We start from the raw sequence: 144,179 nt of genomic DNA on the forward strand, positions 1-144,179 counted from the left end.
GTGTCTAAAACTAAAAAGGAAAGTTTCTAAAAAAACAACCTAGTTTCTAAAAATGAAAAAGGAAAGTTTCTAAAAATAAGTTAGGAAAGTTTCTAAAAACAAATTATGAAAGTTTCTAAAAAAAGCAATCCAGTTTCTAAAAATGAAAAAGGAAAGTTTCTAAAAACAAATTAGGAAAGTTTCTAAAAAAGCAACCTAGTTTCTAAAAACAAAAAAGGAAAGTTTCTAAACCTAGAAATAGAAAGCTAAGTTAGTTTCTAAAAACAAATTCGGAAAGTTTCCAAGTCTAGAAATAGAAAGAAAAGTTAGTTTCTAAAAACAAATTAGAAAGAACCCTAACCTAAAAATAGAAAGTAAATAAATCTTGATCTTAACCGAATTCCAAAACTAATCAAATCCAGAAAACGCAACTGTCAATCCCCGATAATGGCGCCAAAAACTTGTTCACAACACTAAGTATAAGGTCGTGATGTAGCAATAATCTCGATAAGACCGATGACGAATCCACGAACTAGAAGTAGAACAAGAAGAGATGCGAAACTAATTCTGAAATATTTGAGAGAGTAATTGTGAATTAAGTAATTAAAATTAAGAATTTAAAGGTGAGAATTAAAGTACCAAGGATCCACTTGTAGTGATCAGGGAGCCCTCTTGCTTGATTCAAGCAACATAATTAAAATTGGAGTCATATCCTATCCAATTAAAAAATATATCAATAAAACCAAATCTAAACTTCTATTGACCTAATTCTCAATGAAGGAGAACTATGATAATTGGCAGGGATTCCATCACCAAACCATGCCTAAGAGACAATGGCAAACAATAGGATTTACCAATCCCATAATCTCAAAGCAAGAGAATTGTGAAGATTAGGAAGGATTCGATCACCCTACCATGCCCAAGGGACGATGGTGAACAACAGGACTTACTAATTTCACAATCTCAAATCAAGAAAAGAAGATACTCAAAGCTATTACAGATCTACTGTAATTTGAGTCACAATAAACTATTAAAAACTGAAAGTATTCCTTAAATATCAAATTAAAATTTATGAAGTTCAACATAAAGTAACTCAAAGCAATAGAAACATCCCATCATGCTATAAGCTTCACCTCTTAGCCCTAGCTAAGAGGTTTAGCCAACCATAGACATGATTGGACCAAAGTTTCGTAAGAAAAACATGAAAATGATGAAGGAAGAAGAAGAAAAACTGTTGGTGACGGCTTCTCTACCCTTTTACTCCACTCCTTAAACCCTAGAAGATACCTAAGGACATCCTAGGGAGTCCTATTTATAGTTGTGGAACTCTAACTTTCGCTCCTAGTTGGAAAACTCTAGAAACCGCCTCAAATTTATACAGTTTCTAAAAAAGACTTCACTCTACACAGTTTTCAAAAATAGACTTCACTCTATGCAATTTCACAAAATGACCAAGAGTTTCAGAATATGTTTTTTCAAGACAATTTCAGGATTCCTTTTCTTCACTTCAAATCTTTTATTCTCTTCATTCCTCATTTGGTTTTCTTGGATCTTTGGCATGTGAATTCTTCAATCTTAGTCTCCTAAAATCCATCCCTTGGTGATTCTAGAGCATCAAATCCATGCTTTTAGCACCCTTTTTAACTAAGCTCTTAAATTCACCTTACAACATAAACATGAGTTAAATAGAACATTAAGCATTATCATGTTCATAAAACCAAGATATAAATGGGGGATAATATGCAAAATTTGACCCTCAACACCAACCAATGCCCATCTTATCGAAGGCTTGGAGGAAAAGCATGTCCGCAGATGACCCCGTATCGACGAGAATTCGAAAGACCTTTCGATTAGCTATGATCATAGAAATCACCAATGCATAGTCGTGAGGCTGGTGAACACCTCGGGCATCTTCATCGGTGAAGGTTATACTGTACCTCTCTAGCTTTCTCTCTTTCGAGGGTTAGGCAAGGACCATCATTTCTCCCTCTGGGTGACTAATGCTTCTTGCATGTATCTTTCGGGCATTGTTCAAATTGCCTCCTCCTTTGTGTCCCCCAATAAACGTGTGAATCTCCCCAGTTGGCTAGTTGTCGATCGGTTGTTCCTTGGCAATTGTAATTCGACTTCCTCTCTAATCTATATGTTCACTAAGGTGACCCTCCTGAATGAGCCTTTCAATTTCCTATTTGAGGTTATAACAGTTGCTCGTGTTATGACCATGATCCTGATGAAAATAGTAAAAAATTTTCTTACTTCTTCGGTCGGGATTGCCTCGTAACTTGTTTAGCCATTAAACGAAACGCTTATCTTTTATCTCCATCAGGACCTGCTCTTGGGATTTGTTGAGTGGGGTGTAAGTAGTAAACTTACTGTTAGGTCATTTGTTTGACCTACGGTCGTCCCAAGAACGAACATCCTTTCACTTTTTTTCTTGTGTTGGTCGGATCAGGCTCTTTCTTCGTCTGCTCTTTGGCTAAGGGTTCTTGCTTTGGGCAGCATCCCGCAAGATCCAGGACTCCTCAGCATTAACGAACTTTTGTGACTGATTTAGAAACTTGGCCAATGTAGTAGGGGGATTCTTGTTCAACGAAAAGAGGAGCGGCTTGTCTCTCTCCCCAGTCATGATGGCATTCAGTGCGGTCTCATTTGAGTATTTCTGAACCTGCAATGCTTCCAGATTGAAGTGTTTGATGTAATCCTTTAAGAGTTCACTATCTTTTTGAACTATGTTCATGAGGTGGGTTGGTGCTCTTTTTTCCTCCAATAAAATTAGTGACGAAGGCCTCACTGATTTCGAAGAATGAGTTGATTAACCTCAGTTTTAACTGTTTGAACCAGAGTCGAGAATCGTCAGTTAGAGTTAGCGAGAAGGCTCGGCACATGACTGCGTCGGAAGCATTGTGAAGTTCCATATAGGTTCAGAAAGACTCCATGTGCTCCGTCGGGTCGGTATTCCCTATGTAGGGAGTGATTTGAGGCAGTCGAAACCTATCCAGCAATCGTGCTCATAGGATGTCGACCATGAATGGGGATTCAATCTCTTCTAGGGCAATCGTATTACCTCAGTAAGTCTGCTTCATGTCCGCGATCTGTCACTGCAAACTTTACAACTCGGTCCCCCAAGGTTCCTCGCTGTTGACAGTGGCTTCGACTAGGGCTCTGCTATGCCTCCTCAGATCTATTTCATGCCACGGGTCGGAGGCAGGCAATGGAACAGTCCCTGAAACATGGGATGGAATAGGTTCAGTAGGAGCATGTTGCAAGCTCTGTTACAAGGTGGCCTGTGCAACGGAGGGTCGAGGAGGATTAGTGCATGGTCGAACATAGCTCGACTGTCCCTCCCTCTAATCAGGCTCATGAACATGCTGGGGCTGCCTGTCTTCCATCATTTGCTTCAAATGGCCTAGGTCAGCCCTGATATCTCTGACCTCCCTCTTGAGAGTGTCTCATCGACCATTTCTTATATGCCTTTGTTGACCGCGACCGTTCGAGCCTAAGGTGGCCTAATGCTATGGAGAGCCCCGATGGCTCTCCTGTCATTCAGGACGCTCGACGGGTTACGGGGCCTGAGCGGGCATAGTAGCAATTAGAACGGCTACCAGAAGGGATTAGGCTTTCTTCTTTCCCTTGGCCATTACTAGATTTGAGACGTTCACTAGCAAAATTGAAACGTCTTAACTACGTCGTTCCCAGAGACCACGCCAAACTGTTGATGCAATTTTCCGGCAGACCCTTTGTTGAGGCACAAATATATTCCATCGTTCTCTCTTTGGAAATCTCGTTCTGGGACTGAAGAATGAACAGACGTTATCTAATGTAAAGGAATAGATGGATATCATTTAATGTAAAAGAATGAACTGACGTCATCTGATTCAGAGGAGTGAATGGGGGCATTTCGGTAAAAAGGAGTGAATGAGGGTATTTCGATAAAAAGGAGTGAATGGGGGTATTTTGGTAAAAAGGAATGGATAGGGTTATTTTGGTAAAAATTAGTGGATAAGTGTTACCTTGTATGAGGGGAGGAAGTGAGGTTCTTGTCTTAGAAAGGGAGGTACACCATCATTTAAGGAAAAGTGGTTGAACACCACTATGTAAGGAAGGAGGGTGGAAGTTGTATGAGGAGAAAAGTGGTGGTGATCACCACTATGTAAGGAAGGGATGAGCTTGGGAAGTCTATAAATACCCCCTCCTCACTCCTCATCTAGACAAGAGACAAGAGGGAGAGAAGTAGGGAGAAGGAAGTGGAGAGAGGGTTGTGCGCTGGAGGGGGTGTGCGGCGCACAACCCATTCACCGCACAATGGCTTTCACCACACAATGTCATTCACCGCACAATGGGGTTTGCACACAACCCATGTCCAAAGGGACGTTCGCACAACGCCACTTTAAGGGGAGCTTTATGTGCGCACAACGCCACTTCTCAAGAGACCTTGTCCTAAAGTCAGGCTTCCGGCACCACTTCTTATGGTGTCATGTCTTAATCCAAGGCATTGTGCGCCACTTTGTAAGAGGCCTTGTCCTAAGACCTGGCATTGTGCGCCACTTTATAAGGGCTCAATGTCCTAATACATCCATTGTGTGTCACTTTTAAAGGTCTCTTTGTCTTAATACATCCCTTGTGCGCCAATTCTATGGGAGCTTTGTCCATACACAAGCCCTGTGCGCCACTTGCAGAGATTTGTCCTGACAGATGGCTTTTGCACCACTTCTATGGGAGCTTTGTCCATACACAAGCCCCATGCACCACTTGTGGTGGAGATTTGTCCTGACAGATGGCTTTTGCGCCACTTCCAATGGAGCTTTGTCCAGACACAAGCCCCATGCGCCACTTGTGATGGAGATTTGTCCTAATAGATGGCTTTTACGCCACTTCCAATGGAATCTTGTCCTAACACAAAGTATTGTGCGCCACTTATAAAGGAGCTTTGTGCGCTCCTTTGTGCTTCATCCTAAAGACATTCTCCCCTGCTCCACATTTCAAGGGTTGTGCACTCTACATTTCAAGGGTGTGCGCTCCACATTTCAAGGGTGTGCGCTCCACCTTTAGAGAAAAATGACAAAAATGTGAAGTACAGAAAGAGAATTTCAAAAGAAAGAAGAGTTTGTCCATGCGACTGAAAGGATAAATGGAAAGACGATCAACGCCTATCGTACAACCAAATCAAGGACTTTGAGTCTGCACAAGCATTCTGCCTTTGCGATTAACGTCAAAAGCGTCAAAATGCTGCTAAAATTGCCACTGAACCGTCTTCTATTTCATTCATGAACAGTCTTCTATTTCATTCATTACGTTGCATTGATTGTACTCTATTTTTAGCATCGAGGGAATGAGAGGATGTAAATGAACTTAGATTGAATAAAATTCTTTGTGATCATTGTTCTCTCATTCTTTCTTTGTTATCATTTAATGAAATCCCTCAAATCGAATGCTTTTGTTTCTTGTCGAAACACCCTCCGCAACGCACCTTCTTGAACCTACACAGGCGAAGGTGAGAGACAAAGGAGGCCCTGGCTTGTACAGGGGACTCTCCGATGCCTAAGTCAGGCTTAAGGTCTTTAAAGTGGGGTAGGATCTCTAGAAAAGAGACCAGTTGAGTACTAGGTTTTTGTAAACATACCTGTAATGACCCAAAAAATTTCAAGCCAAGACCCAAGTACTACCTCTATTTTCCTTAGAAGCTATTTGTGGGGTAATTAGCACTAAACTTGATTGCTTGTGAAATTAGCATCAATCACTTTAAATTTGATCTGCGGGCCTCAAAACTTGTAGAATCGTTAACGCTATGTTACTCTGAAATCTGGGATTCAACGCTAAATCCAGTTGCTCCTGGGAATTTTTAGAAGATTTGGATCGGACCAAGACCGCACGTCGAAAGTCCGATAGCGATGATCTTAGGCTGTTATGGTCACCATGTTGGACTTGGCCATCACCTCAAAAATCAAGTCCAGATGATGTCCTGGGTCGATTTGATTGAGTCCGGAGTGAAGAGTGTGAGAACGGTGTGAGATTAAATGTGATTTTATGAAATATGAGTCGTGTCGCTTGCGCGACGATTTTAAGCAATTTGACCATTGGATTCTGACCCAATTTCACCCTCGGATCAAGGAAGATGGCCCAGGCATGTCATGATGCTTGTGGACCTGATCGAGTTTCGGTGACCGTTAAATTGAGTGTGGTCTGCCACGGCTGATCTGTAAAGCCGATCGGTACAAAAACTCAACCTGACCTAGATCCATTCAGTGAGCTTAAGTCCGACCGCACGTGGAAAAAGGACCACCAGAAGTGTTCCGTTGGATCGAGAGAGGCCTGATTTGATTATAACCAAAGTATACCTTGGCCCTGGGGCTATTTTCATCAATGTTAGGCCTATATAAAGACCTTAAAACCCTCACTCTCTTTTCTATACGAATTTCTTAACCCTAGCTAAGAAAGAGAGGAAAAGAGAGAGAAAGTGAGAGAGAAGTTGGTGAATCATCTTTAGATTCTTTCCTTTTACTCTACATCCTTAAACCATCACTTTTGAATCGTTATTCCGGCGGTTCTAAGTTCCTTCTTGGGTAAGTACATCTCACCCTAATCTGTTTTAGAGCTTAGAATAGTCTAAGTGTTGTTGTAGCTCATTTCTATTCTTGCCTTAGGTTATCTTGTCGCCGTTGATGAAGACATATCGTCTGAATCAGTTTGATGTGCTATTTCTGGTTTAAGGTACGGACTATATTCGCATAGGTTATGGTTTTCAAGGCTTTCAATGTCAAATAATGGTTTATTCTTGTTATGGATGAAATTTCACATGCCAAATGCTATGTTTATTTTGTGTTCCTGATATGCATGTGTTATATTGAGATTTGTGTATTCTATGTATATGTAGGAAGTACCGTGTACGTATAAAATATGAACATGTGTTTGCCATGATTATTTATCGTGTACTTATGCTAATTGTATGTGTGTCAACTCCTTGGCAAAAGAAATTGTCCAAATGTGTGTATTTCAACATGCGTCATGTATGTTGAACTATGTATTCTAAGTGTTTGTAGAAATGTCTGTATGGTCTAAAGGGTAGCATACTCTCCTATTTGCAGGCGTTGAGAAGCGATCCTCAACTCTCCTATTGGTTTGTATGATTTCCCACATGCAAGTCACATTCCTTATTGTTTAGTTTCAAGTATTACTTATTTTTAAATCCATGCTAAGTTGATATTCTGCAAATGCTCACATACTACATGATTTGAATTGTTGTTCCATTACAATTCTAAATTGTTGATATGAATATCTGTTGTAGTGGAATGTGTTTGGGACTAGGAAATAGTCCAGGAAATCGATAATTGGCCTTGAGTTCGTGGCTGAGGTTGCTTTCGTCACGAAGGACGTGATTTGACGAACCCGAGTCGTTTTAGAGTTGTCGGCAGTGGTTTGGCCACACGGAGTGTTTGCGCACTCTATGTCATTCAACCCAACGTGCGTTCGTGCTAGTCGAGTTCGTCAAGTAACCTGATGTCCGATGTATGTTTACCATGTATGGACGTTATTGTTTGCATCTAGGGTACCAAACTTACCGATGAAATTCCGTTAACTGTTGTACCTTGATCCGCTAAGACTCATGAGCCGGACATGGTGGTATGGGACCCCGTGGTCGAGCTGTCGGCCTACGCTGGGGTGACGAGCCTCCCCGTAGTGACCAGTGAGTAACCAAACTCGTGAGCTGATTATGGTGATATGGGACACTATATTCGTGCTGTCGGCCTACATTGATTGGTGACGAGCCCTTTGTAGTGACCTCGAGCATACCTGGATAACGCATTAAGGTGACGAGCCTTATTGTAGTAACGAAGGTATGATAGGTGTGCATTGATTGGTGACGAGCCCTTTGCAGCGACCTAAAACCATATGATCGTATGAGATGATCTAGGACTGACGACCCTAGAATGGATCACTGTGTGGAAAGTGATATGAGGAAGGTACCTTAGCTTCCCAATCCGGCTGTATGAAAAGGACTAATAACAACTTGGTAATCATGTTCAAACACCGCATTGCATGTGCCTGGAAGAGGTGGAGCACTTGAGGACGGTTGTCATGCGTAACGTAAGATGAAGACGTTGAGGGTGTATAGGCGAGGGCATGCATCATTCTACATACATCCTTGCACTAACAAGAGTAATTAGGACATGTTTGATTGTTCTACTTTATCATTACTGCTTGATTGAATTGATAACATGTTAACCTTTGCTTTATTGTTCCACTGAGTTGATCACTCACTCCCACGTTCTGGGATGGTGTTTAAACACCAACCAGACTCTGTCTTAGATGCAGATGTTGATGCGACCCCTGAGGCAGAGCAGGAGTTCGAGGATGATGAGGCCACATTTTCTTTTATGCAGTTCTCAGGCGGGTTCATGTGAGCCATGTCCTGATGCACGGGAATTCTAAATTTTCTTTTGGGAATAGATAATGTCATTTAATGCTTGTATTTTGATAGCAACACTTGTAATTATGACTTGGCATGTATACGTATTTCAAGGACTTACACATGTACACTTATGTTTCATTAAGTCTTCCGCTTGCGTCTATCACTTATCCCTGAATTATGTTTGCAGTTTGGATTAATCTATTCCATATTTTATGTACTCATATAAACAACACACATCCAGCATCAAATATGTTGCATAAGTGACGTTTTGAAACTCGGGAGCTCAGCTATGCTCGACCCCCGAATTTCAGGGCGTTACAGTACCTCAAACAGTGGGAAATGTTTACATATTTATAGGGGAGAGAGGATCCCATAGTATGGGAATTCTTTCCTGATATCTTAAGAATCTAATATAATCCAGGATCTTCCCAAGATTGTAGGTTTCTGAGTTTGTCAGGATTTGATCTTATCTCCCGAAGATCTTGGGAGAGATCCTCAAGAGGTAGGATTCTTTGAATCTCTAGTTCGGTTTTAGGTTAGATCCCAAGGTAGGCACTGAGTTGGAAATGAATGATACTGACCTGATCGATAGATCAACATTCACCATTTTCGAGCTTCAGATGAGCCAGAAGGTTCGTGTTCCCTTTATCTGGGTGTTGAGACCTTTTGACCTTGTCAGGGGTATCGTTGATCTATGGCCAATCTATGATCGATTTATGGCCGATCTATGACCGAGCTATGGTCAGTCTGTGACTGATCTGTGACAAAGCTATGGTTGACCCATAATCGACATGTGGCTGATTTATAATCAATCCATAATCATCCTTTAGCCAACCTATAAATTAGGTTAGTATTTCAGCCACTTGTGTGAGCTTGTAAGCTCTTTGTTTCCTTACAGTTGCATTGCTCTCCTTGGAGATTGCTCTATTTCTGGACGTAGAGGCCTCATTAGGCTCGGGTTTTCATGGGCCCGTGTTAGCTCAGTAGAGTTGGTCCATTCCATAAGCCGAGCTATGGACTTGTAGATTTTTCCCCAACAATATGCATGAGAGAAAGAGAAAGAGAGTGCTTGAAGAGGTCGTAGAGAGATAGCTTGAGAGAGAGAATCAGAGGGATGGAGAGGATCGGTGTCAGGTTGGGGCTGCAGCAATGAGGGAGAAGGAGAGGGAGAAGGAGAGAGAAAAGAGGGTGACTAGGTTTTGGCTATCTAAGGGAAACGGATTGCATCCTACATTCCTACCCCACCCGGATGATAATCCGTCCAGGTAGGGCTCTGTGGGGCCTATTATGATGTAAGGGTTTTATTTACATCGTTCATCCCCTTTCTTAGATTATTTTACAGCATCATCCCAAAAATGAGGCAGGTCCACAACTCACATCGACCACACCAAAGGAATTAACGATATTAATGATAACCACTGTTGAAACGTTTCTAGTGGCCACCATGATGTTTATTTACCATCCAGCCCATTCATAAGGTCACGTAGATGTGGATGAAGTGAAAACATAAATATCAAATAAATCTGAAACTAATGTGGCTCCTGAGAAGTTTTTAATGTTGGGCGTTCAATCTACACTTTGTGGTCCACTTCAGCATTGGTTCTACCTCATTTTCGGGATCATGTTATAAAATGATGTGAAAAAAGAGATCAATGGCGTGGATAAAACTCTTACATCACGATGGGCCCTATAAATAGCAGGGGTAGAATGCAATTTACTTCTATTCTGTACTTATTATTAAGAACGGTTTAAAACTATTCCTAATTAGGAATGGCTTTAAGCGGTTCCAAAACCAAAGGTATAGCCATTCCTAATAAGGATTTTTGGTGTAGTGACTCACCTTAAATGGATGGATGGCTTTATGATGATGTGTGGTCCACTCCCTCTATGTTTGGTGATGGGCCACACCTTGGCCCCACTCTCTCTCACTCTCTTAAAATCTCAGAATTTTCTAAGTATATATAGCAAAAGGATGACTATAGAAGAGCTCCTACTCTTATATAAGGAATTGGGGGTTGAGGTGGCAAGTTTATGGGGTCTTATTGGTGCTACGAGTGAGGTGGAATGTGGTGTATAGTATGGGTGGTGGATGGATGATGTGAATGGTGCTAATCATGCATTGGCCAAGGTGGAAGAAATCTAAACATGTATTAGTTAATGAATGGATAAGGGTTGTGGGTTATAGGTGATGCATGGTGAATGATGAAGTGGAGTGTTGCAATTGGTTGTTTGAAGTGATGTGGTACAAAATAAGACATACATTGGATGCATGTGTAGGATGAGGTGGACATGGGCCATGCTTAGTTTTTAAGGCATAGGGAGAGGGCTAATGATGGATTTTGGGGTAGAGTTCAATTTTGTCTTATAGTGCATTATCTTATATGTGCTAGCTCCTTATTTTTCATGTAGTGATTGTCTTATCTTGTGATAATTTCTATGTTCTAGAAAGTGGGCTTTAGTCCTACATGGGCTCAAGTCCAATGGGCCTAACACAATAATGGCTACTTGTGTTATAGGATACACAATATGGGCTATGGATTTAATGGGTCATATCTCACTAACAGAGTATCAGATTGATACACGGTTTTTGCCGTGGCAACCGCACTGATGACACGGTCCACATGACAGAGGTTTCAAAGTTATCTAGGAAAAATCACTTGGGAGGTTTCTAAGTGCGCTGGGGTGTAGTGTATGGTCTATCAAGGGTGCGAGTTGGGACATGAGTGCGTACGAGCAGTGTTATAAAAGACAGGGATCGTATAGTACGATATGCCCATAATGCATCGGTCAATCAAATTGACCAATCTTTACGATTGAGGTTTACCTTTTTTCCTAAAATCTTCTTAATTTTCCTATTAGAAATTTCGGCTTGGCCTCTTGTCTGCGGGTGATAGGGAATACCCATTTTGTGCAAGATGTCATATTTCTTCGTTAAAGATTTGAATGGCCTATTACAAAAGTGGGTTTCTCCATCATTGATAATGACTCGAGGCATCCGAACCGAGAAAGGATGTTTTCTTTTAGAGTTTTAATGACCATGCGATGGTCATTATTTCAACAAGGGATTGCTTCGACCCATGTAGTAACATAATCCACTGCATGTGTTCAGAAACCCCAAGTGTAGGGTTGCAAAGTATTAATAACTCGGTAAGACCAAGGTCGAACCCACAGGGACTATACGTGTATAATTTGAAAATGACCTTGTTTATCAATTAACGTGACAGTTGAGTCGTAAATTCAAGTGAGTCCCACATTGAAGACTATAAGACTAAAGGCCCAATAAGGAGAAGAGGTTCAAGGCATTTCCAAAGGTAAATTAAGTGTCACAACCCATGAGCAAAATACTCTAGGTAATAAACCCTTAAAAATGGTCTAATATTACCCAAAACCAACTAGGAAAACACCTTGGTAAGTTCGGAAGAAGTAAAACCATGTTGTAAGTCAGTCTATAAAGGAGCCTAAAAAATATGCAATTGTTGATGACATCAAACCTATGTTCGATGACATCAAAAAAGTGCCCCAATATGTCCAGCAAGCTCCAAGCATTTTTTAGAGAAAATTCCAATGACATCAAGTTAGCATTCGATGACATCTAAGGTCATATTTGATGCCATCGAAGGTCACCTTTGATGTCATCCAGTCAATGACATTGAGCAGAACTATTTAGCACTCATATGAAAATCTTAGTGCAGGGATTCGATAACATCGAAGGAGATTCAATGACATTGAAGGAAACTTCGATAACATCAAAGCCCTTCGATAACATCGAATCCTGACAGATTTCTGCCCATTTTTTTATCGTTGGAATTTTTTCTTATAAATTTGGGGGCTTGTTTCTTTGGTTCTTTAGTGAGAAAAGGAGAGATATTTGAGAAAGTTATTACTATAAGAAAACCACCTACCCTCTTAAATCCCTTTTTCCTCATGGGTGTTCATCTGTCAATCTTATCTTAAATGTTATCATTGGAAATTCAACAGATTGGATTGAAGAATGAACTCCAGCATTCAAGGATCTTCCAGCAAATCATTAAGCTAGAATCCTTTGAATGCCTAACCTTAGAGAATCTCATCTAGACTTAAAGACACATTTAATAGATAAGATTCACCAAATACCTTAACCCAATGCCCGACGACTTCCATTGGAGCATCTACTGTTGTTGCGGATTAAGGGAGCTGAAGACTCTTCATCATAAGGAAGGTCATCATCAACGTGTGCTAAAAAGGGGCTCACTTACTTACAAGTAAGTATCTAGAGTCCATTATGTCTGAAACATCTTCCTTGCATAGGATTTGGTTTCAAAGTTTGGTTTTACAAACTCGTCAGACCTTTCGTAGGCTCCAACAGGGGAAAACGTATAGTGTCCTTATGTAGGATACATTGCCTTTGTGTAGGCATGTGTGTTTGCCTTGTGTAGACACCTAGGGATGTCTTGTGTAGGCTCCTTAGTTAACCTTGTGTAGGTTGTAAAAGTTTATGGTTAACCTTATTGAAAACCATTACATGGTGAAATCTGGTACACTCTAGGAAAGAGTGCGTCCGCCGGGAGTGGAGTAGGCACATAGCCTAACCACTATATATCGATGCATTTGGATGAACGCTTATGGATGTGGTTTTGTTATTTGATGCTATGTTTAAATTATGCACATTACATGTTTAATAAAATGCAGCTGAGATATATTTCACTATGTTAGTTTTTGGTTTATCCAGTGATCCTGCTTATTATTGTTTAAGTACTTAATATTTACATTAAGTAGGATTAATAATTTAAAAAGTCCTATTCACCTCCCTCTAGGACACTTGGACATATTTCATACTTTAATTACTGGTCTAGCCGCAATTTCATGATTTTCTTTAATTACTTTAGATTTAGAATCAGTAACTAAACTTAAAACTATAATTAAAAAAGATGTTATTGCAAATTGAAATTATCAAAATTATGGAAACTAGAGCGTTAAGGATCCACTTATATTCATCTTAATGCATTCTTACTTGATTCAATCAATACTTCAAATGGATTTGAAGTCGTAATCTATCCAGTTAGATGATGAGTGGTTAAAACATCATAAATAATCCCAATATAAATCTGGACATTCATAGTAAAAATCCATGTATAATGGTCTTATTAAATTGATTGTAGAGAGTTCAAACCATCTACCATGCCTGTAGTCAATGGTGGATCAAGGAATTCTATAGATCAAACAATCACAACTAGAGAAGAAAACATTCATGAAGTTCCAAAGCATCCACCATGCCTGAAGTCGACGATAGATCAAAGTTAATAAAAAAAATACTGCTATATTGAATCATAAACCATGAAATATCCATCATGAAGTTCATAAAACTTCAATCAAAGTAAGAATAACATTAAAATAAACTATAAGTTTCACTTCTTAGCTCTAGCTAAGAGATTAGCCAATCTTAAACATGATTGAACTAAAACTCTTAAAAGAAAATATGAAAAAATAACAAGAAAAGGAAGAAGAACTCCTTAGAGGGAGCACGACCCTCTTGCTCTACTCTTCCAACCCTAATTCATGCTTATGAAGCCCTAATAGATCCCTATTTATAAGCTTTGCAAGAACCAACTTCAATTTATGTAGCTTTACGCAGCTTTGATGGCACCTTCGATGGGACTTCGATGACATTGAAACCTTATCTTCAAGTTCAATTCGAATTTGGAAGCTAATAGTAACTTCCTGCATAGGTCCTTTGATGAAATCGCCCGACCTTCGATGACATCGAACTGGCTTCGATGTCATCGAACATGCTTCGATGTCATCAAACATGTGTTCGATGGAATCAAGAATTGTCTGAAACAATCCAGCTAGTTTCTCTCAATATTCACGATAATTTCAATGTCATCGAATTGGCTTCAATGGCATCGAACTGATCTTCGATGGCATTGACTGATCTTTGATGGAATCGAAGGGGCCTTCAATGAAATTGAGAATTGCATCTTTTTGTCTAGCAATCAAACTTGATTTTCTCTGAAATTTTGATGGGATCGAGCCTCCTTCGATGGCATTGAGCACTTACTTCGATGGCATTGAAGCTATGTTCGCTGTCATTAAACTATTAAGTTCAGCCATTCCTATTTTCTGTACTTTGCGATCTCATTTTTCTTCCTTCTTGACTTGGTTTTCTTGGATCTTGGACTCTTAGATTCTTTAATCTTAGTGACCAAATATCTAATTTTCACTTTGGTAATTCTTGAGCATCAAATCCATGCTTTTAGCATCCGTTTCACCTTAAGCTCTTGAAATCACATTGTAAGAGAAAACATGTAGAAATAGATCGATTAAGAAGCATCATGTTCATAAAACCAGAGAATAATAGGGGGAAATTATGTAATATATCACACTCAACAGCGCGCAATATGTAAATATTTCCAAATGATTGGGAGAATGGTCCCATGAAATCGATTTCCCAGCAATCAAATGCTTCAATAGTAAGAATGCGATTCAAATGCAACATATTTCGACGGGACAAACCACCCAATTTTTTACAATGCTCACAAGCATTGCAAAAATCGTTAGCATCCTTGAATAAAGTGGGCCAGTAAAAGCCACAATGCAGAATTTTTGTTGTGGTCTTTTTAGCTGAAAAACAGCCACCACAGGCATGTGAATGACAGAAAGAGATTATGCTTTGATGTTCGTCGTCAGGAACACATCTCCTTATGATCTGATCTGTGCAATACTTGAATAGATATGGATCATCCTAGATATTCTTGTGCAACTTGGTGAAATTTTTCTTTTTATCTCTGCTTTGTCCAATGTGTTGGCATGATACTTGCAGTAAGATAATTGGCAATATTAGTAAACCAAGATAAATGGGAGACTTTAAAAATTTATTCGCCAGATAACATATCGTTAATTTGCGTCATCTCAATGGAATTAGATAAGACTAACCTAGAAAGATGGTCAGTTATTACATTCTCTACTCCTTTCTTGTTGTGAATCTCTATGTCAAATTCCTGGAGTAGGAGGATCCATCTCAACAAATGGGGCTTGACATACTTATTAGAAAGAAACTACTTTAGCGCTGAGTGGTATATGAATACTATGATTTTGGATCCAATCAAGTAGGACCTAAACTTGTCCATAATAAAGACTACTGCTAACAGTTCTTTCTTTGTAGTAAAATAATTAACCTGGGCAGAATTTAGAGTTCTACTAGCATAGTAGATCACATATGGCTTTTTCTCTTTTCTTTGGCCTAATACTGCCCCAATAGCATAATTGTTAGCATCACACATAATCTCAAAAAGAAGATTCCAGTTGGCTAGCTGCATAATCAGAGTGCTAGTCAACATGCCCTTAAGCATAGGGAAAGCATTTTGACATTCTTCAGACCACTCGAACGGGTTCTCCTTTTGAAGAAGATTGCACAAAGGAGAGATATGTGATTGAAGTCCTTAATGAATCTTCTATAAAAACTAGTGTGTCCTAAAAAGGAACACACATTACGTATGTTTTTAAGTGGAGGTAGGTTACAGATAAGATCAAATTTAACTTTATCCACCTTGATTTCATTGGACGATATGATATGTATAAGCATTATTCCCTTACGAACCATAAAGTGACATTTTCTCAATTGAAAACAAGGTTCTTCTCTTCACATTTTTTCAGCACATGTTTGAGATTTTTAATGCAATCATTGAAAGATAAACCAAACATAGAGAAATCATCCATGAAGACCTCTTCACATCTTTTTAGCACATATTTGAGATTTTTAATGCAATCACTAAAAGATGAACCAAACACAAAGAAACCATCCATGAAGACCTCTAAAAATTGCCCCACCATGTCTGAGAAAATACTCGACATGCATCATTGGAAGGTGGCGGGTGCATTACATAGCCTGAATGACATCCTTTGATATGCGAAAGTGCTAAAGAGACATGTGAAGGTTGTCTTTTCTAAGTCTTCAAGGGCTATCTCTATTTGGTTATAGCCCGAATAACCATCCAAAAAGCAATAATAGGAACGACCAGCTAACCTTTTTAGAATTTGGTCAACGAAAGGCCAAGGAAAGTGGTCTTTCGTAGTGACAGTATTTAATTTTCGGTAGTCAATTTACATTCTCCAATTAGTAGTAACTCTAGTTGACACTAGTTCATTTTTCGCATTGGCTATGATGGTAATCCCGGACTTCTTGGGAACTACCTAAGTTAGACTCACCCATTGGCTATCGAATATTAAGTGCATGATACTCACTTCCAACAACTTAAGAACCTCAACTTTAACCACCTCTTTCATTTTTGGATTTATTCTATGTTGTGGTTGCCTAGACGTTTTCTCATTATCCTCAAGGTGAATGCAGTCAGTGCAAATTAAAGGATCAATTCCCTTGAGGTCCGCGGTGGTCCATCAAAGGGCTCCTTTATGTTCTTTTAGAATAACAATGAGCATACTCTCTTGTTCCTTATCCAGGTAGGAAGAAATTACCACCGGATATGTCTCATCTTGACCTAAGTAAGCATATTTAAGATCACCTGATAATGGTTCTAGGTCAACCTTCGATGCCTTAACGCTTGACGGTAGAGGCTTTGTCTCATTAAGGGGTAATTGTTCAAATTATGGCCTCCACCGATCAATCTCAAGTACTGGTGTTGCATTAAGCAAGGCATCCATCTCCCTGATCATCTCATCATCCAAATCAGGGGAGTGGGCTGAGCACATCTCTAGAGCATCAGAGTAAAGAGTCAAGAGGGCTCTTTCTTCCATGAATGAATCAATCGGGTTAACTTCATGTACTTCGTCAAATTCCTCGAGTTGACATGTTAAAGATATTCAGCTCTAATGTCATGTTCCTGAAAGTCAATTTCATGATTCCATTCCTACAAATGATGATGGCGTTCGATGTATCTAGGAATGGATGGCTTAAGATAACTGGAATCTGAGAGCTCGTGTTCATGATGGGTTGTGTATCCAAGATGATAAAATCTATTATAAGTAGAATTTGTCAACTTGGACAACATCCTCGATCATTCCTCTCAGTATACGAACCGAACGATCAACTAGTTGTAGTGTGGTCCAGGTGGGTTTTAATTCACCTAGACCAAGATGCTCATAAACTGAATAAGTAATCAAATTCACACTTCCTCCTAAGTCAATAAGTGAGTGCTCAATCCGATGGTCCCCGACTACACAAGAGACGGTTGGGCTACCCGGATCCTTGTACTTTTGTGGAACGTCTTACTTTAGGATGACACTCACTTTTTCAATTAGAAAATTTTTCTTTTTGATGTTTTGCCATCTTTTGGCTATACAAAGGTCTTTAAAAAACTTAGCATATGAGGGTATTTGTTTAATGCTATCTAAGAGAGGAATGTTGAACTTCACTTATTTTAGAACCTCTAAAATATCCTAAGTATTAAATAGAACTGTTGGTGCAATCAACTGTTGGGGGAATGACGCAACCGGCTTGTATGCTTTTCCAGTTCTTTCTCTTGTGGAGCAATGCTAGGTCTATCATCTCTCTCAGCTTCTTCCGAGTCCTTAGGCTTTTCAGCCCTCTTCGACAGTCTTATCAATTGTCTTTCCACTTCTAAGAGTGGTGATAGACTTGGCTTACTCCATATGATTCGAAGAGCTAGGGCCACTTATTTCACATTGTTGTTTTGGGTTAGGGAGAGGTTGAGCTGGTAAAGTCCCTTTCTCCCTAACAATAAGTTATGACTTTATTCTTTGGATAGATGATGCAAACACTCCCAAAGTTGTCTTGATATCTTAGAATGCTTGTAATGTATTTTAATTAAATTGCTCTTGATTTTGCATGAATTTTTAAACTATGTTCTCTTGAGGCCTCATTTGATTGAGAAGTTGAGAAAGGGCCTCTTGAGGGGTAGCTGTTTGTCTGTTCCTCCAACTGAAGTTCGGATAGTTCCTCTAACTAGGATTGTATGCATTTGAGATGTGTCCATTGAATGGTCGTTGGTAGTTGTTCACAACATTTGATTGCTCATGCAACAACTCTTAAAATGCATGAATTGTAGGACAATCTTGTGTTAAGTATACATTGCTGGCACAAATACCGCAAGCCACTTCCATGGCCTCGTCGGGTTTCACCATTTCTACCTTCTTAAGTTCCATGGCCTCAACTTTCCTTGTGAGATTGGCCACCCTAGCACTCATGTCATCATCTTCCCTTAGGACATACATCCCTTCCTTCTCTCTTGACTGAGTTGGCTTAGAAGTGGTGGGCCTTAAGGAGGTGTCTCATGATTGTATGTTTTAAGTAACTTGGTTAAAGTAATCCCACGCATCATTGGTCTCCTTGTTCATAAATTCGTTGTTACACATCATCTCTATAAATTGATGTATGGGCGAAGTCAAAACTTGCCATGTTTCATAGCCATGATGTAGACATAAATTCAAAAGGTCCTTGAATCTCTCCCAACATTAGAAGGTCTCTTCTTCTTTTTGGGAGAAATTCATGATCACCCTCCTTAAGGTGTTTGTCTTATGAACTGGGAAGAACTTTTTATGGAACTCCCGAGTCATCTCAGCACAAGTGCTAATGGATCGTGACCTTTAAGGAGTGCAACCACGACTTAGCCTTCTTCTTCAGTGAGAAAGGAAATAATTTCAGTCTTAATGTATATTTAGAAACATTATTAAAGTATAAGGTAGCAATGATCTCATCAAATTCTTTTAAGTGCAAGTAAGGTCATTTAGAGTCTAGCCCATGAAATTTATGAAGGACTTGAATCACTCCCGGCTTGAAATCCACGTTAGCTGCATTGAGTGGAAAAATCATACAAGAAAGTATACTTACCCTCACAGGTTATAGGTAATCGAGTAAGGTTTTAAGCGAGGGAGCCTAATGTACCTCATTCTGTTGTAACCATTCTAGTCGAGCCCTGTTTCAACCAATCAGATTCATTCACGTGTGATTTGTATGGATACACATGGAATGGTCAGAGGATTTCCTGTAGATATGTATGGTTCTTTCTAGGAAAGCGTGACCATAACGTATCAATTGCAGCCTAGCGCTAGAGAAGCGGTTGAGAAGATAACAACCGAACTCGGATGATTATGTGACAAGTGGTAAGGGCAGAAGCAATCAAATCTACATGATTGCTTGACAGGTGGTGAAAGAAGATCCAGAATGATTGAATTAGAGCTATAAATAGCAAAAGATTGCGGGAAAATAATTTTACCAAACCAAACAAACCAAACTTATCTTTCAATTATCTTGTCAATTAACATTTCCTAGTGTAATCTTTTACTTTTCTTGTTAAGTAAATTTCATTCCTTAGTATAACCATTTACCTTCCGAACTTGCTATTAACATTTTGTAGCGTAATTAGTAGTGTTAATCAAGTAGCTGATATCGTAGTTGCAATAGTGGGTCTACACTCATACGCTGGATTCAGTTTTACATCGGAGAGATGTTCTTCAATAGTTTGTAGTGGTCGACTGTAAGGATTCCTTTTTAATTTTATTCAATCTATATTAAAAAGTCCTTTCATAAGGAAGGCAAAAGAGCAGCCCATCTTCAAAGGATGAACCCCACCCTCTGACTATCACCCGATCCATTTACACACCGAACGAGTGGCTGAATAAGCTGTTGATCTCCCTCGATCTCGGTCATAATTTGTGTCTACTTATCTTGGCGCTCGAGGTCATTGTTGTTTGGTTCAAATTGGAGCCGCAAATCCAATTCTGGCATGCCCGCACACTGTGTGAGAAAAACAACAGTCAAACAATTTTTTGGCATGCCTGGTGGGACCCTTACTAATTTTTCTGTTATCAAAAATGCAAATAAGAATTGCCTTAATTATTGGGACTGAACCCGTGATGCCAACCGCACCACCTCTAGGTGATGACGTGCAAGTTCAGGCACCCCCAGTGGGGCCTAATTTGAATGTTAACCTGACCGAAAATTAGGCTGGACCGTCCACGTCCCATGTCATACTCCCGGATGAGATATCTGTTGTGCTTCGGGATGTTCAAATGATCATTCTGATGATACAAGAATATGGAAGGGCCCAGGTGGAGCAATTTCGCATTCAGTCCTAGGCTACCAATCGTTATATGGCCAGTCAGACTGAAGCTATGCAACAATTATTAGATGTGATAACAAAGAGGACGTCGTTCGCATCCCAACATAATGGAAGCTCAATCGATAATATAGTCTAATTACCACCTATGCCGCTATTACAACAGAATCCACCATTGATTCCTCCTTCGGATGTCAGGAACGCGTCACCTTCTATGGAAGTTAGACGACCTAAATAGGAGGCCAAAGAATTCATACCTGAAAATAAAAATCATGGACCTCCTGTCAGATTCAATCTACTACAAGGCCCTAGATTTCAAGATAATCCTAATCATTTTGGGCCAGATCAACCGTCTGTCGTAGAACCCCAGCAGATCAATCGGGACCAGATAATGCAACTCGTTCAAGTGGTTGCTAGCCAAGTGTTTAGCTGCAATGCTATCCCTATCTATCACAAACCATACCCCGAGTGGGTAGATCGGCAACACCCATTGCTAAGGAATTATCGACCAGATTTCGCCTTATTTTCTGGTGAGTCCGGTCAGTTGACCATTGAGCACATTGACCGATTTTCCATGCAATGCAACAAGTTAGCCAATAATGACTATTATAAGCTACAGTTGTTCTATCACTCATTGACCACTTCGGCCTTCATATGGTATTCAAACTTGCTGTCGAATTCAATACACAGTTGGTAGGAGTTAGAGGAGAAGTTTCATTCTAAAATTTTCTCCAAAACAGGGAAATAACCATGGTCGATCTTGCACAGTTCCGACAGTTGCCCGAGGAACCATGTGAGAGCTATATAATGTGATTTAAGTGGGCCAAAATCCGCTATAAAATAGTCATGACTGAGGCCGAATTCATGCAGCTCACACAAGACGGTATAAAATACAAGCTCCGTAAAAATTTTATTAGTATGGAGTTTACGGACTTATATGATCTGACTAAGAAAGTTTCTCGCTATGAGGAACTGCTCTAAGGACCTAGACGAGCAAGTTGATCATTAAGGATGTATTATAACGACCTTAACTATGAAATTGGAATTATCAAAGTAGTGGCTAAGAAACTATTGATATGTTCGGCATTAGTCAAAGCGAAATCGACTTTTCCAACCATGCAAAAGGCCAAGAAGGTGTATACCTTCGATATAACACGAGTCGAATAAATATTTGATAATATTTTATATATTATTAGCTAGGGAGTTCATTAAGGTTCTTATAAATCAAAAAGTACTTCCGGCCAATGAATTACAGAAGATTGAATATTGTAAATGGCATGGGTCTCGATCTCATTCCACTAACAAATGTGTTGTTTTTAGAAAATGTCATTCAGGACCACATCGACCGTGGGCTATTGAAGTTTCCGAAAAAGTAAAAAGAGGCGATGTTAATCGATATCAACCCATTCCCAACTAATATGGAAGTAAACATGGTCACGGCCAACCTGAGGGATAGTCTAAAGGTGAAGGTCGATCTCAGATAGTGTAGTCCACCAGGAATGACTGACTGACCCATGTGAGGGCATCGCTGGATTCCTCGAAATGATCGGTCAACCACTTTCAGAGGGAGGCACCAACAACACTAAGGTTCTCAGATTTACGATCTATGTGTGTAGGAAATGGTGTCTTAATCGGAACAACCTCTCGAAAGGGGAAGACTATACCATAACAATGGTCGAGACAGGTATCAGTCAACATCCTCGGCCTCTAATCGCCGTTCATGTTGGGGACCACCTCTAATAAGGATGGTTAAGCGTCCCACCACCCAGGAAGGGGTATGGAAGCGAATTAGTCACCCAAAATTTTTAGCAATTCCATTGGCTCTGAAAAAGACTCAACTGCCCTAGTTATAAAGGCAGGGGGCTATATCAAAAAGAGAAATGGAAGGAAAAATCTTTTGACTAGAAGCTAAGCTTTCGCGGCCATTTTGGAAAGTCCTCACGCTTAAGAGTTAGTGGTTGTAAATGCAGTCGAAACTGTGATCCCAATTGTTGTGCAACAAAGCCAGAATGCATATGATAACACAACCCCTTTGGAAGATCCCAAAGAGGATGATAGTTGCAGTAACCTATTAGACTATCTCAATGAAGATTGTTTTATTAATCTCTTGGCCGAACCTGTGGCCGAGAAACACCCTAGTCAGATCGAAGAAATCAAATCTAAAACACTAGTGGGGCAATGTTTTAGTGGCAGGATTGTGTTTGGCTCGTTGCCACTAGTGACGTTTCATTGTAATGTGATTTTCATGCTACCATCCGACTTTCAGGCACAGCTTAGCCAACCACACATAATGCCTGAGAGGTAAGCATTCATCATTGAGGTCAGCCGGGATGACTTCGTTACAAACTTCCACTCCAAACATGTTTTATTCAAAGCCAATGAATTCCCCAAAATGGTGGAATGTCAGTTTTGAGTTAAGCGACGATTCATTCTCCTTGACATCCCATATGACGGATTATTCCCCCTTCCTTTGTATCAGAACAATCGAGAATTTGAATTTAATAAGGGTTGAGAAGAGCATTGAATAAGCTAAAATATAATATATAAAAGACAATGCAAAAAGCTTGAAAAGAATAAGATTTTTCTATTTTGTTCCCCCTTTTTTTTCTATGTTGAAACAGTAAGAAACGAGCTCTATTTATAGCAAAAAGATTAGATCTTCAATTAGCTTAAGAATCTCTTTGGTTTGTCGAAGTTTCACGATTCTGTTTCAATGGCCAGCAAATTTCATGAGATCTGATTTGAATCAATCTTAGGTTGCCTGAGACAGAGTTTGGTTGGCCTGAGATTCATTCGGCTAACCTGAGATAGGGTTCGACGGGCCTAAGATTCATGAAAATCAAAATAAACCATTATTGGAAACTTGACCTAGGTTGCTATCGGGCTGACCTGAGATGGTTCAGCTAGCCGAAGATAGGGTTAGGCAAGCTGAACAATCCTGAAATTTGATGTAATAACACAATAAGTTATGACTTAGAAAACTACTAAGATGTACTTTGTTATGACAACCCCGAGTGTAGGCTGTGATACAGTAATAACTCAGTGAGACCTAGGTTGTACCCACAGGGACTTGCTATTACACGATTTATGGAATACGTTAGAATTAAAACTGAGTCTAAACTAACTACAAAAATATGGTTTAAACAGTAATTGTGTAAGAAACTGTTGAGTGCCAAATATTGCATATTTCCCCATTTTTATAACTTGGTTTTATGAACATGGTAACGCTTAATCGATATATTTATGCATATTTGTCTTGCAATGTAATTTTAAGAGCTTAAGGTGACAAGGATGCTAAAGTATGAATTTGATGCTCAAGAACTGCCAAAGCAAGGATTGGATATTTAGAGACCAATATTGAAGATTTTAAGAGTCCAAGATCTAAGAAAACCAAGTGAAGAAAGAAGAAAATTGATTTCCAAAGTGTAGAATTTAGAGTTGCTGGACCTAACTTATCGATGACATCGAACACACTTCAATGCCATCGAAGTAAGTGTTCGATGCCATCGAAGGAAGATCAATCACATTAAGATTTTAATGGAAAATCAAGTTTGTTGCTAGATAATTAGGCGCAAAGTTCGATTCCATCAAAGTTGTTGATGCAGAAATTTGGTCAATCTTGCCTCACCTCCTGTTAGTCGAAGTACCTGTGATTTATTAGAAAACAAGAGAAGAAATTGGGGGCGCCAATTAAGGCTGAGGACCCTCTGATGCCTAAGTCAGGTAGTTTCGCAAGAGGAGTGGAAGAATCGGGATATGTGTTGTGTGTACCTTTACTCATGGCATTAGGTGTATTTATAGGCTTTTGGGGGCAGTGGAGTATATGGGAATGCCTCTCTATGATGGATGCATATTGCAAAAGAGATCTTCTTCCAAATGCATTGTATTTATTTCCCCGAGATCCACGACAAAGTTCTTGGGAAGATCTTCTTCAGATAAGATCTCTGAGTAGTCGAGATTCGAGGAGGTCTAGGTAGATAGATGAGCTAACCTCTAGGATGGCTGGGTTGAGATCTTATAGACTGGGCTGAAGTGTTGATTGTGATCGAAGCTCTTCTTCGAGGCCGAGGTCAGTATCCGAGGCCGAAGTTGGCACCTGAAGCCGAGGTCAGCATCCGAGGTCGAAGTTGGTAACCGAGGCAAGGTCGATATCCGAGGTCGACCTCCAAGGTTGGTAATTGAGGCCGAGGTCAACCTCCAAGGTTGGTAACCAAGGCCAAGGTCGAAGTCAACCTCCGAGGCCGAGGTTCGTACTCAGGGCCGACCTGGTACCCAAGGTCGCGGTGATTTTTCAGCCCTTAAGCAATCCATAGTCTTTGAGTCTATACATCTGGTCAGACTATTTTTACCCACAACATAAGGCAATGTTCGATGTCATCGAAGCCAGTTCAATGACATGGAGAATTTCTGATTTTCAAGTTCAACTCGCTGGACTATTCTTGACCATTTTTTATTGCATTAAAGACTGTTTGATGACATCAAAGATCGGGCAATGACATCGAAGGCTACGTAGTGTGAAAAGGCACGCAGTTCGAATTTAGCCTGGATTGCTATATTTGATGACATCGAAGGCCATATTCTGCACAGAGCATAAATTTGAGTTGATTTCCAAAGTCGGCTGAACAAAGCCTATATATTTAGGTTCTACAAAGGATTCTAAGCACGAATTAGGGATAGAGGAATATAGAAAAGGGTGCAGCGCAGCAACTTCCAAGGAGTTATTTCTTCTTCTTTAGTTAGTTTTTCTAAGTTTTTCTAAAAAAGTTTTAGTTTAATCATGTCTAGGATTGACTAATCTCTTAGCTAGGGCTAAGATGTGAAGCTTGTAGTTTATTTTGATATCTTTCTTACTTTGATTCATGTTGATAATCTTCATATTGAATATTTCATAGCTTATGATTTGAAATAAAGAAATATTATGATTATTACTTTGATCTATCGTCGACTCCGGGCATGGTGAATGCTTAAGAACTTCATGAATGCTTTTTTTTTTTTTTTCTATTTTATGGTTGTTTGATCTGTAGAATTCTTTGATCTACCATTGACTATGGGCATGGTAGATGCTTAAAACTCTCTACAATCAGTTCAACAAAATTGTTATGCATGGATCATTAGTATGAATGTTCAGAATTTGTTTTGGAACAGTTAATTATGTTTTAATTGCTCTATCACCCAACTGAATAGATTAGGTCTTCGATTCCAGTTGAAGTTTTGATGAATTAAGTAAGGATGAATTAAGATATCTACAAGTGGATCCTTGGTGCTCTAGTTTCCCATATTTTGATAATTTCACTTCAAAACAATATCTTTTCAATTACAATATTAATTTTAATTTCTAGTTTTAATTCTCAATTAATTCAGAAAATTCATACATATATTCAGTCCCTGTGGGTACGACCTTGGTCTCACCGAGATTATTACTACATCGCAATCATGCACTTGGGGTACAAGCGAACAGAAACTATTAGAGATAAAATACTAGAATTCCAGGGATCCACTTATAGTTTCCTTAATGTTAATTTACTTAATTCAATCGTATCACACAACTGGAATCGAAGTCCTATTATATCTAGTCGAATAATAGAGCAGTTAAATCATCATTCATACACTTTAAAATAGATTTGAACTTTCATTGAATTGGTTCCCTCATAAAGCATCAACGACTTGATTGTAGTATATTCCAAGCACCTATCGTGGCTGAAATCAACAATAGATCAATGGAATCTACAAATCGATCTCTTATAAAATAGGTAAGAATATATTCATAGCCTTTCTAAACATCTAATGTGCTCGGAGTCGACAATGGATATGAACTGGAAATACTTCTTTATTCAAACCAAATATCAATTAATTGTTCAACAAGAAAACCAAATAAATTAAATCAAAGTAAAATAAATATTAAAAAGAACCATAAGATTCATCTCTTAGCCCTAACTAAGATATTAGCCAACCATAAATATGATTGAACTACAACTCAAATAGAAAAATATAAAAACTAACTAGAATCGAATGATTGAACAGGAGGGAGGATTCCTTGAAGCTCCACAACTCATTGCTCTATTATATCTACCCTAATTCCTGTTTAGAAGATCCTTAAACACCCCTTTTATATAGCTTTAATTCACACCAACTTCAAAACACACTTGATTTTATGCAGCTATGACAGTTTCGATGGCAGCTTCGATGACATCGAGCTCCCATTGAAGAGTTCGGGTGAATCAGGAAGCTGTCCAGCAATGAACTTTCGAATTCTCGTATTTTCTTGATGTCATCAAACCTCATTCGATGCGATCGAACTTAACTTCGATGGCATCGAAAAGTGACTAAATTTGTCCAGCAACAAAATCGTATTTTTACGATTTTTGCGATGGGATCCAAGGTGGCTTTGATGGCATCGACACTTACTTCGATGACATCAAATGTGTCATCTATCTCATCGAATGGTCAATTTCTGCACTTCCAATTTTTTGCACTTTGACTTCTTAGTTTTCTTCTTTCCTTACTTGGTTTCCTTGAATATTGGACTCTTGAATTCTTCAATTTCGACCTTCATAGATCCAATCATCCACTTAATTATTCTTTAAGGATTAAGTTTATGTTTTAAGCATCCTTTTCTCCTTAGCTTTTAAAATCATCTCATAAGAGAAAACATGTGTAATTAGATCAATTAAGTGCATCATATTTATAAAACCAATGCATGACAATGGGGAATACAATATTTCACTCTCAACATACTTTAACTTAGGGTCATTCCTAAGGTCTTCTTTACCTGTAGGTTGGCATATAATTGATTATTCTCTTGAAACTCTTTTAAGCCTTCTGATCTTGACATGTTGAGTTGTGCTATAGTATTGAAATGTTGAATTGAGCTTAAGTTACATATAATATATATTTTGTTTACGAAATTTGACAATTACTTGTGTGCTTAAAACATTAATACCTATAAGAAGGATATGGAAGAACAAGTTGCAAAAAAACTCTATAAATAATAGAGTTCTTTAAAAAAAAAAAAAAATCAACAAACCTAACACAACAATCAATCAAACCAAATCTATCAATTTATATTTTATCTTAGTTTATTGTAAGAGTAGCGACAATCTAATAACAATAATTCTTAGTTATACTCTTTAGTTGTAATCTAAATTTATGCTTTATGATCAAACGTTGGATTTGTTCTTTATCTTATACCACGTAGTTCTTTTAAGAGACACATTTTTATATTTGCCTCTGGTGACCAATTGTGAGTTTTTCCTTTTGTTTGATTGCACTAGTATTCTGAAAGTCCTTTCTTACGGATGTCACAAAGTAACTCGTCTTTAGTGGAAGATTATCACCTGATTATTATCAAATTATGTAAGTGGCTGAGTAAGCGACCGATTTTCTTAGAATCTAATCATATACGTTTATATTGGACGTATCTGCTAATTTCGACGCTTTGGGGTCGAAGTTGATCGGTTTGTATCGAGCCACTATATTGATTCTGGCATGCCCGCACATACTACGTGTGACGGAAAGAAAACATTAGTGTCAACGCTATCCCGCCTGTCTCAAGCTCGGAATATACTAGAGCTCTTAGGGACCCGCCCCTATGGGTTTACTAACACAGCCGATCAAATTTTCCCTTCCATTTTAGAATAAAAGTTAAATAATGAAGCAGATGCAAGGATCAAGTGGAAACACAGTGGGTAGTAAATACACATTATTAAAAATTTCGTAGGAGTCGTAGGTGCCTTAGATCTGCCTATTTTTGGGCTCGTATCCTTAAAATAATTTATCAAAACAGTGTTGATAAAAACATGAGCCCCGGTTGCCCCTCAAAGCCCAACCCTGTTTCGAGTGCAAGACAGGCGGGGTAATACTTAATCTACGTCCTTTTGTTTGCCATACAACCTGTTTAATGTCACATGGACCTTGATGAAGAGAAAAAAATCATATTATCTCCCTCCCTCCCACCAAAGTTTCATATGTAATAGTTCAATCTCCATTCTTTTCTGTGGTGTGGTCCACTTGAGATTTGAATCAATCTTTTGGGCTTATTCATTAAAATAAGTTGGAAAAATGGATGGATGGCGTGAATAAAACATATGCACCATGGTGAGGCCTACATCAGCTCGGTGGATGGTGCTCCACGTCATCAACCAAACCGCGTCCGTTGAATATTCAAACTCCTGGCCCGATCGTGGATTAGCTACTAAAGATGTAGGTAGCTACGACGGTCCTCTGTGGCTCCACCCTGGTGTATTTGTTTTATCAATGCAGTCTATTTATTTTCCAAATTATATTGAGGGCATTGGCCCAAAAATGAGGCAGATCCTAATCTCGTGTGGACCGCACCATGCAAAACATAGTGATTGAACGTCTACTGTTAAAATCCTTTTAGGGGTCACGAAAGTTAGATGAAGCTGACGTTTGTGTTTTCCTTTTATCAAGATCTGTTACCTAATCAACTTGCAAATAAACATTACGGTTGGCCTTTCGGTTGCCACTGTTTTGTTGTATTGTGAACCACTTGGGATCCGAATTTCTTCCATTTTTTGTCTCGTACTATAAAATAAATAACCTGAAAATATAGGCGAAAACACACGTGTATATATATATGAGTTGGGATCCTCTGTTATCAGGTCAACAGAAAATTCCTGTACCCTAATGGTTTGGTGTCCGAAGTTGTTTTTTATTATTTTTATTTTTTTAGTGAGTGGTGATTTGGACCAATGAGAATTTGGGTAACAGGAATTCTCTGTTGACCTGATAACAGAGGATCCCGATCGATCGGAGAATTCCTGTTACCCTAATGGTTTGGCGTCTGAAGCTGTTTTTTATTATTTTTATTATTTTAGTGAGTGGTGACGTGGACCAATGAGAATTTGGGTATCAGGAATTCTATGTTGACTAGATAACAGAGGATCCGGACTCTGTATATATAGACACACGGTGGGCCCCTCCAATGGCAGCGTTAGTAGGCCATCCGTGTCTGCTCGTCTTAAGTACTTTTTTTCGAAAGCTTGGCCACCAAGGAACCTCTCGCTTAACTAACGATTATTGCCCTCGCTTGCATGTAATTTGCATGTCCACTCACACCCCGCGATTAGAAACCAGCAAACGTGTTCAAAATCATAGCCGCTAGTCAGGCCATTTGAGCGACATCGAACAGCAGCGTACTATCATCAGGTGGGCCAAAAGTGTACAGTGAATGAACAACGATGAAAATACACAGTTGATTCTAATTCTGTTTGCATGTGGTCAATCTGATGATCATATTTGATTGATTATAGATTCTTGGAATCTACGTATTTAGATTGCCTGATGAACGAGTCGGATCTTACGTAGATGGGACTAATTTACACGTGTGACGTGAGGGGGTGAACGCATCCTTGCGCGTCTCGTCCATTGTAAATTCATCACATCACACCTGTTTGTCCCTCGAAACAATACGGAAATAACTCCGGCGTAGTGTCGCGGACGATAAGCAGGCATTCAGAAACCGTCCATATATTTGAGATTTGCTTGAGATCTTTTATATGGTAGCTGTTAGACTTAAACGATGCATTAGATGGCAAATAAATTTATATCTAATGGACGGCCGTTCTGTAAAAAAAAATAATAAAATCAACGGTTCAAAGAATTCTACCTTATGACCCGAAGAGCAAAAAAATCCAACTAGCATTATTTTAAGTTTATAATCTATCTGCTGAATGTTCAGCATTTTGGACAGTTTAATTTCAGTTCAAGAACATACCATGTCTAGGAATTCAAGCGCATGTGTGTCATCAATCACTCCCTGCCGGGTAACAAGGTAACTCAGCGGCAACAAATTGGACGTACCCGAGGCTACGAGGTTCGGTATGTGTCCGTACCCGAGCCTTGTTTTGCAACGGCTACTACTTTCCCGCCCACACGCCCTCCGAGGTGAAAGAAATTAAAAAAAAAAAGAAAAAAAAAAAAGAAAAAGAAGAAAAAAAAGCTATTTATTTCCCTCTCGTTTTCCCTGTTCTTTCATTCTTCCTTCCTCTCCAGAGGTGTTCTATGCCTCCAAAGCGTCGTCGTAGACATCATTCATGGCAAGGTTAGCGAACTCCTACCCTTTTTGTTTACTTCTCTTCCTTTCACTTCTATCTATGGTTTTTTTTTTTTGGTTCTGATCTGTCAAGTGCGCGTTGGGGCCGCTGAGCAGCATCCACACTGTTCATCAGTTGCGCCCCACTGTGAAAATAGGAAACCCCAAAATCAGGCTCATCCATAACACAGTTGGCCAGAGAACAGTGTTAAATCACGGCTAAAACCTATCAAATCACGTGGTGTTAACCACTTATTTCTAGAGTGGCGTGATTTTTTGGATCGTTCCTTCATCCAGTTAGGGTTCACATGATGAACGGGTTGAATGGGATATGTACATCATGGTCGACCTCACACACAAACCTACGGTGGGCATCCCCTCTCCATTGTTCACTTAGGTTTGGCCCACCTGAGTTATTTCTCAGGCTGATTTTTGGCTTTGGGCGTAACATTTGGGGGGAAGAACTGATGGACGGATTGGATGTATGACACACATCATGGTGGGCCCAACACAGCTTGACCGTATGGGAACTTCCCATTCAATCAACTATATTGGATCATTGCCCATATATATGTGTATTGGATCACTGTCCATGTATATGTATATCGGATCATGGTGGGGACGTGCAAGTTGCATGTGGAGAGAGGAATCGGTTTGCAGGAGGTGGAATATGCAGGGAGGAGCAATTGTGAAAGTGGAGTTATTTGATAATCTAGTAGTTCATGACTCGTCATGTAGGAATATATCATAATCCATAAATGGTATTGTCGGAGAAATTCTAACCTCTGATTAGTGGACTGATGTTTGGTAGATTCAGACCATAGTATAGTATTCACTGAACCGTCCTTGAATGTCCACCATTTGGCTATTTAGATAATCAACCAAGACAATGTTTTTGGTTTATAGTCCATCAAATTTGCCTAACAGTAGGCCAAGTGTACAATATCTCTGCGTCTGTGTCTCAACTGTTATGCTTTGCCAAAGTATCAAAGGTTTCCTCAATCTAAAAATGGGATGTTTCACCTCCAAATTACCTAAGCACCATTATATTTAGCGTAAAAGTCCTGAAATAGTGTGTAGTTTAGTAATGAGTATAAGCACATGCAGAATAAGTTTTCCCCTGAATCATTAAACAGTTACTTTTGCCTGTCTTTATTCTCCTCCAGTTATATATATTAATGTGGATGGTGCGCACATGTGGAGAGAGAGTGGTTACAAGCTACATGCATGGAGGGGATAGAAGGTTTGGGCTACTTTCATAAAAAAATGAAAAATGTTAAAAATGCCTGTAAGTGACTAAAGTGTCTCGACTTAGTGATGGGGAATGGGTAAAAACTGAACCATACGTTGATAAGCACGCAGACTTCGCCAATGACCTAAATACCTCTGCATGTGTTTGGATATCTTTTTCAATGTCCTTTGAAATCTCAAAAGTTCATGACCCTCTTATGACTAGTTGTGTGGTTAAAATTGTCCCAAGTAACTCATTTTGCATTATCTATAGTAGCATACGTACATACATAAATGTGTATATGTACACACACACACACACACACACACACACACATATATATATATATATGTATACAATGAATATAGGAATGCTCTCTTATGAGCTATAATACATGGAGTGTTTATGTGAGCTCATATGAGAGTTGTAGGATGAAAATGGAGGTTTGAGATAGCCTCTGCATCCTTTCCAAGTCAGGAGAGGAGCACACGAGCCTTGTTGCGTTCGTGTCCGAGAAGTTTACTTTTTGGTTTTTAAACGGGCCATGTACATACATGAGTCCTATTTCACGTAAGTAACAAGAATCGTGTGCTCCTCTCCTGACTTAGATTGGATGCCCTATTTGGAGCACTCATTTTCATCCTGACTCTACTATGAGCTTGCATAAGCGCTCTATGCAATGTAGCTTGTAAGAGAGCTTCTCTCTGCCTATATTCATCATCATCATCTAAGCCTTATCATCCTAATTAGCTTGGAGTTGGCTACATAAATCATGTTATGCCATTCCACTCCATCAAGGGCTATACCTTTAGTTAGACCACAAGTCATCAAGTCCTTTCTTACTACCTCTATCACGTCGTTTTGGGCATTCCCCTTGTCCTTTTAGACTTTTCAACTTGTACCAACACACTACTAACCGGCATGGTTCTTGGTCTCCATTGCACATGACGAAACCATCAAAGTCTACTTTCCCTCATCTTATTACCTATTGGTGATACTCCTATATTCCCTCAAATGCATTCATTTCTAATTCTATACTTCCTCATCTTGCCACTCATCCATCTCAACATCCTCATTTAAGCTAAACTCATCATATGAACATGTTGTCCCTTAACTACCCAACATTCTGCCCCATAAAGCATGATTGGTTTTATAGATATCCTATAAAATTTCCCTTTTAGTTTGAGTAGTATACGACGATCACATAAAGCTCTAGAGGCACATCTCCATTTCTTCCACCCAGCTTGAATTCTTTGGGTGACATCCTTCTCAATCTCACCAATCTCATGAATTATTGACCCAAGGTATCAAAAGTGGTTATTTTGGGAAAGTTCCTGGTTAGCTAACTTAACCAATTCATTGTTTTCACCCTTATTGTTAGTAAAATTGCATTCTATATATTGTTTTATTATGATAAATTTTAAATCCTTTAGATTCTAAGGTATCTTGCCATAAATCTAGCTATGTTTACGCCTTCCCTTGTCTCGTTAATTAAAACTATGTCATCTGCAAACAACGTACACCATGGGATCTCTTCCCGCAAGTGCCTTAAACTTGTCCATAATCAATGCAAAGAGGTACGGGCTCAATGCCGACCTTTGGTGCAAGCCTACAGTAATTGGGAAATCACTTGCTTCTCCACTAGTGGTCTTTTACATTGTTACCACTCCCTCATACACATCTTTAATCACATTGATATATCTTCTTGAAACTACTTTCTTTCCCACACCCACCATATTAGCTTTCTAGGGATCCTATCATATGCTTTCTCTAAGTCAATAAAGACCATGTGTAGATGCTACCTCCTCTCCCAATAATATTCTCCATCAATTGTTTAAGTACGAAAATAGCTTTAGTGGTAGACCTCCTAAGCAAGAAACTAAATTGATTTTATGATATATTCGTCTCATGCCTTAATTTTTTGCTTGATCACTGTCTCCCAAAGTTTCATAGTATGACTCATAAGTTTAATTCCATGATAATTAGTGCAACTCCATATCTCCTTTATCCTTATAAATAGGTGTCATGGTACTTCTTCTCAATTCTTCCGGCATTTTCTTCGATCTTACACTCTTGTTGAGCAACTTTGTCGACTAAAATAATCAGTTATCTTTCATACACTTTCAGACATCTAATGGTAGACCATTTAGACCGAGGACCTTTTCTATTTTCATCTCTCTCAAATCTTCCTTTCCTTAAGATATTCTAATTCTATGAAAGTGTTTGTGGTCTCCAATGTTATTTGAGTTAATGGTTCTTTTTATCCATATGCTTTCAGAGTGGTTGTCAGTAACAAGTTTTGAAAATAGCTTCTCCTCATTTCATTTATCTCATTGTCCTTTACTAATACCCTTTGGCCTCTAGTTATTGCACTTAATGCATTTAACATAATCTAGGTCTCTACCCTTTTACCTCATTTTTGTAAGTTTCAAGACATTTCTCATCTTCCCTTTTACCTCATTTTTGTAAGTTTCAAGACATTTCTCATCTTCCCTTTTACCTCAATTTTGTAAGTTTCAAGACATTTCTCATCTTCCCTTGTCCTTATTCTATTGTAAAGGTCACCATAAGCCTTTTGTTTAGTCTTCACTTATTAGTTTCTTGGCAATCATGTTGTCATTTCTATATTGTTCAAAATTTTCATCCTTTCTAGTCCCTTGGTAGGCTTTGAAACATGAACGTTGTCGTTAATTGTTTTTTTGTACATTGTCATGCCACCACTAAGTTTCCTTAAATGATCGACTTTTCCTTCTAAATACTTCTAAAGCATCTTTTGCCACTTTCCTAATGCACTTTGTCATCTCTAGCATTTCTTCATTGACAATCCACTTTCCTTCTTCCATCAATTATTTATGAATAACATTGTTTTCTCTCCATTTAAAATTAACCAACTAGTTTTGGAAATCCATTAATTTCATTCCCTTTCTTTCATCTCTTGATGTAAACATCTATAGCCATTAACTTCTGTTGTGCAGTTAAACATCTTCACATATTGATCATTTTGTTTTCATAAGTACAAAGAAATCTATTTGGCTTGTTTATGATCCATGTTGAAAGTTAATAAATGTTCATCTCTCTCTGTCTCTGTCTCTTTAAAGTAATTGTTTTCTAGAGGCAGATTGTATGCCATAGTGACATTAAGGATAACATCCCTTATCTCATTCCTTCTCCCAAAGCCATATCTTCCATGTATGCTTTCATGTCTCTACTTTCTTTTCCTATATGACCATTTAAGTCTCTTATAAATATCTTCTTTCTTTTTGGAATTCCTTGCATTACTCCATCCATATTCTCCCAAAATTGTCATTGATTCTATCCTCTAACCCTACTTGCGGTGCATATGTATTAATAATAGTGATCATCTTCTCTCATAACACAAGTTCTATTAATAAATTCCTATTACTTACTCTCCTAATATCTACAACTTTATCCTTTAAATCTTTATCTACCAGTACCACTATCCCTACCCCATTTCTATTATTGTCCTTGCCAATATACCAAAGTTTATATCCATCAATTTCTCTAGTTTTGGCCCCTTTCTACTTGCCTCCTGTACGCAAGCAACTCTCTTTCATTTCATTGTGTCTACTTACCTTTCAATATATAAATCATTTTGTGGGGCCCATGTGACTTTTAGAATAACCTAAAATTTGGTAGGACCCCTCATCTATGAGGGACACGCAATGGATATCTTTGATGTTTAAATCACATCTTGGTGGGCCCCACAAACAATTGGGAAGGTTTTATTAGGTCTCTTAACTGTTTCTTGTTGTGTGTGGCCCATTAAGGCCCGTTTGGACGGGGGGATTGAAAGGGAGTAGGGTGTAATGGGGTGGATTGCACAGAAACCGATACTCTTAAATGCAAGTTAGTGGATTGTCTCCAATCCCACTGTATTGGATGATCCAACGTCCAATGGATGGGTCTGTTTGGATAGCCGAGCGTATCCAACGTCCCGCACAATGCTTGATAGAGAGAGAGATGAAAGAGGAGAGAAGGAAACTGCTTGGAGAGAGATGGGTGTTGTGAGAAATGCTGTTGAAGAAGGAGGAGGAGGTGAAAGAGGGAAGAAGATGGAGTGGGAGCAGCAACAACAGCAGCAAAAAACAGGGCCTGCGTAATCTGATACATGCTTTTGCGTTGCGACGTTGGTGGGGCCATGATCATCGACGATTTGAGGAATCCACACCATCCATCAGCTCCGTGATGAAATTTCAGCTGGAGGGCCGGTTTTGGATTGCTTCTGACACGGCCTACTTGATTTTCCATTTTGCCGTCCATCCTACGTTTTGACGGTCAAAATTCGATACATGCTGCTTCTTGGAAAATTTTCACCTAGGTCGTGGTTAGTGGGCCTGTAGGACTCTGATGGACGGTCCGGATCGGACCTTTGAATGGAGGCAAAGGTCCTTCAAAAAAGTTCTTACACGCCCGGTTCTCTCTCTGGATTACCTCCCGCCACCACTCCCTTCGAATCCAGCAGTGAATCCTCCGGACTGCCATCCGCGTTATCTCCTCGCCCTGCCAAACACGTAGTCGCCTGTACACCTTTGGATTAGACAAGCTAATCCCATTTACTACCACCTACTCCCTTTCAAGCCCCCCGTCCAAACGGGCCCTTAAAGTCATGGATTAGGCTGGATTTCGGGCTTTAGGCCTAAAATGAGGGATGCATTTGATGGACGGAGCAGATGTTTGACACACACACCATGGTGGGGCTCAAAGAGCTTGACCACACCATGCGTCCTCTCCCAGTTTGTTCCCTTTGATGCGGCCCACCTAAGTTTTAGATTGGGCTGATTTTTGGGTCTTCAGGGTTTCATGAGGTGACACATCCGATGGATAGATGGATGTTGTGTGCACATCACATGGGATGAGTTCCCATGAAATTATTTAGGGGACTTTTGGATTATAAGTTACTTTAGATAAGCTCCTTATGCCATAAGTAGCTTATCTTAGTTTCTACTTATTCAGTTGATAAGTATGTTTGGTAAACAACATACTTATCAACCAAAAAGTAGAAAAACATGCTTGGTTTCCAGCATCATAAGTAATTATCCCTCAAGTTTTTTTGGTCCCCCTCACATCCATCATCCATCATGTGGGGCCCACCTTGGATGTGGACCGTTCACTGTGTAGGCCCCACCTTTGATGTGGGTTCCATCATGTGGGGTCCACCATCATAATGTGGGTCATTCATCATTAGGGGCCGACCTTTAATTTGCACCATTCATTATGCAGGGCCCACCTTTAATGTCGGTCAGCCATCATGTGGGGCCCACCATCAATATTAATGCCCATCATGTGGGTCCCGCCTCTGATGTGGGCTGTCCATCATGTGGGGACCACCTTGGATATGGGTCTGTTGAGGTATAAAATAAAGGATCAAGAATAAATCAGAAAAAGAAAACTAGAAGAAAATACGTAGAAAAGGAAAGAATTCATGGTTGTTGTGCAGACCCGCGCAAAGGGTATTGATTTCGCGGGTCCGCGCAAACGCCATTGATGGTTGCGCGCACTTGCTCAATGCCGGTTCGGACAGGTTAAGTTGTCTGACTGAGATCCGATGAAAAGTGGGCCCCACGGCACGAAGATCGAGGGTTCGCACGTGTGGAGGCCTATAAATACCCCACTCCCCCTCTCATTTGCACACATTGAAGATTTCGAAGAAGGTCAGAGCTCCAGGAAGAAAAAGACTTTGAAGGTATCGAGAAAGGAAAGAAGACAGAGGACGAAGGCTTTGCACCGGTCTGCGCAACAGCATGGTGTTGCGCGGCAATAAACCCAAGGGAGTCGGAATGCTGCCGAAATGATCAGATGGAATTCGACCTGTCTTCCCTATATGAATACGAGTTCAAGAAGGAGATATGAGATGATCATATCCGCACAACATTCCTCTCAATGAGATGAACAAATTACAAGCAAAAATGCTGCCGGATTTGATATCCAGATTTGATATTCAAACTCTTTCTATACTTGTATTCTGAATATTCTATCTTAGAATCAAAGGAAATCGAAGCATGTAAATGAACTTAGTATGAATAAATATGATGATTGTTCTCTACACACTCTTTGTTATGATTAAATAAGATAATTTCCCAAACCAAATGCATTTGTTTCTTGTCGAAACAAAATGGCTACTCTACTGGGGAATTTTATCTTATTTAAGATTAATATAGAGAAAATTTGAGAACTTTTATCATAGTTTGGCGTAAGATTAACATAGAGAAAATTTGAGAACTTTTATCATAGTTTGGCGTCTTATTGACGCCAAAATGACGACTCTCAATAGGAACATCCTCCCCTAAGATAGAATATTTTACTATTTTAATGCTAATTGTGATCTTATATTTTCGTTTGACGGTTATAGGACACGATTTCAAATTATGATCAATGGCAAGAGTAATGAAGAAGACGAACTTCTACTTCATGGCGACCGGGTTTGTAGTAGAGTATGCAATGAATCAGATTACAAATCGTGAAGCCCAGCTTACTGCAAGCAAGAATGACAAGCCCCAAGTTATGGCCGGAGTCATATCCACTTCGCCACTGGCACAAGAGAATGACAATGATTGGATTGTCATAGCATTCGAAGAACAAGAACCCGAAATACAGTAGCTGTCATAAGATGAACTCATCTCCACATAAGATCAGGGGACCAATAACACGGAATACAGTTAAAAATAATCCTGAACTCGCTCCTCCAACCTTGTATCCAAGGATATCTCTTCCTTCTCTGACATTACAAGATTTCTCAGCACTACCTATTATGAAGATTCGATGGATGAGAAAAGAGAAAGGCAAGGCACCGATGAATAATGTAGTTTTTGTTTCACCTCAAGATACACCTCAACAAGAAATCTCGCCGTCGGCCGAATTCTGCGGGAGTACGGAAGGTCCGAATGGAACCCCTCTCAATAAGTCCTATCATACCCGGATATTCTATTCCTACGATTGCCTCTTCAGATAGTGTAGAAGCCACTATGCACATGGCAGGAATTAGTCAAGGTCCCCTACCAAATGTTGATGAATGTATGGCTGAGATGGCCGAAACTCAAAGAATCTTAATAGAGGAGTGTTGAAGCCTCCGAGAAGCTTTGGCTACTCTTGCTCATAACGTGGCTCAAGCGACAGCCCCGCTAGTAATGGCTACTATGAATGAATAAGAGCAACAACCCGAGGGTTCATTGCCACATAGAGTAGGATCGCACGGATCTGCACCGGTTGCTAGGGCAATAACACGAGGAAATGCAACAGATGGTTGTGGAAGTCGTCAGGGAGCATGAACATATTGGGAGGTTCCGCTATGAACACCGTATCCGAGAGAGGTAGAAGATGTTCCCTTCCCAGTAAACTTCAAGCAACCAGATTTTCAGAAATTTAATGGAGAAGGGTCTCCAGAGGAACATCTCGTACACTTTATCACCACCTTGGGGAATTTCTCTACTATTTCACAATATTGTTTACAGCTATTCGGTTCTTCCTTGCCTAGCAAAGCATTTCGATGGTATTCTAATCTGACGCCAGAATCAATAAGAACTTGGGAACAGATGCAAGACGCATTTATATCTAATTTCTTCTCATCAGGCGCGATGTCAGTGTTGCAGAATTGGCCACTGTCAAACAAAGAGAAAACGAACCCGTGGAGAAATTCATTGATAGGTGGAAGACTTTGGGGGCTTCATGCAGACAGTTGCCAGAAGAGAGAACAAGTAAACATGTGTTTAAATTCTATGGAGCTAGGAATTGCCTTTCGGGCTCACAAGTGCTAATATAAAGACCTTTTGAGATCTAGCAATGAAAGCACACGCATTGGAGTTGATGGCCAGGAAAATGCCAGCATTTCAGATCAGGACAGAAAGAAGAACGAATAGATTAATGGTGAATACTGTTGATCAAGAAAAGAAAAAGAATACTTTTTACATAGAGAAGATTCAGATCGATACAAGGATCGAGTAAACGACAAGCAAACTCGATTGTACGACTATCATTAAAGAATATGATTTCATTAAAGAATATGATTTTGAAAAAGAAGATGTCATACCAATGATGGAATAGTTATTGGCTGCCGGGACCGTTCAATTACCTTAGCCCAGACGTCCAGAGGAAGTCGAAATGACTAAGGATAAGAGATATTGCCGTTATCATCATTATGTGGGACATCCAATGGAAAATTGCTTTACACTAAAGGATATGTTGCAAAGGATGACAAGACAAGGTGAGATAGTGATGAAAAAGAATGAGAAGGGAAGACAAGAAAGTGACTGTGAACGAGATATTTGCAAGAGATTCGTTTAAAATTTGGAAAGACAAAGGGAAGACTGTTGCAACAAGAAAATGGCTAGCTACAATAGATTCTATTACCAGTTCTCGTTATAATTCACGATTTGTTGGATCATCTTCTGAAGACGTCAGTAATGACTTAGCCTCTATTCGCCAAAGAAAAGATGAATCGGTCAAAGAATTCATTAGTCGATGGAGAACCCTGGGGGCACTAAGTTTACGGTTGGTGAAAGAAAAAAGAGAACGAATCAAGCTATGCATGGGATGCTAATGCAGGACATGAAATTCAGATATGATGTGCAAGATTTCAGATTTAAGATCACATAGTTCATAAACAATTACACAAATTCCACATCCCACGCAAAAGTCCAAATATTCAATTAAGGGGAATCTATGTGGGTCCAGGCCTACACACGTTCGGGCTGGATCAATAAAAGTTATGAACCAAACAATACTCAAAGGGAAATAGAAATCATCCACACATGTATGATAATCAATCCTTAATCCAAGGAATTCACCAATTTCAAATCAAGGAACCTTAGGGTGAGAAAAGAGATAGAAATAGGGGATTTAGGGCAATCTAGGGTTAGGGTTTATAAGATTAGGTATGAAAAGAGGAAAACAAGAGAAAAATCTGACCCAGAAATAGCTCCCGCGTGCAGACAGTGCCTCGGGGCTGACACACGTGCGCAGATGGGCTGGCCGCACATGCGATGAAGGCCCGCCTTCCCAAATCAGCTTCTTGGCCTTGGTCGGCCAGGCTGGGGCTATAAAACCTCCAAATCTCATGTCGATCTGGGCTGTGGTGCTCTATCGAAGTTTCAGCCCTCCTGCAGGGCCAGATTTTGAAAACTGGCATGGAGGGATGAACAGCTGCAAAACAAACGGATTGGGCGCGAAGATGGTTGTGGGAAGGATGAAATAAGATGGAGGGGCGGATGGGGATAAACGTGGCTTCGCACTACGGTAGTTAACCCTTCGAAAAGGGACGGCTTCGCACCCACTTTAATCTCAGCCTTTCGAAAAGGGAGTGCTTCGCACCCACTTTAATTTTTCCACAACTCAGAAACTCAGAGAGTAGAAAAACCACACAGGAATTTTTATTCAACTTTAATGAATCAAAAGAACTACAAGCGGTGCCTATTTATAGGGGAAACCCTATACTCCAAAACTCGTGCCATGTGCGCAACCTATTACTTAGCGATGAATTAAATTAAAATAAAAACCAAATAAAGAAATCTAAAGTGTTTATGATGTTCTAAATAATAACAATAAGCAAAACTTAAAATATGAAATCAATCCGACTAGTGGGCCACGATCATGAGATCCCGTGATGGGCTTTTCTTGGTTATCGGGCCCATTCTTTGAATCCTCCGTCTTCTAACTATTTGGCCCTCCCTGCATGTCTTCATTGAGCCAGATCGACGGTGGGCCCCTTCGTACGTACGTGCGTAGGGGGCGGTGTGCGTGTGCGTGTGCGCGTGATGTCCCCATCAATTCTCCCCGGCTGCGAAGATTTCGCCAATAGCGAAATAAAACTCTTGAACCACTCCAGGATGTCAGGATCAAGTCTCTGAAGCTCCTCCTCAGTGAGCCACGTGCTGTCTGAAGCTGGGCGTGACTTCCATTTAACCAGGTACTTCTGAAACTCGTCGTCCGACGTTGAAACTATTTGATGGTCCAGGATATCCTCTATTTCCTCTATAGGTGTGTGAAGGTTAAGTATGAGAGGCAGAGGCTGAGAAAAAAGGTTAGGAATAGTAGGTATGGGAGGTAGAGGCTGAGAAAATAGGTCGGGACGAGTAGGTATGGGAGGTAGAGGCTGGGAAAATAGGTCGGGACGGGTAGGTATGGGACGTAGAGGCTGGGAAAATGGGTCGGGAAGGGTAGGTATGAGAGGTAAAGGCTGGGAAGAAAGGTCAGGAAGGGTAGTTATGGGAGGTAGAGGCTGGGAAGAAAGGTCAGAAAGAGTAGGTATGTGGGAGGGTGAGGCTAGAAAAATGGGTCGGGAAGGGGCCATAGTTTAAGAGATAAATATAGGGAATTAGGATGGGTGGGCGAAGGGCCGGACAAAGTATTAGTGGTCCCCTAAAAAGTAACTAGATCATCTACATCGAATATGAAACTAATTCCCATGGATGGTGGAAGATCTATCTCATACACATTGAGACCGTTTCGTTTTATAATTTTGAAGGGTCCAGCATTACGCGTGTGTAACTTACGAACAGCCCCCGGAGGGTACCGCTCGGGCCTAATGCGGGCCATCACAGAGTCCCCAATATTGAATTCTTTGAAATGCTTTTGCTGGTTTGCAGAAAATTTGTAATGTTCATTACTAGTTGTGATCTTCTGCCTGATTTTTTGATGCCATGAATGAATGTGATGCGCAAAAGACTCCGCAAGCTTTGACGCCCTATGGGACAGTGATATAAGGACAAGATCAATAGGTTTCCCAGGTTTATAAACAGTAACGATTTCATATGGATTGAGACCTGTGGACCTATCGACAGAACTATTAAACGCAAACTCGGCTGTATGTATTACGGTATCCCATGTTCTAGTGTGCTCTATATCCCTCATAGGGGGAGACTCATTCGGTAGATCATCAGGAAAGACATCATGTAACTCATCCATTACCGGAACGGCCTCAGTGGGTAACTCTACACTAGCCTCTGGTGCACTCTCTTTAGCCACAAGGCCGCACATGTTGTACCCCTCAAAATAGTGGTCTTGATGCCCCTCATGGGGTGGGTGCACAGGTGCACACCCATAATTGATTCTTTGACCAACTCCATTCATTGGTCTATCCTCTAGGCCACCTGCCTGAGATTGGACATTTACCCCAATGGTGGGGTTTGTCCTGGCGATGGTATTTAGTCGGGTAATGCGCACACCAAGTTGTTCAAAGCATTGGTTTATTTCCAAGCACTTATCCAAAGACTCGATCTGCTGGGACAACTTGTTTAGTGACTCTAGCAATTGTTCCATGTTTAATGTAGGGTGCAAGCCAAAACCATGACCTGTACGTGTGTCATACGACTGCTAACTCCACCTAAGGACTTTCTACTGCGATTATATGCAACTAAACGGGACTAAATGATCCTATGAGACTCTATATGAGGGAAACTATGCAGTGCTATCAAAATTCAGCAATATAGTTGTCAAAATATAAGAAAGCTTTTAAAAAAAAAAAATAAAAATTTATTAAGGAAACAACCTAGTTTCTAAAAAACGAAAAAGGAAAGTTTTTAAAAACAAATTAGGAAAGTTTCTAAAAAAAAGCAACCTAGTTTCTAAAAACGAAAAAAGGAATGTTTCTAAAAACAAATTAGGAAAGTTTCTAAAAGAAAACAAATTAGGAAAGTTTCTAGAAAAAACAAATTAGGAAAGTTTCTAAAAAAAAAAGGAAAGTTTCTAAAAATAGAAAGTAAGTTTTTTAAAAGTTTCTAAAAAACAGAAAAAGAAAGTTTCTAAACCTAGAAATAGAAAACTAAGTTAATTTCTAAAATAATTCAAATAAGGGTATAACAGAAAATTTCAGCAGCTTATGTCAGGGTTTATGGACCTCTAAATAGCCATATATGATGAGAATTGATGTGTAATGGACATAAACAACTAAATCCTAAACATGTAATGCATTCCCCTATAAGAATCTTAAGCTCCGATACCAAATTTGGTGCAGGACATGAAATTCAGATATGATGTTCAAGATTTCAGATTTAAGATCACATAGTTCATAAACAATTACACAAATTCCACATCCCACACAAAAGTCCAAATATTCAATTAAGGGGAATCTATGTGGGTCTAGGCCTATACACGTTCGGGCTGGATCAATAAAAATTATGAACCAAACAATACTCAAAGGGAAATAGAAATCATCCACACATGTATGACAATCAATCCCTAATTCAAGGAATTCACCAATTTCAAATCAAGGAACCCTAGGGTGAGAAAAGAGATAGAAAAGGGAATTTAGGGCAATCTAGGGTTAGGGTTTATAAAATTAGGGATGAAAAGAGGAAAGCAAGAGAAAAACCTGACCCAGAAATAGCTCCCGCGTGCAAACGGTGCCCCGGGGCTGATGCACGTGTGCAGATGGGCTAGCCGCACGTGCGATGAAGCCCCGCCTTCCCAAATCGGCTTCTTGGCCCTGATCGGCCAGGCTGGGGCTGCAAAACCTCCAAATCTCACGTCGATCCGGGTTGTGGTCTGGGAGTGGTGCTCCGTCGAAGTTTCAGCCCTCCTGTAGGGCCAGATTCTGAAAATTGGCTGTGGAGGGATGAATAGTTACAAACAAACGGATTGGGCGCGAAGATGGTTGTGGGAAGGATGAAATAAGATGGAGGGGCAGATGGGGATAAACGTGGCTTCTCACCACGGTAGTTAACCCTTCGAAAAGGGAGGGCTTCGGACCCACTTTAATCTCAGCCTTTCGAAAAGGGAGTGCTTCGCACCCACTTTAATTTTTTCACAACTCAGAAACTCAGAGAGCAGAAAAACCATGCAGGAATTTTTAACTTCAATGAATCAAAATAACTACAAGGGGTGCCTATCTATAGGGGAAACCCTATACCCTAAAACTCACGGCATGTGCGCAACCTATTACTTAGCGATGAAGTAAACTAAAATAAAAACTAAACAAAGAAATCTAAAGCGTTCATGATGTTCTAAATAATAACAATAAGCAGAACCTAAAATATGAAATCAATTCGAATAGTGGGCTATGATAATGAGATCCCATGATGGGCTTTTCTTGATTATTGGGCCCACTCTTTGAATCAAAACTCCATTTTCTAACTGTGGCCCTCCTTGGATGTCATCATCGAACCAGATCGATGGTGGGGCCCTACTTCATATGTACGTGCGTAGGGGGCAGCGCGCGCGCGCGTGCGTGATGTCCCCATCAGATGCATAAGACCAGACATTGCATTGAATCTTATTAGTTTGAATATACACACCTTTCAGGATCTAATCGAAAAGGCTGGTCATGTAGAAGAGATCACTGCCAAAATATAGTCTTGTAAAGGTGAGATATTTAGAATTTTAAAAGAACTTCAATCAGTATCACGGAAGAAGTAAGAAAGATGAAGAATCAACAAGATGAGCAGAGGAAATCTACCAGAAGAGATATGAATAAACATATAGCCAAGAGAATAAAGAAAGAATTCGGATAGTCCAACGATTATGGGAGATATTCGTTTGAAGAAGATGACATACATCCTATGCTGAACAAATTATTAGCTACAGAGAAGATCAAATTGCCATGGCCAATACGTCCAAAGGAGATGAAGAAAATAAGTGAAAGTGACTATTGCTATTATCATTGTTTCCTCGAACGACGAACTGAGAATTGCTTCAAACTAAAGAGTATATTACAAAAAATGATTGATAATGGCGAAATAATCATAAGGAAAGCATATAATGTTAGAGAGGAAACAAGAGCACACAAGCCTGATTGAAGCGACTTTTCATATCTTCGTAATCGGGATGTAAGAGTATAAATATTCGCAAAATTGGGGACAACTCTAATCTCGGATAGTCCGTGTGCAATGATAAGGCATCAATATATTTGTCGAAATTCACCACATCAAGATGTATTACCTCTGAAGATCATTGTGATTTTGATTACAAAGATTATCAGTACAATGCTTCCTAATCAAAAGGGGGCAAGACAAGTAGAAATGGATGAAATAGTTTCAAAAGGCGAAGCCATGTATTTGTCCCCGAACATGAATGAATAAAAAGGCCGATTTCCAAGCATATCAAGTTCAAACATATTATCGTCAAGCGCTGACGATTATTGCTGGATCAACAAAAACTACCACTGCCATCGCCATATCGTCGACGTGAAGATTATTCTATTATCGAAGTTGATATTATTGCCAAGCTGATACTCCATTTTGACCGAATTTTATAATATCATCAACATCAGTAGGGGCGATATATCAATTATCAATTTATTATCTTCAGTGAAACTTATATGATCAGCCATATATATAAATACTAGGACAACGATGGTAGCTTATCATTTAAGGCAGCCTAGCCAAGCCTATACGACCAACTATGCATAAGACCTATATATATTATTCGGGTAGCAGTGAGAAGCCAGTAGCCCTAAAAAGCCCGTATAGGCCATCACATGCATACCCATGTGGGCAGCAGATGGAGCCATTGACTAAAAGCCCTAAGCGGCCAAAAAATCTACAACGGCCAGTCACGCGTGAGACCAATGCTGTCTGTATAGCTTCCGACAGTGTCACGGGGAAGGAAGAAAATGCCATCCTGTGAATGGTTTTGACCTTGCAGGTGAAGAAAAAGCGGGCTGCAGTGTGCGCTCTTGGCTATTGTCCATAGATAAGCCAACCATGCATAAGACTCTCCAGATCCCTGGTTTGATTTCAGTAGTAACTCATGAGGAAGGGTTTTTTAGCCTACTCATTGATGGACTGGCGGCCTTGGATTTGGTATCCAAAGGTAGCCTTGCGCACCACGTGAACTCTAGAGAGTTACTGCGGCCAACCCTATGCGTAAATCCCACCGAGTTCACAGCCTCGGTAGCTTTACTGGGCCCCTCTGATGGATCGTGGTTTGTGAACTCTCCGGCCGCGATAAGTCCAGCCAACTCATGAGGGCTACAACGACCATTCGTGTAAGACCTGACTCCAACATGAGTCTAAGAAACTGTGCTTGCTCCACTACTCAAGAGCTTAAACTGTGAAAATGTTCAGTCTAATTAAGTCCAGTTTAGTTCGGTTAAGTTAAGTCATATACAGTCAAAGTATGATAAGTTAAAAAGCATATTAGCTCGAGCTTAAACTATGTGTAGCATCAAAATGCTGCAGATACATTGATGATAGTGCAAATGCGTATGTTCGCCTGTTTTACCTAAGATATACTCAAAGATGCTAATTGTCTGATATGATCTCATAAATCATAAACATTTCATGTTTAGATTAAACAAACATACAAAATGCATTTCTTTTGAAACAGGTTCAGACTATAAACATTTCGTGGTTAGATTAAACAAATATGCAAAATATAGCTCTTCTGAAACAGATCCAGACCACAACAACATCAAGTTTGATCAAAACGTTTACTATTTTATATATAAAGTCAAAATGCTTCAAGATCAATTACGAGCCTTCAATTGCGATATGTTTATCCTTCTGAAGAAGACGAGTCTTCAATTATGATATGTTTATCTTTCTGAAGAGGGCGACAATGTCTTTCTACTTCTCACCTTTCTGATGGCAAAGGAGAGTTATCCCGTACAATTTGCAAGGGTGGAGGAGGATAGAGTCGCAAGAAACCATCATTTTCTTCTGGAAATCTCGGAGACTTAAGGGTATTCTTCAAAGGAGTGCCAAAGGCTATCCATCCTTCGAGAGTATCGGCAGGCTTCACTTTAGAAATATTATTTTCTTAAGAAATCTTTATGCAAAATTGGCCTGGAGAGGGGGCACAGTCTGTTTCTTCAAAGTAACCGATGCCTTGGTCTTTTTGATAATCTTTTAATTGAGGAGGAAGAATCCATATAGCATGATCTACCGGGTAATAATTGTCCACCAAGTAATACTGATGAAGCCACCAGCGCATCTAGCAATAAGAAGCACTAAATAGATAATTATAGCCAGGAATTATGAAATGCGATCTGGTATGAATGTTTAAGAGTTGCTTCCATATCAAAGCCCAATTATATGGCCCAACTCCGTAACTTCTCATCTCTCTAGTGACAATATCAAAAGTCTCCGGTATAGTTTGATCGAATCCAAACTGGCGAGCAAATCTACTTGGATAGTAAGGTTCACGCTAGAATATACTACCTTCTCTCCAAGGAAGAGTATTAGACCTGATAGAGACAAGAAAAGAATGCTTGCCAAATGAGATGGAATCATCATTAACGACTGCTACGTCTTCGGGAGAACTAGTAAATGGAAATTGATGAAAATCGATAGGATCATTGCATTTTATCTTCCTAGTGACCCAGCCATTCGACTTTTCAATCATCTTTCTAAGTTGAAAATGTTGAAGAGGAAGTCGATCACTGTTCGAAAACGCTCTTCCAGAATCAGAAAACGTCTAGGGGAAGTACACTCCTAGCTAGTCGATGAATAAATGCCATGGAGCACAAATAGAAAAGGATTCGGAAGAAGGATCTTTAGAACCGGAGATGATGTCCCCAAAAGCGTGATACAGAGAACACAGAACTGAAGGAGCTAGCAAATATTTTTGGCCCTCAGCCATCACACCTGCGACCACGAAGAAAGACGACCTGGTAGTATCTATCTGTTCAGAATCAGGAAAAATTACCTAGCTTAGCCAGTAAACCAGAAAAGTAGTTAGTTCGCAGGAAGAACTGTATTTAGTGGTATTCTTGATGCCCTTGCGAATGGTCTTGAGTTCTTGATGGTTATGGCCTGCAAAACTGTTAGAGTGAAGATACAGTTATTAAAGCAAGACCATGAAAGATCAAAATTTTGGGGAAATAGAAGACAGGAAGAAGAAAGTATGTTGCAACTTTCGAGAAAAATGGGTTAGCCATTCAAGAGAAGTAATGTGATCAGGCCGAGGAAAATTAGCCAGCGCACTAAAAAGTTTAAGCGTGGTCTTCGAAATCCCAGATTTATCGTTCCCTGCAGAAGCTAAAGCAAGCTTTCCATTAGAAGGTACATATGCATCAAAAATATTACCCGTGATGGGAAGGCCTGCTATGCAAAGAAGGTCCCATAAGGTAACACTCATTTCGCCCAAGGGAAGATGGAATGAATTGGTTATTGGAGACCAATGATTGAGGAAACCTATGAAGATAGTTGCACCTGCATGAAAATGTTCGGACGTAGCTATGATTGCATCAGAGAGGTTGATCTGCTCCAAAATGGTAGTGTCGTCGAGCGATGGCTCGAGCCCAGACACTATAGACATTGAGAAGAGACAGAAGACCTATTGTCGAGAATTTTTCTGTATTCCAAGGTAGTCTTTCAGAAAAGAAGAGTTGTTGGGCAGTTTCAAAATAATGGGCAGAGAAAGGTTGCTGAGGATCATGGCATGGACGCAAAAATCTCATTTTATGAATCCTACCAGCTCTTTGGCGGGATCCATTTTCTTCCAGATATCCTGTCAAAATCCTTGGTTCCTTTATGACCCAATTGTTCACGGAAACAAGGACATTTCGTTGATCGAATGGCTCACTGTGTAAAATTGACCAGTGACGTCGCAGATTGATGGGAATGATGGATGGTTCATTGGCAAATTGAAGTTCCAAAGTCTCTTCATTTATCTCTACATAATTCCAAGAATGCTGGAGAAACTGTTTAGATCCCGAGGAAGATGGATGATTCTTTCTTCTTGAAGAAGAAGCCTTCGAGCGATGCATGATTATGGGCCAAGAATTATCAAGATGAAAATAAAAGTAAAGATTCAAGGGTTGAAGAATGTAGACAAGGAAAGAATGAAAAGTTCAAAAGCACGAGATTCTCAGTACTTGGAAGTTTTTCTGGACAAAGAAACAATTGTGCGGGTGCACGCAAATGAAGCCACTTGTGAAGAGTCCCGTTAAGAGAATTTCCTGCGCACAGACAAAGTGCCTGTTGCGTAGGTGCGCGCAAAAGCGTGCAGTTGTGTAGGGATTCTTCAGTTGGGCAGAGCTTTAGCAAGAAAATGGGGAGTAAAGAGTGAAAGGGATGGTTCTGGTATTTATAGAGGGAAGAGACCCGATTACGGACCCGATTGTCCTTTGCGTGGGTGCGCGCAAATAGCTGAAAACAAGGAAAAAGAGAGGAGATTGATCCTACTTCTTTATTTTAGAAAATAAAGAAAGGATCAAGGGGGCATCTATTGAGGCATAAAATAAAGGATCAAGAATAAATCAGAAAAAGAAAACTAGAAGAAGAAAATAAGTAGAAAAGGAAAGAATTCATGGTTGTTGCGTAGACCCGCACAAAGGGTATAGATGGTTGCGCGCACTCGCTCAATGCCGGTTTGGACAGGATAAGTTGTCTGACTGAGATCCGATGAAAAGTGGGCCCCACGGCAAGAAGATCAAGGGGTTCACACGTGTGGAGGCCTGTAAATACCCCACACCCCCTCTCATTTGCACACATTGAAGATTTCGAAGAAGGTCAGAGCTCTAAGAAGAAGAAGACTTTGAAGGTATCAAGAAGGGAAAGAAGACAGGACGAAGGCACCATGTGTTGCGCGGCAATAAACCCAAGGGAGTCAGAATGTTGCCGAAATGATCAGATGGAATTTGATCTTTCTTCCCTATAGGAATATGAGTTTAAGAAGGAGATATGAGATGATCATATCTACACAATATTCCTCTCAATGAGATGAACAAATTACAAGCCGAAATGCTACCAGATTTGATATTCAAACTCTTTCTATACTTGTATTCGGAATATTCTATCTTAGAATTAAGGGAAATCGAAGGATGTAAATGAACTCAGTATGAATAAATATGATGATTGTTCTCTACGCGCTCTCTGTTATGATTAAATAAGATAATTTCCCAAACCAAATGCATTTGTTTCTTGTCAAAACAGGGTCACTCATCATTAGGGCCGATCTTTGATGTGGACCGTCCATTATGTGGGGCCCACCTTCAATATCCACCACCTATCATGTGGGCCCCACCTTTGATGTGGACCATCCATCATGCGAGCCCCACCTTCAATGTGGGTTGCCCATCATGCAGGGCTCACCTTGGATGTGGGTCATTCATCATTAGGGGTTGACCTTTGATTTGGATTGTCCATCATGTGGGGCCACCTCAATATGGGTCATGCATCTTCATCCTTAGGGGACTATCCATCATGTGGGGCCACCTCAATATGGGTCATGCATCATGTGGGGCCCATCTTCAATATCCACTGCCCATTATGTGGAGCCCACCTTTGATGTGGACCATCTATCATGTAGGCCCCACCTTTAAAGTAGGTCGTTCATCATACCAGCCTACTTTGGATGTGGGTTATTTATCATTATGGGCTGACCTTTGATGTGTACCATCCATTATGTGGGCCCAAATTAATATGGGGTTATCCATCATGTGGGGCCCACCTTCAATGTGGACAGTCCATCATGTGGGGCCTCCTTTGATATGGACCATGAGAGAGCCTCGTTTGACATGGACTGTGAAGAGAGCCTCCTTTGGCATGGACTGTGTGAGAGAGAAGTAAAAAAGTAATGATGGGGACATCACGCACACACGCGCATGCACGCCACCCCTTACGCACGTACGGAAGGAGAGGGAGGGCCCCACCGTCGATCTGGCTCGATGACGACGTCCAGGGAGGGCCTCCTAGTTAAAAAACGGAGTTTTGGTTCATTAGAGTGGGCTCGATAATCAAGTAAAGCCCATCATGGGATCTCATGATTGGGGCCCACTAGTCGGATTAAGTTTATATCTTAAGTTTTGATTATTCATGTTATCTAAAATATCATGAACGCTTTAGATTTCTTTGTTTAGTTTTTGTTTTGGTTTACTTTATCACCAAGTAATAGGTTGCGCACATGACGCGAGTTTTGGGTATGGGGTTTTCCTTATAAATAGGCACTCCTTGTAGTTCTTTTGATTCATTGAAGTTGAATAAAAATTCCTTCGTGTTTTTCTGCTCTCTGAGTTTCTGAGTTGTGGAAAAATTCAAGTGGGTGCGAAGCCCTCTCTTTTTGAAGGGCTAAATTCAAGTGGGTGCGAAGCTCTCCCTTTTCGAAGGGCTAACTACCATGGTGCGAAGCCATGTTTATCCCAATCCGCCCCTCTATCTTATTTCATCCATCCTACGATCATCTTCGCTTCAAATCCGCTTGTTTTGTAACTATTCGTCTCTCTACAACTAGTTCCAAAGTCTGGCCCTGCAGGAGGGCTGAAACTTCGATGGATCACAGCGCATAGACCGTACGTCGGATCACTACGAAACTTGGAGGTTTTGAAGACCCCCCTGGCCGACTAGGGCCAAGGAGTCCGTTTCGGAAATCGGGCCTCACTCGCACGTGCGGCCAGGCTCGTGCGCACGTGTGCCTGGCCCTGTTGCTGTCCGCATGCGTGGACTTTCTTCGGTTCAGGTTTTTCTCCTTATTTTTCTTCTTTTCATACTTATTTTCATAAACCCTAACCCTAGATTGCATTATCCTTAATTTATTTGTCCTTTTTTTCACCCTAGGGTTCCTTGAGTTGAAATTGGTGAATCCCTTAGATTAGGGACTGATTGCTGTGCATGTGTGGATGAATATTACTTACCATTGAGTATCGTTTGGTTCATAATTTTTATTGATCCAGCCCTAACATGTGTAGGCCTGGACTCGCATAGATTCTCCTAAATTGAAGACTTTTGTGTGAGATATGGAATTTGTGTAATTGTTTCTGAACTAACGTGATCTTAAACCTGAAATCTTGCACATCATATTTGAATTTCATGTCTTGCATCAAGTAATAAGTTAAAAAACTTAAAAAAAAAAGAAAAGAAAAACTAATTGAGATAAGTAGCTTTTAGCACATAAGTTACTTTTACAATGATGCTTACCAAACTAACTTAAGTGAGAAAATTAAGTTAATGATGTAACATAAGTTAAAAAGTAATTTATTTGATGGTATCCAAACAGGCCCTTATAGACTGGTTCTTAGTATATCATAACCATGTACAGTGCAAGTGTATTGGAGTATGATCCACCACACTTTGTTGGAATATCATAATTCATGGATTTCACAAAATTCCTGCCCTAAATCCCTCACCCTAAACAATCTGTCAATTTTTTGAGCAAGGAAGGGATTGTAGGGGTTTGTGTTTAGCATTTGTTGGAGTTGTGTATTTCGCATGGTAAATTAACATGCCACACAACTTGTTGCTTGAAGAATCGATGCATAATGTATTTAGGAATATAGTCAATCAACAACTTCCAATTTTAGCAAGCGATATCTTGCTGTCGAACACATCTATCAGCAAAAAATGGTATTCTCTTGGGATCTCGATCCTATTGGACCACCTAATCGGGGTTCGTTTGCAGTTGCTGACTATGGAGTAGCCTCATTATTTGCATACACATGCTGACTTTGACGTGTTATTAGCAAATTGTGCAAATAACATGTGTGAGACAAGGATTGGCATGCGAATAACTGCCTCTTCCCTCTATCTACAACAAGGTGAGTCATTTTCTTCAAAGCCAATATGAGTATCATTCCCTTTGCCAATGCTTTGTTACTTGTACACTTCGCCTTCTTCAGCTCCGGGTTGCTCGGCTGAGGTTCTCCTCCTGACAACTGCTTGACATTCAGTTCACAACTGCCTGACATTCAGTTCCTATGCTGTTTGATGATCTGCTTGAACCTTGTGAGCTTGTGGTGATAATGCTCTTCTTTTCTTCCCTTTTGGGGTCTTATAGTTCAGCCTATTTGCTCCTGCATCCTTTCCTTCTTGTGTCTTCAGCTACTGAAAGTAAACCACATCCTATCTGACCGACCATAAGGGGTATGTGCCTACGCGCAAACGAAAACCGCACACTGCATTATCACCTATCAATTTGGACAGTCTTTTTGCCTTATCTTCTCACTGAACATTGTGGACCCAATTTATTTTATAGTTGCATTAAGCGTGAAGCAAATCGGCAGCAGGTTGGGTTGCAGGAGTGGGGAAGCTTGTGTTTTAAAATGTTAGCAAATATAAATTATTAGGAAGTGGGAGTGGCACACATAGTTAGAAGGATCATGTAACTAAGACTTTTGTTCAGCATCACATGTCTATGCATGTCTTTGCTTATCTATTTGTTGTCAATTGCATTGTACTGGATGCCTATAGATTTGCATATGTATTTGACATGTTTGTACCCATGGACAATTTAAGTATTTTGTTACTAAAATCTGAATTTATTTTCGAAATAATTCTAGCTACTTCGATCTTTTAGTCTATCTATTTGTTTGAGGTATTTTGGGTGTTCAAAGCCCCATATTGATACCTTATTATGGAGCATGTAATGAATTACAAATTGAATTAATTATCACTAAAGGAATTATCTAAAGAAAGGTTGTTGTTACGTGCATTAAATTTACAAGTAAATAGGTTATGTTGCCTATAACTCATTAAATGAAGAATAGAAGAGAAAGTTAATTCAAATTATAATCATGACACACCATTTTCTCTTCTCAATTTCACTTCTTTCTCCTCTCTGTATGTCAAATGTGGACTCACCTTATGGGTGGCCTATAATTCTTTAGAGGCAAATGCAATTAAATGGGGTCCCAGGTGATAGAGACTCTAAGAATTATGTAATAATCAATGTGGATCATCCGTTTTAAGGGGCATTAATTGGATGGTTCAGATTGTTAGGTTAATGAGATCTTGAGAGGTTAGGGGCCTACATGATATATGGTCTAGATAGATGGTTGCTCCTGCCTCAATATAATGAATATGGACCGTTAATTTCCTTGGCAATTGATAAAATGGTTAGCATTATACAATCAAAGTGATTGCTGAGAGTCAAGGGGTAATGAATGGTGCGGCCCTCATGATGGAAAATTCAGATCAATTATTATTTCTTTTACAACATTATTAATCTAAATGACTTGATTTCCTGGCCATTAATCAAATGGCTAGGATTGTCCAATCCAATGTTTTTGGTGTCGTTATCTCATAATGCATCACACCCTTGGGATATGGATACATATTGGTTATCGCATGGGATATATTGGTTGTATTGCATAATTTATTGCTATTGTTGGGAAAGAGGGGGAACATTAGGAAATTACTCGTATTTTTCAATGAAACCTCGTGGTTTGTTAAAAAAGACACCAATGAACGCTTAGGAAAAAATCACAAAAAACAAGTGCACATTATTGGTTTTCTTTGTATATGGTCCTAAAATCTATGAGTTGTTTGACTGAACTAATCCAATTATATTCAAAGTCAATTCATAAAATTTATAAATGTAAGAAGACATGTATGGAGACACAAGTATTACATTTAAAAGCAAAAGAAGTAGAAAACTAGAAATACACCGGCTGATTTCGAAAAAAAAAATATTTTTTAACATTTTTAATTAAAAATTATATATATATATATATTTTGAAAAATCCCCGAATTGCTAAGAAGACATGTATGGAGACACAAGTATTACATTTAAAAGCAAAAGAAGTAGAAAACTAGAAATATACCGGCTGATTTCGAAAAAAAAAATATTTTTTAACATTTTTAATTAAAAATTATATATATATATTTTGAAAAATCCCCGAATTGCTAAGAATGTGTAGATTAGATTATATGCATAAACGATTTCTTGTTTGGACACTAAGATTGCAACCATTTGAAAAAAAATGATTTTTAAAAAAATTTTCCCCAAATTTCCGTAGCTCCGCCCATCTTTCCCAAATCTCGAAATCAAAGCTCTAAATTCATAATTTTTCTTGCAAAATATGAAGAATCATGGATTCTTATCATTTAACACTATTGACAACATAAAAACGAATCAAAAACCTTTTAGAAATTCGGGCCCAAGAAGCTTTCGATTGAGATATCAGAGAAATTTTGAATATTTTATTCCAACAAACTAGAGTAGACTGGTTGAAATCACCTTAGAATGTATTAGGAAGTTTTTTTTTTTTGGAAAAAAATAATAAAATAAAAAAAATAATATTTGGAAAATTTTGAGGATTTTCTAGACAAAACAGCATCGATTTCCTTTTATCCCTCTTGATATTGCACTTTGTATCGATATATCACATAATGCGTTAAGAATTTATAAAGGGGAGAGGGGATCGGTATCGTGATATCCACGATATACCGTGATATCGTGCGATATATTGCACAATACAATGACAAATGGATATTAAAGCTGGGTTTCATATTACCCAGCTAGGATAACCGATGCATCGTAGGATATATCTGTGATATCAAAGATACTGAAAACACTAATTAGACCTTTTATAGTATATCTGATTTGAACCATCAATTTTTATGGTTATCGATTAGATGGTTATGCTTTTTTTTTTTTCAAAGTGGTTAGTTTGATACATGGGCGTAGTGGATCCGGGTCATTTATTAGTCCTTTTTAAATATAATTAGTACAGTGAACCCATCTTTCAACCATTCATCACATGGTTGGGATCATTCGATATAAGTGATTTTTGTAAGGGATGAGCAATCAAATGTGCAACTGCATGATGGGTGGGCCTAATTAATGATTACACCATTTCTAATGCGATCATAGGGGACTTCTTAAGCATGGTATCCAAAAATGATATATTTTTACAATAGCAAAAGACTAAAAAAAGACTAAAAAAGGAGGTGGTGACACCATGTTGTCATAAAAAAAATGGTTTAAAATCATTTTATCAAAGTGATTACTAAGGTTTGTGACATTGATATGATTGTTTGTCTAACTTTATGATTTAGACAGATCTAAAGAGATGGGAGCTCGACCTCGTCTCGTCACTACTCTTAGGCAAGACTGTGATTCGGGTAGGAAGTTTACTAGGTTGAAATAAGGAGAAAAGGAAAGAATCGCCTCCCTCCCTTTGGAGGTTCGTCCAACTCTAATTAGGTTACCTATTTTGTTTGAATTTTCCCCAAAGTCCCTCCATATCTAACTTGAAAAACCTATTAAAAATGGTAGGTTTGTTGGGGGAAGTCGTCATATCCCTTTGAGGTTTGAGCCTTTCTGTAAAGATTTGAAATCCTTCAGGATTGTAAAGAGCTAAATTTGGACTAGAGAACTGTCGGTGATTTGGTGAAGGCGCTTTGGGTGGTTCTCATCCTCACGTTCAATCCTTAGGAGAAGCTACTAGTTAAAGGTTTTTCAATTAATCATAAAGCTTCCTATTTAGTTTGTGGACTTGTTGTGAACCTTAGTTGCACAATCCTTCCGACTTGTTTATAATGAAACATGTTCAAAGCTCTAAAGAGTCATAGTTTTGTATGTTCTTGTGAAGCTTCATACCGGGAGGATTTTATTCTTATTCTCTCTATTCTTATCTCTTATTCTCATTTATGATGTTCTTATCATAATCATGGTATCCAAAAACGATTATGTGATGACAACAATTGGTACTATTACGCAGCTGTGAGGCTATAATGGCTATCATGGAAAAATGGCTAGGTGTCTATTATAGTGCTATTATTTTTTTATTTTTTATTTTCTAATTGGTTGTATTAACAACTATTACAGCTTGTATCATAATGATAATGACAGTGATGTCGTTACGATCACTGTTACCATTATTGAATACCTTGATCGTAATCATCTATTAAAAACCATTTGTGAGAGATAATGCATCCTCTCATCTAAGGTGTGGCGTAATGGCCATTATATAATGGTAATTGTGGCAACTGTCGTGTTATGTGGTCACAACGGCCGTAATTGTAATGGCCTCGTAATGACCATTTATGTTTTTTTTTTTTTTTTTTAAATTTGTTGTAATAACAACTATTACAGCTTGTGTCATAACGATAATGACAGTGATGTCGTTACAGTCACTGTTACCATTATTGAATACCTTGATCGTAATCATCTATTAAAAACCATTTGTGAGAGAGAATGCATCCTCTCATCCAAGGCCCTCCATGTTACCTCATTCAATATCTTTCATCTCTCTCTTTTCTCCCTCTCTCTCTCTCTCTAATATCATGTATTAACTTGGTATCGGAGTGGGATTGGGGGCAACTTATTACCTATCATCTTCATCATTATGTTGCCACCAACGTTTTCATCTTCCCAACATCAACATGCCATTATCTCAATTGCATGTCATCACAATGTTGTGATCTCCATGCTAACTCTATAATCCAAACATCATCTAAAAATCATCCATTCTTCATTCAAACATTGTCCAGAGAAGCTCTCTAATAATAATCTCATGTCACGTGTTGTAGATGATCCATCCATGATGACTAGAAAAGCGATGTCATGATGTATGTTGTAGATTAACCATCCCATGTTGACAAGGAAATAAATAAACTAATAGTGATGTCTTGGTGTTTACTATAAATGATCCATCCCATGATGATTGGGAAAACTAATTGTACAATGATGTCTTGACATCTGCTATAAATGATCCATCTCGTTATGATTCAAAAGCGATAATTTAATAGTGATGACTTTGCTTTTTCTATTGATGATACATCTCATAATGGCATTGAAATCAATAATCTAATGTAGTGGTGTCATTGTGTCTATAGTAGTTGATCTATCCAAGGATGAATGAAAAAAACAATAAACTAATAGTTATGTGATGTGCACTCGTCTTTGTAATACTTGGGCAAGCTGGGTATGTGCATCTATGTTGTAGCTTGAGGGGTACTATTGAGAATGTAGTATGTTAGAAGTTCTAAAGTGTCATTATTTTCTATGTTCTTGTAGAGCATAATAATGAGACAATTTTATTCTCATTTATGGTGTTCTTATCTTACCTTTTATAAATAAATAATTTGTGAAAGGGAGAATGTATATCTCATCCTCTCATTTTACCTTCTTTAATTTAATTTCTTTCCTCTCTCTGTGTTATGTATTAACATAACCAAGTACTGCTTCCTCTTGGAATCACGCTTTGACCTTCCCTCTTCCAAGCGGTTTATACTTGCCAACATTTTTAATAGGTGCTTCCTTCTTTTCAATTGTCCTTTAAAGATTTCGTTTAAGATCTGTGCTAGTAGATCGTGAGTGGTTTAGGGTGGACAAATTCTAAATCTCAAGGGGCTTTTCTTCATGGAAAGAAAATTTTAAATGAAATTGTAATTGTTCATGAATGTATTGATTCTAGACAAAGGATGTTGTTACTCTCATATGTTCACTCAACTACAAACTACTTGATGAACGGTTTGTTCACTAAGATCTAACCCCCTAAGATGTCCTAGGTGAACCAGTGCAACCTATGTTGGAACATGTGGACCTTGACTGTATCCTTAATGCATAGGCCCAGCCACACTCGTATGTCAATCACAATTGTAACCCTCGTAGGGTGAGCTAGGGCTTCGAAATCCCCATATGTCCGTAGGTCATAGCTTTAGTCAAGGATAGTGTATGATCAAGTCAATCCAATCCGGACATGATGAGCCTCCCGAATAAGAGATGATGTGATTCTCCAATGTAAGTATCCAGTCGAACCTAAACACGAGCCTGCAAACATGATGAGCACTTACACTTTTGTGGGGTACGGCATAAGAAGCCCCATGGTGGAGATTGTCCATCCCAACTCTTTGTTGGTTATCGTCATACATGATGACCACAAAACATGATTATAGGTAGTCCAAACTTATTAAAGTGGTCATGCACATTTAGGGTACTTGAGATCCATGGACCGCAACTCTCTCATGGCTAGTGGTCATTGCGTCCAATCTCATCTTCCCCATGGACTACTAGAGGAATCCTCCTTTAGTAGCTTCCCTCACGTTAATTATAACATCGATAACATATTTCAAATATAAGTGGTCATCTATATCCATGATCGCAGTTATCATTGGCTTTCTAGGGTACACTAAACCAACAGCAGATGCGTGAGTGTTTGGCGCAGATGCATAACTAAGTTATTGTTAGTGGCTCTCACATTTTTTTTTCCCCTTGGAGACTAAGACGTTTCCAGCTAATCATGGAAGCTCTTAGCAAAATGATCAATATGGCAACTGAGAGAAGCTTATTCAGTTGTTTTAAGGTTGGGCAGAATCTCCATGTTGTGCATCTTTAATATGCTAATGATACTCTTTTGTTCTATGAAGCTAAGCTGATTAGGTGGACAATTTGAAAAAGGGTAGTTATCAGTCCAAAAACAAATTCAGGCCCATTTCTCTATCAAATTTCATTTACAAAATCATTGCTAAGGTGCTTTGTAACAGGCTCAAAGAGGTCATGCCTTCTCTAATTTATCTGGCTAAATCTGCCTTTGTCACCAATAGAAATATGACAAATAATATTCCTCTGTGCCAAGATCTTTTTTCAAAGTTCAATAGAGCCAGAGGTAATAAAAGAATGTGCATCAAAGTGGATGTTAGGAAGGCATTTTGATAATGTTAAATGGGATTTTCTTTTTGAAGTGATGGTTGCCATGGGCTTTCCCCAATTACGGGTATCATGGATTAAAGAATGCGTTACCACATCAAAATACTCTTATCTGGTTTCTTCAACAGCTCTCGTGGATTGAGGAAAGGTGATCCCCTTTCTCCCCACCTCTTTTGCAATCGTTATGGAGGTTCTATCACATACTTGAGGTTTGCAAGGTGAATAATCTCATTCGATTCCCATTTGTAAGGAGGCAATGCTTAATCACTCAGTTAATTGTTGCTAATTATCTGGTGGTGTTCCCTAGTGTTGATGTTGAGGAGATCCTATCACTGAAGGCAGTTCTCATAGAATTTCACACTTTCTTTGGCCTTGAAGTCAATGTTTTCCAGTCTAGTGTTTCCTTCTCCAAGTGGTCACTTCGGGCAAGGAGCAAATTCTAGAAGGTCTTCGAATGCAAGAAGGTAACCTTCCTATTAGATACCTGGGAGGGACTCCCCCTTCTATCCATGACATTGATAATTACGGATTATAGTGAGCTCCTCGACAAGTTAGATAACGGATTTTCAGGGTGGAAGGCATCCTTCCTTTCATTTGGAGGCAGACTTCAGCTCATGAAATCATCTTTATCCTCGGTCCTATATTGGGCTGCTGCTCTTCCTCTTCTGATGGTGCTTATTATTGCTGTGGACAGAATTCTTAGGAACTTTCTTTGGGCTGACTCGGAGATTAGACCCCTCCATATTGTTAGCTGGCAAGACATTTGCAAGCCTAGGGAATTTGGAGGCTTGGGCATAAAGAATCTAAAGACGTAGAATGCGGTGTGCATGGCAAAGCTCTTATGGCATATCGTATGGGGTCATAAATCCTTATGGATTGATTGGATCCATGCAAAATATATTAAAGGGCAAAGCTGCTGGAATAATTCCTTCTCCACAAGCAGAGCATTCGGAAGCACATCTTCAGCATTAGGCCACACACATCAAAATGCATTTATCATATAATTTGGGCAAAGGTAAAAGTTTGTTCTTATGGCATGATTCTTGGGTCTATGGCTATAGTCTTTTTTATGCATTTGGGAGCAGCAGCCCAATCATCAATTTGGGGGAGAGGCCAGCAGCTTAAAAGTGTCTGATCTCATCTCTAATGGAAGATGTAGTTGGCATGTGGGCCGTGCACCCTCGTTGGATTTAGTCAGGCAAACTATTGAAATTATTCCCATTTCAGATCGAGATGACAGCGTTACATGGAGGAATGCATCATCAGATCAATTCACCCCTTAAGCGGCATATTCTAGTTTCCTACACAATGGGGCCTGAAGTTCTATGGGCTTTCTTCACTTGGAATAGCTTGAATGTCCCCAACTTTGCTGCCTGGTTTGCTCTTCAATCCAAGCTCAAAGCAAAAGATCTTCTTGTTGCTTGAGTCATCTCTATCACTGATGGTTGCACTTCATGCAATTCCCCTCAAGAAAATGTTGCTCGCTTCCTCTCTGTCTGCCTATACTCAAGCTGGATTTGGAATCATCTTTGGAAAATTCAGCTGCATCCCAGTTAACCATTGGATGTTATGAATCCCTTTATTTTATTTTTTAAGTCATTCCATGCCTCCCAAATCTATGATCGAAGCCTTAGCTGGGTTGCGCCTTTGTGCTGCAGCATGGCATAATTGGAAGGAGCGTAATCATTGCATTTTCAAGCAAAATTCAAGGACAAGGCCACTGTCTACAGCAGTATTCTCCTAAATGTCTGGAATAGGCTGAACTTTACAAGTAATATAGGAGATCATTCCTCTCTACCTCAGTCAATCAAAGCTCTTTGGGATCTCCCAGCTTAAGCAGTTGTTCCCTTGATTTTTTTTCTTTCCTCTTGGTTGGTTGCCTGTGCTGTGGGGCCTCTTTTGTCTTTTTGCTTGCCCTGATGTGGTTTTATATGAAGTTTGCTTCTTCCCTTTGGTTACTAACAAATTATCTTTGCTTGCCTACCCAAAAAAAAAGGAGTTCTTGGTCTTTTGGGTGGTCACCTCACTCTTGTTAACGCTTCCATGTCCATCATTCCTATTTATTTTGTCCCATTCTGAATGCCTAATAGGGTTGTCAACCAGGTCGAAAGGCTTCAAAGAGACTTTCTTTGGCACCACAATGAAGAGAAGAACAGATTTTGTTTTGTTGGGTGGTGGGATGTTTGTCAAGACTAGTGGAATGGGGGAATGGGAATCAAAGATATTAGAGCTCTGAATGAAGCACTTCTCAGAAAGTGGCTGTGAGAAGAGGACAAAATTTATTGGAGGTGGATTATCTCATACAAATGTGGGATTCAACAAGGTTGGTGGTTCAACCTTCCATCCTCACTTTAATGGATGTCCGGTGTTTGGAAGGCAATTAGTACTAAGATTGGGCATGCTTTTTTTATGGAGGTAAGTCTTGACTCTTGAGGTGTGTGATAGCATTGAGATTATATTCCAGGACTTTTGGCTTAGAAATTCTCTTCTTAGTCATGATTTCCCCACGTATATATGGTATTGTGGTTGATTATCAGGCTTCGGTTGCTCAATGCTTCGATTTGGGACGTGTGTGTTGATGTGGTCTCCTCGCTTTGCAAGGAATCTGATGGAGGACTGCACTGACCATATTTTGGGGATTTCTCCGTCCATGTCCGTGAGAGAGTTAGCGGTGGAAGTTACCCCCATTCTTGCTGGGTTAAATCTTTTTATAGATTGCTTTGCGGCGATTCTGTTCTTCTTCCTTCTTGCTTATCAGAGGGTCTTATTTGGAGCCTTAGGGGCACGCCCAAAGTGTGTGGCTTTGTCGCATAGAACTGGATCCTTATGAAGGATAATCAGAGAAAGAGGATGATGATAACTAATGTTTGTCTCATGTGCCTGAAAAACAATGAACCGGTTTCTTCATCCACTGTGAGGTTGCTAGGAAGGTTTGGAGTGATTTCTTCAATATATTTGAAACTACAGAGGTGATGCCTAGCTCGGTGAATAATCTTCTCCTCACCTAGATTGGAGGGAAGGTCGGTAACTTTAAAGTTAAGCGTGAATGTAGGACAACCAAATGGAGGCCAGTGTTGAAAAATTCTGAGAGTTTTTTGGGAGTCTCCTCAGGAGGGAGAAATAGAGAGTACTTTTCTCCTTATGATTTAGAAAATCTCTTTTGGTTTGTTTGTTTATAAAATTGTCTGGCACATATCTGTGTTTAAGGTGTGGTCTGATGGTTTGGCAAGTTTTCTATTGGCATGCTGGTCCGTGGTTCCTTTTGGCAAATGTAATCTCTGCAGTGCATAGCCGTGCATGTTGCTTAGTTTGAAATATTTTCTTAATGTTTAATATAATTTTGTTTTCTCGATTTAATAGTCTTACTAGAACACCTTCCACAATCTTATCAGATGTTAAATTTGTAGGACATGGCTGATTGATGGTAGGGGAATTGCAAGGAAAGTAAAGAATGCCACTCAGTTTTCTACGTATCAGAACAAGGACTGGGCTGTAGAAGCACATCGACATTGCCCCAATTGCAATCATCGTATTGATAACAGTGATGTAAGCTCATGCCTTTATCCTGAGTAGTCTGTACCTTTTTATATATATATTTTGGCATTTTAATGCAGGGGAAAATTCTCAACTGGTAGGATTTCACACAGAACTAAAAACTGAATTTCATTCAATAATCAAAGTCTCCACTTTGTCAAAATCTCCATTATGTAGGACACTAGACACTACTTGTGGACTCTTCAAATTCCATCAGTTCAAACTGGAAACACCATACAATTAGAACTTATGTAGCAAAATACCTCAACTCAAACCAATTCCAAGAACCAGCATAGATAGAAACTGACTCTAATTAAAAGTAACTCAATTGAAAATATTACAAACACCTTGATCTAAACCTAATCCTACCAAAACCATAAAGTAATAAAATGGCAGCTGTTGTCCCATTGCTAAACATGGACCCTTGAAACAGATTATTATAAAATTCATTTTGTGCTTTCTGAAAAGAAAAAAAGAAAAGAAAAGAAATAAAATATATCCATTTTGTGATTTACCTTCACAAAAGTGGAACCCTTGTCATATAGATACATGAAGACTACTTTGCAAAGAATGGACACCAAAGCAATAAGTTATAAGCATCCGATTGTGACAACATAAAATTCCCAAAAATTTGTTGGTGACTGCTTTTGGATTTTTACCAGTTCACATCAATCTTAATAATCTTATGGAGGTAGTGCTTTAAATAGCTATTTAATGAAGTGTGTAGCTTACGCTACATAGCATAGCTTAGCCTTAATGTTACCTAGCTTAAGTCGCGTTTAGCATAAGTTATATGATTATTTGAATATGCTACATGCTACATAGACTATGCTACATGCTACGTAGCTCACATTACTAAATTATTTTTCACTACAAAAATATAATCAATTAATGTTTTCAATGATTTGTACCAATTTTCTATTTCCAATAAAAATTAGTTAATCTTTTCAATGTGTTTAGTAAAATAATACGAATAACAATATTAACACAATTTTGTTGCTCTTTCTTTACCTATCTACTTAAATCATTGCCCTTTCCTATTACTGTAGGTTGTGCTTAGTTGCACCAAATATCATGAAATTTTGTTAAATTTCATTATTAATTAGTCTAATTTGGTGTAGAATATCATGAAATTGGTGCAACCAAGTGCACCTTTATGATTTATTATTATTATTATTATTATTATTATTATTATTATTGTTATTTTTATTTTTTTTAATTATTTTTTTATTTTTTATTTTTTGGTGCAACCAAGCACAACCTTAATTAAAAATATAGAAGTAGCATGTAGCTTACGCCTCATGCTTCAGAGGGGTGAACATTGTGCTTCATGCTATTCGCTATTTAAAACATCTTTTGGAGGTTTGTTTCTTTATGTTGGTGGATTGTGATGATCTCACGTGTGAACTGTGATGATCTCACATGTGGTTTCCCATCATCATTTAGATGAAATATGGGTTAGAGTAGAATTTAAGCCCATGGGCTTTGTTTATGTAATAACTTAAGTATTGACGGGGACATCACGCGCACACGCACGCCCACCCTATGCACGTACGCAAGGAGGGCCCCACCATTGATCTGGACCGATGACGACATCCAGGGAGGTCCTCCTAGCTAGAGGACTACATTTGGGTTCGTTGGAGTGGACCCGATAGTCATGTGAATCCCACCATGGGTTCTCATGATCGTGACCCACTATTCTAATTAATTTAGTACTTTGAGTTTTGCTTATTATTGTCATTAGGAATATCATGGACGGTTTAGATTGCTTTGATTAATTGTTATTTTTGATTACTTCGTCTCCAAGTAATAGGTTGCACATATGGTGCCAGTTTTGGGGTATAGGGTTTTATTATAAATAGGCACCCCTTGTAGTCTTTTTTTTTTTTTTTAATTGAAGATTAATAAAAATTCCTGCGTTTTTCTATTCCTTTTTTCCGAGTTGTAGAAATCTAATTGGGTGTGAGACTCTCCCTTCCTCGAAGGGCTGACTATCGTGGTGCGAAGCCACAGCTATACCGATTCGTCCCTACGTTCTTCCATACATAATTTTTCTCCTACAATCATCTACGCTTCAAATCCATTCTCTATTGCAGTCGTTTTTTTCTCTACAGCAGATTTCCAGAATCTGGCCCTACAGGAGGGTTGAAATTTTGGCGGAGCACCACGCACAAACCATGTATTGGATCGAGTTGAAATTTGGGAATTTTGGAGTCCACCCATGGCTGACTAGGGCCAAGCTGACTTTTTTGTGAATAGTCGGCCCCACACACGTGCGGCCGAGATCACACGCACGTGCAATTGGGCCTTTGCTGCTGTCCCCACGTGCGGTACTTTTCTGGTTCGTCTCTCCTCTCTTTCACTCTTTCACCCAAAATCCCTAAACCTAATCCTAAATTATTCAAATCCCCAATTTTATGCCCTTTCTTCAACCTTAGGGTTTACCGAATTGAAATTTCTAAATCCCTTGGATTGGGGGAATTATTTCTGTGCATGTGTGGATGAATTTACCCTCCATTGATTCTTGTTTGGTCTATAATTTTGATTGATCCGGCCCTAGCATGTGTAGGCCCGGATCTGCATAAGATTCCCTTTTGATTGAATGCTTGAACTTTTGTGTGGGATATAGAATTTTGTGTAATTGTTTCTGAACTAACGTGATCTAAAGCCTGAAAATCTTGCACATCTTGTTTGAATTTCATGTCTTGCATCAAATTTGGTATCAGAGCTCAAGGTTTTTTATAGGGGAAAGAATTACATGTTTAGGGTTTAGTTTATTTGTGTCCATTATGCATTAAGTATCATCATATAGAGTTGTTTAGAGGTCCATAATTTCTGATATAGGTAGCTGAATTTTCTGCTATCAGAAAATCCGCATCTCTTTACTGGATTTTCTTTGACAGATAAGTTGCTGGAAATTAAGTAGTATTGTGTCGTTTTCTCTATGTAGAGTCCTATAGGAGCATTTAGTCCTATCTAGGTGCATATAGTCGTAGTAGGTCTTTAGATTGAGTTAGTAGTTGTATGCACACACGTACGGGTCATGGTTTTGGCTTGCACCCTACACAAAATGTGAAGCAATTGCAAGAGTCAATGAATGAACTGACCCAGTAGTTTGACTCTTTGGGGAAGCACTTGGAACAACGCTTTGGGCAATTTAATGTGCGCGTTATCCAACTAGAGACCTCTGCCGGGGCAAACCCCGCCATTGGGGAAGATGCCCAATCTCAGGCAGGTGGTCAGGAGGTTAGACCAAGGAATGGAGGTAGCCAAAGAATTGGTCATGGGCGCGCACCCGTGCACCCACCCCCCCGCGAGGGACATCATGATCAATATGACCCAGATGCGGAACTCTTCAAGGGAGTTAGAGCAGATGCTCCTACGTTTGATGGCCAATGGACCTTAAAGCTTGTTTAGACTGGCTGACGGATATGGACCACTATTTTGAGTGGTATGACATGTCGGATGCTCGTCGAGTTTGATTTGCGAAGATGAAGCTTGTGGGCCAAGATGGAGCTTCCAATAGTCCATTGGGGAGAAATAAAAGAAACACTTAAGAAGAAGTACCTCCCTTTCTCTTATCGCTTACGGTTGATTGAGGAATGGCAGTCTCTTCGACAAGGCGCCATGAGTGTGGCGGAATACATTGAGAAGTTCGAAGAGTACTTGACTAGGTGTGAAGTTGATGCGGATACTGTACTCACCCTTGATTTAAAATGGGGCTCTGTACTGACATTAGGAGAGAATTGCTCGCCAAAGACAGACACTATTAAACAGTTGTATCAAGTAGTGTTGGAGGTTGAACAATACCTCAAAGCATCTGTGGGAAGGCGATTTGAGTTTCGCGATTCTGGCGCCAAGACCAACCCTTCTGGGGCTAAGCCTAATGCTGGACACCAAAGCAAACCTTCCATTAATTTTCAGCCCAGGCCTAAGGATGATAAGGGTAAAGAATCGGGTCTAGCTCATGTAAGAGTGGAGCAACTAGGTGTTTTAGGTGTTAAGGGTTTGGTCACTTTCCCCACCAGTGCGATACGAGAGAGGGCACCAAGGTGCTCCTTATTGATGGGCAAATAGAAGTAGTGCTCCCAGAGAGTGACGACGAAGAGGAAGAATATGAGCCAGTAGAAATCCCTAGTGATGAGGAAGAGGGAGTGCAAGAGTCCGTGACCCTCGCAGTTGTGCGATGCGCCCTTGCTCAAGCCAAGAACACTGACAATTGGTGCCGCAACACGATCTTCTATACTTATGGAAAATGTGGGGAAAAGAGTTGTAAGATGATTGTGGATAGTGGTAGTTGTGCCAACGTGGCATCAACTAGCACTGCGAACCATTTGAGCTTAAAGCTTGAAGCCCATCCTCAACCCTATAGAGTGTCTTCGGTTAATGAAACTTCCATTCCAGTCTCGCACCGTTGTCTTGTTCCTATTCAGTTTGGATCTTATAAAGACACATTTTGGTGTGATGTTGTTCCCATGGATGTGGGCCATATCATTTTAGGTAGACCGTGGCTTTATGACAGGGATGTCACCATATTTGGCCATTTGAATGTGTGTACATCTTGGTTTGCGGGCAAGAAAGTCAAGCTAAATCCACTTCCACCTAAGAACACCACTGGAAAGGAGTCCACCACACAGAGTGGCATGAGCGGCTCAAAAGAATTGAAGGAGTTGAAGTCCAAGTTCAATTCTCTTAATATTCTAAATGCCAAAGACTTTGAGCGAGAAATTGAGACGGACTCGATGGTATACGCCCTTGTGGCTAGGGAAAATGTACCAGAGACTAGCGTAGAGTTACCCATTGAGGCCATTTAGGTAGTGCATGAGTTTCATGATGTCTTTCCTGATGATCTACCGAATGAGCTTCCCCCTATGAGGGATATACATCATACCATTGATTTAGTCCCTGGGGCGAATCTACCAAACCTCCCTCATTATAGAATGAACCCAAAGGAGCACCTAAAGTTGAAGAGACAGATTGATAAGCTCCTAGAAAAGGGTTTTAATCGAGTGAGCATGAGCCAGTGTGCCATGCCCTGCCTTTCTTACACCTAAGAAGGATGACACATGGAGGATGTGTGTTGATAGTAGGGCCATCAACAAAATCACAGTCAAATATTGATTTTCCATACCGCGTCTTGATGACATGTTAGATATGATGGCCAATGCTACTATCTTTTCAAAAATTAACCTCAAAAGTAGGTATCACCAAATCCGTATACACCCTGGTGATGAGTGGAAGACGGCTTTCAAGACTAAGGATGGGCTATACGAGTGGCTAGTTATGCCTTTTGGGCTGACTAACGCCCCAAGCACCTTCATGCGTGTGATGACCCAAGTGTTGAGGCCCTTTATGGGGAAGTTCTTGGTCATATACTTTGATGATATCTTGATTTATAATATGACCAAGGAACAACACCTCAACCATTTGAGGCAGGTTTGTGGGATCCTTAAAGCCAAGAAATTGTATGCCAACCTAAAGAAGTGTGCGTTTTTGTCTAGTAGTGTTATCTTCTTAGGTTTTGTTGTGTCAGTTGAGGGCGTATCAGCGGATCCCGAGAAGGTCAAGGTCATCGTCAATTGGCCTGAACCCCGCAATATTCTTGAGGTACGCAACTTTCACGGTTTAGCCACCTTCTATAGGCGGTTCATTCGAAGCTTCAGTTCCATTATGGCTCCCATCATAGATTGCATAAAAAAGGGAGAGTTTTAAGGGATAAAGGCAGCCTCGAAGGCCTTCAAGGAGATAAAGGTCAAGATGACCGAAGCTCCAGTAACGCGACTTCCGGATTTTTCGAAGGCTTTTGAAGTCACATGTGATGCATCAGGAGTTGGCATAGGAGGAGTACTTAGTTAGGAAGGGCACCCTGTCGCCTTTTTTTAGTGAGAAACTGAATGAGGCGAAACAAAAGTATTCCACCTATGACAAAGAGTTCTATGCGGTAGTGCAATCACTGCCCCATTGGCGTCATTACCTATTGCCGCAAGAATTCGTCTTATTCTTAGATCACGAGGCCTTGAGATATCTGAACTCTCAGAAGAAATTAAACCCCAGGCACGCCAAGTGGGTTCAATTCCTTCAAGAGTACACTTTTGTGCTTAAGCATAAGGTCGATGTAGAGAATAAGCCTGTTGACGCATTGAGTCGTTGAGTCGCGTTACTCAATTCCATGAGTGTCAAAGTCACTGGCCTTGAGCGCATCAAAGAAGATTATTGCGAGTGTCCAGATTTTGGAGTTGTGTACGTGTCGTTGTTAGAGAGTCCGTCAGGAGCTAGCAGTGAGTAGTGTTCAAGTTGTCTGTATCACTACAAGTTTCGCTGGCTGGAGATAAAGATATAATATCGTTATCGCTGATAATATCGATGATAACCGGAAATGCGAGGGAAAAATAGGGAAATATGGGAAAAGGTGTATAATTTTTCAGTGAAACTTCAGGACATGCCTAAATACACATATATGGATATTTAAGAATAAAAAATTGTAAAAAGAATACATTACATAAAAAGTTTTCATTTAACGAGGACCCAAAAAGCATGCACTGCCGTAAGAAATCACTCCAATAAGGACACCTTATCTAAGCAAAGAGAACATATTAGTTATGGCCATGGCTTCACCTAACAGGATTTGGCCTTGATCCATGGTTTGTGACACCTTATCAACGGTTCGGATGATCAATAAAACAATATGGTGGACCTTGGCAAGTTTTCTAGGGATAGGAATGTGGGTGGCACCTGATCATGGGCCCACCTTAATGTATGTGTTGTATATCCACACAGTCCATCCTTTTTGCCAACTCATTTGAGTGCATAGGCCCAATAATGAAGCATATCCAAATCTCGAGTGGACCACACTGCAAGAAAAACATGCATATCAATATCAGTTCGATCCAAAACTTTTATAGCCCCAAGAGGTTTTCAACTGTACGCAGTTAGTCCTCACTGTTTCCTGTGTTGTGCTCCACTTGAGCATTTGATCTGTCTCACCAATAGCAAGATATATGTGTTTTATCTACACTGTTCATTTGTTTTTAAAGATTAATTTATGGCTTGGGCCAAAAGATAAGACTGATCCACATCTCAACTGGACCACACCATAAGAAACAGTGGTGACCGAAAGCCCACCATTAAATACTTCCCAAGGCCCACTGTAATGTTTATTTTCCATCCATCCCATTGATAAGCTCATAAAGTCCTAGATGAAAGGAAAAAAACAAGTATCAGCTTCATACAAAACTTTTGTGACCCCTAATTTTTTTTTAAATGGTGGGCATTCAATCACCACTGATTTATGTGGTGTGCTCCACATGAGATTTGGATTTGCCTATTTTTTTGGCTCATATCCTAAAATGATCTGAAAAAATGAATGAACGGCATGGATAAACACAGACATCATGGTGGGTCCCACAAAGCACTGTCCACTAGCTATTGGCTATAAGCGTCAGTAGGCAATGTGTCCTTCGTGGGAGCGGATTAGATGTTACCCGGATACATGTGGGTGTTATCTTTACCATGTGGGGTCCACTGTCATTCTTTTGGGAAATCCACTCCATTTATCCATTTCACCATATCATTTTAGGATAGTCTAAAAAATGAAGTAGATCCAAATCGCAAGTGGAACACACCAAGGGAAACAATACTGATTGAATCTTGCCATTAAAAACTTCTTAGGGGCCCACTGAAAGTTTGATCAAGCTGATAATTGTGTTTTCGCTTCATCCTAGTCCATGTGACCTAAGCAATAGGTTGGATGGCAAAAAACATTACAATAGCTCTAGGAAGTTTATAATGGGCCCTACGAAGTTTTTAATGGTGGGCATTTAATCACCATTGTTTCCTTTGCTGTGGTACACCTAAGATGTGGATTTGCCTCATTTTTTTTGGCCCATGCCCTAAAATTATATCTGACAAATAAATGGATGGTATTGATAAAATATAACACATCATGATGGGTCCACGGAGCACCAAGTCACCAACTTAAACAAGTCACATGCTCGCGACCTTGTAGGGAAGTGGATTGCACAGTCAATACGCACTGAGTAAACAATACACTAAGCGAACTTAGTCAACTCTGTGGGGCCCACCATGATTTATATATTTTATCCACTATTTGCATCCATTTTAACAGATAATTTTAGGGCTTGATCCTAAAGATGAAGTATATCCAATGGTCAAGTGGACCACACCATAGGAAACAGTGTGAATTGAGCATCTATTGTTGAAAAATTCTTAGGGGCCACAAACGTTTTGGATTGGTGTCATTTTTGTGTTTTACCTTCATCCATGTACGTGTGATCTTATGAACAATGTGGATGACAAATAAAAATCACTGTGGGCCCTAGTAAGGTTTCAACAGCAGGAATCATTGTTCCCACTGCTTTCTGTAGTGTGGTCCACTCGAGCTTTGGATCTGCCTATTTTTGGGCTTATTACCTAAAATGATCTGCATGTATATAACACATATAGCACATACATCATGGTGGGGCCCACAAAACTTAGTAATGTCCAGACGCCACCGAGATTGGCCCGCACACCACACTACCAACTAATCCACTCGTTTTGACTTTGAGAAGCCATTTCTGAAAACAGAAGAGGGTTCCAAAGGGAACCCTAAAATCTCGAAAAACCCTCTCCAAGATTGTTGAGATTTTGCAAATTCTTCGCTAAAATTGTCATTCCATTTGAAATTTATGATCTATTCGAAAAAAACGATCAACACTCTTCTTGTACAGGTACGAAATCCAAAAAGTTTCCCCTTTTCTTCCTTTTTTTTTTTTTTTTCTATTTTTGGGTATTTACAGTCTCCCGATATTATCGACGTCAAAAAGGGGTTGTTTGCGACAGTTATCTCGTGGCAGGGTAGGTAGCTACAACAATTTCTCACTGACAACTGTACTTTTCGCGAAAAAACGATAAAATCGCCGATATTAGGAACATCGATATTATTGGCGATGTTATTGATTTCTCGTTGATAATATGAACAACGACGGTGAGTACTTGATTTTAGACGGATATTTGTTTAGGAGTGACCGCTTGTGCATACCTTGCACCTCCCTCCGCGATTTTCTTGTCTGGGAGTTACGGAGTTACGTTCAGGAGGGGTCGCGGGTCATTTCGGTCGAGATAAGACCATTGCCTTAGTGGAGGATAGGTTTCATTGGCCAAGCCTCAAGCGAGACGTAGCCAAAATTATAGGGCAATGTCGTACTTGTCAACTGGCAAAGCAGAAAAAACAAAATACAGGATTATACACACCTTTGCCAGTTCCATTCATCCCTTGGCAGGACATCAGTATGGACTTCGTGCTTGGACTCCCTAAGACTATTCAGAAACACAATTCCATATTTGTTGTCGTTGATTGTTTTTCTAAAATGACCCACTTCATTCCATGTTCTAAGACCTCCGACGCATCTCATGTTGCCAAGCTGTTCTTTAGTGAGGTCGTTAAATTGCATGAGTTACCAAAAACTATAGTGTTTGACCGTGAGGTGCGATTCATGAGTTACTTTTGGAAGACACTATGACACATGATGAATAATAGGCTACAATTTTCTTCTGCCTACCATCCTCAGACCGATGGTCAGATTGAGGTGATCAATAGGAGCCTAGGGAGTTTGCTCAGATGTTTAGTGAGGGAGCACACCAGGAAGTGGGACACTGTACTACCTATAGCCAAGTTTGCGTTCAATAGTTCTGTCAATAGGTCCATAGGTCTAAGTCCTTTTGAAGTCGTTATTGGTTACAAGCCTAGGAAGCTTATTGATCTTGTCCCTTTGTCACTGTCCCATAGGTCATCAGAGTCTGCAGAGTCCTTTGCATATCACATTCATTCATTGCATCAAGATATTAGGCGAAAGATCACTACTAGTAATGAACATTACAAATTTTCTGCAGACCAGCATAAACATTTCAAGGAATTCAATGTAGGGGACTGTGATGGTCCGCATTAGGCTCGAGCGGTATCCTCAGGGGGCCGTTCGTAAGTTACACGCACGTAGCGCTGGACCCTTCAAAAATTATAAAACGAAACGGTCTCAATGCATATGTGGTAGATCTTCCACCTTCCATGGAAATTAGTTCCACATTCAATGTGGAGGATCTAGTTACTTTTTAGGGGACCGCTGATACTTTGTCCGGCCCTTCGCCCATCCATCTTGATTCCCCAGACCTGTCTTTTGATCCATGGCCTCTTCCCGACTCTTCTTCCTAGCCTCTACCTCCCGTACCTACCATTCCCACGCCTGGAGAGGAAATAGAGGATATTCTGGACCATCAGATAGTATCAACGTCGGACGGCGGGTTTCAGAAGTACCTGGTTAAGTGGAAGTCACGCCTAGCTTCAGTTAGCACGTGGCTCACTGAGGAGTTTTAAAGACTTGATCCTGACATCTTGGAGCGGTTCAGGAGTTTTATTTCGCCAGTGGCGAAATCTTCGCAGCCGGAGAGAGTTGATGGGGATATCACGCGCACACGCACCCCCTACACACGTACGCAAGGAGGGCCCCACCATCGATCTGGACCGATGACGACGTCCAGAGAGGGCCTCCTAGCTAGAGGACTATGTTTGGGTTTGTTGGAGTAGACCCGATGGTCATGTGAATCCCATCATGGGTTCTCATGATCGTGACCCATTATTCTAATTAATTTAGTACTTTGGGTTTTGCTTATTATTGTTATTAGGAATATCGTGGACAGTTTAGATTGTTTTGATTAGTTGTTATTTTTGATAACTTCGTCTCAAAGTAATAGGTTGCGCATATGGCGCGAGTTTCGGGGTATAGGGTTTTATTATAAATAGGCACCCCTTATAGTCTTTTTTTTACTCATTGAAGATTAATAAAAATTCCTGCGTTTTTCTACTCGTCTGAGTTCCTGAGTCGTGGAAATCTAATTGGGTGTGAAACTCTCCCTTTCTCGAAGGGCTAACTACCGTTGTGCGAAGCCACAGCTATACCGATTCGCCCCCACGTTCTTCCACCCATATTTCTCCTCATACAATCATCTATGCTTCAAATCCATTCTCTATTGCAGTCGTTTTTCTCTCTACAACAGATTTCCAGAATCTAGCCCTACAGGAGGGCTGAAACTTCAGTGGAGTATCACGCACAAACCGTGCATCGGATCGAGCTGAAATTTGAGGATTTTGGAGTCCACCCCTGGCTGACTAGGGCCATGCCGGCCCTTTTTTGAATAGTCGGCCCCACACACGTGCGGCTGAGATCACATGCAAGTGCGTCTGGGCCTATGCTGCTGTCCCACGTGCGGTACTTTTCTGGTTCGTCTCTCTCCTCTCTTTCACTCCTCTTTCACCTAAAATCCCTAAACCTAACCCTAAATTATTCAAATCCCTAATTTTATGCCCTTTCTTTAACCTTAGGATTCATCGAATTGAAATTTCTGAATCCTTTGGATTGGGGGAATTATTTCTGGGCATGTGTGAATGAATTTACCCTCCATTGATTCTTGTTTGGTCTATAATTTTAATTGATCCGGCCTTAGCATGTGTAGGCTTGGATCCGCATAAAATTCCCCTTGATTGAATGCTTGAACTTTTGTGTGGGATATAGAATTTTGTGTAATTGTTTCTGAACTAACGTGATCTAAAGACTGAAAATCTTGCATATCATATTTGAATTTCATGCCCTGCATCAAGTATGGATGGGTATTTTTGTAATTCTGCTTTTATTATACAAGCCCTAATGATAAAATAGAGAGGCTAGGGTTGTGAGAGGTTGTTCAAACCCTCTCTTTCGTGCTTTCTCTCATATTCTCTCTCTCAATCCTACTCAAGAACATGCTATTAGAGTTTTGATTGATCTTGTACCTTGTTTCTTTTCCTTTCTTTCACTTTGTTTCGTTTCCCTTTATTCTTTTGTTTCTATTAGGTGAAATCTTAAATTGTTTGGGGGCTGGTTTACACAAATCACCTTTTCTCATTGTTTGACCACTATATGGTGGGTTGTGTAGTTGTATCCCTTAAGTGTACTTGAGGCCCACTTATGCATACAACCAACCGTGATAGTTTAAAGTGAGCCATTGTGCATTTATGACCAGATTTGAAGATCAAGTGTATGTGTGAAAGTCATTTATGGCCAAATTTGAAGATCAAGTGTGTGTTGCAATGTTGTCAAATGGCATATGTGATCACATGTGCCTGATCACTCGTGCGATTGCACGGTATTTTTTTTTTTTTAAAGAAAAAAATGGGAAAATTAAGAAAAAATTGAAAAAATCTAAAAAAAAGAAAAAGATAAACATTATGAATTTCTATAAATGATCCAATTTGTTGTTGTTATTATCGATTTCATTGTAAATTTGGAATTTGTAATTTGTAATTTGTGTAATAAGTCCTTAAGCTACATAAGTAAGGTATTATTCAAAAAGTCACACTTACGACTTAATACAAACTCACTAATTCATCTTCTAACTTACAATTCATTAACAATTAACAAGTAACAACTAATAAATAACAAGTAACAACTTGCTAAAAATTTAAAATTTTGTTGAGAAATGAATTTGATTCTTGACAACTTACAAACTTACAAATTATAATTTACATACCTAACAAGTAACAACTTATACTAATAAAGTAACAATACTATATCACTATATACATTGATCCCTCTCCCATCATGACACATCGCCACCATCATTATTGTCATCATCATCGTTGAAGTCATCTCATTCTTCAACATATACTTCATCTTCTTCTGTTTCTTCATCATTGGTTTGCACAAGTTGCTCAACCACATCCAATGGTTGATCATCTTCTTCTTGTACATCTTCAATCTTATTCTCATCTTCTTGGCCTTGACTGCTATTAGGCCTCGTGCTACTGCGTGCCCTTTTTCTCCGCCTTTGTGATGAAGAACCTTTGCTAGGTGCCGATCCAAAAGCGACATTTTTGACTTGGGCCCATGTCATATCTCTGCTTGCAAACACTGGATTCTCTGTCATTTAGGTGGATAGGATCATCGAAATCAAGCTTTTCTCATGTAGCTTGGAATCGTTCTCGCAACTTTTCGTTGTATTGGATAAAGATCAAGTCATTGAGCTTCTTTTGTTCAAGGTTTTTTTTTTTTTTTGTGTGAATATGCATAACATTCATAATTTTCAATTGAAAAGTGAATTAACATTGAGTTGATGATGGTTGTTTACTTTTACAATTAGTGAACTGAAAGTGAATTATAGAACTTACTGACTCGAATGTACTCCAATTGCTCTCACAACCACTAGCAACATACGTAAGACCATGAATTCTCATGGCCGACTTCTGTACTGCCAAATCAATCTTGTTCGCGACGACTCCATACATTTACCGACCACCAGTCAGTCGTGTAAATAAGTTTAAGATAAACTTCTTGCATTCTAAGTTGTAACTTGTTACTTGTAACTTGTAAGCATTGTTGTCATGTGTGATCGCATATGCGCATATGTGATCGCATATGTGCATATCCATATGCAGATTGCATATGCGATCCGGCACATATGTGATCGCATATGTTGCATATGCGATGTATGCGATCACATACTGCATATGCGATCGCATATTGGCCATGGCACATTGAATTATTATTATTTGTTTTTGGCAAAAAAAACATTTTGTCTATAAAAAAGCTTCCAAATCTCCTCCATTTTCAATATTCTCACTCCAAAACTCTCTTACTCTATTTTTCTCTCACATTTCTTAATTACAAGTGGCCTTAATTTCCCCCTCTTGTATTTCCTACTTCCAAGTGATCTTAATATCTCTCTCTCTCTCTCTCTCTCTCTCTCTCTCTTATATTCCCTCTCTCTTGGAAGTCGGAAGATCAAGATTCAAGCACTTTTAAGTTTCAAATTCCCTCTCTTGGAAGTCGGAAGATCAAGATTCAAGCACTTTTAAGTTTCAAATTCCCTCTCTTGGAAATTGGAAGATCAAGATTCAAGCACTTTTAAGTTTCATGGAAGATAGCTTGTTGATTTTCTACCATAATAAATAAATAGCTTGTTGATTTTGTTGTTACTTCTTGTTAACTCTATTGTTAAATGTGAATGACTTGATGTTTAATTCATTGTTTAATTGATTTTATCTCTTTCAAATGCATTTTAAATATGTAAAATTAGTTATTTATTGACTTAGAAAAGTTATCCTGATTTTCTTATATTTTTTTTACAATTTTAAAAATTTTTCCCTGATACACACACACACACACACACACACATAAATTTTTCAGAAAATAAAAAATATGCGATTGCATATGCGATTGTGCGATTGCATATGTACATAGGCATATGCGATCTTACATGATCGCATATGCGATTCGACAACATTGCTTGTAAGAACTATCGTTCATACTTGGCAATTTTATACTCCTATGCCTAATAACTATCTTTAGTGAAAAAATCTCTGTACTCTTCATGCAAAAGTCCCATCTCTTAAGAAATCCTATCCCGCTCTTCTTTACTTGAAATCATTCTTTCTAAAACATCGATAAATCCGACCATATGCATTGCCAATGTCATGGACTGATTGGTGGACGAAAAGAATACAATCAGATTAAGGATGTAGGCAGTTGAATACAATGGAGATGAAATTTAGTTGGCTCGTCTCTTATCTATAATATCTTGGATGGGCTTGTAATAACGCTCTTTATAGTTGAAGTGGTCAATGATTTTGTTTTTGACCCTCTCCATCATATCATAGATGTAGCCCATTGGCGGCTTTTCATCACCGTCCACCAATCACAACACACTTAGGTTCCGACGATTTTAAGGCTCTTATCACTTGATTCCAAAATGATTGGGAAAGAATGGTTTGTTGGCCTTTGCTTTGGTCTTCTTGACCAGGGCCATTATTCCAATCGGCCAATGCTGCAAAGGTTCTAAGCTCAGATTTCTTTGAATGCAGCGTTTGTAGTGTTAAGAAGGTTGTTTTGAATTGGGTAATAGTTGGACACAGTGTTTGAAATATCGGTATCACATCCTTGGGACACAGATACGTATTGGTTATCACACAAGATATATCGTTTGTATTGAGTAATTTATCGCATTTTTTGGGAAGCATTGGGAAAATGGTTGAATTTTTCAATGAAACTTCAAGGATTGTTAAAAAAGATCTTGATACACACTTTTAAATCATAACATCTCAACGAATAAGTGCACATAAGGAGAAGGGCACAGCAACTGCTGCCGCAGCAGCGCCACAGCTACAACCGCAACAGTGTCGCAACAGCAGCAATAGAATAAGAAGAAAAGGAAAAAAAAAAAAAAGGTATGTTTTTTTTCCCCCCATTTTCTTCAAGGTTATGGCCCGTAACGGCCGTTACGAATCCAAAAAACAGAGGTGCCCTGTTTCGGGGTCGTATCACGTAACGGTTGATACCGTTAACATTACGTATCGGTTGATACGTAATCGATTTTGATTACGTTGCCTATACCTCTACGATTTTTACAATTTGGGTAAAGGTGTTCTATAGAAAATTTTCATCACAAAGAGGAAATTTTGATAGACTGACCTATGCTAAAATTGTTCTTCGATACCAAATTTGATGCAGGACCGATGCATGAACTAATTAACTTATGAGATCAAGTAGCCGAATTATGATACTCCAAACAAACAAACATCACTATAATCATCACAAATATCATGACAAATCAAAAGTGTATCATGCATAATCATAGTCGAAGCTACCAACATCGTAACAGAAGATCATTAAATAAAAAGAAACTAGGATCTAAAAGATGTAGGGACATCCAATTGGCATAGGGTATAATTTATTTCAAAATAGGAAGCCTAATACAACTTCACTTTCGTTGATGAAGATTAGCCTCACACCGATCTTCCTTCCAAATCGCATGAAAGATGGTAGAAGAAAGCAAGAGCTTCTCTCTTTTTTCTTTTTTTTCTTTTTTTTTTATTATTATTAAAAAAAAAAAAATTACAAAATCCAATTGGAGAGAGGTTACACGCCCCCCTCTTTTTATAGATTCAAGAAGTTTCAAAAATTACAATAATTCCCATCTTGTGAATTTTAACAAAAATAGCCATAGTCTAAATAAAATCAACTAAAACACTCATAATGTGTACAAATATAAAATAATTAAAAACTAAATCCTAAAATATGAAGAAGTCTAAAACTGATGTGGACGATCAATGATCAATGGCCCGATCATGTGATCCATGCGATCCAATGGCTTGATCGTCGCATCCCTCTAATCCAATGGTCTAGATTACTCCATAAAGCAGCCCATGTGCATCTTCCCAGTGTGGGGTCTTCCAAATGCTTGCACATACACATGGGGTATTCAGCACAATCATGGGTACTTGCCTAGCCATAGGGAAATTGGTGCAGCCCGCCTCCTCTGATACATACGCAAGGGTGTATGTGATGTGATGTCCTCGTCATAAGTCTATGGAAAGTATATGCCAAGCCAACCCGCGAAATAGTGCCATGACGCATATGTAGAAGAAGCACCAATGGTGGGTCGCTTGTAGTGATTCATGGCATCTCCAAAAGTTTGGTACAATGAATAGAGTAGTGGAGGAATTGGAGAATATTTTTTCAGTTCTATCATCGGCCCAGCGACTACAAATAAAGTGGGCCTAACAGTTTTCGTCCATTTGGAGATTGGGAAGACAATTGAATTCAACTAGTAGGCCAAGAATGCGATGAGTTCACATGAATGAATGCGATGAGTTCACATGAATGGGAGAAGACACCAGGATGTTTTATCTTTCGTCTTATATCTTCCAAATCCTTATTGGCACAATCAAGAATACTACCAAGAAAAAAAAAAAAAAAAGAAGGGAGGAAGGATTAAGTCAACTTGAATAGTTGAATTAGCTTAAAGAAAGCAAAAGGTGTTTTGAAATTTATCGAAGATATCATGTAAAGTGTGCGAGCCAATTATTTTTTTGACATCAGGGAACTTAACCGTCTCTTTGAAGAGTTCTATTGTAGTCTTTGAAATATTTGGCTTCCAATTATTTGAAGAAAAGTGCGCGAACTCTTCATTGGTCGGCACATATTCATAAAAAAGATTACTGGTAATTGGCAGGCTGACCATTTTGTATAAATCCCAGAGGGTGATATTGACTTCACCCACAGGGAGATGAAAGGAATTGGTGGTGGCGCACCAACAGTTCAGAAATCCTTTGAAAATATTGACATCTCGGTAGAAGTAGTAGCAAGTTACTTCAACAACATCCAAAAGGCCTACCCTAATCAATGTATCAGAGTGTCTTCTTATGATTATCTTCGGCCAAGCATTATAATATGAACGTGGAGAAAAAAAAACTGCGGATACGGAATTCGTGATTACCTCACAAGGTAGGAGCTTCGTGAACTTGATACCTCTGCTTCAATGTCTCAAAATTATGTGTTAGAAAGAGGTCGTGTGGGCTATAGCTGGGCATAAAAAACTGCATGGTAGAAATTTTTCTGGCTATCTGCTTAAGACCCCTTCTCGACTAGTGAACCCTCTAGAATGTTGGGTTCCTTCTTGATCCAATTAGTGTTGAGAAACAGTCTGTTATGAGTCATCATGTTTGTCGTCTCACTTCACAAGATGGAGTGATGACGACATAGAGTGAGGGGGATTGCGATTATTTTGTCCTGGAAAGGGCTCTAAATTTTGATTAAGCTCTGTGCTGCTTTAATGCTATCCCAGGAGTTTTGTAGACGTTGTTTCTTGAATCTGTAATCTTCTCTTGGAATTGTCGCTTCTTGGCTTCTTTTTTTTTTTTTTTTTTTTTTCTTCTGTGGATGAGTGGGAGGTGGACTATCCTCCCTAGCCATCAATTTGGTACTAGCGGTGCGAATATTGGCGGTACCAACCATTCTTCCCAACTGGATTTGTGACCTCTCCTAGGTGGCCTTTCTATCTCTCCAATTATAGTATCCTTGTTGACTAGACTTAATAGACGGACGATATAGTCTGAAAAGTCTATTTCTGGTGAGACAAGCATTTTGAAGAACACCGGATTATTGATCGAAGTTTTTGGCCTCTTCGAAGGACGCTCTGTCGACGAAGGGGATCGAGCACTAGGGAGTGGTGCTTGGCTTCTCGTCTGGTGAGATGGAGTTGAAGATCCATCCTGAGTTCTAGAAGTTCCCTTTGACCTTAGCCTTTTTAAAAAAAAGAATCTGTTAAAAGGAAAGGAGTTAGGATTAAAAGATAAAAGTCAAGAATATAACAAGGTGTGTAAATGACTAGAAGAAAGAAGTTGAGCAATTTTTATAAGTTGTGTGGAGTTTCAACACTTGGGAAACTTTTTGCCTAAATGAAGCCAGTTGTGTGGGTCCAGATAAGTTGCGCGGAGTTTCAATACTTGGGAAAATTTTCGTCGAAGCAAATAAAGTTGCACGATCGCGCAACTATATAGTAGCAAGACAAAGTACGGGGTGACTTAGTGAATGAAATGACGAGAAGATGCCATAGTCCGACTTTTATAGAAATGGACCCGATAGAAGTTGTGGAGACCCGGTCGTGCAACTATTGTCGCACAACAGCAAGAAGTCGCGCAACTTTGGGAAGTTTTCGAAAATCAAAATTAATTGTGAATCTTAGAATTCTTAAATGGGAAAACAAGAGAGCATTCAATCCACCTTTAATTTTTGAAGAATTCATGGGGGATCGAGGGGGCATCTGTTGAGACACCAAAATCATTAATCTGGGACACAAGTTGCGCAGCCGCGAGAGAGCAAAACGATAAAGAAAGAGATGATGGGGAACACAGGTGGAGTTCTACAAGAAACCGGCAATTGTGCGACCACACGATCTTAATAAGATTCAAAGACATCCGTGCAATTTGATTAAGTTGTGCGGAATTCGGTGTCGCACGTCCGAATGCCTATAAATAGCCCTTTTGCCTTCTCTTTCGAGGAATTTTTTTTTGGAGAATTTAGAGCTCTCTGGAGATCTTGCCCAAAGAAGAGAAAGGTATCAAGGAGGATCAGCACAACTCCTCTCCGGGAGTTGTGCACTGACCATGGTCAGTGTATCACGAGGATGGAAGGAATCAGAGCTGAAGCAGAAGGCTTCTAGATAAGTTGCGCAATCGCGCAACTTGTCAGTCTTACGCTGTTGTGCAACTACTTTCTAGATGAATCGGCTTGAGCATTTTACAAGTTAAAGAAAATTCCATTCTGAAGTGTGCGAAAGGGACTCAGTACCCGCACACAACTCTTCTGTCATTCCGACGGACATCCAACATGGATCAAAATGCTGCCGAAATTATTTTTTTCAATTATTATTTGATACTGTCAATCATATCTTTTTTTAGAATCAAGGGCAATGCAAGGAATGTAATGAGAACTCATATTAATAAAACAATGTGCTGACGAATATTCTTCTATTCAAGCTTTTCTTCTTATTTTTAGAATACAAATAAATATCCTAATCTTAGGGAATTTTATTTATTTATTTATCAAAACACCGATACAAAACTCAAATGCCTACTTAAACAATTTATCAATTAAAATTAAGGCAAATAACACTAAAGCTTCCAAACCAGTAGTGAGTCCAATCACATAGAATACACAAGATATGTCAATGGAGCAACTAATCTATATTTGATAGTGAGCTTATGTGTGAATTACAAGTTAAATGCCTAGCATACAATCCAATTCATGCATTCAAATGATTAAACTTAATCAAACACATAAGCAAGAATAGAACGTGCACAATTCACAATCGCAGACACTAGCATGTATAGTGGTTCGATTGCCCTACTCCCCTCCCGGCAGACGCAATCTCTAAGTGTACCGGTATTCACTATCGGAGGTTTTAAATCAGGTTCACCTCCAACCTTTACAAGCGTACAGTCCCACCGAAAGCCTACACAAGGACTTACCCACGTACTCACCTGTGTCAATGGCCTACGCAAGGACTTACCATGTACACACCTGTGTCGGTGGCCTACATAAGGACTTACCACGTACACACATGTCAGTGGCCTACATAAGGACTTGACAAGCGTACACTCCCACCGGAGGCCTATATAAGGACTCACACATATTCACCCATGTTGGTGGTGATATGGTCCTACACAAGAACCTACATGAGTTTGGGTTACAAACTCTACACTCAATCCTACATAAGGAAAGAGTGTATGGACTCTTACAATTTGACAACTTGTTGGATTTGAGCCCCTTTTGTAGCGTCGGGCTTTAATCGGTTCCTCAAATGCTCCTCCAATTGTTAATGCTAATGCTTGCCAATGCTTTAGCTCCTACGGTCGTTTGTCTTGCATATGATGTGCTAATGAGGTGACCAAGGCAAGGGGGGTTGTATGAATCTTCTTCAACTTGTAGGAAGGTTGGAATCCTATGGGATTCGTCTAAAAGGGTCTTCTGGAGGGTTTAGACAAGGATTTGACTATAAGCATAGTGTCTAATCTCTAGAATGGTGAGAATTCATCCATATATTCGAGTAGGAGCATGGAATGCTTATTACAGTGAAGAATCACAAGAATATTGTCATGGAACTCTTTGGATGGAGGTATAAGATACGTGGTATGAGTGGGAAAATATCTAGCCTTAATTTACACAAAAAAACCCTCAATTTGTCCAAGAACCGAATTCCCTTTAATAATAAACCTAAGCATAGTGTCTAATCTCTAGAATGGTGAGAGTTCATCCATATATTCGAGTAGGAGCATGGAATGCTCATTACAGTGAAGAATCACAAGAATATTGTCATGGAACTCTTTGGATGGAGGTATAAGATATGTGGTATGAGTGGGAAAATATCTAGCCTTAATTTACACAAAAAACCCCTTAGTTTGCCCAAGAACCGAATTCTTTTTAATAATAAACCGATTTGCAACGGCCATAAAACGGCTAATTAACAACTCTGTCGATCCGATTAACAGGCCATTTGATGGGATCGAATAGTCCGTCGATCCATCGAGAAAATTTAGGAATTTATTTGTTGGGTTGCTGGACCGATTCTTCGATTAGATTGAGTGCTCCTTCAATTCCATCGACTCCCATCGACACTATCTCGATGGGATTGAGAACTATTAAAAAAATGTTGTTTTGGGTTTTCGATGAGATTAAGGACTACTCAAAAACTATTGTTTTGGGCATATGATTTCGCTACAGCTTCGCACTTCTTCTAGCCTTATCATGTTCCAATTAAGCTTCTAATGCTAGGGGATGATCAATAAGGTTTTCCTATTAAGGCACCTCATGCTAGGGGATGATCAATATGGTTGTCCTATTAAGGCACCTCATATACCTATTCTTTGCTTAATGCTCTAGTCTTCATATGTCTTCATCCCCAGCTTCCAAGGGCTCAACCGACTCCTTGACACAGATGCACGTGATTGACAAACAAGGTGCACAAGTCAGTACACTAACAATCTTCCCCTTTGTCAATTACGTGACCAAAAAGTAACCTAGACAATGTTATGATCCATACCAATGACATACCAAACCGATTTGGAACGGCTATAAAATAGCTAGTTAACGGCTCCGTTGATCCGATCAAAAGGCCCTTCGATGGGATCAAAGGTCCTTCGATAAGATCGAATGGTCCATTGATCCATTGAGAAAATTCAAGAGTTTATCTGTTGGGTTGCTGGACTAATTGATGTAGGACATGAAATTTTAAACATGATATGCAAGATTCTAGGCTTTAGATCATACTACTTCAAAACAATCACACAAAATTCCACATCCCACATAAAGTCAAGCACTCAATCAAGGGGAATCTATGCGGGTCCAGGCCTACGCATGTTAAGGTTGGATCAATTAAAGTTATAGACCAAACAATGCTCAAAGGAGAGTAAACTCATCCACACATGCACAGAAATATTTCCCTAACCCAAGGGATTCATAGGTTTCAATTCGGGGAACCCTTGGGTTGAAGAAACGGGCATAAAAATTGGGATTTAAGACAATCTACGGTTAGGGTTAGAGAAATCAAGTAAGAGAGGAGTGAAAGAGAGGAGAGAGTAAACCTGAAGCTAGCCTGCACGTGTGGATAGCAGGCCAGGCCTGACGCACGTGCGTTGAGGGCTATCCGCACGTGTGTGGGGCCCACAAACCCAGAAAAACCCCAACTTAGGTCTGGTCGGCCAGGGCTGGGCTACACAACCTCCAAGTTTCAGCCCAATCCGAGTTTCGGTCCGCGTGTGGTGCTCCACCAAAGTTTCAGCCCTCTTACGGGGCCAGATTATGGAAATCTGATGTAAGGAAGGATTGGCTGCAAAATAACAATGGATTTGAAGGTTGGATGACTGTAGGAAAAGGTGAATAGGGATGGTAGGAGATGGTAGTGAATCGGGATGGGTGTGACTTCGCACCACGGCAGTAGCTCTTCAAAGAATGGAGGGTTTTACACCCAATTAGGTTTTCACAACTCAGAAATTTTATTCTAATCATTAATGAGAAAAAAAGACTACAAAGGGTGCCTATTTATAATAAAATCCTATACCTTAAAACTCGCGCCATGTGCGCAACCTATTACTTAGAGACGAATTAACCACAAATAACAATTAATCAAAGCAATCTAAACCGTCCATGATGTTCCTAATAACAATAATAACCAAAACTCAAAGTGCTGGATTGTTTAGAATAGTGAGCCATGATCATGAGAACCCATGGTGAAATTCAAATGACGATCGGGTCCACTCCAAAGAACCAAAACGCAGTCCTCTAATTAGGAGGCCCTCCATGGATGTCGTCATCGATCCAGATTCATGGTGGGGCCCTCCTTGCGTACGTGTGTAGGGGGCATGCGTGTGCGCGTGATGTCCCCATCAACTCTCCTCAGTTGCGAAGATTTTGTCGCTGGCGAAACAAAACTCTTGAATCGCTTCAAGATGTTAGGATCAAGTCTCTAAAGTTCCTCAATGAGCCACGTGCTGTCTGAAGCTGGGCGTGACTTTCACTTGACCAGGAACTTTTAAAATCCGCTGTCCGACGTCGATGCTATCTGATGGTCCAAGATATCATCTATCTCCTCTCTAGGTGTGGGAGGGGTGAGTATGGGAGGTAGAGGCTGGGAAGAAGGGTTGGGAAGAGGCCATGGATCAAGGGATAGGTCTGGGGAATCAGGATGGTTGGGCAAATGGCCGGACAATATATCAGTGGTCCCCCGAAAAGCAACTAAATCCTTTACATTGAATGTGGAACTAATTCTCATGGAAGGTAGAAGATCTACCACATATGCATTGAGACCGTTTCGTTTTATAATTTTGAATGGTCCGGCGCTACGCTTATGCAATTTACGAACCTCCCTAAGGGAACCACTCGGGCATGATGTGGACCATCACAGAGTCCCCTACATTGAATTCCTTGAAACGTTTATGCTGGTTTGTAAAAAAATTGTAATGTTCATTACTAGTAGTGATCTTTCGCCTGATTTCTTGATGTAATGAATGAATGTAATACGCAAAGGACTTTGCAGACTCTGATGGCCTATGAGACAGTGACATAGGGATAAGATCAATAGGCTTCCTAGGCTCATAATCAGTAACAACTTCAAAAGGACTTAGACCTGTGGACCTATTGACAGAACTATTAAACACAAACTCGGTTATAGGTAGTACGGTGTCCCACGTCCTGGCGTGTTCCCCCACTAAACATATGAGCAAACTCCTTAGGCTCCTATTAACCACCTCAGGCTAACCATCAGTCTGAGGGTGGTAGGCAGAAGAAAATTGGAGCCTAGTATTCATCACGTGCCATAGTTTCTTCCAAAAATAACTCATAATTCACATGTCACGGTCAGACACTATAGTTTTGGGTAACCCATGCAGTTTGGCGACCTCACTAAAAAACAACTTGGCAACATGAGATGCATCGGAGGTCTTCGAACAAGGGATGAAGTTGGTCATTTTAGAGAAACGGTCCACGACAACAAATATGGAATCATGTTTCCGAATAGTCTTGGGGAGTCCAAGCACGAAGTCCATATTGATGTCCTGCCATGGGGGGAATGGAACTGAAAAAGGTGTGTATAGTCTCGTGTTCTGCTTTTTCTGCTTTGCTAGCTAAAAAGTACGACACTGCCCTAAAATTTTGGCCACGTCTTGCTTGAGGATTGACCAATAAAACCTATCCTCCATTAGGGCAATGGTCTTATCTCAACCAAAATGACTCGCGACACATCCTGATTGTAACTCCCTGACAAGAAAATCGCGGAGAGAGGTGCGAGGTATGCACAAGCGATCACCCCCAAACAAATATCCGTCTAAAATCAAGTACTCACTGCTAGCTCTTGACGAACTCCCTAACAACGATGCGTACACAACTCCAAAATCTGGACAATTAGAATAATCTTCTTTGATGTTCTCGAGGCCCGTGACTTTGACACTCATGGAATTTGAGTAACGCGACTTAGACGACTCAACGCGTCGGCAGACTTATTTTCTACACTGGCCTTGGGGCTTTAGTCAGCCCAAAAGGCATAACTAGCCACTCATATAGCCCATCCTTCGTCTTGAAGACCGTCTTCCACTCATCATTAGGGTGTACACAGATTTGGTGGTAACCACTTTTGAGGTCAATTTTTGAGAAGATAATAGCATTGGCCATCATACCAACATGTCATCAAGATGTGGTATGGGAAACCGATACTTGACTGTAATTTTGTTGATGGCCCTACTATCAACACATCTTCCATGTGCCATCCTTCTTAGGTGGAAGAAGGGCGAGCACGACACACAGGTTCATGCTCTCTTGAATGAAACCCTTTTCTAGGAGCTCATCAATCTGTCTCTTCAACTTCGCATGCTCCTTTGGGTTTATTCTATAATGAGGTTTGGTAGAGTCGCCCCAGGGACTAAATCAATGGCATGTTGTATGTCCCTCATAGGGGGAAGCTCATCTAGTAGATCCGCAGGAGAGACATCACGAAAATCATTTACTACCGGAATAGCTTCAGTGGGTAACTCTACACTAGCCTCTGGTGCACTCTCCCTAGCCACAAGGGCGTACACTATCGAGTTCGACTCAGTCTCTCGCTCTAAGTCATTGGCATTCAGAATATGGAGAGGCTTAGACTTGGACTTTGATTCTTTCAATTCTTTTGAGCCACTCACCACTCTGTGTGGTGGACTCTTTTCCAGTCGTGTTCTTAAGTGGAAGTGGATTTAGCTTGACCTTCTTGCCCTCAAACCAAAATGTACACACATTTAAACGACCAAATATGGTAACATCTCTGTTATAGGGCTAGGGCCTACCTAGAATGATATGGTCAACATCCATGGGAACAACATCGCACCAGAGTGTCTTTATATGATCCAAACTGAATAGGGACAAGACAACGGTGCGAGACTGGAATGGAAGTCCCATCAACCCAAGACACTATAGGGTTGAGGATGGGCTTTGAGCTTCAATCCCAAATATGGCTCACCGTACCAGTTGATGCCACATTGGCACAACTACCACTATACACGATTATCTTGCAACTCTATCCACACACTTGGCATAAGTATAGAAGATCGTATTGCTGCGCCAATTGTCGATATTCTTTGCTTGAGCAAAGGCGCAACGCACAACTGCCAGGGTCGTGGACTCTTGCGCTCCTTCTTCCTCATCATTAGAGGTTTCTGCTGGCTAATACTCTTCATCCTCACCGTCACTTTATGGGGGCACTACTTCTACTTGCCCATCAATAAGGAGCACCTTGGTGCCCTCTCTCGTGCCACACTGGTGGGCAAAGTGACCAAACCCTTGACACCTAAAACACCTAGTTGCTCCACTCTTACGCGAGCTAGACCCGATAACCTCTTTACCCTTATCATCCTTGGGCCTGGGTTGAGAACTGCTAGAAGATTTGTTTTGGTAACTAGTGCTGGCCTTAGCGCCAGAATCGTGAAACTCAAACCGCCTTCCCACAGATGCTTTGAGGTATTGCTTGACCTCCGATACTACTTGATACATCTGTTCAAAAGTGTCTGTCCTTGGCGAGCAAATCTCTTCTAATGTCAGAACGGAGGCCTGTCTTAAATCGAGCAAGGGTGAGTACAGGGTCCTCATCAACTTCACAACGGGTCAAGTACTCTTCGAACTTCTCAATGTATTTAACAACACTCATGGAACCCTGTCGAAGAGACTGCCTTTCCTCAACCAACCTCAAGTGGTAAGAAAAGGGGAGGTATTTTTCCTTAAGAGTTTCTTTTATTTCTCCCCAATGGACTATTGGGAGCTCCCTCGCCCTTTCTTTATTTCGCTCTACAGTATCTCAAAACCTCTTTGCTTGGCTCACAAGCTTCATCTTGGCGAATCGGACTCGAGAGCATCCGACATGTCATACCACTCAAAATAGTGGTCCATATTCATCGACCAATCTAAAAAAGCTTTAGGGTTCAAGTGGCCATCAAACGTGGGGGCATCTACTCTAACTCCCTTGAGGAGCTGTGCATCGGGGTCATAATGGTCTTAATGTCCCTCATGGGGTGGGTGCACGGGTGCGCGTCCATAACCGATTCCTTGGCCACCTACCTGAGATTGGACATCTTCCCTAATGGTGGGGTTTGCCCGGGCGAAGGTCTCTAATTGCGTAACGCGCATATTAATTTGTTCAAGGCGATGGTCAATATGTTGTTTCAAGCACTTGCCCAAAGACTCAAATTACTGGGTTAGGTTTTCCATTGATTCTTGCAATTGCTCCATGTTTAGCGTAGGGTGCAAACCAAAACCGCGTCAAGTACGTGTGGGCATACTACTCCCAAACTCAATGACCCTTTAACACAACTATATGCATCTAAATGACACTAAATGATCCTACAAGACTCTATGATGAGAGAAAATGCAAACTAAACGTGAATAGACCAAACCCTAAACATGCAGTGCATTCCCCTATAAGAACCCTAAGCTCTGATACCAAATTTGATGCAAGACATGAAAATTTAGACATGATATGCGAGATTCCAGGCTTTAGATTATATTAGTTCAAAACAATCACACAAAATTCCACATCCCACATAAAGTCAAGCACTCAATCAAGGGGAATCTATGCGGGTCCAGGCCTACACATGCTAGGGCTGGATTAATTAAAGTTATAGACCAAACAATGTTCAAAGGAGAGTAAACTCATCCATTCATGCACATAAATATTTCCCCAACCCAAGGGATTCACAGGTTTCAATTCGGGGAACCCTAGGGTTAAAGAAAGGGGTATAAAAATTGGGATTTAAGACAATCTAGGGATAAGGTTAGAGAAATCAAGTAAGAGAGGAGTGAAAGAGAGGAGAGAGTAAACCTGAAGCCAGCCTGCAAGTGTGGATAGCATGCCAGGCCTGATGCACGTGCGCTGAGGGCTGTCAGCACATGTGTGGGGCCCACGAACCCAAAAAAACCTCAACTTGGGTCTGGTCGGCTTAGGCTGGGCGACACAACAACCAAGTTTCAGCTCGATCCAAGTTTCGGTCCGCGCGTGGTGCTCCGTCGAAGTTTCAACCCTCTTGCAGGGCTAGATTATGGAAATCTGTTGTAGGGAAGGATTGACTGCAAAATAGCAATGGATTTGAAGGTTGGATGGCTGTAGGAAAAGGTGAATAGGGATGGTAGGAGATGGTAGCGAATCGGGATGGGTGTGACTTCGCATCACGGTAGTAGCCCTTCGAAGAATGGAGGGCTTTACACCCAATTAGGTTTTCACAACTCAAAAAGGAGCGGGAAAATGTAGAAATTTTATTCCAATCATCAGTGAGAAAAAAAGACTACAAGGGGTGCCTATGTATAATAAAATCCTATACTCCAAGACTTGTGCCATGTGCGCAACCTATTACTTAGAGACGAAGTAATCAAAATAACAACTAATCAAAGCAATCTAAACCGTCTATGATGTTTCTAATAACAATAATAACCAAAACTCAAAGTACTAGATTGCTTAGAATAGTGGGCTACGATCATGAAAACCTATGGTGGGATTCACATGACGATCGGGTCCACTTCAAGGAACCAAAACGCTATCCTCTAACAATGAGGCCCTCCCTGGACGTTGTCATCGATTTAGATAGATGATGGGGCCCTCCTTGTGTACTTGCGTAGGGGGGGCGTGCGTGTGTGCGTGATGTCCCCATCACTGATTCTTCGATCGGATCGAGTGGTCCTTCGATTTCATCGACTCCCATCAACAGCTTATTGATTGGATCGGGGACCACTAAAAAACTCTTGTTTTTGTCATATGATTTCACAACAGCTTCGCACTTCCTCTAGCCTTATCATGTTCCAATTAAGCTTCTAAGGCTAGGGGATGATCAATAAGGTTTTCCTATTAAGCTTAGGAGATCATTTAAATGTTGTTTTGGGTCAAGGTTAAGGTCACCAAGGCACCTCATATACTTGTTTTTTGCTTCTTTGATGCTCAAGCCTTCACATGTCTTCAGTCTTCAGCTTCCAAGGGCTCAACTGACTCCCTGACACACAGACGCACGTGATTGACAAACAAGGTGCACAAGTCAGTCCATCAACAATTTCCCCCTTAGTCAGTTACGTGGCAAAAAATTAACCTAGAAAATGTCATGATCCATACCAATGACTAATGTTTTAAATATCAACGTTATCGGCCGATATGTCTTGATTCTCACCTGTGCGATATGAAACGCACAGGTAGTGCCGATATGTCTTGTATCCCACATATGGTGTGCCGTATAGGTAATGGTGGCAACTGTTACACGTTACGGGGTCGTAACGGCCGTAACAACCATTATGAAAAAAAATGGCCCGTAATTGTCATTAATGGCATGTTACGTCCCCTATAAAGGCCATAACAGCCTCGTAATTGTCTGTTATGGGGAAGATACATGTTTTCCATACTTTTTTAATGAACATTACGAGGCAAATACAAGTTTTTTAGGATTTTTTCAATAAAAAGAGACCATAATGGCTGTTACAGGGGCTGTAATAGCTGTTACGACCCGTATCGAAGAGGTAACGGTGGTAGCCATTACGACGACCATTACCATTACAGAACACCTTGATCCCGCATGTTCGATTCAATGAGCATTTTCAATTTTCGATCCCTTTTTTGTTGAAATTATGTTAAATCGGTGTCAAATGATTACAAATCCATTAGTTCTTCATGTTTTGCATAAAAAATCATGGAAAGCTTTGATTTCGTTATCCATTGGTTCTCCATTTTTTTTTTTCCGAAAATTTCCTTCAACCAACTATTAATTGAGATTAATTTCAAAGTATTTAAGAGTATTTGATGAAATGATCATAACAAACACTCTAATTTTGAAATTTGAGTGTAGGTGGTCCGATTTGGGGAAAATTCAAAATTTCCCCATTTTCTCCCAATTTGCTAGCAATGTTGCACTCCAAACATGAAATCAAGCATGAATGGGGGTCGTTCTACTGAGTTGTTAAGTCCTTGTCAATTTTCGAAAAATAAAAATTATTTTTGAATTAAAAATTAATTTAAAAAATGAAATTTCCCTTCATCCAGTTGTCAATTAAGACTAATTTTGAAGTATTTAGGAGTGTTTGTTAAAATGATCATCACATACACTTATGCATTCAATTTAAATATAGTTGCATTAGTTCAGTCAGACAATGCATAGCTTAAGACCTTATACAAAAGAAACCTATTATGTTCACTTGTTTTTTAAGATGTTATGATTTAGAAGTGTGTATTAAGGTCTTTTTTAACAATCCCTGAAGTTTCATTGAAAAATTCAAACATTTTCCCTATGTTTTCCAATATTTCCCGAAAGTGCGGCAAATTAGGGTTGATACAAACGATATATCTCGTGCGATAACCGATACGTATCTGGATCCCAAAGATGCGATACATAACGTGATATCAATATTTCGAACATTGCCAATGATATACCAAAACAACTGTAAATATTGCTTGTAATATTACAAAAGGTTTACAACTCGATACACACCAGACATGTAACACTTGCAATGCTCCCCCAATCTTCATCAATTCCTGCAACAACAAACAAAATCTTGCAAAATAAAATTTAACTTGTTTTGGTGGGACTTGATCTTTCTCCCTCTTTTTGTCGGTATTTGACAAAGAGTTAATTTCAATAGATATACCAATTATAAGGCACATACTAACAGGAAAATAAATGGTTCATAAAAACATAAAAACATGGAATATGCTTATTCATGGTCATTCAAAAGATATACCAATTGAATTAGGAATGACCAATGATAGTCTAGCAATAAACATATGATATTAAAATTAAGCAACTTTAGGGCTAAACTATCACAAAGAAATTAGGTTAAAAATCCCCGACTATACCTATTAAGCACATGATGAGGCTAGATCCTCTGATTTTATTATAAGCTCTCATAGACCTTCCAAGGTCACCTATCCTTTTTCACAACCCACTCGGGTGTGAATTTCTTACGACTTCGGACTATGTTCGAGAGGTGGAATAATTTTCCTAGATTTATATCCCTTGGGTGAATTTATGGTTCGAGATTTATGTTCGGTAGGTGATTATCATTGCCCTTCATTAGCATTTTTGCCTTTTCATTAAGCTGTGCAATTAGTTTCAGCTAATGTTTTAAATATCGACGATTTCGGTTGATATATCCCATGATATATTTTCTATCCCACCTATGCGATACGAAACGCACAAGTAGTACCGATATATCCCACATGTTCGATCCAGTGAGCATTTTCAATTTTTGATCGATTTTTTTTTCTTGTTGAAATTATGTTAAATCAATCTCAAATGGTTACAAATCCATTGGTTCTTCATGTTTTGCATGAAAAATCATGGAGTCAGAGCTTTGATTTCGATATCCATTGGTTCTTCATTTTCTCCATGTTTTTTTTTTTTTTTTTTTTTCGAAATTAGAGTGTATGGTGGTCGAATTTAGGGAAATTTGAAATTCCCAAATTTCTACTGAATTGCTTGCAATGTTTCACTCCAAACATGAAATTAATCATGTATGAGGGTTGATATACTGATTTGTCAAGTCCTTGTTGATTTTTGAACAATAAAAATCATTTTTAATTAAAAATTATTAAAATACTTTTTTCTTCAAAATTTTCCTTCAACCAGTTGTTAGTTGAGACTAATTTCGAAGTGTTTAATGAAATAATCATCACATACATTCTAAACGTTATGCATTCAATTTGAATATAATTGCATTAGTTCGGTTAAAAAGCGCATAGTATAGGGCCCTTTATAGAGGAAACCTATTATGTGCACTTGTTTTTTGTGATGTTAAGATTAAAAAGTGTGTTAAGGTCTTTTTTTTAAACAATCCTTGAAGTTCCAAAAAAAAATTCAATCATTTTCCCAATGTTTCCCATTGTTTTTTTCTTTTGAAGACACAGGGTGTCCCCACTTCTTTTTTGAAGTGAGACTAATCCATGCAGATACACGCAATCCCAATGTCTTCCAATGTTTCCCAAAAAGTACTAAATTACCTGATATAAATGATATATCCCATGCAAATAGAATGTACGCAATTCATAATTAGAAACACTAACATGTATAGTGGTTCAGTTTCCCTACTTCACTCCTGGCAGACACTCTCCCTAAGTGTACCGGTATTCATTATCGGAGGTTTTAAATCAGGTTCACCTATAACCTTTACAAGCATACGTTCCCGCCAAAGGCCTACACAAGGACTTACCCACGTACTCACCCGTGTCAGTGGCCTACGCAAGAACTTACCACGTATACACTCGTGTCGGTGGCCTACACAACGACTTACTACGTACATACCTGTGTTGGTGGCCTACATAAGGACTTGACAATTATGCACTCCCGCCGAAGGCCTACACAAGGACTTACATGTACTCACCCGTGTTTGTGGGAATACGGTCTTACTCAAGAACCTACGTGAGTTTGGGTTATAACTCTACACTCAATCATATACAAGGAAGGAGCATGTTGACTCTTATAATTTGACAACTTATCAGATTGAGCCTCTTTTATAGCGTCGTGCTTGAGTCACTTCTTCAAAGTTCTTCCGTGCTTGAATCGGCTCCTGAAATGCTTCCTCGATCGTTGATGCCGATGCTTCAACTCCTACAGTTGTTTACCTTGCATATGATGTGCCAATGTGGTGACTAAGGCAAGGGAGGTTGGGTGAATCTCCTACAACTCATGCGAAGGTTGCAACCGTGGTAGATTCATCTAGAAGGTTCGTTTAGAGGATTTAGACAAGGATGCATAGTGTCTAATCTCTAGAATGGTGAGAGTTCATTTACATCTTCGAATATGAGCATGGATTGCTCATTAGAGTGAAGAGTCACAAGAAGATTGGCATGAAACTCTTTAGATGGAGGTCTAGGATGTGTGTAAAAATACCCAGCCTCTATTTGCACCAAAAACCCCTTAGTTTGCCCAAGAACCGAATGCCCTTTTATAAGAAATCGATTTGCAAAGACTGTAAAACGGCTAGTTATCGATCCGATCGAATGACCCTTCGATGGGATGGAAGGTCCTTCGATAGGATCGAACAATTCATTGATCCATCGAGAAAATTCAAGAATTTATTTGTTAGGTTGATGGACTAATTCTTCGATCGAATCGAGTGGTCATTCGATTCCATTGAGTCCCATCGACAACACGTTTATGGGATCAAAGACTGCTCGAAAACTACTGTTTTGGGCATATGATTTCATAGCAACTTTGCACCTCTTCTAGTCTTATTTATCATGTTTTAATTAAGCTTCTAAGGCTAAGGGATGATTAATAAGATTTACCTATTACGGTTAGGATCATCTAGATGTTTAAGGGTTGTTTCGGGTCAATGTTAGGGTCGCTAAGGCACCTCATATACCCGTTCTTTGATTCCTTGATACTCCAGTCTCCATGTGCCTTCGGTCTTCTACTTCTAAGGGCTCAACCGATTCCCTGACACAGATACACGTGATTGACAAACAAGGTGCACAAGTCAGTGCACTGACAACTTCTACTAGTAACATATTTATAGGACTTCATTCCAACTGTGATACAGATGATGAATTTGAACCCATTGATTGGGACGGTGAGACTTGAGAGAGGAGAACGTTGAGATTGAGAAAATGAAAGATCATGTAATGAGGAAGGGGTCGCGGTCCTTGTGATAGGTCCCTATATTGATGGAATCTGTTTGCTCTGCTACAATGGTTCTTTTGGAGGGATAGTCAGTGTTTCTTTCGCTCGAGGTTATATCGCCGATTTTCCTTTCATTGTCTTTGGCGTTCTTCTGGAATTTGGATTGGCTGTTATGGTTCCGACATATGCCATTTGGCGAGTAATAGTTCCCTTTCTCGCTTTGTAAGGTGGTTCTTGTTTGTTGGTACTTCTGTTTTGAACCATTAAAAGATCCATCCCTACCGCAAGACATGCAGTCCAACCCACGGCTTCATCACATTTCTCTTCCATGCGAATGTCATTTCTGTAATTCTTCGGCTCATCTTGTCTTTTCATTAGGCCGGTCATCGTGATAGGTGGGAGAAACTCTTGTCCGTTATGTTCCCGCTCAACAATAGTCATTGATGAAGATACCCCCATAGGTGGAAGGATAACATCGAAATCTTCGGTAGGAAGGAAGAAGCACAAAGCCATTGTGTTAGCCGTGCATCGAGTTTTCGAAACGCTGATTGTGTAGGTCGTACTTGGGAAAAGCCATAAAGTACCTATGTCACCACACATGCTATTTTATCTTTTCTTGCCAAGTATGTCTTCTACATTTCACCTTAGAGATGAAGGGAGGAATGCGTCCATTAGGAGTCGCCTCTTTGGTGTCTTATCAGACACCAATGGGTTTTCCAACTATACATGTTCTGATGTATGTGTTAATGCTTCCAAGATGCACAATTATCTTACACATGACAATAAACCAGAGATTCTACGTTCAATCCTCAACGAAGTCGCCTATTTGTTGTTTGGTGATTTGGAAGTTGGACATAAATATCAAATAAATATTGCACTAGGGATCACATATGTTGCCATGGGTAGAACATTCATGAACATTATCATCACATTGACACACTCAAGAGAGAAGAGAACTCACATAGCTAGAAAGCCTTTATTTTGTGGGTTCTTATTACATTATAGGTTGTAATTTACCACAAACCCTTAAGTACATCTCTTTTAGAACACCCTTCATTCTAAGGTAAAATATGTAATCATATTGTATAAGATGGCATGATAGTGATAATTAAATCTATGGTGACAAATTTGTGATATGTAATAAGATGCAAGAAATGCATGATATGCAAGATTGCATGCACTTATGATTGCTACTTTGGCAACCTTAGGATTGTCTATGCGATCCATGCTCGGGCTCTGTGCCCCCCTCACATGGTGAGTTATCGGGGCTTTGGCCCTTATTGGTATCCTCCTCTTCAATACAAAACCATGGTTGTTCAGGAGATTCAAGATAAAGGGATGTACTCTTGTCATGTATTAATCTCCTAGTTAGGGAGTGAATGCACTATTAATTATCAAAGAGCATTTTTCACGCATTGGGATAATGCAAAAGCACACTGTATGGGATGTAGAAAGATGTCCACAAATCTGTATTGGATTTGAGAATGGGTAATGCCTCCCCCTTCATAGTCTATTTGGATCACCATGGTAGTAGCCATTAAGCTAGCTTTAATGTTTGGTTACATGGTATGATAATGAAATGAGCAACTAAGCAATTAATGTTATTAAATATGCATAAAAGAGCCTATTTGGAGGTTAGCGCGGCCACGGTAGCACCCTAGTGCTGCCCAGGTTGATGCAATAAGCTGAAATATGTAGAAAGGGATGCTTTCTGGGGTAAGCGTGACTTCTCCTTGAGATGAGAGGGTTAGTGCAACTTTTTCTTGGAGTGCCCTGGTAGCGTGGCCGCGCAAATACTACTTAGTGTATTTTTTCCTGGATTTGCACACAGGGAAAGCCGCTCTACTCTATCCTCAGAGCTATATAAGGAAGGAATGAAGTGAATTTATTAAATGAGACTCCGATGGGGTGTCTATAGGGTCCTCCGAGTCAAACGATGACGTGGTGATATAGTGTCAACTACGGGCCGTGCTAATTTCCAATCTTATTCATTTAGAAACCATTCCGATGACATGGCAGCAACAAGGCTCTAAATAGTCCACGTGGTAGGAGGGTTAACACAATCGCGCTAATAGGGCAGAGCTACATGGCAGCTCTATCAAAGTTGCATTACTCGAACCTTGGCCCGCATCCTCTATGTTTCCATCCATGCTAATCGGCCACACTTTTGAAATGTTATGGCTTCTTTGAAGCCGTGCTAACTAATGCACAAGTTTGCACTAACCTTGGACTTAGAGGATTTTCTAACTTTTTCCAGTCGAACAACTAGTAAATAGACAAGAAGGAAAGTATATGGAGCATCTAGCATCTTGGGGAATACCCATTGGATGCGACCAATATTGGGACTATATTGTCCGCTTCTAGTGGGATATTCCACTAGGCATCGACATTTGCCTAGTATAGTTTGGATATTGCGATGAAATCTCCCCTGAGTGCAGGTCTTGGTCCAAATACACTAGAAGCGCTGAGATGTAGTCCTCTCTAAGCACTTGTATAATTCAAATATAGTTGATGCATTAGGACCATGATTCCTTTAGATGTGGTTAGGGGGAAAATGCACTAATGACATTGATACCAAAATTCCCTTTGGCAATGCTAGGCTAAATGAGAAGGCGCAATAACTCAATTTACCTGTAAAGGTTCAGTACTCATGGGGATTCTCGGAAATGCTCTCGGAGAGAATTTCAAGAATATGAAGTTCATTACCCAATATGAACCCTTGATGGTGTATTTATAAACGACATTGGCAGGTCCAGACTCAAAAGTTAACACACCAAAGTGATAGTTGTACTGCACTACTTAGCCGCGCGCACTTTGGCAGGTGATTTTTAGACGATATTGCCTCAACTATTCAGAGGTTGCGACCTCTAGTGCCCTCCCGGTGTTAAGCCCCCACGAAATTAAGCTGGAGTCCACACCTTCCACTATTCGCATGGTGCGACAGACTCTACTATCCTTTTTAAGCTTGGCATTTTTCATTCCAATAGAAGTGTCATTGTGTTGGTCATGTATGTGGGTAATGATGGTGTCATCAGGAGTGACAATATAGGTATTAATAAGTAAAGGGATTTTTTTTTTACGACAACACTTCCATGAAAGGTACTTGGGTCGTCTTCAATACTTGGGAATTGAGGTGACGAGATTTATGGTAGGCATGAATTTGTCATAAGTTCGTAACTAAAATGTGTGGAATTTATTGCCGAATACAAGTCTTTTGGGAGCTAAGCCAGTCGAAACTCCTATGGACGCAAATAAGAAGCTTAGTGTGGATCAGCGAGAATTGATTGGTGATCCAGGAAGATATCATTGACTTGTTGAAAAGATAATCTCCTTAACACTCACTTGACTTGATATCACTTTTCCTGTAAGTGGGTTAGTTTATGAGGCTGTCCATGTTCTTCATGTTGAAGTCATTTTTTGTATACTCGGGTACTTGAAGGGAGCTCATGGTCGTGGAATTCTTTATAAGCATAATGGGCATCTTCAAGTAGAAGGTATTTAGATGTAGGATGGGATGGTTCTCCATTTGACAGGCAATCTACTACAGGTTATTGTACCTTTGTAGGAGGTAATCTAGTTATGTGGGCCACCACCCTGGGCTTCAAATGGTGGCCCGCCCATTGTTTGCAATTCCTCAAAAAGCTCTTTGAGGTCATCCACGATGGGGATCTCCCTGCATTGGACGTGTTCATTTGCACTGCATCCCCTTACAAGGAGCCCTCGATGAGCGTTGTGAACATCGCCCTTTCGACGATGGCATTTGACTATTCGACAAACAACTCAGTCTATATCTCTGATGATGGAGGGTCGGATCTTACTCTCTTTGCTTGCATGGAGGCAACGAAGTTCGCTTGTTATTGGTTGCCCTACTGTAGGGAGAACGGGATTGAACCCAGGTGCTCGGAAGTTTGCCTTAGATCTACGTCTTGTAAGCCCTTGGAGAAAATAAAGGTAACACAAAGAACTGCTTTTTAGAAACCTTATTTTGAAATCTTGGGACTCCTATCGATGTCCTTAGGACGGTGTAAGATAGTTGTGCATTGGATATTGCTCCAAACTGGGTGCATTGGAGTTGAGCCCTTCTTTACTAATAATTGGTGCACATACATGTCTCACTGTAGAAAGCCAGTTGGTGGTAATCTTAGCACCTGTTTCGACATGGGTTTTTCATGTTAGTTGAGGAAGAGATAAAATTGCATTGAGTTTCTCAAGAGGGGGGAAAAAAAAACAAAGCAAAATAGGGTAAGGTGCATTTGGTTGCACCAAATATAACTAAATATCTACTACAAGCTATCCTACCTTTGTAGGAGGTAATCTAGTTATATTGAGAAGTAGAATCAAAGGTTTTGGGCCCATTTAAGTGTGTAGAGGTAAGAGTATTAGGCAATGACTCATGTTGCATGTTGCGATTTATTATTGATATTCCCATGAAGCTATATTGTGATAATTAAGCCACCTCCCATATTGCCAACAATCTAGTTTATCATAAGAGAACCAGCCACCTCGAAATTGATTGTCACTTCATCAATGAGAGTTGTGGGAAAGTAAATTTGCATGTCATTCATCAAGTCTTAAGATCAATTGGCAGATGTTCACTAAGGCTGCTAGTCACAGTCATTTGGATTGTCTCTTCGTTAAGCATGGCACTCATAATATAGGTGCTCCAAGTTGAAGGGGAGTGTTCGCGTATTGTGATAATCTCATAGGCATACCAATGTTATTTTACCTGTGGTTTCTCATTATTATTGGGCTCAAATATGCATTAGAATAAAGTTTAGGCCTATGGGATTTCCTTATGTACTAACTTTAGTATGGAGGGGTATTTTTATACTTGTGTTTTTATTATGAAAGCCCTAATAATAAAATAGAGAGGCTAGGGGTGTGAGAGGCTTTTCTCTCTCTCTCTCTCTCTCTCTCTCTCTCTCTCTCTCTCTCTCTCTCTCTCAATCCTACTCAAATACACTTTACAACTCCTATTGCTTGTTTGCATAATTTGAAATCTATATTTGATGATAGTATTAGCTTTTATATAAATTTTGGTTCACATTCAGCTATTTTTGGGTATCTTAATTGACACTTCATTATTTTTATGATTAGGTAAAAAATAGGTAGTTGCACCTATTGGCAGCCCCCACCATCCATGCCTACTATATTGGTGGTTCACTCCACTCTCCGCACCATGTGTTGGCTTGTGCACAGAGCTCAACACCATTCGAATAATAGGCCCTCCCACCTTAGATGGGAATGACCTAAAAATTTACTTTTATTGGGAGATCTTAATCTACGAACTTTTGCCAATTAAGTGTGAATAGTAACCCATACTTGTTCCAAGTGTTTTTTTTTTAGTCCATTAATGAGATGCTTAGAATTTTTGTTTGGGTTGAATTATGGTGAAGAGGTTATGAGAACCGTTACATGAATGATTCCAATAAACATACACATTCCACTTATCTGATGGAGACTACAATAGACCACTAATTTGATGGTGTGACTGTCTACCAAATAAGTCCTTTCTTGTTAAACTAGTGGAATATATACTAGCTTTAACAAAACTTTGCCTCTTTATACAAGAGAATCTCATATCATGACAGGTTGTGGAATAGAGTCCTCCATTACTGCAAATGTCATGTTTCTTGCAACTACAAAGAAGCATGGAAAATGGTATGAGAGATGAATTCATCGAACAAAAGCATCTCCTGTACATGTCAATTGTTGAAGAGATTTTTTCGAAACTCAAACGCATGCAGGAGTTGAATGTATATCAGCCCCTTACAATTTGTCTAGAAAGACAACATAATTAGCTTGAAGAGTTCAAGGTAGCCAAATTCTTTTTAGGTTTGAAGACAAAATATGAACCTACCCGTGCTCAAATCTTGGGCCAAAAGGATGTTTCATTGGTTTGTAATGGAGTCGACGATAGATCGGCTCTTACTCATGCTTCGATGGTAGACTCACAAGATTTTCAACACAAGGTCTTGGGTTCTAGTACCCATTGTGGTGAAATCCCACTATAGTGTGAGTGCGTGGGTGTGTGTGGGGTGTGAGTGCATGTGTAAAAAAAAAAAATGATAGATCAGCTTTGGCATCATTTGGTGGATGAGTAGGAGGTAGTTGTGGTAACCCCGATAATAAGGGAGGTAACTAGGGTAATCGTAATGATTCAGGAGGTCGTGGGGGCTTAGAAAGTGCACTCATTGTGGACTCATGAATCACACAGTCATGAGATGTTGGGACATACGTTGCAAACCGGCTTGGGCAAATCAGGTCTCCCATTTTGAAGAAAGTAGTGAGTCTCGTTTTAATGGATCCACTCCCAGTCCTCAACAGCCACGAGGTACATTTGGAGACATGGCCACACTTGCTAAGGATGAACACTCTAAGATATTGAAGAATTAGTAGTGGTTTGTGAGCCCTGGAATGAAAATAATAATGACTATGATTATGTTTATAGATGACCACACGAATGAAAATAATAATGACTATGATTATGTTTATAGATGACCACACGTGTTTGTTTTACACCATGGATGCCATTATTAATAGATAAGAAACTTTTACTAATTATGCTTTTATAAGTTACAAGGAGGGTTTCCTCTAGTTGCCCTAAGGGAAGGTGAGTTTGGACACAAGGGCCACTCTCCAAGGGAGAGTTATGTTTCATGGAACTCAATACCCTAAATTCCATGACCACAGTAGTGGGATTAGGCAATCCATGAAAGGTTAAGTGCTCATCCTATGTGTGGGAACCAATGATGAGTAGGGATGAAAGGTATCTGCCATTGGGCTAGTTGTACCCAGTGTTCAAATTATCGGTGATATTATCGAAATATAGCCGATAATATTAGTGTCGCTGCACTGGTGACACTGAAACCCCATTATTTCGTGTCGCTTCCAGGTTTCGCCAAAATCTCGCCGATATTTTGTTGTTCCCACTAACCACGGGTGAGAACTGTAGCTAACAACCCACTTTATCGATAAAAGGGGTGGTTGTCGGCGAGAAAATCACAAAAAACATAAGAAATACCCGTTTTGCGCCCGGATTTGGAGGAAGACGCGAATTCAGCTGCTGTTGAGTGCAAATCAGCATTTCCGGTAAGATTCAACCCAAAAATTTCTTCTTTTTTTTCCCGCCCAAAAATCCTCTGCAGTTTCTTGATTCCACTAGCGAGCGGAGATCTTGTTCGAAATTAGAGGGTTTTTTTTTTTTTTATTTGGGATGAGGGAGAGGGATTTTCGGGTTGAAAATCCGCAGAAATCGGTGGTAAGGAGATAAAATTTTGAAAATTTTCGAAGGGGAGAGGGATTTTGGGGGTTTTTATCGCAAATTGGGGATCGGGCGGCATGAATGGGATTGCGTACTTGGTTACTCAGTACGCTCTTATTGTACTGAGTACACTCGGTTGGGCCCACAGAGAATGTATCTGGTCTATCCATGCGGTCCATCCGTTTTTCCATATTATTTTAGGGGTTGAGACCAAAATTTAAGTGTACCAAAAGATCAAGTGGACCACACCATTGGAAACAGTTTGAATAATGACTTCCACCGTTCAAACTTTTCTAGGGCCCATAGTGATGTTTATTTCTCATCCAACCTGTTCATAAGATCACACAGACATGGATGGAGGGAAAAAAACAAATAGAAGTTTGATCCAAAACTTCTGTGGCCCCAAGATATTTTCAACGGTGAATGTTCAATTCATACTGTTTCCTATGGTGTGGTCTACTTGAGGTTTGGATATACTTCGTTTTTAGTCTCAAGACCTAAAATTATCTGTTAAAATGGATGGATGGAGTGGATAAAATACAAAAATCACGGTGGACCCCACAGATGAGCTTTGACGGTGCAGATGATGTTCAAAAGACACCCCACCACAGCTTGGGCTCCGACGGTGCAGGTCGGTGCTCCGTGGGCTCCACCATGATGCATCTATTGTATCCATGCTGTCCATTAATTTTGAAATAATATTTTAGAGCTTTATTCGAAAAATGAGTTAGATCTAAAACTCAGGTGGACCACACCACGGGAAAACAGTAGTGATTGGATATCCACCATTTAAATCCTCCTAAGGCCCACTGTACTGTTTATTTGACATCCAATCTGTTAATTAGCTCATAAAGACTCAGATGAAGGGAAAAAACAAAGATCAGGTTTTTACAAAACCTTTATGGCCCCCAGAAAGTTTTTAATGGTTAAAGTTCATTCAACACTGTTTCTTGTAATGTGGTCCAATTGAGATCGGGATATACCTTTTTTTTTCAAATTATAAAATTATCTATAAAAATAGATGGACGGCATGGATGAAACACATACCTCGTGGTGGGGCCCACAGAGCGCGGCAGGGGAGTAGCCAAATCCGTTTTCGCAACACGTGGATCAGGGACGCGGATTTCCTATGGAAGCCTTTCCCTCTGTTCCAGTGCTGCAAGCTCAGGTGGGGCCCACGGTGATGGTTGTGAGAAATCCTCTGTCCATCCGTTTTGTGATTTCATTTTAGGACTTGTTTTAAAAAATGAATGGTATCCAAAGCTCAAGTGAGCCATACTAAAGGAAAATGTAGTTTGGGAAATTCCTACCATTGAAACCTTCTTAGGTTCAACAGTGATGTTTAGATGCCATCCATACCGTTAATAATGTCATTACTATTGGGATGACTATTGGGATGAGGTGAAAACAAATATTGGCATGAATCAAAACTTCTGTGGCCCCACGAATATTTCAACTGTGGATGTTTAATTATCACGTTTTAGGCTCACTTGAGCTTTAGATACGGTTCATTTTTGGCATCATGTCCTAAAATGAACTCACAAAACGGATGGACGGGGAGGATTTTTCACAAACATCACAGTGGGCCCCAGAAGTGGGGATAATGATCCACCGTTCAAAACTTCTTAGGGGCCACAGAAGTTTCCAATCAAGCTTATATTTTTATCTTCACGTCATCTATCTCTATGTTAACTTATGAAGAGGTTGGATCTAAAAAATACATAATGGTGGGCCTTATAAATGTTTCAACGGTGGGTGTGACTGATCCCATAGTTTTCTGCAGTGGGTCCACTTGAACTTTAGATCTATCTCATTCCTTTTATCATGCCATAAAGCCATCTTTACAAATGGTTGGACGGTATGGATACAAAACACGCATCATGGCGGGGTCCACGGAGCTTGGTGACGTCACTTCAGTAGCGATTTGGCTACTGCTTTGACAGTATCTAATCCATCACTTCAGTAGCGATTTGGCTACACCCCCTGCCACCAGCCAATGGCTGGTGGTTGGTGATTTGTGGGCCCCAGTCCCACCATGATGAATGTGTTTCATCCATGCCGTCCATCTATCCAAATCATGGGTCCATTTTGGATGGATCATAGCTTGAAAATCACAGCAATGGAAAGATTTTTAAACCATTTAATCTTCCCCATTGAATTTCTAGATGGGACGATTGTCATTTTATCCATCCGATTGGCCACTTAGAATCATCTTATCCGTGTTGTTTTCGATCCATGCTCTGTTTCTAGTGGGACTAGCGATATGGATGGTCTGGATTGGCCTAAATTTATATGTTTCATTTTTTTATCCAGTACTCTATAATTAAATACAAAAACAGATGAACGGCGTGGATATAGAATAAATACATCAAGGTGGGGCCCACAATTAGGACCGCACTGTCGTGGTTGAGGCTGGGGTCACACATGCACATGTATTCATAAAGTAAAATCCAACCCGTCCATCCTATGAAACTGTGAATTTTACTCTAAATTTCCAAAAATCAGGATGATCAATTAATTAAATGGGCTACACCAGAGGGAACAAGTTGGGAGATAACATCCACCCTTTATTTACATGGACCCATCATGTTGTATGTATAAATCACAATAGGCCCCATAAAGTTTACTCAGTATGCAATCTGTAGACTCTTTCCTCAATTGTAACTTATATGAAATTTTGATTTGATCTAAAATCTTAGCCCTTGAAATGATTTGGACTTATTACACTGAATACGAGCCGATGCAACTTTTGTATGTCTTAATTGTTGTAAGCTTGCATTTATATTATATAAACTCATTTTGATTACTATTTGAGTGATTTCTTACAACAACGCATGCTTTTTGGCCCCCATTAAATGGAAACTTATTATTTAATGCATTCTTTTTGCAAATTTTTCATTCTTAAATATGTAAATATATGTATTTAGGCATGTCCTGAAGTTTCACTGAAAAATTCCACCATTTTCTCCATGATTCCCCCTTTTTCCCTGCATTTCCAGTTATCGGTGATATTATCGGCAATAACGATATTATATCTTTATCTCCGGCCAGCGAAACTTGTAGCGACACCGACAACTCGAACACTGGTTGTACCTTGCCCTACCCCACATGGGAGTGGGAGTGTTCAAGGATGTAGGTTCTCATATTTAGAACTAGTTGAGCACTTGCATTGGAGGATTGTATCAAGTCTCTGATTTGGGAGACCAATCATGCTCAGATTGAGTTGAGTTGATCATGTACTAGCTTTGACTAATCCTTAGACTTGAGGACGTTCGGGGAGTTCGAGCTTCTGGTGTTTGTGCTTTGGCTCACCTTGCAGAGTTACGTTAGTGGCTCACAAATGGGTGTAGTTGGGTATATACATCAAGTATGCGGCCATGGTTTGGATTTTCCAACATGGAATCCACTAGTTATCCCAATGAACTTACTCATTTTTTAGATCTTAGTGATCTTATTGCCCATTAAGTGATTTTCTTTGGGGGCACATTTAAAAGCTTTTAAATGATTAATCGATGGTTTTTAATTATTGATATTTTGTTTTTAACCGTTATACTGTTATAAGTGTTTTATCGTACTTGATGGATATCCGATGGTTGAGATCTTGTGGTCCACCTCTTAGATCGACATGGGATTATGGTCAAGAGTGGATGTCGCTTAATAGTGGAAGGATTCCATCAATTTGGGTGCATGGATAAGGCAGGTTTACAAACTTTTGCAGTAGGGCATACCTAAGTCTGTGGAGGCAAGGAGCTCCAAACCAATGTCTCTCTCTCTAAAACCTTGACTAATAAATATCCTATCACAAGTGGAGAGCATAAAAGAGAAAAAGAAGAAGAGGTAAATATCTCTCCTCTCCACCTTCCATTCACACATGCAATGTTTGAGGTCCATCTTGTGGACAGCTCCCAAAGGCACATGCCCATGGATAGCCGATGGTTGAGATCTTGTGGTCTACCTCTTAGATCGACATGGGATTATGGTCAAGAGTGGATGTTGCTTAGCAGTGGAAGGATTCCATCAATTTGGGTGCATGGATAAGGCAGGTTTACAAACTTTTGCAGTAGGGCATACCCAAGTCTGTGGAGGCAAGGAGCTCCCTACCAATCTCTCTCTCTCTCTCTCTCTCTCTAAAACCTTGACTACTTATAAATATCCTATCACAAGTAGAGAGCATAAAAGAGAAAAAGAAGAAGAGGTAAATATCTCTCCTCTCCACCTTCCATTCACACATGCAATGTTTGAGGTCCATCTTGTGGACAGCTCCCAAAGGCACATGCCCAGTCAGTCCTGTGGTTGGTACATGACACGATTCTCTACTCTCTCCTATTATTAGGATAGAGAGGGTTAGAGAGATGGCACCGGCAAAAGCATCTCACAATTAAAGGGTAAATCAGAGGTAAGATCTTGACCGTGATGTCGTGTTTGATTGGATTTGATTATATATGAAGCATAAAACCAATTGCCCCTTATGGAGGGAAGATCTCATTGCTATAACAAACCCTCGGGAATTTCCATACAATTCAAATCCTTACCAACTGCTAAGGAAAAGGAAAGAAAACTTCTCTCAACCAATTAAAATAAAGGAACTAAGGTCCATTGAGATTCAACGACAGCCGGTAATAAGGAAAGGAAACAGAATTTCTAAACTTGGAGGGGCTTGACATGGAGCACACAAATGCCCTCCACCAATCTTTGCTCACCACATGGTTTGAGAGCCTTCAAAACAAACTGAATTCTAGAGGGAAAGTCACACTGATAGCTGGCCAAAACCATACACAACTAGGCTCTGGAAGAAGCATTGGGTGCACAAGTGGAGACAACTAGTAAGCTTGCATGGACTGGTGGACTCACATGGCTTAGTTTGTTGATCATGAATTTTCAACTGCCCAAACTCTGTGATTTGATGAAGATGGGTCATAGGTTAACTCAATCCATCCAACTGATGTCACTGTTGATCTACCTCGTCGAGCGTGCATCTTCTGATTTTCAAGGTTCATCTTGTCAAGGATGCCAGTGATGTCCTCATCACAACTTGCATAGAATCCTGCACATTAGTATATTTTCTGATGGTTGGGATCCTATAATTTCTCTTCTGGGAATGAGGCTTGGATTGTGCTTGTCTTACTGAGATTAGGTTTCCTAAAGAAGTTTTTTTTTTTTTTTTTTTCAACTGGAAAGTTCTCGAGAAGCGTGACAGATCAAAATTTACCATATAATTTCTGTATGAAAGTAGTTAGTGCATGGCTGGACTTTCATTGTTGTTAATGAAATCTTCCCTTTAAGTTTTGTGATTGAGCTTGTTTGTGCAGGTTTCACTAGAATGGCCAGGACTACCTTCTGGTGTAAAATTCGATCCATCCGATGTGGAGCTTTTAGAACATTTAGCAGGAAAAGTTGGGCTGGGAAATTCAAAGCCTCATTTGTTTATTGATGAATTCATTCCAACATTGGAGGAGGTGGAAGGAATTTGCTATAGGCATCCTGAAAATCTTCCTGGTAAGGGGGCTCACCCCTTCATGTTTGACTTGTGCCAGTTCCATTATGTTTCATTAATGACTTCCCCTTGTAATTTTTTTGTCAGGTATCAAGAAAGATGGAAGCAGCGTTCATTTCTTTCATAGAACATCCAATGCATATGCAACAGGTCAGCGTAAACGCCGCAAGATCCACCCACAATGTTGTTTGTTTGAGGAGCGTGTACGGTGGCATAAGACAGGTAAAACCCGACCGATAATAGAGAATGGTGTTCAGAAGGGCTGCAAGAAGATAATGGTTCTTTATAAAAGCTTGAAGAAAGGGTCAAAGCCACATAAAGACAACTGGGTCATGCATCAATACCATCTTGGAACTGAAGAAGATGAAAGGGAAGGTGAATTCGTGGTTTCAAAAATTTTCTACCAGCAGCAATCGAAGCATGTGACGGAGAAGAGCAATGTCGATGTGTTCAAGAAAGAATCTGATATGGTGGCAGCCAGAGTTAGTCCAAGAACTCCAAAGACTAATACACCCCATCCGCCTAGGCCGGGAAAGCATGCTCTATATGAAGTAGGCAAAGAGAAAATGAAACATTTGTCTGACCAGGTAGCTTGAGACTTTGTTCTGTATGTTTAGATGGGTAACATCATGTGTTTTGGTCATGAAAATTTTTATGTGCTTGTACCAGTGTTTTAAATAGTGGTAGCGTGATGCGTAGCGCTCAGCCCTCTATAGCATGTAGCGTAAATACGTAGCGCGTAGTGTAAGCTACACGATACTTCTATTTTTTTAATTTTAAAATAAGACAAATATAATAAATAGTGAAAAAAAAGGGAAAAATATATAAAAATGTCTAAAAGATTATTCATTTTATCAATTATAAGCATGTTTTAAAAAGTTATTAGTTATCATTTATCAAAAGCCAATCCACATATATAAGCCAAATCAAATAATTATCACATCAACTACTTTCTAGGCAAACCACTTTAATTAATAATGTCTAATTGAAACTACAAGTCACAATTATGAACAGAAATAAAAATCCCATAGGTTAAAAGTATCAAGTACGATACAAGTGTCACATACTTCAACATTAGAAACAAAGAAAACGTGAAAAAATAATAAAAAACTAAAATAGTAAAAAAATACATTGTAGCTTACACTACGGACGCTACACGCTACATAGCTGTAGCGTACGCTATGACCCCTGTAGCGTGCGCTACTGGGGACGCTACACTACGTAGCGTACGCTACCGCTACACTACGGGCGCTATCTGAAACACTGGCTTGTACTAAGAGGCAGTGAAGTGTACACGTCAATTAATTTGTCATCATCACCACCGTCATCATTAAAGCCTTTTTTTCACAATAAGCTGGTTTAGTCAATCCAATATAAGGGCTTATCGTTGGTAAGTACACAACAAAATTTCCCTTCTCACCACCTCAATGCAAGTCCTTTTAGGTCTTCCTTCTAATCCTCTCTTCAGGCGCTTCAGCCCACTTAATGTCCGCCTTTTTATTGGACATGTCTTTGATCTTTGTTGCAGATGACAAACCATCTCACTTCGCTCCCCCATCATTTTGGGTTTTCAACCACCTCAATCCACCTCCATTTCAATCGAAGTCCTTTTTGGGTCTTTCTTTTATTCTCCTTTCAGGTCCTTAAACACTAAACAATATAACCCTCCTTGCTCAAGTTGTCTCTAGCACTAAATAATGGGTAACGCTGACTGTAACAGCCATCCCCATTACTGTTACACCAGTATGACAAAAAAAAATTTCTTTTTCTGAAATAAAAAAACCTGTTACGGGCGATATTTTCCGTAACAACCATTATAACCTACTAACGTTATTGCTACATGTAACCATTTCTTAATATCTTGGTCTCTAGTCTTCGTTGTTCATGACCAAATCATCTTAGTTTGCTCTCTAGTAGTTTCTCCCCTATTGAGCTGTTTCTAGGCTACTCATTCTTAATTGAGAAAAAACCTTGATGCTCTAGCAAAGTGTGATATATGATAAGTAGGCACTTAGAAATTACTCTTAAATTTGCAAGCAGTGTTTGAAATATTGGTATCGCGTTACATATCGCACCCTTAGGATACATATCGGTTATCGCATGGGATATATCGGTTGTATTGCTATTGTTGGAAACATGGGGAAACATTGGGAAATTGGTCAAAATCTTCAATGAAACTTCAGTGATTATTTTAAAAAAGACATCAATATACACTTATAAGTCAAAACATTATAGAAAACAAGTGAACATAATAGGTTTTCTTTGTATGATGTTCTAATCTATGCATTATATAACTACATTGTTGCAAGTATATTCAAAGTCTATTCATATAATTGATAAATGTAAGAAGGCATGTGGAAACACACGCAATACATTTAAAAACAAAAGAAGAATCACTGGATCAGGTTACATACATGTTTGATTTTATGTTCGGACAAAAAGATTGCAACCAATTTGCAAGAAATTGGGAAATTTTGATTTTTTTTTTTTTTTTTTTTTTAAATTTTACCTTTTTCCTCCAAATTTCAAAATTGAAGCTTCCAATCCACGAGGGGGGTTTGGCTGAGGACCTAACCCATGGGAATAAAGGGATTGATGTGTCACGCTCTATCAGTTCAAGCTTTTAGAGCAAGTGATTAGTTGTCCTGCGTTAAAGTGGTATCGGAGTTGGAGGTCTCGTGTTCGAGACTCCTCACCGGGGGTGATTAATGCATGGTTATTTTCACACCGGGCTCGAGTGAGGTGGCCTGTGGGATGCAGGGGCACACTCGGGGTGGGCGACTTGTGAGGGGTGGTGGGTGTCTCATGTGAGGTGGAACCCATGTGATGTGGGGCTCACAAGGGGGGCCTAACCCATGGGTTGTGGGGCTTGGGCTATGAGATAAATGGATTGATTCGCCACACACTCTATCAGTTCGAGCTTTTAGAGGAAGTGGTTAGTTGTCCTTCATCAAGTAAGTCAAATTGAACTCTCCAAATCATGGGTACTAGCATAGATGTATCATGAACAAAAATTCTCTTATTTGATTGTTTGTTGATTGGATTGGTGGATATTTATTGGATAGTTAAAAATGAAAAAATATCAAATGGTCCTATTTCAATAGATAACTGTCCACTAATCAAAGGTTCAGATTGGTTGGTTCAGATTGTTCAACCAATCTAATTTTGGGACTGCATTAGTGACAGTGGGTTCACATCTCACTTGGTTTAATTCGAGTTAATGGATGCGATGTGTATAATTAGTAAGTTCCTGTATATGAAGCATTCCAATTTGAAACAAATGCAGTTTCAATTTGAGCCCTCTCTTGTCCAAATTGAAACAAATGCAATTTCAATTTGATTTGAGCCTGGTCTATAATCTTCTAGAAATAGATTACATCTCTCTCTCATGCATTGATGCATACAATTGTTCCATATAATGTCTTTCCTTCAAGTAAAAATTTCAATGATTGGACTCTCATTTACTGTTTCATTTGGAAATAGGATGCAGAATTCATTTCAGAAATGCCTCAACCCTCTGGAGCCATTTGTCTTGAGGATGAGAATGCAAACATTACATGGTGGGCAGGCGAGTCTCAGGGTGTAGAGGAGACAAATCTGGATGATGCGGATGACTCACTGTTGTGCAATGAAATACTCGATTTTCAACTTCCTTTTGAAGAATCGGAACTCAAACATGTTCCATATTTCCCAGATGTTGGTTGCAGCAGAATGAACACACATGAGAGAGAGACCAAGCCTGTTTGTGGAAGTTTGGACCTCGACAATATTGAAGTCGACACGCCACCAGATTTTCAACTTGCCGTAAGCTTCTTCCCCTTTTTTCAATCAAGCCATTGCTTTCCAAGAATAGAACTATTACATTTCAATTCGATTTTAAAGGAAAGATATAAATTTATTTATAGTCTCATTTGCATAATGCAGGATTTGCAATTTGGTTCTCAAGAAAGCATTATGAGTTGGTTGGATCGATTTTAGAGCGATGAAATTTGTATCTAATGCTTCTGCATATGGCAAGGAAGGCCATTTTTGTGTGCAGCGCTGGTGATGGAGTGTGTGTATATATGCGAGGCTTTGGCCTTTTGTGGAGACAGCCTAGTGAATGGGAATCGACAAATGCAACCCATGTATATATGGGGCAAAGGATGGTTCTGTTCCAAGAGCTTTCTTTAGTTTAGGAAATCCATAACTTTTCAGTCCCATGTTTAATGGAGTATTAAACCAGCACAACCTCCTTGTCTGTAGAAACAGTAAAGAGCATGTGGGTCTCAGCCATTTTGTGGAAGCTTTGTTTCTTTTTCTTTTTTTTTTTTCCTCGGGAAACTCACATTGTTATTTCATGACTAGCAGCTGGCATTTGAATTGGAAAAGTTGGGAGAACTGAAAATTGAAATATGGATTCATTCGGAGATGATCTAGTGTTTGGGTGTCAACTGGATGTACCTCACTTGGACAGTCCATTCAAACAATCTATACTGTCTATTGAATCAGGAGCACACTTCAAAGGCTACCATAGAAAATTTTTACCGATTAGGAAGATTTGGCCTCATTTTCTATAATCATGCGTTTTGAAAGCCATGGCTGGGATGTTTTCAATTGCCCAACATATGCTTTGGATGAGATGTTTACAATTGGCTAACAAATGTGATTCTTTAGAATCATAAGCAATCTATGATAGACGGATCAAATTTTTTTATTGGACCTATTTTTTCATAGATATTCTTGACCATTCATACTAAAGACCATTGATCAAGTAGTTCATATATGTAGAGTAGTGTGATGTTTGCATGGTAACCCACTAATGTTTGTTGAACCTAATGAACAGTCTAGATATGTGAATTGGACTGTTTTAAATGTCCCAATGCAATAGGGGCATTATAACTTAGTGCTATGAGAGAATTGGAGCATCTTTCATCTCAAATGATACGGTTAAGCAAATGCATTGGAAAAAGAGGCAACCAAGAAAATTTTGAAAGAATCCTTACCCTGGTATCCGAAGATTTGACATTGCCTTTTGAAAAGAATGTCTTGGAGAAGGTTGTTAGAATGCCTCAGGTCTCTACTTGTACCATGCATGCATTGGCCGTTTTTAGGAGTATAGCTGATAATACTCTATCAGCATATATTAAATAACATGTACAAAAGGGATTTAGTACATCTTATCATGATCTTCTTGAGTCATTGTAAGTTTGAATGTGCTAATGGCTAAGTCAAACGTCATGTACACACATTGATCCATAGTTCAAATGGTAGACTGAGTAAAGATAACCTCATTTCAACACTGAGGGCTTGGTATTGATTCCCAATTAGGGTGTGGCTACCAATGGGGTGTATGTACTAACGTGCTAACCAATAATAATAAGTCAAACCTCATGTACTACTACTTTGAAGCAATTCATAGATTTCAAAATTTTACATTCTTTCTTTAGGTCCTTTTTGTCCACATATTTCATTTCGTTGTATATATATTTTTTCATCTGTCAGAATTTCATAATGCAATCCTTATATATGTATTGAGTATAATTTGAAGTCTAAATTTGTGACAATGGACAAGATCATGTAGATTAAGTTGAATTTTGCAATAGGTGAAAGTCTCCTTGTAATCAATGCCTTTTTATTGTATGAAATCTTTAACAACTAACTATGACTTAGTTTAGTGTACTATCTGCCATTTTTTTTAATCTTAAGTATCCACAAGTTTTTAGACTTTATTCTTCATCATGGAGGTGATCTCCTTCTCCATAATAATTAATTAACCAAATTTAGAGACAATAATGCATCATGACAAGAATCAAGTTTATCATTGTTAATCGATGTAATAGTATGATTCACCATCAATATAAAAGTATTTTTGAGGAATCAATCTTCATTCTCTTAGACATAATTTGGGAGCCCGTTGAGGTGTACTCATTATGTTGACCAACTTTGGGAGCATCTCCATTGTGATAAGTGGAGGTACCACTCTTCGAAGATCCATCAAGGATTTTGAAAAGTTTTATCTAAAACTTTTGCTTCTTTCGGTTGAGATATCTATCTTCAATAAAGGTCACATCTCAAAATTCTTAGTTCATTCTTAACGGTCCTCGTGAACAAGAATGTATTCATTTGAGTACATGGAATATCTGATAAATACACACTTAATGATTTTTACTATTAAATTTACCTTTATGAGGAGCAGGCAACAAACATATCCCAAAAATCCCCATGGGCATAGGTTGGCTAGACAAATAATCATCCTAGTCTACACCTCACATGGGGACTTGGAAATTGATTTCAACGGGACTTTATTAAGAACATAGATGACTATAACCAATATGTTTCCTCATAATGTGTTCAAAATAATGGCATGCGTTGTCATTAATCAAATCATGTTCAATAGTGTCATGTTGTTATCTCTACAACTCTAATTTGTTGTGGAGTATAAGTCATGGTGTACTGCTGGGCAATGCTAATATTTTTGTAATATGATTTGAATGTTTTACATGTATATTTTCACCTCTATAACATCTAAAATTTTAATATTTTTCTTTATTTAATTCTTTACTTTAATTTTCTATATGAGAAAAAGTTTAAAAATGCGTAAATTTATTATAGCATCCTGGATGTTACCGTTTCAGCCTCAGTTCAACCCACTTTTTATGTTTCTTCCCTTACTTAATGTGAATACTTATTTAGTGAATAACATTTTACCTATGATGATTTTAGATATGAGTTTATATATATATATATATATATATATATATATATATATATATATATATATATATATATATATATATATATATATATATATATATATATGAAACATATTTTTACAACTCTTAAAAATCATTAGGTTTCCTAAAATTCTCAAATTAGAAATAATTACAAAAATGCAATTAACCCCAACCCTTGATTTCCGTATCAGATGGTTTTCATGATCCATTTGACTTGAAATTTGTCCCATGCCTATCTATCATAAATTAGCCGCACATAAAAAAAATCATCCATTGGATCATATTAGAAGTGATCCAATTGCCAAATCAGCCCCTTAAGCCTTGATTTTATTATCCATTGAGTGAGGAAAGTTTGTGGGTAGTCGTAGTAGAATATTTTCCTACATGTGAATGAATTACATTGCCTATTATATGGACCGAATATTGGATATGAGGCTTCACAATGATAAGCATTTTCTTAAGCACCAAGTTGTCCATTTTAAGCTTACCAAATCTTTCCAAATATGGACCTTTCAATTTACTGTCTTTCAACCATCAATTGCAACTCAAATTCGGACCACACCTTCACCTTATATGACTATAGGATCATACTATAACATCTCGAAAAAATCCGTACAAAGATCCGAGTACCACCTCAGGGAGAAATCACTAAGGACCGAATCCTTTAGAAATTAGACGAAAATTAATTAAGTACTAAACTGAATTAATTTGTAGATTAGCTTGAACTGCTTTCTATACGAACTGCAAGACCCAAAACCAACAGAATTGCTAACTCTACATTACCTAAAAACCTATGGTCAATCTCAAAACCCAGTTGCTCTCGAGAGCACATTGAAATTCCGTATCGGACCTGGACCGCGCGTCGAAAGTCCGATTACTGCGAAACTATACGATTATGACTGCCTTACTGGGCTTGACAACCATCTTGGGAATCAAGTCCAAATAGTATTCAGAAACGCACAACTTGAGCCCGGAGCGAAGTGTGTGAGAAACGTGAATATCTTTAGAAAACAAACTCAAACGTAAGTGAATTGGGCCGTTCACTTGCAGGCCAAACTTAAGGTTTCAGACCGTCAGAATCCGACCCAACTACACCCTCGGATTAGGGAAATTTCCCAACACATGTCAGTATACTTGTGGCCTCGATCGAGTAACGATGACCGTTGAACTGAAACGGGTCTACCGCAGTCGATCCATAAATTCGATCGGATTGAAATCTTAACCTGGCGTAGATCCATTGTAAGAGAACTTTCTCTGGACCGTATACAAGAAATGGGCCTTTAGATGAGCTCTGTTGGCCCGAATCGGCTACTATTTAGCTATAACCTAAGTATACCATGGCCCTAGGGCCATTGACATCAGTTCTGGGCCTATATAAGGGCCTTAACCCACCCCTCTCTCATTCCATACGATTTTCCAAAACCTTACGAGAGAGAAGAAAGAAAAGAGAAGGAGAAAGTGAGGGGAAGTGAGAGAGAGTTGTGGTTTGTTGCTGGGATTCGATCCCACAGCTCCATGTGCCGAATCATCCTGCTTGCATCAGTATACCGGAGATTTCGATTCCGTTTTTAGGTAAGAAAGCCTAACCCTAATCTGCTTTAGGTATCCAAGTAGAAGAATTGGCGAAATAGTTAACCTATTTCGTGATTCAGGTAGTCGTTGTGCTGTAGACGAAGGCATAGTGTTCAAACTGAGTTTAATACGAGTTTACAGATGAAAGGTGTGGACTATAAACATTTAGGTTATAGTTTTCAATGCTTTCAATGTCAGTAATGATTTATGACTGACTTGATTGCTATCACATATGCTTAGATGTGATGTTTTTCGCGTATTACATATATATATGAACTATGTTAAAATTAATGCATTCCATGTGTTTGTTGAAATGTTTGTATGAATATAGAATTATGATTTGTGCTTGCCATGATTGTTGTTTGAGAATACATGATTGTTGTACGTGTGGTAACTCCTTTGTGAAAGGATTTGCTACAATATACGTTATAACCAATTTATTACATGTATGTGATATGTGTAGTCTAAGTGTTTGATAAAATGCCTGAATGAGAAAATGCTTGCTGAATTGTAATTAATTAAAGTGTTGAGATATGATTCTCAATCCCCTTATCTATGATTATAATTTCCTTCATATAACCTATCTTACTACTACGTGATTTATGGATGAAATGCCTTTGTATGATAACATGTACACTATGTGTTTGTTAAAATGCTCAAATGAGGTTTATATTTGGATTGGTTGTCACATGCTGTCTTTGACTATCACATGTGAATGCTATTTCTTTGGAGTGTGATTGGGGCTACAATATAGTCCAGACAATCGGTAACGACTTTCAATCGAGTGGCTGAATCAGTTTAGCCACCACAGACACGATGGATGGATCTGAGTAGTACGTTGATTATAGGCAGTGGTTAGGCCACGAGGAGTGCGTATGCGCTCCATGTCGATTAATTCAACATATGCTCGTACCATTCGAGCTTGTCAAGTAACCCGATTGACCTAATGTATGTTACCATGATCTGTCAAGACTCATAAGCCGGGCATGGTGGTATGGGACACCGTAGTCGAGCTGTCAGCCTACGCTAAGGGGACGAGCCTCCCCTTAGTGTCCAGTGAGCAAACCAAACTCGTAAGCCGAATACGGTGGTATGGGACACTGTATTCGAGCTGTCGGCTTATGATCAAGTGACGAGCCTCTCATAATGACCTCGAGTATACACTAGGACTACGCTAAGGTGACGAGCCTTTCCGTAGTGACTTCGAGTATAAACTAGGCCTGCGCTGAGGTGACGAGCCTCTCCATAACGACCTGGAACTGTCATCGATGCGACTAACTAGGATTGATGACCCTAGATGGATCATTGTTTGGGTCAATGATATAAAGGGAGGTGCCTTAACTTTCTAATCCTACTGTATGAATAGGTCTAATTAAGAACTTGACTAATCACACACATGCACCGCATTGCATGTGCCTTTGGCGTTGGAGTTGAGCACAGCGGGAATGTTGCATGCCGCGATCGTGAGATAATGTCGCTAAGGGAGTGCACGCGAGGGCATACATCATTAATACATACCATCCTTGCATTAACAAGAGTACTTAGGAATGTTTGTTGTATTGCTTTATCATTACTACTTGACTGAATTGATAACATTTATCATTACTACTTGACTGAATTGATAACATGTTAACCTTTGCCTTATAGCTCCACTGAGTTGATCACTCACACCCACTCTGGGATGGTATTTTAAAACACCAACCAAACTCTGTTGTAGTTTCAGGTGATGTCGAGGCTTATAAGGTGGAGCCTGACTTCTACGACGACGAGGAGTTTTCCTACCTGCAACTCTCTGACGGGTCTATATAGACCTGGAGTTGCATCACCGGAGCTACAGGGATATGGATTAGATGACATTATACTATATCATTTTGTACATTTTGGAACTATACATGTAATTATTTAACCTGGTAACATTTATACTCTAGGGACTTACAATCACTTATATGCTCTATATATTTATCACGATCTTCCGCTTGCGTAATTTAACTGTCTCTGGAGTATGATATGCTGATTTGGTACATTCCCACTCATGTTTAATGCACTAATGTGGACAACATTTAATCATCATTATCTGTGTTGCATAAGTGATGCGTTGGAACTTGGGAGTTGAGCTTCTGCTAGACCCCCGATTTTCAGGGCATTACAAGTTGGTATCAGAGCATGATTTAGATTAAACTGGACCTGGGTTATAGACACACGATGCACATTGACATACTTTGAATTAAGAGGGAGCGATGAAACGTAGAAATGATCCTAGAATCCCAAGTTCCGCTCGACGGTGATCATATGACCATTGAAGCGAAACTAACCGTAGAAACGGGACCCGTATGCATCTATGATCATGTGAGTTGATCCCAATCCTTTTCCAGACCATCAATCGATGAGTTTAGATGATTATTCGGCGTATTCCACACTCAAATAACCCGAAGAGCGTGAATATGCGTGAGATCGGACCCGAAACGCCTTAAACGGACTCGGGGGCCTAAACAGTGCAAATTGGGGGGGATCCAAAGTGGACCCCACACGCATAAGGAACCCAGGGGGGATGCCAACTCCCCATCGGTAGGCCTCGCTGACCGCCGACAGCAGGGCTGTCGGGCCGCGCCGGGTAGGTCGGGCCGACTGATGTACACATTAGTGGGGCCTACGAAAATGTGTGGGACCCCTTATATCCATCATATTTGCTTCCTTTTCTTCATTCCTACCCCTCCAAGCTTTCCAAACCTCCAAAAATCCTATTTTTCTCTCTTAAATCCTGCCTCCATTCTTATATCTCCTTCATTTTCTTCATTCCATACACACCTCCCACCATTCCTTTCAAACCCACCTCCTATCTCCCTCATTTCCTTCCATTTGAGCACACAAACCCTCTTTTGTGTCTCGAAAATCTCAAAGTCCAACAATCCATCCTATCCCTCCATTTTATTTCACTTAAATGGCTCTTTTCGAGCTTGTGGCGGTGATTTTCTCCATTTCCACACTTCTTTCCCTCATATGGAAGAAGAGGGCTTCCACGGATGAAGTTGAGCCTAGCCGCCCTACCCGTTTGAGGAGGTAGAGGCGCCGATGAAAGTTCAAGCGTCGATCGAGAGATCAGGACGAAGCGGGATCTCGATCCCCAGCTTCCTCTCGAGAGAGCTCTACTGGCGGATATGGCATATGGAAGATTTCAAGGCCGTAGGGTTCTCTTTGAAGCACACATGGACAAGAAACTATTTGGGCTTTATCCGGCGATGGATCTCTTATTGGACGCTGGTTGGGGTCGCATATTTGAGGGCAAGTCTCATGTGAATGTGAGCACTGTCCGAGCCTTCTACGCCCATCTACGAGACCCACTGCTGGAGCCTCTATAGTTCTCTATCCCCGTGAGAAGGCGAGAAGCCATTGTTAACGTGGACCTAATAGCCCGGATCATGGGGATGCCGCGTGGGGAGGTTCATGCTAGCGAGAAGAACCTCAGGAGTGAGCGTGAAAAGGATCGCCGCACGCGATTTCTTTATGGCCGACTGGTCCACTGGAATCCAAGCAATTGCCTCTTGGCGTCCAAGATGACTCCTGACTTCCGCTTGCTCCACCACATCTTCACACATAACGTGTATCCTAGGTGGATTAATTGCAGCGAAAGCACGCGTCTAATGGTAGACTTCCTATACCAATCTGGGCAAGGAGACAAGCTGTGTCTGCCTACTTATGTCTTACTACAGATAGTTCAGACCACGCACTCTCCTAGGATAACCATCTCACTCCCATTCGTCCGACTTATATGCAAGCTTGCTCGTGAATTCAGCTACAAACTTGGCTCAGAAAGGCTTGCGTTGATCCATTTCATCAACGACACCACTCTCAACAACATAAATATTGGGCTGCGACAACGTCAAGCCCAGCTCGATGAGAGTGAGGATGAGACGGAAAGTGATGAAGAAGGCGGAGATGAGATAGAGGAAGAGAGTGAAGAAGAGGAAGTGTAGGAAGAGGAAGAAGAGGAAGGGTAGGAAGAGGAAGAAGAGGAGGCCCAAGACTCTGACGAGGGCTCTCCTCCTACCACACATGAGCACCATAATGATCGGCCTGCTATAGAAGCCTGCTTGGCTCAGATTGAAGAGGGCCAGGCTACCCTGCGACAGGAGGTCAGTGAGACTCGGGCCAAGTTTGAAGAGGGTCAGGCCTCCATGAAACAGAAATTCAAAAAGGTGTCTTATACCTTAAAGGCTATCCTATGTTTCCTACAGGACAAGGGTGCTCCTCCTCCATCACCAAATTCTGACGGCTAGTCCTATGCTGTAGTCGTCTTTGGGTTTTCTTTGTTTTCCTGTTTCCTGTGTTATGGCCTTGATAGGCTTAGTAGTAGGGTAGGTTTGATGGTGTGTTTGGTGTTTAAGGCTTTGATTAGGTTAGCTCACATGCGTTTTCTGTCATGATTCATGTAAAGCTATATCTCATGTATTGTGACAAATTTTGTTAAATGAAATATGTGCAGCTCCTTTGTTATGGAATGTGTAGAATGCTTGACAAATTGAGTATTGCTATGCTAAATCTTACACGCGTTGCACCCTATGTTGTATATAGGGAGTTCCACCTAAGGCCACACAGAGTACGGCACGTCTTACACTTGGCGACTCGGTTGACGGGGCACCTCCCCTAAGCAATAGCCATATGGACCCCAGTTTGGGCCCGAATCACGAGACTATGCCAAATTCTCAACCGGCCACTGCCCCACAAATGGGTTGACACCTTTTGCACCACCGGTTCCTGAGCAGAACTGTGTGTCTACTTTGACTCCTCACATGCCTCAGGCGGCTTCTCCCCTTGATAGGCTGGAGCAGATGATGCTCTTATACAGCAGCAGCAAATTTGGACCACTATTGCTGGGGCCCTTGCCCAAAACATGAGCATGGTTCCGCCTGCACCATCTGTGCACCCTGCTGGGAATGTTGGTGCCGACGGCTTATTCGAGCGATTTCAGTGCTTCCGACCTCCCACTTTTGTGGGTGCTCACAGACCCGTGGAGGCCGAGTATTGGCTTGACCACATCTCTAAGATGCTAAGGCCGCTGTACTGCACTAAAGCAGAGCAGGTTGAGTTAGTCACATACATGTTTGAGAAGGAGGCCAACCTCTGGTGGGATAGCATCCTACGAACGGTGCCTGCTGCGTATGTATGGACATGGGAGGCTTTTGAGACATGCTTCCACAAGAAGTATTTTCCTCTTACCTACCATAATGAGAAGGAGGGAGAGTTCCTTTACCTCCGACAAGGAGGGATGATAGTGGCAGAATACGAGAATAGGTTCACAGAACTGGGCAGATATGCTCCTTTGATCCTAGCGAACGAGCCAATGAAGATGCGGCAATTTTCTGAGGGTTTGCGGCCTGAGATCTACTCGAAGATGTGTTTTGTTGGCATTAATAATTATGTTGAGCTAGTGAGCATGTCCCTGCCAGCTGAGCAGGACAAGGATAGGCTATCCGGTACATGTGCACCTATGATTCTTAGGCCTCGACTAGACTTGTCGAGCCGACCGTTTCTCGGCAAAAGGCCTCGTACAGATTCTCCTCCTCGGCTTACGGCTTCACTAACACAGCCGAGACGACCTGATATATGGTGCACCTACTTTAGAGGTCGAGCCATGCTGACACCTACTGTTTCACCAGGATGAGGGACAACGGCTTCATGCCTCAGAGGATCAACTGGCAGATGCTACCAGTATCTCAACTCCACCTCTACGTTCTGTATTGCCTGCACAACCTTCTTACAGGCCACTTAGACCTCAATCTAGGCCGCCTCATCGACCTATGACATCACAGCCAAACCGTTCTCAATAGGAGTGAGTACATGCACTTGCAGTTGAAGCATCTGAGTCAGCAACTATAGTGCCTTTAGCCTTCGAGGTCACTACCGACATCAAGGTACACCCGTATTTCTATTGGTGGACACCGGGTCCACTATTTCGATGATATCATGTTCTACGGTCAAGTGCTTAGGGCTGAATATGACCCCTATGGTTAGGGTGAGAGTTATCATGGCAGTAGGAACTTTTACAGATGCTACTAAGTTGTGTGAGGGTTGCTTGATAGATTTAGGGAGCAGAACGATATGTATTGACCTGATTGTCACCACGTTATACCATTATGACGTCATCCTCGACATGGATTGGCTTACTGAAATGAGGGTCGAGATTAACTGCGAGACCCGACTGGTGACAGCACACAGACCCGAAAACACGACCTTAACATTTCCCGTTAGGTTAGTTGCACCTTCCGAGTCCTTTGCTATTCTGCCCTATTGAAAGATCATAATGGTCCGGCACTTGGAAACACGCCCGTAGTCCAGGACTTCTGGGAAGTGTTTAAGATGATACCTGGATTATCTTCTCAGCGCGAGATCGATTTTACTATTGACTTGGTGCCTGGTGCGACACCCTTTTCCTTACCCACGTATCGCAGCCTCCGTGTGAAATGGAGGAATTGATGAGACAGATTGATGACCTGTTGGATTCAAGTTTCATACGGCCCAGTGTGTCTCCTTGGGGAGCACCCGTGCTGTTTGTGAAGAAGAAAGATAGTTCGCTGCGATTGTGTATTGATTATCATAGGTTAAACCGGGTGATGATGAAGAACAAGTATCATTTGCCCAAGATAGACGATGTGTTCGACCAGTTGAAAGGGGCACAGTATTTCTCGAAGATTGACTTATAGTCAGGGTATCACCAGTTACACGTCAGGGATAAGGACGTGCAGAAGACAGCTTTCAGAACTAGTTTTGGCACTACGAGTTCCTTATGATGTCGTTTGGACTCACTAACGCACCCACTATGTTCATGGACCTGGTGAATCGGGTGTTTCGGCCGTACCTGTACTGATTCGTCATCGTATTTATAGATGACATCCTGATATATTTCAAGAGTCGGGAGGATCACGAGGAGCACCTGCGAGCAGTCTTTGATACTCTCAGGAAGAACCAGTTGTTTGCGCAGTACATAAAGTGTCACTTTTAGAAGGAAAAGGTTAAGTTCCTGGGACATGTGGTGTCCAAGGAAGGAATAGCTGTGGACCTCGCTAAGGTGACTGCAGTTCAGGACTGGGACCAGGCCGGTTCGGTTACAGAAGTGAGGAGTTTTCTTGGCCTGGAAGATTACTACCGTCAATTTATTAAGGACTTTTTCAAGATATCCAGACCATTGTCTCAGCTGACTCGGAAGGATCTTAAGTTTGCCTGGAATGAGAAGGCAGAAGCAGCCTTCTAGGAACTGAAGGACAAGTTGACATCCACCCCTATGCTAGTATTGCCAGAACAAGGGGTCAAGTATACGATATACACTGACGCATCTCGTGTTGGTTTGGGTTGTGTTCTGATGCAGAAGGACAGGGTTATTGCCTATGCATCACGACAGTTGAGGAAACACGAGGAAAACTACCTTACACACGACATGGAGTTAACTGTCGTCATCTTTACATTGAAGCTCTGGAGACATTACCTCTATGGAGAGGAGTTTGAGCTCTTTCGCAACCACAAGAGCCTTAGGTACATATTCACACAGAGGGACCTGAATATGAGGCAGCGACGATGGATGGAAACCTTGAAGGACTTCAAATTCAGGGTCTCCTACCATCCTGGCAAGGTTAACCTTATGGCAGATGCGTTGAGCTGCAAGAAGACTATAACATTTGCAGCTCCGTTAATGATCGATGAATGGAATATGGTCGAGTTTTTACGAGACTTCGAGCAGAAGCTTATGGCAGAGGAGCTGTTCAAGAGCGTTGCATACGTTCGTGTGCAGCCACTCATTGATGACAGGATTATTACGGCTTAGAAAGACGAACTATTGGCCAAGATGAGAGAGTAAGTGAGCGACAGTGAAGACTTGGAATGGAGAGTTGGTACGGATGGGGGTTTACGTTATCGTGGCCACCTATGCGTCCCAAACCTTCATGACTTGAGAAAGGAAGTTCTTGAAGCTGCTCACAATTCGAAGATGGCGATGCATCCTGGTAGTACGAAGATGTATCGAGACATGAAGAGGTTGTACTGGTGGGACAACATGAATGCCCACATAGCAGATTATGTGTCCCATTATCTCACGTGCTAGGAGGTTAAGGCCGAACATCGCCGACCTCCCAGTTTACTTTAGCCTATGCCCATAGTAGAATGGAAATGCAATTTCATCTCTATAGATTTTATCTCAGGATTACCGAAGACAAAGAAGGGATATGATTCCATTTCGGTAATCGTGGACCAGTTGATGAAATCGGCTCATTTTCTTCCTATTAGAGTCTCAAACTGTGGAGATGATTTGGCCAGGTTGTACATCAAAGAGATAGTACGTCTGCATGGAGTTCCTATGGAGATCGTGTCGGACCGAGACACGTGATTCACATCTATTTTCTGGACTCGTATCCAGGAAGTGATGGGTGTGAAACTGAAGTTCAATACCGCGTTCCACCCACAGATGGTGGGTAGACGGAATGGGTGAATCAGGTGTTGGAAGATATACTGCGAGTTGTGTGCTTGATTTCAAGGACAGTTGGGATGACTGTCTTCCTTATGATAAGTTCGCTTATAACAACAGCTTTCAGGCTAGTATTGGCATGGCTCCCTACGAAGCACTGTATGGGCGTCCGTGTAGAGCACCGCATTGCTGGGCAAAGGTTGGCGAGAAGAGTTTGAGTAGCCCAGAGTTAGTACAGGCGACCTCAGAGAAGATTGACATTATCAGGCGTCGACTTCTGACAGCACAGATCAGAAAGAAGAGTTACGCCGATACGAGGCAGCGACCGCTAAAGTTCGAGGTTGGGGACCATGTATTCTTGAAGGTCTCCCCCATGAAAGGAATCCTTCGGTTTGGCAAGAAGGGGAACCTCACGCCACGATTCATTGGCCCATTCCAGATACTAGACCAAGTGGGTGTGATAGCGTACCGCCTTGCTTTGTCCACACCACTCGCAGGCATGCATAACATATTTCATGTATCAATGTTGAAGAAATATGTTCCTGACCCTTCCCACATTATCAGATGGGAATATCTACAGTTGAGTGAGGATGCTACTTATGTACTATGACCGATGTGGATTCTAGATAGGAAGGAACAGGTGTTGCATAGTAAGGTTATCCCGCTTGTGAAGGTGCTATGGACACACCACACTGAGGAAGAGGTTACTTGGGAAACATAAGCCAAGATCCACAAGAACTACCCTCAGATTCTCAAGGAGTACGAAAAGGTACTAATTTTCAGGATGAAATTTTTCTTTAAGGGGGGTAGATTGTAACGTCTCAGAAAAATTCGTACAAAGACCCGAGTACCACCTCAGGCGGAAATCACTAAGGACCGAATTCTTTAGAAATTAGACAAAAATTAATTAAGTACTATTAATTTATAGATTAGCTTGAACTGCTTTCTATATGAACTGCAAGACCCAAAACCAGCAGAATTGCTAACTCTACATTACTTAAAAACTTAGGGTCAATCTCAAAACCTAGTTGCTCTCGGGAGCACATTGAAACTCTGTATCGGACCTGGACCATGCGTCGAAAGTCTGATTACCGTGAAACTATATGATTATGACCTCCTTACTGGGCTTGACAATCATCTCGGGAATCAAGTCCAAATAGTATCTACAAACGCATAACTTGAGCCCAGAGCGAAGTGTGTGAGAAACATGAATATTTTTAGAAAACAGACTCAAACTTAAGTGAATTGGGCCTTTCGCTTGCAGGCTAAACTTAAGGTTTCAGACCGTCAGAATCTGACCTAACTACACCCTCGGATCAGGAAAATTTCCCAACACATGTCAGTGTACTTGTGGCCCTGATCGAGTAACGATGATCGTTGAACTGAAATTGGTCCACTGCGGCCGATCCATAAATTCGATCAGACCGAAATCTTAACCTGGCGTAGATCTATTGTCAGGGAACTTTCTCCAGACCGTATGCAGGAAATGGGCCTCCAAATGAGCTTCGTTGGCCCGAATTAGCTACTCTTTGGCTATAACCTAAGTATACCATGGTCGTGGGGCCATTGACATCAGTTCTGGGCCTATATAAGGGCCTTAACCCACCCCTCTCCTATTCCATACGATTTTCCAAAACCCTAAGAGAGAGAAGAGAGAAAAGAGAAGGAGAAAGTGAGGAGAAGTGAGAGAGAGTTGTGGTCTGTTGCTGGGATTCGATCCCACCGCTCCACATGCTAAATCATCCTGCCTGCATCGCTATAACGGCGATTTTGATTCCATTTTTAGGTAAGAAACCCTAACCCTAATCTGCTTTAGGTATCCAAGTAGAAGAATCAGCAAAATAGCTAACTTATTTTGTGATTCAAGTAGCCGTTGTGCCGTAGACGAAGGCATAGTGTTCGAACTGAGTTCGATATGAGTTTACCGACGAAAGGTGCAGACTATAAACGTTTAGGTTATGGTTTTCAAGGCTTTCATTGTCAGTAATGATTTATGACTGACTTGATTGCTATCACATATGTTTAGATGCGATGTTTTCCGCGTATTACATATATATATGAACTATGTTGAAATTAATGCATTCCATGCGTTTGTTGAAATGTTTGTATGAATATGGAATTATAATTTGTACTTGCCATGATTGTTGTTTGAGAATACATGATTGTCGTGTATGTGGCAACTCCTTTGTGAAAGGATTTGCTACAATATACGTTATAACCAATTTATTACATGTATGTGATATGGGTAGTTTAAGTGTTTGATAAAATGCCTGAATGAAAAAATGCTTGCTGAAATGTAATTAATTAGGGTGTTGAGATATGATTCTCAATCCCCTTATCTATGATTATAATTTCCTTCATATAACCTATCTTACTACTATGTGATTTATGGATGAAATGCCTTTGTATGATAACATGTACACTATGTGTTTGTTAAAATGCTCAAATGAGGTTTATATTTGGATTGGTTGTCACATGCTGTCTTTGACTATCACATATGAATGCTATTGCTTTGAAGTGTGATTAGGGCTACGATGTAGTCCAGGCAATCGGTAACGACTTCCAATCGAGTGGCTGAATCAGTTTAGCCACCACGGACACGTTCGATGAATTTGAGTTGTACGTTGATTATAGGCAGTGGTTAGGCCACGAGGAGTGCATATGCGCTCCATGTCGATTAATTCAACATACGCTCGTACTAGTCGAGCTTGTCAAGTAATCCGATTAACCTAATGTATGTTCACCATATATAGATACTACTGATTGAATATAAGGTACCAACTTACCAGTAAAAATCTCGTTTAACCTTGGTACCATGATCCGCCAAGACTCATGAGCCGGGCATGGTGGTATGGGACACCGTGATCAAGCTGTCGGCCTACACTGGGGTGACGAGCCTCTCCGTAGTGTCCAATGAGTAAACCAAACTCGTGAGCCGAATACGGTAGTATGAGACACTGTATTCGAGCTGTCGGCCTACGATCAGGTGACAAGCCTCACGTAGTGACCTCGAGTATACACTAGGACTACGTTAAGGTGATGAGCCTTTTCCTAGTGACTTCGAGTATAAACTAGGCCTGCGCTGAGGTGATGAGCCTCTCCTTAGCGACCTGGAACTGCCATCGTATACGACTAACTAGGATTGATGACCTTAGATGGATCATTATTTGGGTTAATAATATAAAGGGAGGTACCTTAGCTTTCCAATCCTGATATATGAATAGGTTTAATTAAGAACTTGACTAATCACGCGCATGCACCACGTTGCATGTGCCTTTGGTGTTAGAGTTGAGCACAGCAGGAATGTTGCATGCCGCGATCGTGAGATGTTGTCGCTAAGGGAGTGCAGGCGAGGGCATACATCATTAAGACATACCATCCTTGCATTTACTAGAGTACTTGGGAATGTTTGTTGTATTGCTTTATGATTACTGCTTGACTGAATTGATAACATGTTAACCTTTACCTTATAGCTCCACTGAGTTGATCACTCACTCCCACTCTGGGACGGTATTTTAAAGCACCAACCAGACTTTGTTGTAGTTTCAGGTGATGTCGAGGCTTACAAGGCGGAGCCTGACTTCTACAACGACGAGGAGGAGTTCTCCTACCTGCAACTCTCTGGCAGGTCTATGTAGACCTGGAGTTGCGTCACCGGGGCTAAAGGGATATGGATTAGATGACATTACACTTTATCATTTTGTACATTTTGGAACTATACATGTAATTATTTAACCTGGTGACATTCATACTCTGGAGACTTACAATCACTTATATGGGCTATATATTTATCACAGTCTTCCGCTTGCGTAATTTAACTATCTCTGGAGTATGATATGTTGATTTGGTACAATCCCACTCATGTTTAATGCACTAATACGGACAGCATTTAATCATCATTATCTATGTTGCATAAGTGATGCGCTGGAACTCGGAAGTTGAGCTTCTACTCGACCCCTGATTTTCAGGGTGTTACACATACAAAATTTTGACCCCAATCTGTGATCCTATACTATTGAATGATAATCGCCTTAAAGCCATTTTCTTCATTTTGGCGCGATAGGTTATATTTCAAATTTAGACCTTTTCTATCATTGATGAACCACCAAATTTTGTTCAATTGTTTGCTTATCATGACTACACATTTTTCCCAAATCTGGACGCGAATCATCAAGCGTGGACTGTTAATGGAGATGAAGTCCATTTTGGCATCCATCAGTTATTTTTCAAGATCGGTATATCTAAGTTTCGGATCACTAAAAAAGTTGTGTATCCTAACACTATTCCTCAACTTAGACATGATGAATGGATTAAAATATAAAAAAGATCGTCGGAGAATGAAAATTTTGAGTGTCCCAATAAGAGTGGGATGAGGTGTACACACATACCCTTATAAAACAAGAGGCGCACACCCCTCTCTGTTCCCTCATGTGCACGCCCCAAATCCCAAACCCCTCACATTTGAGAGAGAGAGAGAGAGACGCCCAAGCCAAGGTGGACGCCCTCCCTTGATTCATCTTTTTCCCCGCATGTGTGACTCCTCCCTCCTTTCTCATAGATGCTATGGTTCGTGTTGCCTCCTTCTCCATCAAAGTTCTACCGAGGGTTTTCATCATAGGTTAAGGTGAGGAATCCCTTAAAACTTAGACACAATTCTAGAATAGGTTTTCATAAATCTACATCTAGATTCTGTCAATTATTTATTATTTATTTTAATTACATAATCCTTGATTAATTTTCTATTTAAACATGATTTATTGCTGTAAATTGTGTGATGGATGTTAGATTTCATGTTTTGATGTGATTTGATGAAGGTTTGAATCATGTTTATGCCCAAATCCAAACTATGTAGTGTGGGGTACCTAAACTATATAGAATTGATGTTGGTAGCCTAACCTAGATAAGGCGTGTGACCTTATTGACCCTATATTGATGTCACATGATGGAGGTTTTCATGGAATCATGTAGGTCAATGAGTTAACTCATTGAATTGAGCTAACCTACTAATACTACATTGGTGCGCCCACTAGGGTTGGACATTTGGACCATATATGAAGTAGTTTTGGTTTGGTTAGTGAATTATAATGTTTGTACATATTGTGATGATATGTAATATGAAAATATCATGATAATATGTTGCTGGAATTTTTGTGAATATTCAACATGATGTATATTGGGACATTTGGAATTGGAATCATGTATGTGAACATGAATACGTGGAAACTATGTTGAAACTATGCTTGGGAGTTTCGCTCTACATCTTATTTAGTCAGGGAGCCTTCATCATTTAAGTGTAAAAGTTTATCAATTACATGTGATATGTGTCGTCAAGTTCAGGTGAGCCCCATTGATAGTCAAAGACTCAACAAGACTTGAAGACTTAAAGACTTGCAAAAATCAAAGTGTGAAGATAAGTAAATTGATTGTGGCTTGGTACCTTACCTCAAAACCAAATACTCCTAGCCCTTTCTTGACCCAAAAATCCAATTGAAGATGTCTCAATCCTATAGGAAAACCTTAAAAATGCATCTTCAAAAAGCCTAAGATAGAATGATTTGAAAAAACATAATTTCAGGCATGTACGGTCGCACCGAATCCACCTTCGGTCCAACCAAAATAGATCACAACAGGATAGCAAGCGAACATGCTAATTCGGTTGCAACCGAATGACAAGTTCAGTCCGATTGAAGGTTATGTTCAGTCATACCAAAATTTACAAAAATACGATAGCAAGTGAACTAATAAATTCAGTTGTAAGCGAATGCAAATTCAGTCCGACCAAATGTACCAAAATCTGTTCATCAACCATTGAGGTTTTTCATGCTTAATTTGGTGTGACCAAAGGTAAAATCGATCTGATCGACAATTAGCCATTTTCTAACTGTTTTCACCTATACAATCATTCTATAAAGCTGATCTTTAGGCATCTAAGCTCAGGAGTGAGAAATCCATAGAGCCTTAAGATAGTGTTATTCCGTTGTTAAAATCCCTCATCCCAATCTCCTTTCCTCATGGAGTTCATTATTTAATTCCTATGATTAAGAACATTCATTGAACATTCAAAGCTCAGATTGAAACATGAACTCCAACATTCATTAATTCCCTAACCCCGATCTTTAATGGAAAATATTTTGTGTTAAAGGGCATTAAATGTTAGTCCTTAGGTATCCTAACTTGTACATCCCTCACCTTGAATTAGGTTCTCCTACCCTTTTTCCCTTACCTCAGCACTACAAAGGTACATCAACTTCAATTTTGTGGGTCAGGGGAGTTGAAGAAGAAGCTTTCATGATAGATGAAGCTCTTCAACAAAGCGTGTTCATGGGGCTCATCCACTTTGAGTAAGAAAGTTATTTTTTAGTACATTTTTTCTGGAAACTGATTCTTATGTAGAGTTGGAATTCAAAGTTTGATCAACTGAACTCGCTAAGTCCTTGTGTATGCCTTCGACAGAGCATATGTGTCTCATCCTTGTGTAGGACATCTTGTTGAGTTGGAGATCCAAACTCAATAAGACATTGTGTAGGCCATTGACGGATGCAAATGTAGGTTATAAATGTTTGTGGTAAATCTGATTTAAAATTGTTAATGCAAAAATCTAGTTAGCCCTCCTTTAATCTTCGAATACTTGCACAAAGAAGAAATAAGGAAGACCCTGGCTAATGCAGGGGACCCTCCTATGCCAAAGTCAGGAATCTGGGTCTAGTAGAGTAGAGATTGTTTAGGGCTAGAGATTGTGTGCGTGTTGTAGATAGATTTGGATCCCTAACGTATGGGAGTCTCTCAAGATCCTTGGCGGGGATCTTCGGATTATGAGCTTATCGCGGATTAACTTCCGTGATATTTGGAAAGAACTTCGGACCGCTCCTTTAGATAAGGTCGGATTGCTCCCTCGGGTAAGGTCGAATTGCAGATCCAAATAAGGTCGGATGCGAGTCGGGAACCGAGGTGGATTTGCCTGGCCGTCGGATAAGGTCGGGCGATAAAAGTAACAGTGCATAAGGTCGGATAAGCTCATCCTCGCCTACCGACCAGACCTTTCATTAATAAAGAACGTCCTTGTAATGTTCAATTTCTGTAACCTTTAACTTCTTCATGAGTCTTGATAGCCTCTTTGGGTATCCCTCGGAGAGTTCGTTTTGAGTCATGTCGACCTTGATCGTGCCGACCTAGGTCGTACTGACCTTCCTCCTTAATCGGGCGGCCAGGTTTCATGTCCTTTTTTGCACATTGGAGCATACCAGGTCCCGACCTGACCTGCTTTTATAGGTCGATCCATTTTCCCCCATAACAGTAAGCCCCCTGCTTTGAATTGGTGAAACAAGCTTGAGAAGTAGGTCAGGCGTAGTCAAGTCGGGTCATTCCATCATTAATGTTGAATAAGGCGGTAGGCGCGAGAATCAAGACATATTAGCAATCATGATACAACACCATCGAGGTGGCATGTCATGGCTCGAGGTCACGTAATCTGTCAGGCCACCTTTTCGGTGCCAGGCCAATAAGGAGGTGACACTTGGCTTGTCCTTGGGGACGCACTATGTGTCGAGACGGGGGAGTTGAGGAGGCGTTGTACGGCCACGCATTAATGAGGGACATTTAATGCCCGTACATATGGCCTCCCTATAAAAGGGAAGCCCTAACCCTCGAGCGGGCTCATTTGCTTCTTCCTGCCTCCGACTTGCTCCAACCTTGGCGGTAGGCGATTTCCGGCAACTATACTACATTAGGCTCCAATGACCTCCTATCTCCGGTGTGCTCCATCACCAATCTCCCCTCCATTCCTTTTATCTTCTTTTCTGTACAACGGTTTTTTGGTGTTCTTGGGCTGACTGTCATGCCAAAAACTTCAAGTTCTCAGGAGGGGACCTCAGGTGTTAATGGCGGGGAGGATGATCTACGTCCCATGTCGAACCCACCATCTCCTCTGAGGATGATGAGTGACGTCGAGTTTCGGGCGTCATAGGCATCGTGAGTACTCGAGAGATCCCTGGTGGAGCAACCAATTGAAATAGAGGAGGATTTCCCTGTGGAAGAAGGGCTCATCAGGTCCTCGCCAAAGGAGTAGGAGGAGGAGGTGAAAGGACCCGTAGAGTCCATCTTTAGGGAGGCCGACCTTGTGAGGATTAAGTCGGGGTATCACATACCTGACTCGGTGGTACTTTGAGCTCCCTCACCGGGCAAGCTTCCCAATAACCCCTCCTGGGGAGAGGTGGCCATTTTTTAGGTTGCCCTCCAGTGCTGCCTCAAGCTCCCTCTCTAAAAGATAATAAGACGGATGCTTGTGCATCTGGGGTTGGCTCCAGGACAGCTGATCCCCAATGTGTGGAGAGCATTGGTCAGATGTTTTGTCTTCTGGTCCGAGCTTGACTAGCCTGAGCTGACCGTGGATGAATTCCTCCATCTATACGAAGTGAAATCTAACCCTCTACATAAAGGCTAATATTACTTCTCTTCTTGGCGGGGAACCGGGAAGGCCTTGGTCACGGACGTTCCGACCTCTAATATAAATTGGAAGAACAAATGGTTTTGGGCTTCGGGAGATTGGGAAGTGTTAGGAATAACCGGGCTTCGCTGATGGGTCTTGACTTCCTTCTCTGATCTAGGTCGGTATCGTCCAGACTTAGTTCATCTCTCCTTTTTTTTCTTACTTGGTCATCTTTGGTACTTTGAATTGGTCGTATACACTTGTTTTTTGTAGTTATTCCCAAGTTTCCTTCCGTGCTTAGGCCTGAAGCTATTGCTCGGACTGGTGGATCAAGGTCAGTAGAGGCCGTGTTGAGATCTTGGAGGAAGCTCCTCCAACTCGAGCTCTTGCTTAAGTCAGGTCTTGACTCCGAACTAATGGGTATAAGTCTTGGCTGATCTTGGGACTTAGCACCCTTCATGAATTCGTTGCTAACTTTTTATTTTCGTCAGTGTAGACATGCCTGAAGCTCGGCTCGTGAAGTGTAAGGCACCCCCTCTTGGGGATGTGGCCCCAAAGAAGAAGAAGACTTCCAAGAGCAAGGGGAAGGTCGGCCCTTTGTCCTCGGCGGTCGTAGAGGTTGCAGCGAGGCACCGACCTCAGTGCCCATCACCACTGCTTCTGAAAAGGTTGCTGGGACGACTTCACTTGGGGAGGCTCGTCCTGTGGAGCTCCAGGAGGCAACGAAGACCTCTGCTGAGCTTCCTATGCCCCAAGCGAGAGGTTTGTTGGTCGGCGGTGGAGAGAGTTAAGGTGCTCTTACATCAGCAAGAAGGGCTTTGGAGCACCTTCTGCCTTGGGTGGAGTGTCATGTCCCCGACGCCGAGTTCACCCATTGGCTAAATGCGCCGCCGGAAGGAACCATCGGCCAATTGGTAAAGATCTTCTTCGGGGTAAGTTAATCTCAAGTCGTTGTTGCTTCTCTCTTGTCTTGTCCTGATATTTCTATTATCTTTTTGGAATTTCTCCCCTTGCTTGCTAAACGTATATCATGAGCTTTTGCATCTACAGGAGGAAGTGAGGGAAGCAGAAATGGGGCTGCTGCAGAAAGGGGTAGAAGCCGAGCGATCTCCTCTCGAGGCCAAGCAACTTCACTCTGTCATGGAGACGTAGGCAACAGAGTCGACGGCCGAGCTGGAGGCAACTAAGAAACTGCTTACCGAAGCTTTAAAGAGGGCGGCATGGTGGAAGGCTGATAATGTCGAGCTGAAGTGCACCTTGGAAGTGAAGCTCAAAGAGGCCCAGGAAACTATCTCTTCAGCTCGAGTAGCCGTTGTTGAGGAGTTCATGTCCTCTGAGTTGTTCTTGGAGGACAAGGACACTTTGTATAGTGCTAGCTACGAGAAGTGTCTCGAGGATGTGAATGGAGCACATCCGGAGCTCGATCTCTTGGCCTTTGAGGAGGCTGACTCTGACTCTGAGGCACCTCCTGAGGAAGCATCCACCGAGCAGCCCCTCGAGACTTAGCAGTCAGTTCCCTATATATATATTTTGTTTCCTTTTTGTAGACCTGATGTAATATGCTCCTCGGAGTCCTATCAATATACTCAAATTTTTAGCATTTCATTCATGTATAAAATTTTCTAAGTAGGAAGGTCGACACCTTAGTCGTTATAGTCGTAGAAGATCTGACCCTTTTTTCAAGGATCGATCAACTGGTTAGGGCTTTCTCCTCCTTGTATTAAGGGGAGCCCTTAGTAGCTCTCTTCGTAGGTCAGATACGCAAATTTAGGCGGTGATTGTATTATATGGCCTAATCTCTTGTTGGAGAGTCAGCTCATTAATAAGGGTTATTCTTCCCAATATTGTGGGGAGCCCTTAGTAGATATCCAGTAGATGATTATTTGTAGATACAAAAGTAGAAAGTAGACTATGGAATTTTATTGTAATAGTTCCAACGCGAACTATACATAGTAGATTTCGTACTCCAGGCAGGTCGGCCCTCTATGCATAGTAGATTTTGAGGTACTTGGCGCTCCATGGATGTGGCGGGAGTCGGCCTTCCAAGTCTTCAAGTCAATACGATCCAGGTCGCCTGTGCTCGTTACCACGTAGGGCCCTTCCCAGTTCGGTCCTAAGGTTCCCGAGCTGGGTTCCTTGTTGTTTTGAAAGGTTCTGCGGAGAACCAGGTCTCCAACTTGGAACCTCCTTGTCTTCACCCTGGAATTGTAAAAACAGGTGACCTGTTTTTGCCGAATTGCAATCATGACCCGTGCTTGCTCTTTTCTTTCCTCGATGAGATCGAGGTTTAGCGCCATTAGTTTGGCATTTTGTTGTTCATCGTAAGAGTGAGTCCGAGCAGTCGAAAGTCCAATTTCAACCGGGGTAACGACTTCGGCGCCAAAGGTTAGGGAAAATGGAGTCTCCCTTGTTGTTATTCGAGCAGTAGTTCAGTATGCCCAGAGAACGTGGGAGAGCTCTTCAGCTCATGACCCTTTGGCCTTTTCAAGCTTCATTCGGAGATGATTTTTAATAATCTTATTGACCGCCTCGAACTTTCTGTTGGCCTGTGGATGGCGTGGCGACGAATAAACATTATGGATCCTGAGGTTCTTGAACATACCTCAGAACTGCTTATTGTCTAATTTCTTTCCATTATTTGAAATGATCGCGCGAGGGATCCCATACCTACACACGATGTTCTTTCAGATGAAATCCGTGACCTTTTGCTCAGTAATCTTCGCCAGGGGCTCGGCCTCGGTCCATTTTGTGAAATAATCGACTACGACAATTGCAAACTTGGTCTGCCCTTTGTCGGTCAGCAGGGGGCCGATGATGTCGATTCCCTATTAAGCGAACGACCATGGTCCGATCATAGGGGTTAGCTGTTTGGGTGGTTGTCAGGGTATTGCTGCAAACTGCTAACATTTGTCACATTTCCGGACGTATTGCCATGCGTCTGTCTGGATGGTCAGCGAAAAGTACCCCTGTCGAATGACCTTGTGAGCCAAGGCTCGACCGCTAGAGTGATTCCCTTAAATGCCTTAGTGGATCTATTTTAGGATGTACTTAGCTTCCTTAGATCGGAGGCATCTAAGATAAGGAAGAAAGAATCCCTTTTTGTACAAGACATCCCCGACCATGGTGTAACGAGCTGCTTTAATTCGAAGTCTACATGCTTCGTGCGGTCTTGGGGCAGCTTGCCCTCCTTGAGGAAGTCAATCATCGGATCCATCCAGGTCGACTCTAAATTTATCGGAAGGATTGTAGTTGGGTCGGATTTGTTGATGCTTTGCTCGGTAAGGAACTTGATTGGAATCGACCTCGGGATGTCATCCTCGGCTGCAGTAGCTAACTTTGCCAACATGTCAGCTTTAGAGTTTTTTACTCCAGGAATTAGGTCGACCTTACACTTCTGGAAACTACTGATTAGCTCTCTGGCTTTTAATAGATATGCTTTCATGTGTCCTTTTTGGCCTGATACTCGTCGGCTATCTAATTGACAATGAGTTGTGAGTCACTGTAAACTTTAAAGTGCTGAGCTCCCATGGCGACCGCCAACCTAATCCCGGCTAGTAGCTCTTTGTACTCTATTATGTTGTTTGATGCTCAGAATCCAAATCTTAAGGCATATTGTACGCATGCGTGGTCTGGGCTTTCGAGAACTATACCGGCCCTGCTGGCTTTAGAATTGGATGAGCCATCGACATACAACGTCTACGTCGGATTTGATTGGAGGTCGGTTTGGATTGAATGCTCAAACCAGATTTCAGCTCGAGATAATTCAGTTCAGCAGAATCTAGATCATGCCCAAGGACAAGCTCAACGATAAAGTTAGCCACTGCTTGGCCCTTGATTACTGTTTGGGGTCGATACTTAATGTCTATCTCACTGAGCTCGATTGCCCATTTTGTCAGCCTCCCTGATGCTTTAGGCTTCTATAGCACTTGATGGAAAGGTTGATTAGTTGGAATGACGATAGTGTGGGCTTAAAAGTACGGCCGTAAGCGTCGAAATGAAACGACTAGGGCTAGTGCCAGTTTCTCCATGTCTGGATACTTGGTCTCGGAAGAGACCATAGCCTTACTGATGTAATACACTAGGAGTTGTTTCCCTTCATGTTCTTTAATTAGGGTCGAACTATCTGCTACAGCTGAGACTGCCAAGTACAATAGTAATGGTTCTCCTTGCTCTGATTTTGAGAGCAATGGTGGCGACCCCAAATATTGTTTAAGCTGTTGAAAAGCGAGCTTGCATTCTTCCGACCATTCCACCATCTGCTTCCCCTTCAATTGCTTGAAGAAGGGAAGACACTTATCTGTTGCTCGAGACATGAAGCGGTTCAGTGCAATTATTCTTCCTATAAGGCACTGGATTTCTTTCATTATACGTGGCGAGCTCATATCGAACAAAGCCTGGATTTCATCAGGGTTTGCCTCAATTCCTCTTTGGCTGACTAGGAATCTGAGAAAATTTTCAAAGCCAACACCGAAAGCGCACTTACTTAGATTCAATTTCATCTGGTATTCTTGAAGGATTACAAACATCTCTTCGATATCAGATACATGATTTACAGCTTTAATGCTCTTGACAAGCATGTCATCCACATAAACTTCTATTATTTGCCCAATCTGGCGGGCAAACATTTTGTTGGCAAGCCTTTGGTATGTGGCTTTGGCGTTCTTCGATCCGAAAGGCATGACCCTGTAACAATAGAGAACTTTGTCGGTAATGAAGGTTGTCTTCTTCTTGTCCTAAGGGTGCATCGTAATTTGATTAAAGCCTAAATTGGCATCCATGAAGCTCAATAGTTCATGCCCGGTAGTGATATCGACAAGCTAGTCAATCTTGGGAAGAGGAAACTTTCTTTGGGGTAGACTTTGTTAAGGTCGGTGTAATCAACACAAACTCGCCACTTCTCATCGGACTTTTTAACCAAAACTACATTGGCTATCCTGTCTGGATATTAGACCTGCTCAATGAACTTAGCTTTGAGGAGCTTTTCGACTTCTTCTTCTATTATGGCGTATCATTCAGGATCGAACGTCCTATGCTTCTGTCAGATTGGTTGATGGTCAGGATCAACATTCAGCCTATGGACAATGACCTTCGGGTTAATACCGGGTATATCCTGATGAGACTATGCAAATACATCAGTATATTGTTGAAGGAGGTTCATGATTTTGTCTTATAGTGGAGGCGCTAGGGATGAACTGATCTGAACTGTTCGGTTTGGATCTGAACTGTCGAGCGGGACGAGCATGAGGTCCTCCATGGGACATCCTCTTTCAGTTGAATCTTCTCGGGGATCGAGGGAGGTGATGGTTATTGTTTGATGTTGAGATCTCAGTGCCATTATATAACATTGTCAAGCTTCATGTTAATCTCCCTTGACCAATTCGGTACCATGTTCGGTTGGGAACTTCATCATGAGGTGATACGTTGAGACTACAACTCACAAAGTGTTGAGGGAAGGTTAGCCAAGGATTGCATTATAGACAGACGAGCAGTCTACCACTAAGAAGTTGATCACAGTGGTTACCTAGTTCTGCTCGTCCCCGATAGTGAGCAGGAGTTGAATTATCCTACTGGTGTGACCTTGTCTCCTGAAAATCCGAGTAGGGGAGTTTTAACAGCTTGGAGTCGAGACCATTCGACTCCCATCTTATCGAATGTATCAGTGAAGAGGATGTCAGCCTAGCTTCCGGTGTCCACCAGAATTTGAAACACTTTGTGGTTGGCTATAGTCATTGTAACCACAAGTGCATCGTCATGGGGATGATGGACTCCTCGGGCATCCTCTTCAATAAAGGTTAAACCACAAGATATTACCTTTTTCTCTTTCGAAGGTCTGCTGGTGGTGAGGATCTGGTGCTCTGAGCTGGAGTGGCTGATGTTCCTGGTGTGAGCTCCTTGAGCTCGGTTCGAGTCCCCTCTGCTAGCGGGTCCACCGAAAATAGTGTGGATTTCTCTAGTCGGTTCGTTGTTGATAGGCTATTCATTCTTTGAATTAGCCCATTCTCCTCTTTTGCTAACATATTCCCAGATATATCCATTACAGATGAGTGCTTCAATTTCTTCCTTAAGGTCAAAACAATTGCTTGTCGAGTGGTCGTGGTCTTAGTAGAAATGAAAATACTTTTGCTTGTCTCGTCTGTCGACACCGGACTTCATCTTTCTTAGCCATTTGAGGATACGCTTGTCTCCAACTTCCATAAGGACTTGCTCAAGCGTCTTGTTGAGGGGAGTGTACATACTAAACCTATTGTCAGGCCGCTTGTTCGGATGTTGACTTCCTTGTGGTTGGTCTTCCTTTCTCCTCTTGCTCCCGCTAGCCAAGCCGAGCTCTTCCTTAGGTCGTCGGTCTTTGATCGCAGTTCCCTTGTTCTGGGCGACCTTTTATAGGTTGAAGGCTTCCTCGACATTTGAATACTTTTGTGCTTTGTTTAGAAGGTTGGTCGTCGTCGTTGGGGGGTTTTTATCGAGTGAGAAGAGAAACCTCCCGTCTCTCAGGCCTCCCATTATTGTAGTCAGAGCAATTTCTTCGGAATGTGCCTATACTTGCATCGACTCGAGGTTGAAGCTTTTGACGTAGTCTTTCAACAGCTCACCTTCCTTTTGAATGATATGGAGGATGGGAGAGGTCGGTTTAAGTCTTTCCCTCCCCCCAATAAAGTTAATGATAAAGACTTTATCGAGTTGGGAGAAAGAACTAATCGACTGTGGTTTCAACTATCTGAACCACTTCCAAGTTGCTCCTTTCAGGGTCAGTGGAAACGCACGACACATGACCGCAGTAGATGCGTTATGGAGCTCCGTCCAAACCCTGAACGACTTTAAATGCACAGCTGGGTCACTAGTCATGGAAAATTGGGCGATTTGTGGCATGCAAAATCTCGGCGGCAGTTATGCCTACATGATGTCAATGGTAAATGGAGGCTCGGTTTCTCCAGTATTGCCTCTATCAAGGTCGGGGCATTTGCATGGTAGGCCTGCCGTATGTCGATGATCTGGCCGCGCAGGTCTTTCAATTCGGCTTCCCATAGACCACCGCTTTCAGCCATAGCCTCAATGGCTACCTCGGGAGCATTGTCACACTGCTTCCTATCCAACTCATGACGGAGGTCGGAGGTGGGCAAGGTTGTAGTACTGGAGATATGAGAAGGCACCGGCTTGTTGAACTTAAGGTGAGAATGGCTTTTGATGTCGCTTCCCACAAACAACGCCAAACTATTAATGCAGAAATCTGATTAGCCCTCCTTTAACCTTCGAATACTTGCACAAAGAACAAACAAGGAAAACCCTGGCTCAGGGGACCCTCTGATGCCAAAGTCAAGAATCTGGGTCTAGTAGAGTAGAGATTGTAAAGGCTAGAGATTATGTGCATGTTGTAGATAGATTTGGATCCCTAACGTATGGGGAGTCTCTCGAGATCCTTGGCGGGGATCTCAGGATCCTGTGCTCATCGCAAATTAACTTTTGTGATCTTTGGAGAGAACTTTGGACCACTCCTTTGGATAAGGTCGGATCGCTCCCTTAGGTAAGGTCGGACTGCAGATCCGAATAAGGTCGGACGCCAGTAGGAAAACGAGGTGGATTTTCCTGGCCGTCAGATAAGGTTGGGCGATAGAAGTAACAACGCATAAGGTCGAATATGCTCATCCTCGCCTGCTGACTAGACGTTTTATTCATAAAGAACGTCTTTGTGATGTCTAATTTCTGTAGCCTTTAACTTCTTCATGAGTCTAGATAACCTCTTTGGGTATCCCTCGGAGAGTTCGTTCTGTGTCATTCCGACCTTAATCGTACTGACCTAAGTCGTACTGACCTTCCTCCTTAATCGGGCGGTTGGGTTTCGCATCCTCTTTTGCACATTGGAGTGTACCAGGTCCTGACCTGACCTACTCCTATAGGTCAATTCATTTTCCCCCATAACAAAAACCATTGTGATAGTGAAAATCTGGTACACTCTAAGAGAGAGTGAGTCAGCTACGAGTGGAGTAGGCACATAGCCAAACCACTATACATAGTGTGCAATGGGTTGAATAAATCTTATATATTGTTGGTTTCATTTTTCCTAAATGTTCATGAATGCATATCCTTAGTGTAACCAACATGTTTGATGAAATGCACACACAATGATTCACTATACTCGTGCTTTAGAGTTGAGTTAAATTGGTATATCTATATCTTGTGTAGTTAAGTAAGGGATTAGAGGTGGACCTTAGCAATTTAATATAGAAATTTGTGATCCTAAGGGATTCATATAGATAAGTGTGCAATGTTCAAATGAGGGTTCAAGTTTAATCTCTACAACAAGGTGGAGACTAAGTTAATCTCTGTCATTGAGGTTGGAATCATCTTTCAAGTGATGAATCAAAATGAAAATGACTCACATCTCATTGTTATAGAGGCTTGGAATGTGGGATATGAGTGGGGAATCTCCTAAGCTTTTATTGCACCAAAAAACCTTGCTTTTGTCTAAGAATCGAATGCTCTTTTATAAGAAATCGATTTATAACGACTAGTTAATGGCTCAATCGATAAGATCGAAAGGGCCTTTGATGGGATCGAAGGTCCTTCAATAGGATGAGCCCTCTATCGATCTTATCGAGACAATTCACAATTATCTTTGTTGGTTGTTGGATTGATTCTTTGATCAGATCGAGTCGACCTTCAATTGGATTGAATCACATCGACAGCTTGTTGATGGGCTCAAGGATCACTTGAAAAATGTCGTTTTGGGCATTAGATTTTACAATAACTTCACATCTCTTCTAGCCTTACTTATCATGTTTCAATTAAGCTTATAAGGCTAAGGGATAATCAACAAAGTTTACCTATAGGGCTAGGATCATCTAGAGGTTATAAAGTTATTTTTTGTTAAGGGTTAGGGTCACCAATGCGCTTCATTTACTTGCTCTTTGCTCTTTAATGCTCCACGTCCTCTTGTGTCTTTGGTCTTCAGCTTCCAAGGGCTCAACCATTCATTAGATTCTATCGCATTGACTTTAGTAATCATTGCTACAAGTTGGTCTTCTCTCATGTTCTCTTAAGCCTTCAATTGATTCTTCCTATGTCGACATTGCTTTATGTAGTGTCTAACGTTGTTATAAAATTAAACTTGCTTTTCTTTTTGTCATTTTTCTCAAAATCTACATGCTTCTTTAGATGAATGGATTTGAATTTTTGAAATTTTAGCTTGTCTTCTTCTACTACATTTGCTTTAAAATAGTTTTCTGTAACATATTCTCGTCTCAGTTTCTATACTCTTTATCTTTGAAGCCCTTCAAGGGTGTGCTTATTCTCATTAGGTTTTAATTTTCTTTTATAATCAAACCATGATTAGTGTAATTTTGTAATTATTACACGGATCATGGATTCTTTAAGAAATCTATACTACCAATCTTCAATTTGTCTACCAAGTTTTGTTGATAACTTGGGATAGAATTGGCATATCATTCTTGTACTTGAATTAGACATAGTTATCAATATCAAAATTTTCTAAGTACTAGCCTCTTTGGTTTTACATTTTGTATCTAATATTGTCCATAATTCCTTGGCGGATGGTATTTTACTTATGAATTATAGATTGAATTAGAGAGGAAGTAAAGGATATGAGTCTTGTACAAGAAATCATCCTCTCTTTTCTTCCTCTCAGCTTTAATTTCTTTAGAATCATCATCTTTTAGCTCAGGCAGAAAAGAAAGATTATCATCTAAGATGTAAGACAATTTTTCACGGTTCACAATGAACAACATCTTTTGCTACCACCTTGAGAGGACTTTACCGCTGAAAAGTTCCAATTGAACAAAGTCTTAGTTTATTACTTAAATGAA

General features: G+C 40.4%; 1 protein-coding gene across 2 annotated transcripts; it reads left to right on the plus strand.

The window, feature by feature from the left end:
• Nucleotides 1-29,989: 29,989 nt before the first annotated feature.
• LOC131246101 (SUPPRESSOR OF GAMMA RESPONSE 1-like) lies at nucleotides 29,990-113,610 on the plus strand. 2 transcript variants are annotated; one of them, XM_058245968.1, is made up of 7 exons: nucleotides 60,071-60,160; nucleotides 60,250-60,406; nucleotides 63,350-63,488; nucleotides 109,015-109,201; nucleotides 109,287-109,786; nucleotides 112,683-113,003; nucleotides 113,124-113,610. In XM_058245968.1, exons 2-7 carry the CDS (start codon nucleotides 60,324-60,326, stop codon nucleotides 113,175-113,177), a joined length of 1,284 nt encoding a protein of 427 aa, XP_058101951.1. In that variant the 5' UTR covers nucleotides 60,071-60,160; nucleotides 60,250-60,323; the 3' UTR covers nucleotides 113,178-113,610. The 2 variants fall into 2 exon arrangements, with proteins under 2 accessions (XP_058101952.1, XP_058101951.1); XM_058245969.1 differs by lacking the exons at nucleotides 60,071-60,160; nucleotides 60,250-60,406 and adding an exon at nucleotides 29,990-30,460.
• The last annotated feature ends 30,569 nt before the right edge of the window (nucleotides 113,611-144,179 follow it).

This window comes from Magnolia sinica, chromosome 5 (assembly GCF_029962835.1).
Source record: "Magnolia sinica isolate HGM2019 chromosome 5, MsV1, whole genome shotgun sequence".
Taxonomy (NCBI): domain Eukaryota; kingdom Viridiplantae; phylum Streptophyta; class Magnoliopsida; order Magnoliales; family Magnoliaceae; genus Magnolia; species Magnolia sinica.

Bases quoted from the DNA above. Each gene is read 5' to 3' on its own strand.
- LOC131246101 (XM_058245968.1), top strand. From the start codon at position 60,324: ATGTTTTCCAGTCTAGTGTTTCCTTCTCCAAGTGGTCACTTCGGGCAA. The intron at 109,202-109,286 runs GTAAGGGGGCTC...TTTTTTTGTCAG, and splicing joins GCATCCTGAAAATCTTCCTG to GTATCAAGAAAGATGGAAGC. The intron at 113,004-113,123 runs GTAAGCTTCTTC...TGCATAATGCAG, and splicing joins CACCAGATTTTCAACTTGCC to GATTTGCAATTTGGTTCTCA.